Source organism: Triturus cristatus, chromosome 11 (assembly GCF_964204655.1).
Source record: "Triturus cristatus chromosome 11, aTriCri1.1, whole genome shotgun sequence".
Classification (NCBI taxonomy): Eukaryota; Metazoa; Chordata; class Amphibia; order Caudata; family Salamandridae; genus Triturus; species Triturus cristatus.
Genome location: NC_140594.1, coordinates 1170755396 through 1170899574, shown reverse-complemented (window position 1 = coordinate 1170899574; position 144179 = coordinate 1170755396). Strand labels below are relative to the sequence as shown.

The following is a 144179-nucleotide window of genomic DNA, read 5'->3' as shown; positions in this document are numbered from 1 at the left end:
TACTGGTATCTTCACTTGATATCTCCCTACTGGCGTTGACTCCATCTCTTCCTATGGACGGGTGCTGATCCCCAGCTGTGTCTACTGGTATCTTCACTTGATATCTCCCTACTGGCGTTGACTCCATCCCTTCCTATGGACGGGTGCTGATCCCCAGCTGTGTCTACTGGTATCTTCACTTGATATCTCCCTACTGGCGTTGACTCCATCTCTTCCCATCGACGGGGTGCTGCTCCCCAGCTGTGTCTAAGGTCTCTACACTTTATATCTCCCCACTGGCGTTGACTCTAGCCAATGATCAGCCAAATATGTATCCAGAGATGCAGCTGGTCTTTCACACACATCATCCACATCTCTGCAACAATGTCTGGATTGGCCACGACCTTAGACTGTTCGCCCACTATCATTGACAGGGCCAAGTCAGGAGACTTCATCCTTGACAATAGACGCATCCTCCACAAGCAAATCAATTTAATGGACAGAAATGCTAATTACCAGGACACACTTATCAAGACGATCAAACTCTTCCTACAAGAACAAGATCTCATAGAAGTAACAGAAGCTCTGGTCTTATCCAGGTTAGACCAGGAGAATGTGGGCCTGTCCGGCAGAACTAAAACTCATCTTGCATTGCTCCAAACTACGCGGAGGCCACCTGTCTCCAGAGCAGAGTGGTCTGATCACATTCTCCAGCCCTGCTCTCCCTGAGCTGCGTACCCCTCGAAGGGAGGTCTACCAATAAGACTGTGTGTATAGTTCATAAACTTTGCCATTCCAACCTATTAATCTGTCCAAACATTTGAAAATCTCAGTAGGGAACCGACATCTCTGCAGCTCCATGAGTCCGCTACTCGAACCACTGGCCCACAATAGAAAGTGCACCTCCAACCAATCTTTCTCTGGGCGGGCAAGCAAGGTCTGCAACCCTCACCCTCATGCCATTCAAACCTGGTTCTCCTTGTCTCCATGTTGCGGTATGTTATGTTATGATATGTTATGATACGTTACGCTACGCTATGTTATGTTATGTTATGGTATGGTCCGTCTTACTTACAAACCTTAAGTTACTGGGCCTTTACATGTTATATAAAAACTTCAAGTACTTACGTGAATAATGCTGAGTCAGCTGCGTGGCGTGTCCTCCACTCTATCTTGTGCAGTGTTTTTTATCATGAAAAAAACACAGAGTCGGACATTACTGCTCCTGCCTTACGTATTGTGAGTGGGCTATCTCCTCAACCCTATATGGCATACATGCAGTATGACCCTCTTCACAGAGGCCCCGAAATAAGTAAATCTGAATATGTGCTGGGGTTGTGCAATGTATTGCAGGCGTGTTTTACAGAACATGTCATTTACAAGCAGGTGTGAAAGGGTGGACATGCTCTTGAGAGTGTCCAATAGCATACCAGTGGGTAGGTGGAAAGAGCCCTAGTCTCCACCATGGGTACTCACAAACACTGTCCCAGGGACAAAAATATTTCATCAGTTGTGTGACCAAGGGCTGTACTTATGCAGGCAGGGTGGTGGTCAAAGAATTGGGAGGGGGTTGTTAAGGTGGGTGTAGGGGAAGAGACACATGTACATCTAGTGGCTGAATGGAATTACACAATGTGGAACCAGAAAACCTCAAATCAATCCTAGCTTCCCCACTTGACCAAATAGTGTGATCCTAGGCAATTGTTTTATTTCACTTTCCCTTCTTTTTCTTCATTATCTCATATAAGAGGACCTTGAAATACATGACTTACAATGTGCGCTGTACAAAAACTTTTCCTGTGTATAATGTTGTTCATGCATAAGAGGGATCCCGGTCACCCACAGGGTCCATATAACAACTTACTTGCCTCTTAGTTCAGTATTGGCGTGGCTGCCAGGGTGAGGAGGGAAGCATACGTTTCTAACGTCATGTTTCAAATCTATCACATTTAAAATAATACTTCTCAGTGCAATAATCTGATTTACTATAATGAAACAGTTCTGCATGTTAATAAAATGCACTTTTAAATTTTGAAGAAACTTTATCATATTTTGATACATTTGCTCCTAGATGTGCTTATAAATCGAGGTGTTTCTAAAGTTAAGCGGTGCAGGGCATCCTAGCTACTTCCTTTCTTTAACTGTAATTGACATTTAAATAAATGCTTACCAGTTTCTATAACATATTTTAAAGTTATTGCTGAGTGGAGTAAACAGCAGCCCAGTGCTGTTGTTGACCAGGGGGCCGCATGCAAAGGTCTAGAGAGCCGCAATGTGGCCACCGGGCCGTACTTTGAGTATCACTGGTCTACACCCACGGCTGAGAAGTGCACTCCATCTCCCAGTAGGAAAGTCCTTCAGAGTTAATATGATGCCAGCCAAAACTTTAAGCTGAGAAGTCTGAGAATCCTAATGTAGATTATATTCCGTTAGATGTTGCTAAAGGAAGGACTGAGTCTTCTGCCATTGGAGGAGTGCTCTATTGCAGGTGATGCATGAAGCACGTCATTTTTAGGTCTCCCTGACAGACAGCTTTAGCTATCTCTTGGAAAGACTGAGGGACATATTATCTAGTCACGGCGTTAAAATTATCGCCGCTTTAGCGGCAGAAAACTGCCGCTAAAGCGGGGATAATGGGCTTGATGATATGCCCGTGAGAAATCCAATTGAAGCCCCTGTTCACACCAGAACATGGGCTTCTATGGGAATTTACAAGGGCATATTATCAAGCCCATTATCACTGCTTTAGCGGCAGTTTTATGCCGCTAAAGCGGCGATAATTTTAATGCCGTTTCTTGATAATATGCCCCTTATTGTCTCCAATACATTACATATAGTGAACCCGTCATCACAAGTTTGGAGCTAAATTCCATTCCCTGTGCAATCAGGGATTGGAAATACATGTCCTTTAATAGGAAACTTATTCCAAGATTACAGGCGATCCATGCGCATGCATCTTGATGCAAGTGTTTGTATGCCGTGGCAACAAGCATTGGCAAAACGTATAGTTCTGCTATTTAAAGTGTGACCTATTGGATCTGCCAATGCTTGTTTTAAATCACACTCTGATGTGTGCAAATTTTCCGCTCGGACGGGCCCGGCATACGACCCTGTGGCAAAATGTTCTTTGTTTCTGCGAATCACTTCATTCAATGAGAAGACTAAGACAGCTATAATGCATGCACAGGACTCAAGGGAATGTACACGAAGCAGCGTATGTGCACCTTATGCAGTAGCATACACCTGCCCTGTTTTTGGAGTATGGGCCGGATGTACAAAATTCTTATTTTGCGTCTCCAAAACAGTGATATGTATAAAAGTTGCGATTTCCGAATGCCGATTCTTACAAAGAAGGAATCACCTTTAGGAAATCTCAAATACGAAATGCTATTACATTCCCACCTATGGGCCAAATTCAAACATTTCAAGAGGAAATCGCAATTTAAGAAATCCACACCCAAAGGGTCCCTCTGACCTCAAAGCCCCGATGGAGGCACCCCGAAATTAGTAGTGCACATGTAAATGCACATATGCCCTAGAGCCATATGTGCTCTTTATGCCACATTAAAAATGCAATTTTAAATGCCTTTTTAGGTCGAGGGACCATCCGGTCTGCCGAAGGCAGAACCGGAAGTCCGGAGATCTTATGTTTCTGAAAGTGGCTCTTTAGCCCGCCTCTCTTTTTGGCTCTCCTCCATTAGCTGGCTTCCTAAACGGAGGCCAGCCATTGGAGGAGAGAGCCGTCCCTCCAAATAGGCTCCGTCTTTTTCAGATTCGGGGCGTGTTCCGTGCTGTTCTTTCCACTTTTTAGCCACGCCCTTTTTCGAACAGCAGGAACACGCCCCCGAATCCGAAAAAATTTCGAAGCTTCCATCCGCCATTTTTTTGCTGTCGTCTGGCCGTGAGGATCCATCCGTCCGGCGCCGTGTTGTTGTGCTGGTGGCGGCGCTGCCGGGGCAGGCTCCAGTTCGACGAGCAGGGATCCGCACCGTGCTTTGGACGCCTTTCCCCCTTGTGCCTCTGGAGCTGGCATTTCCCCGGACTCGCAGTGATCCCGCCGGAGATGGTGTTGGTTACAGACTCCCACGCTGGCTCCTGCGTGGTATAAGCTATATCTAATGTTAACTTGTTTTTCATATAGCGCTCCATACTGCTTTATTACCGTTTGAGCGCTGTAAATAATGGAGTGCTATTACCCAATGCATTTGTTCTGCCATTTACCAAACTAAGACGGATGGGTGGTCCTTGATGTGGCTGGAACTTGTGACCCAAAGAAACTCGTGTTTTAGCAGCGAACTTAACCCAGTGTGCCATCCACGTTATGTTGGCAGCGTGTCAGTTTCGAGCGAGTAAATCAATGTAGTTTTAAAAATAACTTTCACCGATATCTTCTTTTCCAAGATTGCCCTTCAGTTTAATTAGAGTGCGGACATTTAAACTTTCAGAATCGTTGTGTCATTTATCAGGCTTGTATTTTCGATTCATATTGCTCTAAAACCTAAATCAATGGTATTCAAGAGCTCAGCTATCATACTGACGTATGCCATTCCAGCTCCTCTCTGCTGACCACATTTCTTTTACTTTTTATTATTTTCGTTTATGATACTTCAGTTTTTAGCGAAAATCCAATCGTAGGCCATTGCTCGACTTTTCTCCTCTCTTGCAAATGGATACCACCACTTGCAGGTCTGTACATTTTAGAATTTTTAGGTGTCCTTCTAAATTTGAACAATCCTCTCCACCTGGCTCGAAATGTGCTTACTGTATGTCATCTATTTACTTCTGTGCCAGGCTTTTCGGAGTGTGCAGGGCTGTCCCGCTGCTTGAACTCACTGTGTTACTTCTTTCTAAAAACTCCTTACTTGTTGCTTTTAATACCGCGTGCATTGCTTTATGAAATCGGTTTGGGTTGCCAACGTGCCTTGCTCGCAGCTCACAGTATCAAACTTTCCATATAGTAATTGTAAAGCTGGCAGCTGACTCGTGCTGTTCGCTCGCTTATTATATGTTCAAATTCCACATCCTTAGCCCTGCGAGTCTAACTGATCTGCACTCTCCCCCACGCCCGTGGCAGAGCATTCACGTCTCTCCCGATGCACTTATCTAGATGTGGTCAGAGCCCTGAAATGAGTTATTATGTAGTGGTAATTACTACATGTCAGGGTAAATAGAGCATTAATTTACTGACTTATTTATGATAATGTGTTTTAAAAAAGTGCTGTTTATCACTTGTAATAAATACTGCATGTTTGCGGTCCACTTTAGCTATTAAATGCTTGTGTTATTTACTGCTAAGTACAAGTGTGAGAGGTCATTGACTCAATGCTACTGGTGCCCTATCAAGTCAAATTGCATTGTACAGAACCCTTCAGTCGTTTCGATCAGCAAGCTTCCATGTGATTGCATACACGGATCTCAGTAGACTTCAACCCTTCACAGATCTTTACTCCGTGCTGTAAAAAGGGGCGTGCAGACAAAAATATGTGTGGTCATGGTGGGGAATATGGAAGCAGATTACAGATCCGTTTAGTTCTGGGTCATACTGTGTCTGCAAAATATAGGTAACATTTTTTCACTTCCTAACCTGCATGAGCGCTTGGTGCAGTTTTGCAGCCGTGCATTTTGCCCCATTCCGAGTTTGACACCCTCGAAAGGATAATAAAATGCTAATAGCACAAGTTATCCCCCATTCTGACATGTGCAAACAGAACTTATGTCCTATTAGTTTCAAATGTGTGTACTATTTACTTCTACGATTTACAGCAAATAGTGGCCACAAACATCCAGGGTTTGCACCCAGATTGTAATCCTGTTTTGGGCACAAATTTGGGTTTGAACACAGAACGAGATTGCCAGTCCCATAGTGTTCGGGGCTTGGTTCTCCCATTTACCAAACTAAGACGGATGGGTGGTCCTTGATGTGGCTGGAACTTGTGACCCAAAGAAACTTGTTGTAGGAGAGTAGGGTCTGCAATCCTATGATCACCCAGATTTTTTGCTTTTGCTTCATTGGTTTACGACTTTCCCCGGCTGTGGGCCTGCCAATCAGACCCACAGCCTAGCTGTTCTCTCTCGAAATTATCACATGTACATTAGGTGCATCCACTAATTGGAACTGGGCCGCCTTGTCAGTCCCTGTCTCAGCATACCACAGGTATCCAGGGCATCGGTGTACCCAGGGCCTACCAGGGGCTGAAGCATGTATTATGCCACCCCTGGAATGGCCGCCCAAATCTGACACAACTGGCTGCACGACAGCTGGGGCCACGTGGTGTAATCACCCGTTGCTGTAGGTGTAGTATTCCTACACCTAAACCCTAAAAATGGACACATGGATTCCTATCAGTCACTCCTATAGCAGGCCTTATCAATCCTGAAGGCAGAGTGCAGGGAATCATGTGGCACGGTGCTCTGGCGCGAGCTGAGCCCGTCGACGGCTTGCGGAACCAAGTCCTAATAGCCGTTCCATGGTGACGCGGGCCAACTACTTTTAATGCAATTGCTAACTTTGGCCTCACCTCACCTATACATGTCGAGTAAGGTGTCATACGAATGGGAATACGAACCCCTCGCCAGCCCCAGCGACGGGGTTAGCATTCCCCCCTTTTAGAGGGACACGACATGGAAGTAACCTTGAACCCCGGTTAAAGTTGACTCAAGCCTCAGCATCACAAAATGGATGCTGCCACCAGACACAAGTCTGACCTCCTGCTGCTGGGGGACCTTCCAGCAAAGGGAGCTTGGACAAAGGGTTTCCTGTCGAGGGCGGTGTTAGCACCATCCCAGACAGGGTTTGTGTATCCCAGGTAGGCAGGGCTGAAAGGAAGGTGATTGCCAGTGGCACCCCGGTGCTCACTGTGCATAGCCCGGCTCAAACCAGTTTCGGGGGCACACCAGCCCCTGAGCTGGCGCGAAGCCGGACAAAGGACAGGGGTGTAACCACCCCCTCCTGGCTCCACCCATAGGTAGAACCTAGTCACGGGCCAGCCCCTTTTCTTAGAATAAAGGTAGGAGCGAGTCCCCTTCCCAAATTGGATAATCAGATAATCGGATAACTCCGAATCACGAACTACTTTCCACGAAAGGAACTCTTGACTATTTCTGAAGACTCTCCCTTGTGGCTAAGGAGTAGCCACCCTGCACCAGCAGGCACCATCTAAGCGCTTGCGGTTTGCTGTAAGTCTCTCCTACGGATCAAGACTGCCCAGCTCGACGAGACCCGAGTCCCTGCCATCTCTGACCTTTTACCTACCTCATCAGCCCAGCTGAGAGTCGTAGGTGTGACGAGACCTGCGGGACCGGCTATCTTCAGAACCTGCACGACGCTTATCTAGCACGCCCACTGAGGGACCCTCGAGTGAGTGCACCTAGGGTTTGAGAAGCCCTAACCCTGAGCAGCTCCAGCATCGAAGTCTGCCTCCCCAGCATCCCCGAGATCTGCGTGGGGGCCCTTCCGCTCCTTGTTGTTCACCGCGTTGTTCGACCACTTGCCGACCGGCTTGTGGCCCTCTTCACGACGCACCACGATTGTTTCAACAGAGGAGTACCACGGACCCTCCTGGTCCACTCCCGACGCCATCTTGACTCCCCCGCTTGGGTTGCCACTGCCAAGATCCGCTGCCCCCTGCCTGGGCCCTGCATCATCGACAGCAGACACCTTCGTGGGACAGCTCGCCCTCCATCCTGGTCGCCGCCGCGCCTCCTGGTCCGAGGAACAGCCGAGTCCGACGTCACCCCCTCACCTGGTCGAGGTGACTTCAGCCGGTACCCTCCTGGTACCCACACGATCGCTGGCTAGCGGTTGAGAACTGAGTCCCCTCTGCTTTCAGATTTCCTTCATCACCGATCCAGGCTTGGATCGCTCCGAACATCGTCACTGGTCGCCTGCCAGCAACTTCTTCTTTCAGGCTCCTGAGACTACACGAGGACTCCCGACATCTTGCCGAACTTCACGCAGCCGCAGCCTCCGGGCTAGGTAACTCGAGCATCTCGGTGCTCCAGCGCAGGTTCGCTCTACAAGTGTCCAGTTCCTTTTTCGTTTAGTCCCACTGATCGGATCACTCCGGAATCAGTACCTCCAGACTCTAACCATTCGCATTTCACTGTTAGTGTAGATGGTTTCTCGTGCCCCTCGGGCATTTGTGTAAATTGTGCAACTGAAGTATTTTCCTAAGAGTTTTGTAGTGTGCTTAGCTCCCTGACTCATAAAGAGCCAGGGTAGTCTTGTTATAAATAAATATCCTTTTATTTTCATAACAACTTGTGTGGTGTCCTTTCACTTGGTGTTCAAGGGGTATATGTGATGGTAAACAGCTGGCTTAACACGCCCTCTAGAGTTTAGCCTAAAGACTGCTCGTATCCACGCTACTAGGATAGCTGGTCTAAAAGGTTGACTTACAACCAATCATCAATAAGGGTCGTTTGGAATGATACACAGTGATCACTAGAATAGTGAGCACTACATATCAGGCCAACTTCTCACATTGGTGAGCAGCGGTTGGGATTTGAGCTTGCTGTTGTTTTACCACACACGTATCCTAAGAATATCGCAGTGAAAGATCACATAAGTACCCAGGTACATATAACTTAACTTAGAATACTCCGAGTTCTACTGAACCGGCTGTTGTAGTGTAACAGGGCTTAGCACACCCTGACTACAACTCTTAGCAAGGGATCAGTAGGTAAACCCATAGTGTAGGTAGGTGCAACACTTACACCTCACTAGAAAAGCATGTCGATCCACGGAGAGTCTTCGCAGACTCCCTTAGTGGTCAGTGACCCTCCACAGGTCGTGTCACGATATGCAACTCTTAGCTTCAAGGAGATGAGACAACTGTGTGCCTCCAGGAAGCTAAACCAGGGTTCTATCCCTACCATCGCAATACTGATAGGTCTCTTAGAGGCGTACGATGCTAGGAGGTCCTCTAACCCAGGTCCCCCCAGTGCAGATGGGAACATGCCTCCCTTAGAGGGAACCCTCGGTGACCCAGACCTCGACCTCCACACAGAGGAGGAGGACGAGGACGAGTTATCGGGAGACGAGGCAGACAAAGGTCCAGTGGTAGTCGGCAGGCTTACAAGGACCAACTTAAGCAGGCATGAGAACGGAACTGGGGGAGCCCCGGGCCCACGCTCAAGCAGGCTTAACCTTGGGAACGGACGAGCTAGGTCTCTCTCCAGAGGCTCTGGCAGATCGGTTCATACACATGTCTCTCAGGCACCCTCTCAGAGAGGAATGACTTCCCCTCAGAGGAGGGAGCATGAAGCGAAGATGCGGGAGGTCAATCTAAGGATCGAGCGGGAAGAACTTGCCCTCGCCAAAGAAAGACTTGCCTTAGCCCGAGAGCAGAAATTAAGTGGGTTAGATCCCACTGGTGGCAGCATTCTCAATAGAGAGAAAGACAGGGGTATAGACACTAGACACCTGAGTAAAATAGTGCCCCCCTTTAAACAAGGGGACGACATCCACAAGTGGATAACTGCCTTGGAGAGGGCCTGCCCTGTCCAGTGCGTCCCCCCAAGTCAGTGGGCAGCTATACTGTGGCTTTCCTTTGAAGGTAAAGGAAGGGACAAGCTCCTCACTACAAGAGCTGAGGATGCTAACAACTACCAAGTCCTGAAGAACACACTGATTGATGGGTTCGGCTTAACCACGGAACAGTACCGGGTGCTGTTCCGGGACACCCAGAAAATTCAGTCTCAGGATTGGGCTGACTTTGTCGATTGGGCCACTAAGGCTTTGGAAGGCTGGTTGCTGGGTAGCAAGGTTACTGATTACACAGGATTGTACAATCTTATCATGCGAGAACAGATTTTAAACAACTGTCAGAACCAATTGTTGCATCAGCACCTTGTCGACTCGGATCTGACCTCTCCCCAAGAATTGGGAAAGAAGGCGGACAGATGGGTCAGAACAAGGGTCAAGCAGAACCAGAATCAGAACCAGGGTGGTCAGAAGAAAGCAGACCAAAAGGGTAACAAGAACGAACAAAATGACCAGAAGTCTTCGACAGGCCCCCAACAAACCAAAGAGGGTGGGGGTCAGGCTTCACAGAAGAAGAAGACTCAAGAAGGCCAGTCAAAAAGGTGGTGCCAATACTGTAAAAGTAAGACTCACTGGTTTAGTGAGTGCACCAAGAAAGGAGGGCAAACTCCTACCACTGCAGCCCCTAAGGCACCTGCGCCCCCTAGTACAGTCAGCAGTGGTAGTGCGCCTCCCAAGGCATTAGTTGGGTTAACCTTGGGAACCGAGGGGAGTGACGACTTAGTCGGCACGCTCACTCAGGCCGTCCTTGTCTGTACCGGGGATATGGATATGTCCCCTGATGCCAGTCCCAATACTTTGGGCAAATACAGACAGACACCTTTGATAAATGGAAGAGTGGCTCAGGCCTACAGGGACACGTGTGCCAGTGTCACCATGGTGACGCCTAACTTCGTGGACCCTGGACAGATCATGCTAGGTACCAGTTACCTAGTGACCAATGCCAGCAACGTCACTACCAATCACAGTAGGGCAGTTGTTGATTTCTCCTGGGGAGGGGTAAGTGGCCCGAAAAAGGTTGTGGTTAGTTCAGACCTCCCCGTAGAATGTCTGTTGGGCAATGATTTGGAAACGTCACAATGGTCAGAAGTGGAGCAGAGGACTCACATGGAAATGTTAGGTTTGCCAGCACATGTCCTTGCTGTGACCAGGTCACAGGCCAAAAGATGCCCCACTGAACAGGTGCTGGATCCTGGAAGAACGGACCAGACACCTTCCAAGAAAAGGAGCAGTAAGGGTAAGGCTTCGCCTTCCCCCTTGCCCCAGGTCGTGGATCAAGTCTCCGAGGAGGCTGACCTTAAAGAACTGAGGGAAACTGAGCCGCAAGAGCTTGAACCTGGTCAGGTTGAGTTTCTGGGCTCAGGGGGACCCTCCAGGGAAGACCTGGGGAAGGCACAGTTAGACTGCCCCTCACTTGAACCCCTCAGACAGCAGGCCGCTGCTGAGGCTGCAGGGAACGCCACAGGTACCCACAAAGTGTACTGGGACGATGGACTCCTGTACTCTGAGGCAAGAGACCCCAAACCTGGTGCGACCAGGAGGCTGGTCATCCCCTTGTCTCTGAGAGGTTTCCTTCTCACCTTGGCCCACGAGATTCCCCTTGCAGGTCACTTAGGCCAGAATAAGACTTGGGACAGAATTGTTCCACACTTTCACTGGCCCCACATGTCCGAAGATACGAAGGAGTTTTGCCGCTCCTGTGTCACTTGCCAAGCCAGTGGTAAGTCAGGTGGCACGACAAAGGCCCCCCTCATACCACTACCAGTGGTGGGGGTACCCTTTGAACGAGTGGGGATCGACATTGTCGGACCAATGGAACCCCAGACAGCATCAGGGCACAAGTTTATACTGGTGGTGGTGGACCACGCCACCAGGTATCCTGAAGCTATTCCCCTTAGGACCACTACAGCACCTGTGGTGGCACGGGCCCTACTTGGAGTGTTCTCCAGAGTGGGCTTCCCTAAGGAGGTCGTCTCAGACAGAGGTGCAAACTTCATGTCGGGATATCTGACTGCTATGTGGAAGGAATGTGGTGTCAACTACAAGTTCACCACACCCTATCACCCACAATGCAATGGGCTTGTTGAGAGATTCAACAGGACCCTAAAAGGGATGATTCACGGGCTACCTGAAAAGCTTCGGCGGAGATGGGATGTCCTGATACCCTGCCTCTTGTTCGCCTACAGAGAGGTCCCGCAGAAGGGGGTTGGCTACAGCCCTTTTGAGCTTCTGTTCGGACATCCTGTAAGGGGACCCCTTTGTTTGGTAAAGGAAGGATGGGAGAGACCTCTCAGAAAGCCGGCATCAAACATTGTGGACTATGTGCTCGGTCTCCGCTCGCGGATGGCGGAGTACATGGAAAAGGCGTCTAAAAACCTGGAGGCGAGCCAAGAATTACAGAAAGCTTGGCACGACCAAAAGGCTGTCCTGACTGTGTACCAGCCTGGACAGAAGGTGTGGGTGCTGGAGCCAGTGGCCCCAGCAGCACTCAAAGACAAATGGTCTGGGCCCCACACGATCATTGAGCAAAAGGGAGAGGTCACCTACTTGGTAGACCTGGGAACTCCCCGGAGCCCCCACAGGGTGCTCCATGTAAACAGGCTCAAGGCATATGTCGACAGGGAGGGCATGGGCTTGCTCATGGCCACAGATGAGGGACAGGAGGAGGAGAGTGACCCTCTCCCAGACCTGCTCTCTCAGAACCCTGACGATGGATCAGTAGATGGTGTTGTCTTTTGTGGCAGCCTCTCTGGACATCAACAAGAGGATTGTAAACAGGTTCTTCAATCCTTTCGACATATGTTCTCTCTGACACCCAGTCAGACCAAGTGGTGTACCCATGAGGTCGACACTGGGGACAGTCTGCCCGTAAAGAGTAAAATCTATCGGCAACCTGATCATGTCAGAGACTGCATCAAGACAGAGGTGCAGAAAATGTTGGAGCTGGGAGTCATTGAACCCTCGGACAGCCCCTGGGCTAGTCCCGTAGTGCTCGTGCCGAAACCTCACACCCAGGGCGGTAAGAAAGAGATGAGGTTTTGCGTGGACTACAGGGGTCTCAATGCAGTCACTAAGACTGACGCCCACCCGATACCAAGAGCAGATGAACTTATCGACCAGTTGGCCTCGGCCAACTACTTAAGTACGTTTGACCTGACAGCTGGGTATTGGCAAATCAGGTTAGCTGAGGAGGCCAAGCCCAAAACAGCATTTTCTACCCCGGGTGGGCATTATCAGTTCGTGGTAATGCCCTTTGGTTTGAAAAATGCACCTGCCACCTTCCAAAGGCTGGTGAATCGAGTTCTCACTGGGTTGGACGACTTCTGTGCGGCGTATCTGGACGATATCGCTGTCTTTAGCTCCACCTGGGAGGATCACCTGGTCCACCTGAGGAAAGTGTTAGAGGCCCTGCAGAAGGCAGGCCTCACTATCAAGGCCACCAAGTGCCAGATAGGGCAGACACAGGTTGTATACCTGGGCCACCTTGTAGGTGGAGGCCAGGTTCAACCATTGGAGAGCAAAATACAGGCCATCCAGGACTGGGCTCCTCCAACCACCCAGACTCAGGTTCGAGCTTTCTTGGGCCTGACTGGTTATTACCGGAAATTTGTCAGAAATTATGGATCCATTGTGACCCCGCTAAACGACCTGACAAGTAAAAAGATGCCAAAAAAAGTTCAGTGGACAGCAAGCTGTCAGAAGGCATTCGATGACCTAAAGCAGGCCATGTGCACAGCACCTATCCTAAAGAGTCCAGACTACTCCAAACCATTCATTGTCCAAACAGACGCTTCGGAGCTGGGTGTGGGAGCTGTTCTATCGCAACTGAATTTTGATGGTCATGACCAGCCCATAGCTTTTATTAGCAGGAGGCTGACCCCCAGAGAGAAGAATTGGTCAGCTATCGAGAGGGAGGCCTTTGCTGTGGTTTGGGCCCTGAAGAAGTTGAGGCCATACTTGTTTGGCACTCACTTCAAGATTCAGACCGACCATAAGCCCCTCTTGTGGCTAAATCAAATGAAGGGTGAAAACCCCAAACTACTTAGGTGGTCCATTTCCCTACAGGGGATGGACTTCACAGTGGAGCATAGACCTGGCACTGATCATGGCAATGCAGATGGGCTCTCCAGGTATTTCCACTTAGAGCAAGAAGACTCACCTGGTCAAGGTTAGCTTATTGTCCCAAAGTTTGGGGGGGGGTCATGTAGGAGAGTAGGGTCTGCAATCCTATGATCACCCAGATTTTTTGCTTTTGCTTCATTGGTTTACGACTTTCCCCGGCTGTGGGCCTGCCAATCAGACCCACAGCCTAGCTGTTCTCTCTCGAAATTATCACATGTACATTAGGTGCATCCACTAATTGGAACTGGGCCGCCTTGTCAGTCCCTGTCTCAGCATACCACAGGTATCCAGGGCATCGGTGTACCCAGGGCCTACCAGGGGCTGAAGCATGTATTATGCCACCCCTGGAATGGCCGCCCAAATCTGACACAACTGGCTGCACGACAGCTGGGGCCACGTGGTGTAATCACCCGTTGCTGTAGGTGTAGTATTCCTACACCTAAACCCTAAAAATGGACACATGGATTCCTATCAGTCACTCCTATAGCAGGCCTTATCAATCCTGAAGGCAGAGTGCAGGGAATCATGTGGCACGGTGCTCTGGCGCGAGCTGAGCCCGTCGACGGCTTGCGGAACCAAGTCCTAATAGCCGTTCCATGGTGACGCGGGCCAACTACTTTTAATGCAATTGCTAACTTTGGCCTCACCTCACCTATACATGTCGAGTAAGGTGTCATACGAATGGGAATACGAACCCCTCGCCAGCCCCGGCGACGGGGTTAGCATTCCCCCCTTTTAGAGGGACACGACATGGAAGTAACCTTGAACCCCGGTTAAAGTTGACTCAAGCCTCAGCATCACAAAATGGATGCTGCCACCAGACACAAGTCTGACCTCCTGCTGCTGGGGGACCTTCCAGCAAAGGGAGCTTGGACAAAGGGTTTCCTGTCGAGGGCGGTGTTAGCACCATCCCAGACAGGGTTTGTGTATCCCAGGTAGGCAGGGCTGAAAGGAAGGTGATTGCCAGTGGCACCCCGGTGCTCACTGTGCATAGCCCGGCTCAAACCAGTTTCGGGGGCACACCAGCCCCTGAGCTGGCGCGAAGCCGGACAAAGGACAGGGGTGTAACCACCCCCCTCCTGGCTCCACCCATAGGTAGAACCTAGTCACGGGCCAGCCCCTTTTCTTAGAATAAAGGTAGGAGCGAGTCCCCTTCCCAAATTGGATAATCAGATAATCGGATAACTCCGAATCACGAACTACTTTCCACGAAAGGAACTCTTGACTATTTCTGAAGACTCTCCCTTGTGGCTAAGGAGTAGCCACCCTGCACCAGCAGGCACCATCTAAGCGCTTGCGGTTTGCTGTAAGTCTCTCCTACGGATCAAGACTGCCCAGCTCGACGAGACCCGAGTCCCTGCCATCTCTGACCTTTTACCTACCTCATCAGCCCAGCTGAGAGTCGTAGGTGTGACGAGACCTGCGGGACCGGCTATCTTCAGAACCTGCACGACGCTTATCTAGCACGCCCACTGAGGGACCCTCGAGTGAGTGCACCTAGGGTTTGAGAAGCCCTAACCCTGAGCAGCTCCAGCATCGAAGTCTGCCTCCCCAGCATCCCCGAGATCTGCGTGGGGGCCCTTCCGCTCCTTGTTGTTCACCGCGTTGTTCGACCACTTGCCGACCGGCTTGTGGCCCTCTTCACGACGCACCACGATTGTTTCAACAGAGGAGTACCACGGACCCTCCTGGTCCACTCCCGACGCCATCTTGACTCCCCCGCTTGGGTTGCCACTGCCAAGATCCGCTGCCCCCTGCCTGGGCCCCGCATCATCGACAGCAGACACCTTCGTGGGACAGCTCGCCCTCCATCCTGGTCGCCGCCGCGCCTCCTGGTCCGAGGAACAGCCGAGTCCGACGTCACCCCCTCACCTGGTCGAGGTGACTTCAGCCGGTACCCTCCTGGTACCCACACGATCGCTGGCTAGCGGTTGAGAACTGAGTCCCCTCTGCTTTCAGGTTTCCTTCATCACCGATCCAGGCTTGGATCGCTCCGAACATCGTCACTGGTCGCCTGCCAGCAACTTCTTCTTTCAGGCTCCTGAGACTACACGAGGACTCCCGACATCTTGCCGAACTTCACGCAGCCGCAGCCTCCGGGCTAGGTAACTCGAGCATCTCGGTGCTCCAGCGCAGGTTCGCTCTACAAGTGTCCAGTTCCTTTTTCGTTTAGTCCCACTGATCGGATCACTCCGGAATCAGTACCTCCAGACTCTAACCATTCGCATTTCACTGTTAGTGTAGATGGTTTCTCGTGCCCCTCGGGCATTTGTGTAAATTGTGCAACTGAAGTATTTTCCTAAGAGTTTTGTAGTGTGCTTAGCTCCCTGACTCATAAAGAGCCAGGGTAGTCTTGTTATAAATAAATATCCTTTTATTTTCATAACAACTTGTGTGGTGTCCTTTCACTTGGTGTTCAAGGGGTATATGTGATGGTAAACAGCTGGCTTAACACGCCCTCTAGAGTTTAGCCTAAAGACTGCTCGTATCCACGCTACTAGGATAGCTGGTCTAAAAGGTTGACTTACAACCAATCATCAATAAGGGTCGTTTGGAATGATATACAGTGATCACTAGAATAGTGAGCACTACATATCAGGCCAACTTCTCACACTTGTGTTTTAGCAGCGAACTTAACCCAGTGTACCATCCACGTTATGTTGGCAGCGTGTCAGTTTCGAGCGAGTAAATCAATGTAGTTTTAAAAATAACTTACACCGATATCTTCTTTTCCAAGATTGCCCTTCAGTTTAATTGGAGTGCGGACATTTAAACTTTCAGAATCGTTGTGTCATTTATCAGGCTTGTATTTTCGATTCATATTGCTCTAAAACCTAAATCAATGGTATTCAAGAGCTCAGCTATCATACTGACGTATGCCATTCCAGCTCCTCTCTGCTGACCACATTTCTTTTACTTTTTATTATTTTCGTTTACGATACTTCAGTTTTGAGCGAAAATCCAATCGTAGGCCATTGCTCGACTTTTCTCCTCTCTTGCAAATGGATACCAGCTCTTGCAGGTCTGTACATTTTAGAATTTTTAGGTGTCCTTCTAAATTTGAACAATCCTCTCCACCTGGCTCGAAATGTGAAGCTTAAAGTGTCAGAAACACAAAGTATCCAAGGTTCATGCCTGCTGCCTTAAACTGCTCCAGCGTGAATGTGCAAACTTACCTTGCACAAACACTGCACACGAAAATAAGCAAAAGTTATACTCCCACCGGAGCCAAGTTCAGCAGCGTGTGTGCTCCTCATCACGGGATCAGAACTCTGCAACATCTCACTAACTCACTTTCACTGTCTCTTTCACTACCTCTCTCTATCTCACTACATCACAACACCACTCTGCTTACATCTCACTACCTCACAACATCCCTCTCCCTCACTACATCACTGTTTCACTACCTCACTCTTTCTCACTACATAACTCTCTCTACCTCACTACTCCACTCTATCTCACTACCTCACAACTTCTCTCTCTCAAAACATCACTACCTCACTCTCTAGCTCACAACCTCACAACTTCACTCTCTCTCACTCACTATCTCAATCACTCTCTATCTCACTACCTCACTCTTTCTATCTCACTAACTCACTTTCACTCTCTCTTTCACTACCTCTCTCTATCTCACTACATCACAACATCACTCTATGCTTATATATCACTACCTCACAACATCCCTCTCCCTCACTGCCTCACTCTCTCACTCTCTCACTACCTCACTCTCTATCTACCTCACTCTCTATCTCACTACCTCACTCTCTATCTACCTCACTCTCTCTCACTACCTCACTCTCTATTTAAATACCTCACTCTCTCTCTCTCTCTCTCACTATCTCACTCTCTCTCTGCTAATGCAATAGGTATCACATATGCAGAAAAAAAGCTAATGCCAATAGAAATGACAATGCCATTTAGTTAGGGATACAAAAAAAAAAAATAAGTCAGGCACACTTTGCACCATCATAAATGCAAACCTTTCCCCTCTTCTATCCCTCCCCTACCCTTCTCAATCCAAAAAACTGACTAACATACCACAGCTCAAATTTTGTTCATATTTCACTATACTAATTCACCACTCATCCTTTATTGCTTCCGAGGTAGCATGCTACTCGCCGAAATAGCGCTTCAACACCTCATATGGGGTAACAAGCGCTATATAAATGCAATTCAATTCAACACAATTCCAGGGTGACGTATTTGGGTAAATGCCCAAAGGGGTGCTGCGGTGGGCCTGAGACCACTGAGAGAGGAACCCACTGGACCGGAAGCATGAGGTGCAAAGAGAGGCAGCACTTCGAGTTGTCCAGTGAGGGATCTTTCAATCACCTGTGCAGGTGAAAGGAGTGACAGGAATTCCACCACTAAGTTGATCTAAGTTGGCCAACACCCTTCAAGCATTTAGGATTTTTAAAAACCGACTTTGCAAACCCACTTTTCTTCGTCACTGCACTTGTTATGAAAGTTGACACTTCATGCAGTTCACGAACTGCACAGATAGAAAAAAAATAACCAACTTCAGAGCCACTGAGCCCTGCACAATCGAGCGCTTTGAAGCAGCTGCGAGTCATATCTGTGACCCGCTAGCGCTAGACACAAAACGCTACAATAGGTCCATTCAGGGCTTTAAGTGGGCCGGGTCTCACCGGTGCTGAGCACCGGCAGTTTTTTAAAAGAGGCCTCGAAACGGGTCTCTATCGGGCTCTGTTTTGTGCCCTGGCACAGTCAGACTGCAGTGGCAGCGGCACATCGATGTGCGCTGCTCTCACTGCTCCCTTCTCACTAGTGGAGAAGTCACGGCATGACGTCGTTCCAGGTGAGGGTTGTAGCGGAAGGTAAATCCTTTAAAGAGAGTCATTTTCTCTCTGGATTTCCCTTCTCTTTTTGAAACTCAGGAGCAGCAACATTGTCGTGGTGTCAGCAGGGCTTTAAGTGGAAGCTTTTTCAATATTAGATACACGCCATAGTTGCTGCTTATTTATCTTATGCAACTAACAACCATTGACAAAGCCAATAGTCCTGTCTTCTTGTAGGTATGATGTTACTTGTATCATATATCCGGATGCAATGACACAAACAGCAAAATACAAGACGGGCGCACACTATGCTAAGCACAGACTTTTAGCTTAGGTGGTTTTAAACCACGCCCTTAATTACACTGGCCACGCCCCTTTGGAGAGACCCCCTCCCCCAGTATTTTCATCCCACTTAAAGCCCTAGGTACAGTAACCGACTGAACTAGCTCTCTGCCATGCGTTATTGCCGGTGTTAGCTGTGGACCCCCTTGTCATAGGCGAGAGGGGCTACTGTTCTGTCCCACAGTGGGGAGGGCACGGACCCTGCCTCAGAGGCTCAGGCAGGTTTCACCTTAATCCTTTCACTCAGACGCCCTGACTGACTGTCCCTGGCCTGTGGCGAGCTCCTGCCCTCCTCCTCCTCAGTTATGCGACCTCCCGTGGCACAGGGTCCGCCCACTGCCCACTGCTTTTGTCTGGCTCCGGCTCCCTTTCCAACCAGACCTGCTCGGCTGCTACCAGCACAACAAGCGCGCTCCTCGGATACCAGCGGCTGCCAGCGCTCCCTCGGCGCGGGAGCGCGCTTCAGAGGAGTGATGCGTCCCCACCCGCAGACTCTTGAATTCACCTGAGTAATAGTGTGCGTGTGGTGTGTGTATCACCAGAGCGCGGTGGGGCTGCAATGTCCAGGTGACATCCCGCTAGACAAACGGCCAACAAACACTTCCGCAAAGCCATCGAAAGGTGCCTCGGCCAAGGTTCCTGCATCGAGGGCAGAAAACACATTCTCGAGGACTCCTGTACCCATGCGCGGGCATGGTGGTGCGCAACTATCTGCAAATGCGGAGTCTCCAGTGGGGGGTGACATTTACACCTTTAAATACGTTCATTTGCCATTCTAATAGTATTCTCTGCTAAACAACTTTCTATTCACCTTTCAAGTTTATGAGCGGTTTTAGGAAGACATTTGGTATTAATTGTATTCATATAGCGCTCACTATCCCTGACGAGGTGTCCAAGCGCTCTTGTATTAGTCAAAGGAGGATGTACGAGGGAAGACTTTAGAAAGGGCTGCTTGGGAGATCATAGTAGTACAATGAGGTTTGGGGTAAGTCAAGGAGGGTAGAGGGTGGAAGAGTCTAGACAGGTTTATTTTGTAGATCATAGCGGTGGAATGAGGTTTGAGATGAGTCGGAGAGTGGAGGGTGAGGGTATATAGAGAGAGGTACTGGGTGACACAGAGTAGTGCATTGGAGAGTCAAATATGTATGTACCTACACAGTATGTACATTTTTAGGTACATAGATGTGGAGTTAGGAATAGTAAATGTGAATTATTTTCCATCTAATTGTACTTTAACAATCTTGAAACCGATTGGTCACACCCATCACCACTTCACTTCTACACCAGTGACTTAATAAGGCAGTCCAAGGACATCGCCCCACCCTGCCGCCCCCAGCAGGGGCATGAACAGTGCTGTGCTCTGGTTCAGTCAGCTCCCCACAGCCTTGATTCATGCCACCTCTCTCTAATGCTTTTCGGAACGGTGTCCAACATAGGCACAGGACGGCTGCAGATATCACAAATGCTGAAGACAACCAAAGACTATGTAAAGGACTTTCAACTACATTTGCTGTAAGTCTCTTTTTTGTGGCTATCTAGACATTCTGGCCTGTGTCTGGACCTATGCGGACACTCCTGCTTCACAACACACACGCTACAAGCTGTAGTGTGATACCCATGTAGACACGCTCTAGAGCGCCACACAAAGAGGTGGTAAGCGCTATAGAAATATTGCAAGACAATACAACACATCTTCTAGCCGTTTGCGCCCAATTAAACCCCAGGCACCATTACCTCCTGTCAACCAGCTCAGGAGTCTATGCGAGGCGGCCTGCCGCTATCTGGCAGAGAAGTGGAAAGGAAACGCATTACCTGTAGAGTAACGCAAGCCTCATTCACCTGAGGTTCAGATACAGAGGTCATTTCATCCTAACAGCATCACTTTCTCCTTCAGATACCCTTTACACCTTCATTTAAGATTTTTGTATTATTATGTAATTCAAGAAAATATCAGAAACAAAATATGTATCATTATAAACCATATGAGAGCGCGTATTGTTGAGCATGAGAGCAAATTCTCAGACGGGTCCCAATTATTGGACTGACTGCAGTTTGAGCTGTCTACTTTTTCTTAGTTTACACCTCCATGTATTTATTTTCTTCTGAGAGCATGGTCTGTTTTCCCCATGAGTTTAATCTTTTTGGTTACTGGCAATATTTTTGTCTCAAAACATCTTAAAAGAGCCGCTAAGTCACGATTTTATTGTGAAAACGCATTTTCGCAGCTATGCACCTTACTAAGACTGAGTAAACTCCAGTCTTCTCTTTGCGACATGTAGGACTAAACCTACATTATTTCCCAGTCAGAAGTCAATGTGTACCTTCATTTTAACCTAAAAAAATGTAATCTTGTCTGATAAAAGTCCCAAAAATAACATGTATGTGTTAAAAGAATGAAACATGTTTGCTGCAAACGTCCACACATTCTCTTCTCACTGGATATTTATCCAAAGTCTTCGCTTTGACTTATAGGAAGGTCCCCGCTGCAGCAAGAAGGGGGGCACTGGCAAACGCTGCTCCTTCGTGGAATTGCGGTGTCTTAAATGATGCAAAGTTTCTGATACAACAGATATCAATAATGCATGCACAGTCCGCCATGTGACTTCACCAGCGCTAAGCGGGCAAGGAGCGACTTCTTTCCATGCCTACCCGTGCATCTGAGAGGCTTGTAGGGCTGGCTGAGGAGGCCATTTGTTTCAGGCATGCGGGAGGGGTAGGTGAGTCTACGCCCTCCTACAGAAGTGATTTCTGGCACCAGAAGCACGAAAGAGCTTTCATCAACCCAGAGAGCAGACACTCTAACAACCCTAGCGACTGCTCATCTGAGCCAACACCCGTCTAAACAACTGCAACCATTTTTGGAAAGCTATGTGAATGTCCACCCAGAAATGCAACACACAAGTGCAAGACAAGGCCTTCGCCCCCCTGGGACTCTTAAAACCTTGCTGAGAACAAATGATCAATCTGGAGGGAGGACATAACAAGGAAGAATATCAGAACTCTTGAGGACAGCTTGATAAAGATGTCCCTTCGCACAACTCAAAGACAGCTCATCACATCAGCCAAAGTACCCTACCATCACCATCATTGAAGCCACCAACAGAAGCAGAATGCTGTTTTTAGTTCTTGCCTATTGGATAGCGCAAGCGCAAACTGTTGAGTTGCATAGTGTGGGCTTACCAAGAGCATGCAGTGACATAGAGCTTGCCCATTGTCTATAATTGGTTGACTTCCCAGTCACTCAAATTTGCTCACTTCTTATTCATGCCTCAGCTTCTCACTCTTGTCTTTGTGCCTCCCATGGGGCATTGCCTCTTTTAATAGGCTGGCTTCTGTACTTCCACTACTTGCTTTTTAAATTCAACTTTTTTTTCAACTAAGCAATTATTTTTCTTTGCTACAGGGCTGCTTAAGGTGGGGCGGGCTGGTGTCGGAGCCTGGGAGGAGTGGTTCATGCACACTCTAAGTGCACATGACAGTTTGGCAGGCTGTCCTGGCCCGGCCAAACAGTCATGCGCACTTTGTATGTTCCCCACCAGGCTGTCATAAACAGCCTGTTGGGGAACATGCACAGGCTCTCACTGCCTGTCTGAGCAGTGAACCATGACGCTCAGACCAATCACAACGGTGCGTGGCAGCGTTGTGATTGGCTTAGGGGAGCCTGTGTGTTTTCAGAACACGTCAGGAAGCAACGGCAGAGGAGAGATGGAGGCAGCAGTGAGGACAAAGTGTTTTTTTCTTTTTGATGGTTTGTCAAGAGATTTGCGTTCATCAAATATAAATATACCTTATGTCCATGTCCTGAAGCATTGCCATGGATCGCATGCTCCTTAGCTCCTTTCCAGTGCGTACCACATTTCTCATAAACAAGCATTAGCAAAGCTAATAGGTCTTACCTTTCGGACCTATTGGTTTGTTTTTTGATGAACGCAAATCTTGACAAATTGGCTTGCATCCAGCTCTCTTCTAAGCCATGTTTGTGCACTACCTAGATATATGGTGAACAGAATGCGTCCCTGATAACCTAACAGGGCCTCCGATGGGTTGCTTCTCTACCTCTAATGGGTAAAGTTGTATCTTACTCCATGATGATCTAACAGGGCCTCCAATGGGTTGCTTCTTTACCTCTAATTCGTAAAGTTGTATCTTACTCCATGATGATCTAACAGGGCCTCCGATAGGTTGCTTCTCTACCTCTAATTCGTAAAGTTGTATCTTACTCCATGATGACCTCACAGGGCCTCTGATGGGTTGCTGCTCTACCTCTAATGGGTAAAGTTGTATCTTACTCCATGATGACCTAACAGGTCCTCCGATGGGTTACTGCTCTACCTCTCGTGGGTATATTAATATATTACTCCACGATTATCTAACAGGGCCTCCAATGGGTTGTTGCTCTACCTCTAATGGGTAAAGTTGTCTCTTACTCCATGATGATCTAACAGGGCGTCCAATGGGTTACTGCTCCACCTGTCACGGGTTGACTTGTGTATTTGTCCATGATGATCTAACAGGGCCTCCGATGGGTTACTGCTCCACCTGTCACGGGTTGACTTGTGTATTTGTCCATGATGATCTAACAGGGCCTCCGATGGGTTACTGCTCCACCTGTCACGGGTTGACTTGTGTATTTGTCCATGATGATCTAACAGGGCCTCCGATGGGTTACTGCTCCACCTGTCACGGGTTGACTTGTGTATTTGTCCATGATGATCTAACAGGGCCTCCGATGGGTTGCTGCTCTACCTCTCGTGGGTAGATTAATATATTACTCCACGATGATCTAACAGGGCCTCCGATGTGTTGTTGCTCTACCTCTTGTGGGTAGACTCATATCTTAATGTGGGACCTCACAACGTCCCCAGTGGTAATGTCTTCAGTGAGCTGCCCCTCTGTTGCCCTTGCCACACCCGAGTAGGCAGCATCTAATATTCTATAGAGAATCTATTCCAATGTGGCACGCGCTACACAGCCTTGTTTCTCCAGTGTGCACCGGATTAATTCTGAATACTGTTGTTGTCAGGGCATGATAGACCTGACGGGACCGCCTGCCACCACAGAGAGCCTGTTGAGTAGTCACGGTGTACCACACAGATGTGTGCACTCAACACCAACCTTACCAAAGTTAGAACAACCACGGGAGCACAACTACTATACGTCATGGCGTTTGCGCAATATTGTATGCACATAGACATTTAACGGCAGAGACCATGCGAGGGAGTGTACGCCGGAATCTTATTCTGTGGAAGAAAACCTGTGCCTTGGACGGCCAGAGCCCAGCTCAGAGCTCACAAAGTCTAGACCGCGATATGTTTCTCCACCAGGAGCTAATGATATGGTTTCAACATTCCTGTTATGTGTTTTCCCCAGGCTGGTACTACCTGTTCCGGAAATTACTAATTATTTAGCCGGAGGACCAGAGAGATCCCATTGGCAGAGCGGAGTTTTAATGTAGTTAGGAGTGAGATTGACTGTGATTGCTTCTTCCTGGTCAACTACGGGAAGATCTTTTTTAAGGACCTTTTGAAAAGAGAAACTTGATTCAACAGTTGTAGCCGCAGGTGAAACACTGGGTCCGATTTTACCGTCTGGAACATCCACCAAGTATGTCGCAGCTGGCATTACCGCATTGAAATATGTGACAATTCAAGTTAAAGTTGTATCTTAATCCATGATGATCTAACAGGGCCTCCGATGGGTTACTGCTCTACCTCTCGTGGGTATATTAATATATTACTCCACGATTATCTAACAGGGCCTCCAATGGGTTGTTGCTCTACCTCTAATGGGTAAAGTTGTCTCTTACTCCATGATGATCTAACAGGGCCTCCGATGGGTTACTGCTCCACCTGTCACGGGTTGACTTGTGTATTTGTCCATGATGATCTAACAGGGCCTCCGATGGGTTACTGCTCCACCTGTCACGGGTTGACTTGTGTATTTGTCCATGATGATCTAACAGGGCCTCCGATGGGTTGCTGCTCTACCTCTCGTGGGTAGATTAATATATTACTCCACGATGATCTAACAGGGCCTCCGATGTGTTGTTGCTCTACCTCTTGTGGGTAGACTCATATCTTAATGTGGGACCTCACAGCGTCCCCAGTGGTAATGTCTTCAGTGAGCTGCCCCTCTGTTGCCCTTGCCACACCTGAGTAGGCAGCATCTAATATTCTATGGAGAATCTATTCCAATGTGGCACGCGCTACACAGCCTTGTTTCTCCAGTGTGCACCGGATTAATTCTGAATACTGTTGTTGTCAGGGCATGATAGACCTGACGGGACCGCCTGCCACCACAGAGAGCCAGTTACGTAGTCACGGTGTACCACACAGATGTGTGCACTCAACACCAACCTTACCAAAGTTAGAACAACCACGGGAGCACAACTACTATATGTCATGGCGTTTGCGCAATATTGTATGCACATAGACATTTAACGGCAGAGACCATGCGAGGGAGTGTACGCCGGAATCTTATTCTGTGGAAGAAAACCTGTGCCTTGGACGGCCAGAGCCCAGTTCAGAGCTCACAAAGTCTAGACCGCGATATGTTTCTCCACCAGGAGCTAATGATATGGTTTCAACATTCCTGTTATGTGTTATCCCCAGGCTGGTACTACCTGTTCCGGAAATTACTAATTATTTAGCCGGAGGACCAGAGAGATCCCATTGGCAGAGCGGAGTTTTAATGTAGTTAGGAGTGAGATTGACTGTGATTGCTTCTTCCTGGTCAACTACGGGAAGATCTTTTTTAAGGACCTTTTGAAAAGAGAAACTTGATTCAACAGTTGTAGCCGCAGGTGAAACACTGGGTCCGATTTTACCGTCTGGAACATCCACCAAGTATGTCGCAGCTGGCATTACCGCATTGAAATATGTGACAATTCAAGTTCCACAGGGCTCGTAAGGAGGGTCTAATGGAAAAACATCTGTCCCAAGGTCCGACAGAAATATAAGGCTGAAGAACAAGAGACAGAGAAGTAGGCTGTGGTTGAATGTCACTCCTCGATCGCCCCGCCCCTCCTATCCACCGTCCCTCGATCTTCCTTTTTTACCCTCTCATCTCACTGCTCTGTCCCTTCTTTTCAAGCATCTCACACCCCTTTTTTTACCTCTTCTCCCTTCCTTCCTACTCTCACCCTCTCACTCACCCTCTCCAGTTTTTCTCTCTCTGGCCTCCCTTCCCCTCTCCTACCCCTGTGTCTCAAAACTAAGGCTTCCAGTTTTCCGTTTTTACTGATTTTTACAGATAAATACAGACGGTAAACAATGTGTTTCCTGTATGTATGTTTTTTTTACAGAAATGGGAAAACGTGGAAATCTGTGCTTCATGTGGGTGAGTCTGGATGCTGTCTTCGTGATTTCCAGGACCACAGCTCAGCAGATAGACCGCACGGGAAGTTAAAAAACACAAGTTGAGATTTCACTAAATTCAGGCAAACACTAACATATATTTGTATTTAATGCTAACATTTACCTGCGGGTGTAGTGTCTTGTTATAGTGGCTGCTTAATTTGCTAACATGCGACAGGCATCAAAGTGTGAGTGCAGGTTTACAGTTAAATAAATGTGTAAATATAGAATTTTACGACTCCATTTATTATCTATCCATGTTTTTCTTTTGGCCATTTTCTTGGTACTTATCCATATTTATTTTATATTTTGAGAATAAATGGAGTTGCAAAATGGTATATATTCAAATTTATTTCATTGATACCCCTGCATTCACACTTAGATGACTGTTGCATTTTAGCAAATTAAGGGGCATATTATCGAGAAACAGAGTTAAAATTATCGCCGCTTTAGCGGCAGGAAAACTGCCTCTAAAGCGGCGATAATGGGCTTGATAATGTGCCCTTGAGAATTCCCATAGAAGCCCATGTTTTAGTGACAACATGGGCTTCTATTGGAATTCTCAAGGGCATATTATCAAGCCCATTATCGCCACTTTAGCTGCAGTTTTCTGCCGCTAAAGCGGCGATAATTTTAACTCCATGCTTGATAATATGCTCCTAAGTAGGCAACTATAACAACCCACTACACCCACAGGTAAATGTGAGCATTATATACAAATATATATTTACATATGCCTGTACTTAGGGGAATCTCGCCCTGTTTTTAAAGCCCCATGGTGTCTATCGGATAAACCCACTATCAACAGAAGTACTGCTGTGATCAAGTCATCAATGCTTTTTTACCGTTTAAAAATTATCTTATTGACGATTAACTTGAATTTAAATGTTCTTAGACGATGTCAAATACATGTGCTGCACATTAGTAAATGTGTTTAGTTATAAAAACAACACAACAGCGCAATCTGCCACAGTAGGGTTATTTCTCATTTATTAGAAACAACTTGTGTGAATACAAAATACAATTTACTTGTACAAATAATTCGATTATCCTCTTCACTTAGAAAAGAAAATGCACATCCAACATATTAAGTCATAAATTAATGACGATATATTGTTATAGAAGTCTAAGGCACGGCATTTGAAATTAATATAACGTCACATTTAAGGTGATTTGAACATAAAAATAAAAGTCTATTAACAACAGATAGCTACAAAATGTACATCAGTTGCAGGTTTTTTTCAGCGCGCTAACATGTAGACGGGTCAGCACTGTTAGTGCCTATGGCAAGCCCTTCATTAAACATTTTAATAAATAAAGTACATTACTGTGTGTCAAAATAGTTTATCTTGGACAGTTTGACATAAGAAATTCCAGGCAAGTAACTAATTTAAAATCAGACAGTGTGTGCCTGAAAGTGCTATCCTACCTTTCACACCGAAAAATGTTTGTAATAAGAGGTCAAAAGAGGGTTATAAAATCCTCTCAGCTTCACAGTGGCATAAAGTGTATCCCAGGTTATCCCATCTCTACTGGCCCCAGCTTCAGAGCTCGAGCGAGACCCTTGACATTCACTTGTAACATCAGACAATCAAATATTGAAGCAATAGCAGAGAACTTTAAAGACATTTTAATTTAATTTATCCTGTGCCACTGAAGGCTCGTGCAGTGTAGAGGTGTGTTTTGGGCGTTAGGAACAACCATTGGAAACTGAAAGCACATATATGTAGGAGTAAGCTATGTGCAGGAGTAAATGGTGTATTCTAATTGCCAGCGGGCAGCTAAAGAAATGTCGTCAGGATGCAATGCTGTGCTGAGCCTATGCAGAACTGAGAGGAGTTTCTCAGAGAGAAGGGTGTGGTATGCGTCAGGGATTATAGGGTGTACAACAGGTGCCCGGAGCGTGTCCATCAGGCGAGGTCTGGTCAGGTTCCTAAGAAACAATAAAAGTCCTGGGAGAGACCTAGATGAGAAGTAAGACCAAAGAGGAACAGGAAACTGCAGAGAATATTCGGTTAAGTGGTCCGTCCCTGGCATCAGTCCCTGGGTGCTGACCCTCCAACCCCTGCAAAGATCACCTCAATAGATAGATCAAGTGCTGAAGAGAAAAACACCTCCCCAAGCAGACAACCAGACAAGACACACAGAGAGATTGCAGAAACAAGAAAGAACTTGCTTATTATTAATCCCCAAACTGCTTGACTAAAACAAACAGTGCGAAGGCAATGCCGAGACCACTTTTCAAGTACAAGGGCGCTCAGGACACTTTGTTATCTTTGCGCTTCTACCCATATAAACACCTTGGGTTCTAGTTCCCCCGCAGCCCTCTTTTTGCTTTCGCACTATGATTTTTCGCTACATCGGGTACCATGACTGTTAAAAACTGGACAAAAGCCTGACCTTGTGAAAATAAAACAAATTTTAATAAAAAATTAAAATTAAAAAAATTAAAAGTGGACAAAATCAACAGCCAACTGCCACATTCTTCAAGAAACACTCCCTGCAAGCAGGGTTGCAGCAAACTTCACAAAGTGCCCGGTGCGGGGGCAGGCAGCGCTAGGTAGGACAATGGTTCAGTTGGATGGGAGAAGGCGCCCCAAGGCGGAGAGATGCGAAACATACCAGAAGAAAGTTACAAAGCAGGTGTACAGCTCATCTGTAATTTACAGCACGCCATCAGCGTGCATTAGGGGCACAAGAACAATGAGGGAGTCATAAAGTACTGTAAACTGCTTAGCTGAGAATGTCACCCCCAGTGACCAAAACTTGCACATCCCAAGGGCAGTAACTGATGGAACTGGTCATAGCCGACTTCTGAAACTGTTAAAGGTAAAGGTTAATGTGTGGTTCAGGTCAGGAAGTTACTTACAACCGCCTCCCACCCAGATCTCTCCACTGAGCCCTATTGCGGGCGCCCCATTTTGGTTGCAACAGAGCACTTTGCCAATCAGCTTTTTAAAGGGACCTACAAAGCAAAACTTCAGATGCGGACCCTTCTGGGCTTTTCAAAAGGAAAAACCTTGAATATGTAAAGAGCCACTGCAATTTTAGCACAAGCACTTACATTTTACTTTGGAAAGCAGAGCACCACCTCTTGAAAACAGCCTCCAGTCCTTTCAATGCTTAAACCAAAGCACTTCTACCACTAGCACTTACATTTACTTTGGAAAGCAGAGCACCGCCTCTTGAAAACAACCACCAGTCCTTTCAGCTGCTTCAAGCTGAAACACTTCTACCAGTAGCACTTACATTGACTTTGAAAAAGCAGAGCACCGCCTCTTGAAAACAACCACCAGTCCTTTCAGCTGCTTCAAGCTGAAACACTTCTACCAGTAGCACTTACATTGACTTTGAAAAAGCAGAGCACCGCCTCTTGAAAACAACCACCAGTCCTTTCAGCTGCTTCAAGCTGAAACACTTCTACCAGTAGCACTTACATTGACTTTGAAAAAGCAGAGCACCGCCTCTTGAAAACAACCACCAGTCCGTTCAGATGCTTAAAGCCAAAGCACTTCTACCACTAGCACTTACATTGACTTGAAAAGCCGAGCACCGCCTCTTGAAAATAACCTCCAGTCCTTTCAGTTGCTTCAGTGCCTTGCCCAGTGGGCTGCAACCCCGGTATTACCCATTGTCAATGCTGGGGTAAGGACGAATTTCCAATATTTCAAAAGAAACAGTAGTGACGCGGGCAGGGAGCCTAAGGGCTTTCAGTGGAAAAGTAACAGCACCTAAACGTAACTCTTAACACTTGCAACAAGCCCAGAACTCCCTCCATTGGACTAACTAGCACTTAAACTTAAGCACTGGTATTATTTAAAGTGGAGCTGATGGCACGTGTAAGCCAGCAACCAATATTTTTAATGAGGCAGTTCTGCATTTTTGTGGGATGCTCGAGACAATGTACTTTCTAATTTCTACATCGTGCAGTAAGACTACAATGACAGGCCCCAGGAACGTGTCTTGCAACTACTGGCAGGTGAAGTAGCATCAACAGGCCAGATGAATAGAGAAAGCATTGAAGCTAGAATCAGACATCCTGCACCAAGCCTCACTTCAGGCCATTCCCATAACCCTGACTCGGCACGCACTCAGGCTTTTGATGTGCAGGTGTGCTTATATAAGTAAACTTATGAGACGACTTTCTTTTAGTGCAGCTAGTGCAGCTGACCACCCAACAGCACAAAAACATAAATGAGTGAGTTAACCCAATAATGTCAAGAACGGCTTCATTCTACTGTGAACTTAGCACTAACAATGTATTAATGTAGTATTCCTTAAAAGCACGCCTAACACACTTGCAGATGACACAATGGCAGTGGTGCAGCTCAGAAAATGAGTAATTGAGACAACTATACTTTGCAGTGGTCAGGTGGAAATCCACTTCTAATTTGACTCAACAAACAATTTATGTGCACAGCATGCGTCTACTCTTAAACAGTTCTTTTTTTAATGGCAGTCAAATAACGTGCTTTATCACAAACTACGCCCATGTGCTGGGCATCCAGTCACAAAGCTGGATTTTGTAGCTTTATTTGAAAAACATGACATTACCCACTACTTTAATAATATTTGTCATTATGGGGAGGTCTGAAGAAAAGTTTTTTTTCCATCAATATACTTGTGGAAAGGCTCTGCACGTAAATGAACCATGGATGGAATAAATTGTGTTCATTGTAACCATAGCACCAGAACCGGCAGGACAATGTTTCTTTGGGCCGCAGTGGGCATCTCGTCCAAGCGCTGTGACAAAAGCATCAGGTAACTGATCTCAGTTACTTTTTAAACCCCACGCTCCCTTCTGCTTCTAGGAGCTACTCAATGACAAGTCTGGTCTACAGAGGAACGCATTCAGAGCAACATGAGCTTATGAAAGGCCAAATAGATTTCTAAAAACACTGGTTTAAAAATGTCTGACATTATATTAGCCTAATCCTACCTCACAGTAGCTTCAGGTAATTGGTTTTGACCACATCCATAATGTGTCGCTGTACCCCACTGGAAGAATCCTATAGATGTTTGTTGATACAAAATAACTAAAATGCTGCACTGTTAACGCTAAAATCTTCTAAAAATGGCTCTTATAGTAGAGTGAATTTACCATCATTTTCATATTATTTGTCTTGGAGAAGGAGGTATTCGGCAAACAGCTAATTCAGAGATCAGTTATTCAGCCTGGCTAGACGCAGCCTGTTCACATGCACCAGCTCAATCGATTGCCTTACTATTAATGATGTTGTTAGAGTAATAAGGAAATGCATATATCTAGTTTAGGTTTCTAGCGGCGGATACACCAAAGCTAGTTTCACAAAGAGGTTGGTTAGTGTAGTGTAATCTGCTCAGTTTTTTATAGTTCTCTTGGCTCTTTACTTGTTGCCGCGGTATTCAAGTTGATGGAACTGTAAAGTTATTTAATTGGTTGAGGCTTGTGCACTACATGGTCCGATTATTAACTTGGGGAAAAGACTAGCATTGCACTGTTCATAAAATCTGTCCCTCTTAAGTCAAGAAACAGTTTTCATATCCACAACGAAGAACTGTGACAATGGGGAGGGCAGAAATACCAGTGTGACACACAACACCCACTGCAGAGTGGAGTAGCTGCACGATCGACATAATGACCACCACCACAACATTACCAATTATCTCCTGCAGCCTGATCATGTGTCTTCACTCCAGAATCCAAGGTGCACCCAAAGGGTCCGTGACTGCACTTTGTCATCAAGGATTATATTGCTATGCTGCACGTCCCCCCTCCCCCCCCCAAAAAAACAACCAAGGTTTGTCCTCCGGAAATTAAACATGCTAAACACACGTGCCTTATGGCATCAACATTGATAGCGCTAGCCTCCCCCAACACAGCAAAGTCAAACAAGATGGGAAGTTTCACACAGCTTTGGATTTTAGCAGAAGATGTTTATTTCTTTCACACTGTACACTCTCCAGTCACAGCAGGATGGGCACTTATACACAGCATACAACAAGACACCTGGGAACACCCAGAGCACAGCAGACACGAGGGCACTGGAGGCAGGCCTACAAAGGCAGTGGACACGATGGAGTCACTGAGCTACCACACCCGAGAAGGAATCAGAACAGTGGACAGGCAGTGTGCAGTACAGAGGTGTTCTACCATCTGCTGGCTGGCGGATAGTGACAGGGAGTGTGCAGTACAGAGTCAATCTACCAGCCACTGGCTGGCGGACAGTGACAGGCAGTGTGCAGTACAGAGGTGTTCTACCATCCGCTGGCTGGCAGACAGTGACAGGCAGTGTGCAGTACAGAGGTGTTCTACGAGCCGCTGGCTGGCGGACAGTGACAGGCAGTGTGCAGTACAGAGGTGTTCTACGAGCCGCTGGCTGGCAGACAGTGACAGGGAGTGTGCAGTACAGAGTCGTTCTACCAGCCGCTGGCTGGCGGACTGTGACAGGCAGTGTGAAGTACAGAGGTGTTCTACCATCCGCTGGCTGATGGACAGTGACAGGGAGTGTGCAGTACAGAGTCGTTCTATCAGCCGCTGGCTGGCGGACAGTGACAGGCAATGTGAAGTACAGAGTTGTTCCACCATCCGCTGGCTGGCGGACAGTGACAGGCAGTGTGCAGTACAGAGGTGTTCTACCATCCGCTGGCTGATGGACAGTGACAGGGAGTGTGCAGTACAGAGTCGTTCTACCATCCGCTGGCTGATGGACAGTGACAGGCAGTGTGCAGTACAGAGTTGTTCCACCATCCGCTGGCTGGCGGACAGTGACAGGCAGTGTGCAGTACAGAGTTGTTCCACCATCCGCTGGCTGGCGGACAGTGACAGGCAGTGTGCAGTACAGAGTTGTTCCACCATCCGCTGGCTGGCGGACAGTGACAGGCAGTGTGCAGTACAGAGTTGTTCCACCATCCGCTGGCTGGCGGACAGTGACAGGCAGTGTGCAGTACAGATAATGAGGTACCTTACTTCCATAAAGTACAAGGCGGCCCTCGCCTTGGCCAGGAGGCACCCTTATGTTTGCAGAAGGCATTTCAGAAAGTCACACTTGCATATTGATACCGGGCCTGGTACCATTCAACAATATGGCCATGAGGGTATACAATGTCTTCAAAGGCAGTACACAATCAGGAAAGATAAAGGCAGTATTACGTTGTTCTTTGCACTGTACAGAAAGGTAGAATTACTTTCACCATGGGAAGCCTAAAAGGGGCCCCTCAGGGGCAGCAGAGGCAGTGAATTGTCTAGAAACTGAGATCCTTGCATCTGAGTCAGCAGGCAGTCTGTGGACAAGAGGCAGATGGGGATGTCCGAAGGCACAGTGTGTGCAGAGGAACAGAGCAGCGCTGTACTACATCTGTGCACAAACATGGTCGTGTCCCATGGCTAGGCCAGAGACAAGCTGCATCTTCACCTGGAATCTGGAAAAGGCCCTAGGAGGTGGTGGAGTGGGGGCAGCATTCATTGGGTGTATGAAACCTTCCCAAGACCACAGGTGAGACCCCATGGTCCAATCACAGAGATCTGCAAGGCCCCATCTTTCCTTCTCCACAGGGTCCTTTTCAAGTGCAAGGTTTTGTAAACACGAAGTTCAAGGCAGTGAGTCCAGCCTCTGTTCATTCAATCAGATTGCTTGGGGACCCAGGTGAACTTCCACCCTCCCTCGTCGTCCCTGCGCACGAACGCCTGGCCCTGGGCAAAGGTGTGGGTCTTGACATTGCGATGGGGGTTCAGGGACGTGGAGAAGGCAATGTCTGTTTTATTGGGAGACACGTCAGAGGCATAGTAGGGCGAGGAGCCGTAGGCATTGAAATGTGGGCTGCTTGTAGAGTTGCTGTCTACTGATGAGCTGGGGTGCAAGTAGGGGGACTCCCCTCCAGGAGATGAGCTTTCGCACTTGCGCACCGGGGTCCTGTGTGCGGCATCAAAGCCCAAGTGGGAGTCGTGACTGGCATTGTAGTCCATAGGCTCCAGCGGGCTTCCCTGGTAGGCCTCAATACTGTCCACAAGGTCAGAGGTCAAGGCACTGTAGTCAACTGAGGAAGACTCGTCAATGGTGTCCACATCTTTGAGGCCCAAGGTCTGGAGCACCCAGGTGTTGACAGGTGTTGTCTGCTCCTGTTTGGCAGTAAGGTCTGTGAAGAGGTTTCTTCTGGCCTTCTTCAGGGCTGTGTCGCAGTCGGTCTCCTTCACTTTCCTCTTCCCAGCCCTGCATACATCACTTATCTTCATACCATGCTGAGACAGCAGCTTCTGCAGGAGGGGAAAGGGAAAGAGGTCACATTCATGTCTGCGGCAAGACCAAGAGCTGCTTCAGCATGCGGTCAAAACACAAGCAACAGCCCCCTATAATATCACTGCCTCCAGCTGTGAGCACCCCATCACCATCCCTGCATACGACAAACTTCCCATCACATGCATAACCCACCTTCTGCCAGGACTACAGCTGCCCGGTCCTCCGACCCATATAACAGACGACCCAGAGGAACTGGTAGGGGTCAGTCTAAGCCACCTTCCCACAGAAGCACAGCTGGCTGAGCCACAGACCCCTGCAATGGAAGACCCAGAGGGGTCTGTTTAAGCCTCCTTCCCACAGACACACAGCTGGCTGACCCACAGACCCCTGCAATGGAAGACCCAGAGGCCCGGGAACAGTCTGTCTAAGACACCTTTTCACAGACACACCGTGGGCAGACCCACAGACCATGCAATGGAAGACGCAGAGATGCTGGGGAGGGGACTCAGTCCAAGCCACTTTCCCCCACAGAACCACAGCTGCCTGTTCCCAGACTCGTTGACAGACGGCCCAGAGGAAACGAAAGGAATCTATCTGAAGCGTCTCCAACCTTTTCTGCAGAGACGGCTACTTGTGATCAGTGAAAATCATTGTGAGCTACTGAAGGCTAAACAACTCGTGCATTGTTACCAGACACCTCCACGCCCAGCTACATTAGACACCTCCACGCCCAGCTACATTAGACACCTCCGCGCCCAGCTACATTAGACACCTCCGCGCCCAGCTACATTGGACACCTCCACGCCCAGCCACATTAGACACCTCCACGCCCAGCTACATTAGACACCTCCACGCCCAGCTACATTAGACACCTCCACGCCCAGCTACATTAGACACCTCCACGCCCAGCTACATTAGACACCTCCACGCCCAGCTACATTAGACACCTCCGCGCCCAGCTACATTAGACACCTCCGCGCCCAGCTACATTAGACACCTCCACGCCCAGCTACATTAGACACCTCCACGCCCAGCGACATTAGACACCTCCACGCCCAGCGACATTAGACACCTCCACGCCCAGCGACATTAGACACCTCCACGCCCAGTTACATTGGACACCTCCACGCCCAGCTACATTGGACACCTCCACGCCCAGCTACATTAGACACCTCCACGCCCAGCTACGTTAGACACCTCCACGCCCAGCTACATTAGACACCTCCACGCCCAGCTACATTAGACACCTCCACGCCAGCTACATTAGACACCTCCACGCCCAGCTACATTAGACACCTCCACGCCCAGCTACATTAGACACCTCCACGCCCAGCTACATTGACTTTAAACCTAATGTCCACAGAGCCAGATATTATGGTTTAAAAAAAACAACCTTTACTTGGGGCACTATGGTTGGGCTGCCATGTGTGTCAGTGAGAGCGTGGTCTTTGGGGATGTATGAACAAGAGTGGGCATTAATAGGATATATTGTATGGGTGACTGAGAGCCTGAGTCCAATGTATGTGTGGCACAGGACATACATTTCGCGATATGTGGCATAATTACATAACACAAACATGCAAAGATTTTTGGAACATTTTTCTGCACTTTAAATTTCTCCCACTTAGAAAAATGCCGGTATTTTTGCAGTTATACTCATGGCACAGTGTCTACTGGCCACTGGGAGAAAGGGGCCTGCTGTTTGTAAATACAACACTTTGACATGGGAGAAAATCAAAATGAAGAGTTAACTTAACCATTAAGGTAACTTTTCATTTTAATTTTCTCCCATGTCAAAAGCATTGAGAAACATCATTTTGTTCTCAGGCTCCAATACTGAGTTGACAAGGACTTTTGTTTAAGAGTTAAACACCTCCGTGCCTCAGACCTGTGCCTCAGACCTTCACCCCTGTGCCCCAGCCTGGGTCATACGTCTGACTCCAGCTCTGCACATTCTCTGGCCCTGCTATCCACGGCCTGATGATAACAATGTAAAATGAACAAAGCCTTGAAAGGAGAATGTGACCCTGCCCTTACTCAAAGATGAGCTCTAGGCTGTGAGCTGCTCTGAGGGTGTCTGGGGCCCCTGGGAGCTCGCGATGGACTGGTGGACCTCCTGTGCCAGCCTGGATCAGACAGGCTTCTGTGGTCAGTGCTGTTAGTAAGAGGAGTAACTTTGCCAACATTTTATCTACCTGGGGATCACTGACACGGTCTGTGGCTGTCACGGGATATCTGCACATCTCCAGCCTTCACAGACCAAGGGTGGACACCCCAAGATTACAGACCCATCGGGACTGTAGTGGCGGCCTGAATGGCGCTTAATACTTGGGCAATAAAGCAACGGTTTAATTATGGGTAGGTGTGGTGTACTCCCGGCTTACTCTGGAAATACGGGAGTACGCCAGGTTTACCACGAGAGTAAGTCACAGCGAACCCGCTTTGAATGGGGCGTTCTCTTCCAAGTGCCAGAAACGGCAGAGGCGCGTAGAAGGCGCTATAAGCAGAGTGTGGCACGTGCGGTGGGAGAGCCACACCCGCCGACGGTGGTGTATTCCTGATTGCAGAGGTAGACAGAGAGACTTTCTCCTGCTCTTATCAGGGGATACGAGCAGCTTCCTGGATAACGCCGGCTCATCCCAGCAGGTGAAAGCCTCGTGTGCCCTTGGGTGTAATGGCTTCCTGAGAGGTGCGTGGCCAGGGGGCGGCTTGCAGTCCTGCGTGCTCTGGGTGGCTCAGTAATTGTTGCTCGTCTCGCCTGGAGTGGGGATTCAGGTCTGGCTGGGCCGGCGAGTGGCCTGTGGGGCCCGATCTGAGGTGTGAACAGCCTTCCCCCTCCAGGGGGCCTTCTGCTAAGTTAATGGCCCCGCTGTAAGATGCGGCACTATGCAGGCCCGAGGACTTCAAAGACGTGCGAGGCTTTGTTGTGCCAGGCATTCCTGCGAGCCAGGGCCCCCTCCCCCCACCCGAGGCCTGTCATCAGGGAGGGGGCAGGTGTATCACCGGAGAGAGAAAGGGCTTCTGCAGCAGGTGCATTCACCAGGCCGGATGTAACTGTCCCCATGCAAACCCCCAACACTAGCATTTAACGCCCTATATCTACGTTCAGGGGCATGGGGTGGCCCTACAATTCCAGGGTGCACTGGGGTGTCACGCACACCCCTCACAGCGCGAGGTGAAGCACTTCAGTATAGGTAACAACACGTCTACATGCTGGCGGACGCCTAGGACCCACGCCGTTAACCAGGCCCCTTCAGCCTGCCTCTGCTCATGTTCGACCCTAGAAGCATGAGACGCCGCTCGGCCCTGCGCGCATACCTTGGCTCGCTCCTCCAGGCCCTTGACGTAGGTGGAGGTCAGGTATTCCTTCAGCTTGTTGTTCTCCTCGTGCAGTCGGGCCAGCTCCTCCTCCTTCTGCACCAGGGTATCTTGTAGCTAAAATGCAAACATTGTGGTGAAATAGGGGTCTAGGCGCTATGCTGCGACTCGATAATTAGTACCTCTGACCAGCCAGGAGGCGGGGGAGATGAGTGAAGCGCGGAAACCAGAACCAGTCCGTAACAGAGCTTAGTGACGACAGCCAATCAGGTGCTGTTGTCATGCACGTCATCAGTGCAAGTGCATGGGCTAAAGGCCTTCTATTAACGAATCAGGTGGGGGCAGGTAACGAACAGCACATCATAGCCCCCTCCCCATGGGCTGCTATTAAAGAGACCCCCGGGAGAGCAGCGACAGATCAGGTGCAAAATGGGGCAATTATAAGGCAGGACACACCCACGTCACGCATCGCGCCAGCCGCACAGGCCTCGCTGGCAGCCCTTACCTGCTTGTTGGCGAAGAGCTGCGAAGACATGTGCTCCCCCCAGCCATAGTCCCCCTGAACGCTGAACCCCAAGTCGTAGAAGGGATCTGCAAAGAAAAAATGGGGTGGTGAGTGGAAAGGCGAACTCTGACCAGAAACGGTGCTGCCACCGAGGCCTTTCCATGACTGTAGCTGCAGTAGGCTGGTGAGCGGATAGGCAGGCCGTCCGACAGAGACACAGAGAGATGTCACAGCCCCCTTTCTAAACTTCACCCTGCTGTCACTTCAACCACCCATTTATACCCCACACTACTCTCTCCTACCCATTGCACCGTACACGGCGCTCACTGCTCGCCACAGTAAACCACAACAGCAAATCTCACGCTACACTCCCTCGCCCTTTCCTACAATATTTCACAAGCCCCCTTCCCCCATTTAGTACACCCACCTACTGCCACTACCCTATTACCTTCGCACACGCGACCCTCACCTGTCCCATTTCATCCTGCCCCTGCTTGGGGGTCACTGGGGAGTCCCGAACACCACCCTTGGCCAGTGTCTCTTCGTTCTGGCACCTGCCCTGTGTCTGTGGCTCTCCCCAACCCTGTTTCCGAGCCCTGGGTGGAGACACAGGAAGACCACGGCAATCACTCTGTGTGCGTCTCTCCCACCCCGTGTCTGAGTCCTGGATGTGGCGCATTGGGCGCACCTTAGCAACCACCCTGTGTGGGTGCCCTCCACCCGTTTCTGAGCCCAGGGTGGAGCCACATGAAGACCCCAACACTCACCCTATGTGTGCGTCTCTCTCACCACCCCGGCACTCACCCTATGTGTGCGTCACTCTTACCACCACCGCACTCACCCTATGTGTGCGTCTCTCTCACCACCACGCTACTCACCCTATGTGTGCGTCTCTCTTACCACCCCGGGACTCACCCTATGTGTCCGTCTCTCTTACCACCCCGGCACCCACACTGTGTGCGAGTCTCTCCCATCCTGTTTCTGAGCCCAGGGTGGAGCCACAGAAAGACCCCAGCACTCACTTTGAGTGCGCGTCTACCACCCCGTGTCTGAGTCCTGGATGTGGCGCATGGGGCGCACCTGAGTAACCACCCTGTGTGGGGGCCCTCCACCCGTTTCTGAGCCCAGGGTGGAGCCACATGAAGACCCCAACACTCCCCTATGTGTGCGTCTCTCTCACCACCCCGGCACTCACCCTATGTGTCCGTCTCTCTTACCACCCCGACACTCACCCTATGTCTGCGTCTCTCCCACCCCGTGCCTGGAATGGAGGCGAAGCAACAGCACTCACCCTCTGTGTGCGTCTCTCTCACCCTGTGCACTCACTCTGTGTGCGTCTCTCCCACCCTGTGCACTCACCCTGTGTGTGCGTCTCTCACCCTGTGCACTCACTCTGTGTGTGCGTCTCTCCCCTGTGCACTCACTCTGTGTGCGTCTCTTCCACCCTGTGTGTGCGTCTCTCACCCTGTGCACTCACTCTGTGTGTGCGTCTCTCCCACCCTGTGTGTGCGTCTCTCCCACCCTGTGCACTCACCCTGTTTGTGCGTCTCTCACCCTGTGCACTCACTCTGTGTGTGTGTCTCTCTCACTCCGTGTGTGCGTCTCTCCCACCCCGTGTCTGAGTCCTGGATGTGGCGCATGGGGCGCACCTTAGCAACCACCCTGTGTGGGTGCCCTCCACCCGTTTCTGAGCCCAGGGTCGAGGCACATGAAGACCCCAACACTCACCCTATGTGTGAGTCTCTCTCACCACCCCGGCACTCACCCTATGTGTCCGTCTCTCTTACCACCACGGCACTCACCCTATGTGTGAGTCTCTCTCACCACCTCGGCACTCACCCTATGTGTGCGTCTCTCTCACCACCACGGCCCTCACCCTATGTGTGAGTCTCTCTCACCACCCCGGCACTCACCCTATGTGTACTTCTCTCTCACCACCACGGCACTCACCCTATGTGTGAGTCTCTCTCACCACCTCGGCACTCACCCTATGTGTGCGTCTCTCTTACCACCCCGGCACTCACCCTATGTGTGCGTCTCTCTTACCACCCCGGCACTCACACTGTGTGCGAGTCTCCCATCCTGTTTCTGAGCCCAGGGTGGAGCCACAGAAAGACCCCAGCACTCACTTTGCGTGCGCGTCTACCACCCCGTGTCTGAGTCCTGGATGTGGCGCATGGGGCGCACCTGAGTAACCACCCTGTGTGGGGGCCCTCCACCCGTTTCTGAGCCCAGGGTGGAGCCACATGAAGACCCCAACACCCCCCTATGTGTGCGTCTCTCTCACCACCACGGCACTCACCCTATGTGTGCGTCTCTCTCACCACCCCGGCACTCACCCTATGTCTGCGTCTCTCCCACCCCGTGCCTGAAATGGAGGCGAAGCAACAGGAAGACCCCGGCACTCACCCTCTGTGTGTCTCTCTCACCCTGTGCACTCACCCTGTGCACTCACCCTGTGTGAGCGTCTCTCACCCTGTGCACTCACTCTGTGTGTGCGTCTCTCCCACCCTGTGTGTGCGTCTCTCCCACCCTGTGCACTCACCCTGTGTGTGCGTCTCTCACCCTGTGCACTCACTCTGTGTGTGCGTCTCTCTCACTCCGTGTGTGCGTCTCTCCCACCGCGCGTCTGAGTCCTGGATGTGGCGCAAAGGCGCACCGAGCACTCACCCTGTGTCTGCGGCTCGCAGTTGCGGTCTCTGTTGTCCAGGATACCGGTGGGCCAGAGAGACAGCATCGTTTCCGTGGAGACGTCCACAGCGGCCTCTGACGTGGGGTAGAAGGGGCAGTCGTAGCCCCCCGCAAAGTACTGGTCCTGGCAAGACAGAATGGTACTCTGTGGAGAGAGAGAGAGGGGGGCACTCAGGAGGAGAAAGCAGACAAAGGCTGGCATTTAATGCCACAAGCGCCTAAACTACAGCTCCCCGAAGCTTTAAGCACCCACTCAGCGCTGTAACTAGCCAAGCCCCCCCCACACACACTCAACGATGCAGCCAGTCAGTGCAGCAAGAACTGAATAAGAACTCTCCAAATGTACAACTGTCCCAGACACATACAGCAGTACTGACGAGCTAGGAACCCTCTACAACACGTGCTGCGCGCACCCCTCAAACACCAGAAGTGCCGCGGGCACACAGGCAGTGCCCCCTGGATGGGCGCTTTCAATAGAAAGTTATATTCTCTGTCACACTACCCGTAGGGACCGCTGGCATCGGGCTGAGGGGTGTCTCTAAGACCCAGCGCGGAGACCCCCGAACTCCCAGGTGTGGCATGGCCAAAGGCTAGACATATACTGCCCTTGCCAGTCCCTGTCAAGGCGAAGGTGGGCGGCTGCCCGTGGGCACTGCCCGAAAACACTGGTGAGCCTGGTACCAGCACTGTCCTTCCACCCCCACGCGTTCCCGCTGGTAAAAGAAAAGAGCTCTCCCGGAGGCTTGACGGAAAACACACAACCCAAGCACCCCACTCCCCCCCCCCCCATCCCCGGCACTCTTGCAGCGTTGGCCATGAACAAGCGGGGTGGGGAGCTCATTCACCAATGCACCCCCCCCCCCCCCCCCCAGAACTCTTGGATTAGCCATGAACAAGCTGGGGGGGGGGGGTTATTATACCCACCCAAGCACCCCCCGGGGCACACCTGCAGCGTTAGCAAACAAGAGGGGGGGGGGGTATTATACCCACCCATGCACCCCCGGGCACTCCAGCAGCGTTAGCCATGAACGAGCGGGGTGGGGGCACATCCACCCATGCACTCCCCGGGAACGACTGCAGCGTTAGCCGTGAACAAGCGTGGGGCGGGGGCGGGGACTGCGGCGGACACTTGTCCACACTTCACTTAAACTCATAGCTACAGAGAGCGGGACTTAAGTGCGCTCTACGGGAACCAGCAATTAGGGGAGGGAGTCAGTCATTAACTGAAGTAGTTGGGATGGAGCGCTCTAAAGAAGGAAGTCCTGTGCCCAGAGAACGGGCCTCTGCAGAGATAGCACAGGCCGCAGGGACACGGGGCACTGCAGAGATGGCACAGGCTGCACTGCAGGGACACAGTGCACTGCAGACATGACACAGGCTGCACTACAGGGACACAGGGAACTGCAGAGATGACAGGCTGGACTGCAGGGACACAGGGCACTGCAGAAATGGCACAGGCTGCACAGGGCACTGCAGCGATGGCACTGGCCGCAGGGATATAGGGCACTGCAGACATGGCACAGGCTGCACTGCAAGGACACAGGGCACTGCAGAGATGGCACAGGCTGCACTGCATTGCCACAGGACACTGCAGAGATGGCACAGGCTGCACTGCAGGGACACAGGGCACTGCAGAGATGACACAGGCTGCACTGCAGGGACACAGGACATTGCAGGAAAGGCACAGGCTGCACTGCAGCGACACAGGGCACCGCAGAGATGGCACAAGCTGCACTGCAGGGACACAGGGAACTGCAGAGATGACAGGCTGGACTGCAGGGACACAGGGCACTGCAGAAATAGCACAGGCTGCACAGGGCACTGCAGCGATGGCACTGGCCGCAGGGATATAGGGCACTGCAGACATGGCACAGGCTGCACTGCAAGGACACAGGGCACTGCAGAGATGGCACAGGCTGCACTGCAGGGACATAGGGCACTGCAGCGATGGCATTGCCTGCATGGGCATATCTCCACTGGCCGACTGAAGAGGAACAGGGCACTACACTAAGGGCATGTATGCAGGGACGCAGGGCACTGCACTGAGGGCACAGATGCAGGGTACTGCACTGAGGGCACAGATGCAGGGACGCAGGGCACTGCACTGAGGGCATAGATGCAGGAACGCAGGGCACTGGACTGAGGGCAGAGATGCAGGGAACAGAACACTGCACTGAGGGCATAGATGCATGGACGCAGAGAAATGTACTGAGGGCACAGATGCAGGGACGCAGGGCACTGCACTGAGGGCATAGATGCATGGACGCAGGGCACTGCAGTGAGAGCAGAGATGCATGGAACAGGGAACTGCACTGAGGGCAGAAATGCCGGTACTCAAGGCACTGCACTGAGGGTAGACATGCATGGAAAAGGGAACGGCATTGAGGGCAGAGATGCAGGGACGCAGGAAACTGCACTGAGGGCATAGATGCAGGGAACAGAACACTGCACTGAGGGCATAGATGCAGGGAACACAGCACTGCACTGAGGGCATAGATGCAGGAACGCAGGGCACTGGACTGAGGGCAGAGATGCAGGGACGCAGGGCACTGCACTGAGGGCATAGATGCAGGGAACACAGCACTGCACTGAGGGCATAGATGCAGGGACGCAGAGAAATGTACTGAGGGCACAGATGCAGGGACGCAGGGCACTGCACTGAGGGCATAGATGCATGGACGCAGGGCACTGCAGTGAGAGCAGAGATGCATGGAACAGGGAACTGCACTGAGGGCAGAAATGCCGGTACTCAAGGCACTGCACTGAGGGTAGACATGCATGGAAAAGGGAACGGCACTGAGGGCAGGGATGCAGGGAACACAGCACTGCACTGAGGGCATAGATGCAGGGACGCAGAGAAATGTACTGAGGGCACAGATGCAGGGAACACAGCACTGCACTGAGGGTATAGATGCAGGGACGCAGGGCACTGCAATGAGGGTAGAGATGCAGGGATGCAGGGTACTTCTCCGAGGACAGAGATGCAGGGAAGCAGGGCACTGCACTGAGGACAGAGATGCAGGGACGCAGGGCACTGCATTGAGGGCAGAGATGCAGGGACGCAGGGCACCGCATTGAGGGCAGAGATGCAGGGACGCAGGGCACCGCATTGAGGGCAGAGATGCAGGGACGCAGGGCACTGCATTGAGGGCAGAGATGCAGGGACGCAGGGCACCGCATTGAGGGCACAGATGCAGGGAACAGAGCACTGCACTGAGGACAGAGATGCAGGGACGCAGGGCACTGCATTGAGGGCAGAGATGCGGGGTCGCAGGGCACTGCGCCAAAGAGGCATGGTGCAAGACCAGTACAGCCATGGCACTGGCTGTGGGACACAGGGGACTGCAGCGGTGGCACAGGCTCGGTGACGCAGGTAACTGCAGCGATGGCAGTGGCTGCAGAGGAGCTGGACGCTGCAGTGAAGTCACCGATGCAGTGTCGCAGGGCACTGCATCAAAGCCGTCTAGTGGAAGACTAACACAGGCGTCGGCTGCAGGGTCCAAACCCGCTGCATCCATGGCACAGATTGCAGGGCCACGTGAACTGCACCGATGACACGAAGTGCAGGGCACTGCCCGTGCCGCTGCACGAAGGACACTGCACCGAGTAGAGGCTGCAGGGACAGGACGCTGTCCTGATAGCACTCGCTGCAGAGGTCCGTGGCACTGCAAAGTACAGGGCATCTCATCCATTGTGCAGGTGGCAGTGGAACACGACACAGAACAGGGCACTGCACGCCTGGCGGATCTGCAGGGGCACCGCGGGATTCAGAGCACCCTCTGATGGAACAACGATGCGGCCATGGTACAGGGGAGCAGGGACATTCATCGGCACGGTACCGCAGGCGTGCAGGACACCCCAGGGGCGGCACCATTGGGGGGGGGGGGGGGGGGGGTGGGGCGGGGGAGGGGAGGGAGAGAAGGGAGGGCAGAGGGCAAGACGAGGTCCAAAAGCCTGCACAGCGCTGACACCATTCCTGGCATGCACTCTGTTGATGCCAGGCAAACTCACGACACCTGCAGTTTGAACAGTTTTATATAGCGCTACCTCGACCCGAAGGCACCGAGGCGCTTTAAATGAGCACCAGTCACATTGCGCAAGGACACATTCGTGTTTTGCAGATACCGAAAGATTAAGTGATTTCCCAGAATCACAGGATGTTGAGCCGACGCCGGGACTCGAGCTTGGTTCTCCAGCGCCAAGTCGTCTGCTCTGGCCGTTACGCCCCATTCTTCACCTTACAGAGCGTGCCAAGCTAGGTGAAGGTGACCCCGCACCCCAACTTCATGAACTGACCCCTTAACCAATGCCCACCACCCTCTGACAAGTGTACAGCGAAACAGCATCAAACTCACACAAACGTGCAGCACACCACGGCTCCCTCGGAATGTGCACCAGCCGCGCACACCGCACTGGGCTACACTCAAGTAACAGTGAACAAATGGACGGACAAACAAGGGGGCGCCACACCCCAAAAACACGGGTGAGTGTAGCTGGCACCAGGCCGAAACCACACCAACTGGTTCCCGAGCAGTGCACCTGGGATTGGTGGTGGGCACCTCCCTGTGCACGAGCTCGGCACAGCCAGTGAAACTGGCCACACAGTGATCCAAGCCGAGCCCAGTCTGTGGCTGGAGTGATCTGCCCAACGCCAACATTCCAACAAAAAACAGGCACGAAAAAATCTCAAAACCCAATCCTCCAAAAAGAAGCAGCAAAGCCACTGGAAACACCTGCAGAGTCCACTGAGAGGGTCGGTTCCATCGCCCGGCTGGCGGGGGGCGAGGGGGACTTACCATGGTGGAGCGGAGGGGGAGATCCAGGCAGCAGCAGGCTGGTTTTCATCCAAGCCACAGAGCTTAAAGAGACTGAGGAGGCAGGCGGGCGAGCCCTGCTCTAAAGCGGCTCCTGAGACGCCCCAGGGCGCACCAGCAATTCCAGCCCTCTGATTTGGTGCAGAGCTGTCAGACTGGTGACGTCAGCAAACAGCAAACTTCTAGCCATCAGAACTACCCAGGGCCCAACAACTCCAGGGGGAGGGGTGGATTCCAGGGCCAGCTCCCACTGCCTGCCTCCGTGAGAACTGTGTTTGACAATAAGCGCAAGAGAACACGTGTGTGGCAGTGGGAACAGGGAGCCGTGAATGCAACGCAGAAATAAAAACATTTCTGTACAACTAAATGATGCGGCCCGCAGCAGAGATGAGTGGATTTGGTGGGGTCGTTCTCTAAACTTTGAGGCGAATTGGGGTTGCATAGAAGGGCAAGCATACCACATTTGTAAAGCTGCCCCCCTTTTAAAATAGAACATGCTAAAAAAGGGTCATAGCATCATATAATACCTGTCTGGCCATGAGTCTAAACGATCTATTTTGAAGAGAGAAGGGGTATTAATAGCCAAGACATTGTTAAAGAAAGCCGCAGCCTCCTGTCACAGTAAAATATATCAGAAAGGGCTGTAACCCGAGCCGCTGCAGCAGGGGTCTGTGGGTTGCGAGGTGCGATGTCTGAGCAGAGGAAAGCAAGCAGGCTGGCATCTGCAATGCGATTCGATTTCACCCCTGAGAACACTTTGCTCTCTCCGTCATTAGCTGTCCTCGCTGGCGCTGGGACAGGACAGGACCAGCGCTTTTCTAACCTGAACAGCCTCATTACAGGCATATTTGCCTACATTTTGTGGAAAAGGTAAATTGCTGCCCCTTGAGAAATGCAGCTCTCAAACGACCCTCTTGTTAACAACATGCCCTGCGCAGGGTAGGTTTCTGCACGTATCAGGTGCCTGGTGTCTGAGGGTAATTACAGAGGGGGCGGGACGCGCATTGTTCGTCAAATTACACGGTTAGGCCTTGAATTACTCTGCAATAAATGCTGCATTACACATGTCCGTAACCTAAATGAAGGTTAGTCAAAGGCCCCCTCTTTGTGCGCAGCCACGAGACAATGGCCCCCGAGTGCGCACACCGCCTGCCCAGTGACTGGCAGCACCCGATACAAGTTAACTACCCACTGGTAATACCCGGGCAGAAAAGAAAGAGGGTTCGGATCTGTCCTACTTTGATCACAATTACTAGGTTAATCCTCCCACGAAGTAAGCGTGCTTGGTGCGGTGTTTGCGGGTGGGTGGGGGGGGGGGGGGGCAGGGGTTGAAACAGTCACCCTCACTTATGATAAAGACCGCTGAGGCGGGGAGGGAGAGTGGGAGAGAAAGAGAGAGAGAGTGTGCACTCATGCATGTGTGTGTGTTCTGCGCAAGGTCACAGTTTTGGGTGCACAGGTACCCAGTGTCGGGTGCAGAGGGGCTCGAAGTGTGTTCAGGGGACACGTTCGTGAATACGAGGTGTGAGGGGCAGCAGAGTGTGCACAGAACTGCAGTGCGCATGTTTAGTGATATGTAGTACTGGCCACGGTGGCACACAAAGCCCCTTGTGATCTGTGTGTGCGCAGAACTGTTCGAGCGCAAACACAAGTGAACGATAAACTCGAGCGTTTTAAAATCACAGGAGAAATCAAATATAATTGTTTTTCTTTTCACGTTCCACGAACCATCGTGTTCTTTGCTGTTATCATTGTGTGTGTGTGTATGTGTGTGTGGGGGGGGGGAGGGGTTAATAATTTAAATGCCGCACAAAAACTCTCGCATACGCAGAGTGGGACAAGGCCATGCTGCAGAAAATGGTCACACGAACCCCTACTGGCATGAACGGGTAGGTTGGCGCTTGGGTACCTCTTATGGCCCCTCTGGGCAGTGGCCCCCTGGCCACGATCATGCGCCAACGGCCCCTGCTGCTTAAAACACCTTTCTCGGCATCCATCATGAACCTGCCACGATTGGAGCTCAGCTGCAAAGGTCTCCAGTCCGATCTTTCAAGGAATGGTCAAGTATTATTGGCTCAAGCGAAGGTGACCCAGCGGGGAGGGCATTCCAAAAACAGGCCACCCCTGCCCAGTAACCCCAACACGCTGTGAGTGGGATCTTCTTGCGCGCGCCCTGGCCATTCTGAATTAAACAAACAGAGTTCTGTCGGGGCTTTTTTCAAACGTCTCCAAACTTTTTTTTCCTGAAAGCGGAGGCATACATCCGTGCGTAAAAGTGTGCCAGGCGCGGGCATTGCGCACGATCTGAGGAAGGGTTGGTGCCCGCTGCAGGAACAACTGACGGGGCAGCAGCAGGTGTCACGGCGGGCACTTGGATTAACGACGGTAGCCGGCAGTAAAGTGCCCCCTTCAGGGAACCAGGCAGGCGATGCCTGCTGCACCATCGAATACCGTCCGAGGATGGAGCCCAGCACCTGGTCTGTATCCAGAATGAGTCCCCTGGTCTCTGTGCTGGCAGGAGCCACTGCCAACCCACCGTCTAGTCTCGTTCGCCACTTTTCACCGCCCTCCACCCTTGTGCCCACTCTCAATGCACGCCTACGTTGTTTGTACTCCCATACTCACAAGTTTCCGTGCGCAACTTCAGCCCGAGGAACGCACAACACATGTGGTACCCATATTTGCTCCTACGCTAACGGAGGTGCCTAGTGCCCCGAGCTGTCTCAGTTCCTCTAGGCGCCTCTGCCCACGCGTACTAGGCCTCTTTTGTGACACCTATCACCCACAGGCACCCTGTGCTCCGGATCACACGCGTTGGGGTTTTGCACAGGACGGGACAGCTGAGCCATCAGTCATGGTACCCTACTTTCGTCGCACACAGGGGCGCACCCGGGCTCTTCGCCCTTTAAGAAGCTTGCCCCCCCCTCTTTCAATGCAAATGAATGTATGCGCCGCGCAGCACCCCCAGGACTCGCACCCGAGCCTTCCACGCGCCACTGGTGGCTTGCACTCCTCAGCCAAGGGCACCTCCTGGATTGCGCCAGTCCCGGTGCAGGAAGCGTGCTGCTCCGCATTGGGCTCCTCGGTCCGATGAACGCACAGCCTGTCGGTGCCTGCGTCATGGACAGTTTCGGGGCTCCTTCAGACCTATCATCAACTTCCCCGGCCCCACCGCAGGACGGAGATCGCACTATATTTGTTGGTGTCGGGAGGAGCCATCACAGGACGCACTGATGCGCCAGCCCTACTGGTACCCTGGGTCCCTGCATCATCCCATCCCGGCGCCGACAGGGAGAAAGAGTCGAGTCCGAGGCTCTGAAAGCCCCCCCCAGAACATGTGCCTCACAGCCAGGAGCAGCAGCCCTCCCCACCTCTCCACCCAGTACCCTCTGGCGCACCAAAGACGCATTTAGGCTCACGATTTCATCCAAAACCCCATAAATTGGAGCAGAATCTGCTCGAGAAAGGCGCCATGTTGGAAAAGTTGAAAGGTTAGAGCCATGTCCCCGTGACGTCACCAGCCTGCGACACTTAAAGGGGAAACCCCAGAAAAAGATTAAGTGGAGGGGAGAAGGGGTCAGCTGGAGGTGTCCGTCTTGGAGCCACATAAAGGGGCCACCCCAAGCCCACTGTTCACCCTCCCACACACAGACAGAAGTTGCTGAAGGGACCCCAGAAAAGACTGGCGGCTCACACACACTCTCAAACACACCATGTGTGCCTTAATATTCAATTCTCCCCTTCCTGCTTCAAAATAACATTTTTGGGTGTTCCAAGAAGTTGATCTAAATGTGATAAAAGGGACTGCGTAAAAGTGTAAACATCATTGCATAGACGTTTACACATAAAATAAACTTCTTATAAATATATGTGTTGTGTAGTTTATAGACTACATTGTTAGTTCACATTTAGAGAAATGTATGTCACCTTTGTGCATTGGTTTTTTTTCTTCCTTAACTGGTAATCGTTTCACGGTTCACATTTAGAAAAATCCAATTGTGTGTCCTAAATTATCTTTTTCTTAGAGTGGCATAAAAGTTGCGCACTTGTACATGTGCGGTACCCATACATGCACAGTATATATACATTGAGAAGTAAAAGTTTGCTTTCTGAGCCATTACCCGGCTGCTCCTGAGGGAGGGAGGGGGGGGGGGGTCGTACAGTAACCCCCGTCTTGTGCACAACAGTAATATACAGGAGGGAGGCCTTTGGAGACACAACATGCAACATTCCTTTAAAGCAGCTAAAAGTAAACCCAACGACACATTCTCGAGTATGCCAATTTGCCAATTATACGTAGAGTCAGCGCGTAGACCCCCGTTATGCGCACAATTAAGCGCTTTACAAACTCAAGGCCTTTAAAATACATCTGTACGATATTCGGAACACACTGACTTTTATCGGCGCATTATGCATTTAAGCAACATTTTCATAGCTATCTTACTTAGCTTGGAGCCATAGTGAGTCAAGTGAGCACCTGGCTTTAATGCGCTATGTTTCTAAATCACACATGCCTCCATTTATCAGCTTGCACATATAGCCGTGTATTAAACCGGGCATACCGCCTCGCCGTACCGTTCACTTGCAGACTGCACATACTTGATCTAAGGGAGGAGGCCTCCTGCCCCCACCTTTTGATGATTGAATTCATTCCTGGAAGGCAGTTCTCGAAACGGAATGGGTAAATCGGTTCCCAATGCACTATATCTTGGCAGTATTCTATAGCATTGTGTTTATAGCTTCTATATAGCGCTTCGTATCCCGGGAAGCGCATATTAACAAAAACCTCGTGTGTTTAAAAAAAACAAAAAAAAGTTAACAAAACATGAAAAGATGGTACTTTGCGAGAAATTGCAGACTGTGGGCAGAAAAGGAAAAGTGCGACATTGGTGCAGAAAAACGTAGAAAATATGAGGAAAAAAACGACAGGGGCAGACGGACACCCCCTACACTCCCCCTACACTCCCCCCACACTCTCTCTTGCCCCCTCACCAAATGCAACAATGACATTGGATATAGAATTCCCCGGAATTAGCTACGCAATCTCAACACAACACATTCTGCCAGGAAAATAGAAAGTGTGGAAAACAACCAGTTGACAGCGCTTCAACGCCTTGTCAGGGGTAGTAAGCGCTATATAAATGCAATTACAATACAATACAGCATGCGACCATCACAGCCTGTGAGGAGGGCGGTGGGGACTTAACAGGGACAAATACAAGTTCAAGGGAAGTAGATGCAGACGACCGTAGAAGTCCTCACAGTCGGAGATAAAAGCAGCAACATGGAAATTTAACACCAAAACACGCAATCATAAAAACATATTCCACATAATCCGTGACAAGCGCAGATCTGGAAAGCAGGTGCATTTGGGAGGCGGGGCTTGTGCCCTGAAGCATCTGTCCCCGGAGCACAGCTTCAGCGTTTATCCTCTAGAGGGGCCGGAGCGCCCTCTTTCGGTGAAGCAGAGGATCACGGCAGGCTTTGAACTTGAGCCGGACGCACGCACAGTGTGAACTGTGACGATAAACAAACAGCCGAGGGTCACACGGCGCGGGGGGCGCCTCCGCGGACTCAATGATACAGAATCAGCTGCGAACTCACGTGTTAGAGGGTGAATTAAAGCTGCGGAGGGTGTCGGGTCCGAAAAGCGTTTCCGACGCTGTCTAGGGTTGTCTCTTCCTCGGCGCCTGCTTGGGGATCCCTGTCCTGTGACAGGTGTCTCGGGCTGGGGGTCTCCACATGGACCATCGCCTGCGTTTCGAGATCTAACTCGGCCTCACCCCCTTCATGACTCCCTCTCGCCTGGATCTCTTCTCGCTTGAACCAAGATCGGTTTCTGGTCAATGTTTCTGATCCCCGAGAGGCCGTCACCGGAGGACCGTGCTAAATTTTTAAAAAAAGTAAGTGCCAGGGCTCTCGCCAGGAGGCCACTGCAGCTTGGACCACACATTACCCTGTCGGAGTTGCCAAGGACAGTACCAGCACAACTACTAACCATCACATGCTTACATGTGACACATGTGACAATTCATCCTATCCCAGGCCCCCAAAGCTATAAGAATGGCTTGGGTGGCAGTCAATAGTTATTTTTAATGTACATTGAATTAAATTCAACTGTTCTGCTAATCTTTAAATTAGACAGACAGTGCCACCATGTTGCAGACTGTTACAAGCCCTGATGTTGACAATTAAGTGCCAGTGCTGAGCACCGGAAACCACCGGCTCAAATTAGCCACTGCTGTGGATCTGTCTACTACCGTCACTGTCCTCGCTCTAGGATTGTAAGGCATGTGAAACTTCCATCCGGGACGTCAGTCACATATGGGTACTCGATCTCTGGGACCCAGGTTGTGGCTGTGTGCACGTCGCCGGCAGCTGGCCTTGTTGTTCTGTTCGCTCCACCTTTGGATGTTCTCTGGGTCGTGGTCAGGCTGTTTTCACTCTGGGTGGATGGGAATCAAGTCCTGTCAGTGGCCCTTGAACAATATTGTCCACAGTAAAATTTTTGCTGAGCAATGTGGGCCCCCGGTACTCCCTCGGGAACTTGCTGGATCTGACATCTCTTGAATTACAATTCGCAACGCCTTGTTTAGGGTACGCATGAAGCACTCAACATCACCATTGGTTTGTGGTCACTGTGGAGTTATTTGTCGGTCATGTATGCCCAAGTTTCACAGAAACTCTTGGAAATCCGACCCTTGGAATGGTAGAACATTGTCAGACCTAATTTCTTCAGGGAGCCCGATGAGTACAAAGACTCTTTCCAGGGCTGGGCCGACCTTAGAGAAGGCCGTAGACTCTGTTAGTTCCACTATAGGGTGTTTGGAATGGTTGTCCATCAATACCAAGCTGGAGAGTCCATCTGCAAAGCTGCCAAAGTCAAGGCCGACTTTGGTCCACGGCACGTCGCAGCCTTCTTCACTCATTACCGGCATGGTGACTTCTGGGCCATCCGTCATTGGTGACCAACAGGCCTTGGTTGCTGCCACTTTTGGGTGCTGAGGTGAATCGCATCGACATGGTATGTGCCGGTCTTCACCTCATGGCGGTCTTTACCGGTGGTGTGCTGAGGACTGGTACCACTAGTCCAAAGGGAGGTCCTGGGTAATTGGCGAAGGCTGGCAGTGCTCCGGGGTTTCTGGACGCTGCCCAGGTTTCTGGTAGGTATGGCAGACCACAGTTGTTAAGTCCTTTCACAGTTGGCAGTGTTTGGCACCGGTTTCTTCTGCAACAGGGCTCAGTTCCTGGATAAGTAGCTCATCTTCTGCCTTTGTCTCCTTTATGTCCGTGGAATCTGAAGTCAAGGTCTCGAGGGAGTCACCTCAATACCGAATTAAGGGGCATTACCCGGGGAGACAGGCAGAAGCAAATAGGCTACTTAACTTTTAGAGTGTCTGCACCCTCTAGTGACTACTTACCCACGGAATAAGCACTACCCTAGCCCTGATTGGAGGCTTTCTCACCACCTTAATACGGTGGACTTTCAGTAGAAGGGTTCACCTCGCCTTTCCCACCCTAGGGGTGATGCAGGCTGAGGGGAGACCCTCCTCCTTATCTCACTAATTTTCTCGCCTTTCCTCCCACCAAAAGTGGAGCATGAAAGTTGACTTTGCTCCCCATTATCTGGGGGTTACTGGGTAGGTTTTCAAGGGCTCATTACCGTTGAAGCTTCCACCTGGGAGGGTTGTCCTGTGCTGGAGGAGGTGTGAAGCACCCCCGCCCAGGGCAGGTATTGTGTCTGTCCTCCGAGAGCGCTGGCTCTCACCCCATGAGGTCAGAAACATGTCTGGTGGTGGCAGGCTGAGGAAAACCAGCCAGAGAACCTAATAGTGTTTGGTTAGGTTTCAGGGGACTCCCTAAAAGGGTCAACTGTGTGAATATATCCAACAATGGCATCAGTGAGGATTTATTAAGACAAGATGTTTGGTACCAAACAGCGTAGAAATCAGTGATGCCATCATGGAGCTAGGAAACTTGTGTTGATAAGTATCCAGCCCATGTACTCTTTATGACTTCCCTGGTCACTTACAACATCACAGAATAGACTGGACATTAGAGGGTCATATCTGCTCGTGCTGATATGCCCACACATAGGATATAGTGCACCCTGATTTAGGGCTAAAGGCCTGCTGTAGGGGTGACTTACCTATACCTTATGTAGCGTATGGGAAGCATGGCACACAGGGCTGTGTACCATGTCAACTCTTCAGATTTCTCTGCACGAAGACACGCAGCCCGCAATGGCAGAGTGCAGAGCCTTGGTGAGGGGTCCCAGGGGTGGCACAACCAGTGCTGCAGCCCCAGAGAACCCTCTTCAGTACCCATGCCCTAGGTTCCAAGGAGTGCCACTTACTAGGGACCTACAGGGGTATCTGAAGTTCTGCCAATCGTGGAACAGGTTTTGGGAAAGAGATTGAGTACAGGGAACCTGGTTAGCAGGGGCCCGGAGCACTTACAGTTTGAAATCACATCAGACATCAGGCAAAAAGTGGGGGCTAACCATGTCAAAAGAGGCACTTTCCTGCAATTGCACTTTGCTAGGGTGTGAAAGTGCTGCTGGCAGTTTGTGACTGCTAGTCTGTGTGGGTGGGGGTGCTGTTGGCATTATATGAGAGTGCTAGTATGTGACTGCTGTCAGTAGGGGTAGACTGCTATTCTGTTAAAGATATGGCGGTGCTTTTGGTAGTTTAGCAGCTAGTCTGATGGGCGAGAGGGTGCTGTTGAGAGTGTGAACATGTGATGGGTGTAAGAAGGTTTAAAGTGGTGTGACTGGAATTCTGTGAGGGATGTGAGAGTGCGTACGGTAGTCTATGACTGCTTGTCTGTGTGGGCTGTGAGAGCGGTCTCTGGATTTAGTGTGTTGTGCTGTATATCCTCTTAGGGCCTCATTTATGGTAAATTGGCATAGGGCAGCGGAGCAAGGCCCCTTTCGGCTCTGCCCTATGTCAAAGTGAGAGGGCAGGAATGCATTGTATTTATCCAATACGATGCCTTTGTGTCCTTTCTCCTTGCGCTGGTGCCTTTTTCGCAGCCTAGCGCCAACATAGGCCCCCTTGTACCATGGTGCTAAGGTGCCCCCATTGCATGCAGGATCGTGTTTGAGCAGGAAGGGCAATCTTCCCACACAAAATCAATCCTGGGAGGCTTTTTCCTTTCCCCCAGAAAATGCAGCCCATTTGGAAAGAGTTAAAAACAAGGAGAAATAAAGTTATTTCTCCCCGTTCTACCTCCTTTGGAACAGTGGAAGGTTTTGGTGCTGCCCAGGTTTACATGATTAAGTAAAGTTGGGGAAGCGTCAAAATCCATGGGTGTTGCATGGGAGCACGCACTGCAACACTCATGGATCGCCCTCCGGGCGCAGAATAAGGCATCTCAGTGATTTGCACCGCCTTGCCGTAGCCATATCTATGAGGCCATTCAAAGCCACTCAAAGTGGCCATCCGTGACCTCCTAAATAGGAGTTTTTAATGTGTGCCACCAGAGTGTCACAAAAAGTGATGCTACAGTAGTGCAATGGGCTCATAAATATGTCCCTTAGCCTTCAAAAGGTACCCGGCTGTCTTTCCTATTCCAGTTCCTCTTTTTCCACGTATGACCCTTGATGGTTCTCCATACCTGCCAACTAAATCAAAGATTTCACCATGTGAGGAGAAGACGGGCCTTGGAGGGGTGGTGCCTAATTCAGACAAGTACCTAAGAGGCACTTTTGCCCCCATCCCGACCTCAAGCCCCCTCCTCCAAAAAGAAGAGGCATGTGCCGATGTCCTGGGGTGTTTTACACCCCTTAATGGATGCTGGCACTTCAAAGCCTCCAAGAAGGAGCTGAAAATCCACTGTTTATAGTGGTTTTCCACTCGTTTCCCCTTCCATCGTGTGATATCAGCTCCTCACCGGGAGACCATATGAAGGGGGCACCATGTGAGTTGCAGGGTCTGGATTCTTACTCCAATGTGGTTGTCCACAGATAATCAGTGGGGGTGTCACTAATGACCCAGGCTGTGTATTCACTTACTTTTGAAGATCCTGCCATTTGACCACTGTCTGGCCACCAAAACCGCTTCCCCTTGCATGGACCACGGACCTCCACATCATGAGCACGTGTCAGTGTTTACTGACATTGCCAAGGACCTCTGACAGCAGTGAATAGTCTCAGCTTCCTTCCTCACCACAGCCTCTTTGATGCCAGCAGACACCTATCCCGCTCTAGAACAAAGCCTGTGCCCTCACTTGCTCAGATCTAAAGCATGTGCCAGCAGCTTCTCTCGCTGGCTGATGCCAATCCCAGTGCACCACACCGAAGACACCCCAGCTCTTCTGCATGCGTGCTCACAAGGTGCACACGTGGAGCAAGGAGACCTTCATATGCAGGGTGCATTTGTGGCACAGTGAGTTTGGCAGGAACCGCTGTGTCACTATGCCCCACATGTACCGAAGACCCATACTCACATATGCACGGAAGAGCTCTGTATCTGTGCACTAGATGAAGCAACATAGGGCAGCATAGATCGCACTCAGCACTGTCACCCCCTCTCCACTAAGATGGTGGGTAATGGGGCAGCATCCCAAGAAAGGCAAAGAAGTCATCAAAACATTGAATAATGTGATCACTGCTGGGGTAGAAGCAGGGAGCACACCACAGCAGGTCAGCTGTTTGTTTACAGCAACACACACCAAGCACCAGTGCCCTCCACATGCCACCTTGGCATTATGTTGTGACACAATAGACACCTTTGGAATCAGGAATATTCATCATGGCGAGCCCTTTAATATAATCCCTTCTGCTGCCATGGAACACTGAATTGCATGTTATTGCTGCTTTTCCATCGGTGACCTGCACCGCACCTCTTGAAGCTTGGGGTGCCACAGCAGCGGACTCTGGGGGTTGATCACCCTGTCTGTACACCCCCTAACGTTGCTTCTACAACCTTACCTGAGCTAATGAGCCAGAGTTTCCCCTATTGTTCTGTCTGTGCCCTCAGTGCAAATCAAGCTGCCATGAATGTTAATTAGGTACCCCCCAAAATAGCATCCCCTATCTCAGGAATTCACTTTGGTACCCTTACTACTTTTCTTGCTATTGTGACTATCAGGGGCATGAAGACAGGGACAGGAACAGGAAGTAAACAAGGCTTGGGGGGACATTTTTAGGTTGAATCCTACCAGATAGAGCAGCTGTCTGGTTTGCTAACGACTTCTTGGGGACATTTGAAAAGCTTCCTTCGAATGCATTCTGCCCAATGCTTCCCATTGGCTTTGTGGTTTGTAACTCACATTTTCTTGCTTCCTATTTGCTGGCTTTGATTGTTTTACACTGTCCAGCTTACGTTCGTCCAATCCCTTGTCCAAACCTTATTTACAGGATCCCTACGAGTGCTCCCTTTCTGAAAACAGGTCTTTACATCTTGTTCTCATCTTGTCACATTTGTTGTGCATTCAAAGACAGAGGTCAAATATCAGGCTCCATCTTCTGAGGGAGCTTGGTGTTTACTTTTCTTTCTCTGACTTCAAAGTGAGAGGATTTAAGTGACAATCATGACGGTGAGTAAATCTGAAGTGTGGTAGAAACAACTATTTTAATACCATCAAAACAAATCAATGCACTAGGTGATGAAATTTCCACACATTACTGTTTGCGCTCTGGATACTGTTATCAGTAAAACTGTATGTCTGTGGAAATGTAAAGGTAATTTCCATTATAGGTGTGTTGTCTGTAATGGCAGTGTGATACCACACTATTCATACTCCACTCTACGCCACTCCACTCTGCACCACTCACACACTCTATGCCACTCCACTCTACCTCATGGCACTCTACTCGGCACCATTCCTTTATGCACCCCTTTTCTCTATGCCTCTCTACTCTGCATCATTCTATGCAGCTGCACTCTACCCCACTGTACCCTACTATGCACCACTGCACTCTATACCAATGCACTCTACACCAGTGCACTCTACTCTGCATAACTCCACTCTTCGCCAGTGCCCTTTAATTCCTTCCACTCTACGCCAATCTACTCTACTCTGCACCACTGCGCTCTATGCCACTGCATTCTATGCCACTACACTCTACCCTGCACCACTCCACTTTACTGTGCAGCATTCCACTCTATGCCACTTCACTCTACTCTGAAATAGTTTACTCTATGCCACTGCAATATAAGCCACTGTATTCCACTCTGCACTATTCCACTCTTCATCCCTCTTCGCTATGCCACTGCACTCTAAACCACTACAATCTATGTCAATGCACTCTACACCACTTTACTCAAAACCAATATGTTGTATGCCACTGCACTATACACCACTATACACTACTCTGCAATGCTCTATGGCACTGCACTCTGCGCCAGTGCACTCTATGCCACTGCACTCTATGCCAGTGCACTCTATGCCACTGCACTCTACGCCACTGTAATCCATGCCACTGCACTCCATTCCACTGCACCCTAAACCACTACAATCTATGTCAATGCACTCCACACCACTTTACTCAAAACCAATATGTTATATGTCACTGCACTATATGCCACTATACACTACTCTGCAATGCTCTATGGCACTGCACTCTACACCAGTGCGCTCTATGCCACTGCACTCTATGCCAGTGCACTCTATGCCACTGCACTCTACGCCACTGTAATCCATGCCACTGCACTCCATTCCACTGCACTCTAAACCACTACAATCTATGTCAATGCACTCTACACCACTTTACTCAAAACCAATATGTTATATGCCACTGCACTATACGCCACTACACACTACTCTGCAATGCTCTATTGCACTGCACTCTATGCCAGTGCACTCTATGCCACTGCACTCTTTGCCAGTGCACTCTATGCCACTGCACTCTACGTCACTGTAATCCATGCCACTGCACTCCATTCCACTGCACTCTAAGCCACTGCTCTCTGAGCCACTTTACTTAGCACCATTTTACTCTATGCCACTGCACTCTAAGCCACTCTACTCTACACCACTGAACTCTATACTGCACCTCTCTACTCTAAGCCACTCTATTCTGCACCACTCTACTGTGGATCACTGCACTCTATGCCACTGCACTTCTCTACACCACTGCACTCTACACTACTCTAACCTACTGTGCAGCAATGCATTCTGCCCCACTGCATTCTGCACCACTTCACTCTACGCCTCTGTACTCTAGTCTGCACCACTCTACTCTATGCCAATGCACGCTCCTTTACTATGCACCACTGCACTCTACACCAAACCAGTGAAAACCCTTCCACTCTACTCTATCCCACGCCACTCAACGCCAATGCACTCTACACCACTACGCTATGCCGCTCCACTCTACGCTGCATCACTCCACTCTACCCTGCAGCAACCCCTCTATGCCACTTCACTCTACTCTGAAACAATATACTTTACACGACTGAACTCTATGCTGCTCTACACCATTATTCAAAACCAATGCCCCAACTACTCTACATAACTGACCTCAATGCCACAGCACGCTACGCCAATCCACACCATTGCTCTCTACGTCACTGCACTGTACGCCACTCTATTCTACTCCGCAGCACTGTACTGTATGCCACTTCTCTCTACAGTATTCTACTCTGCAACACCCTACTGTACACTAATGCTGTCTATGCCAATGCACTCTACCCCAATACACTCTACACCACTGCACTCTACTCTGCAGCACTCTGACCCTCTATGCCACTCCCCTCTATGATACTCTACTCCACATAAAGCCACTTTATGCCATTCCATTCAACTTTACTAAAATACTCCACTGTATGTCACTCCACTGTACGACAATATACTCCGCTCTAAACTGCTTTACTACACTCTCCTCCACTCTACGCAACACCCTCCAAGCAAGTCCACTCTGCTCTACACCACTTCACAACATAATGCTACTCCACTCTATGACACTCTACAAAATGACACCCTCCATGACACTCCACTACACTATGCCACTCTACTCTATGCCACTCTATGACACTCCACTTCACTCAGACCTACTCAACTCTATACTACACTACTCCACACCACTCCACTACTCTCTAAGCCACTCCATAACACCCCACTCTACTCCACTCCACTCCACTCTACTTTGCGAAACTCCACTCCAAGGCACTCTCTTTTTACGCCACTAACATTTAGCCATGCCGAACAGCTGCCAAGCTGGTGTACATCATGGCTAAAACATTTTGGCAAAGCCAATAGCTGGTGCATAGGCAAGACCTATTGGCTTTGCCAATGCTTGTTAGTTTCTGATGCTCGCTCTTTCTCCAAGCCCCCAGCAGGATGTTTGTTGAGGGCTGCAGGGGAGATCAATGCTCATTTATTGAATCCAACTGGGTGGTCACAGATAGGGGTGAGAAAATTATTTTTTCCAAGGGTCGCAAAGGTTTCTGTTCATAGACATAGGGGCATATGTACAAACCCCTATCCCCACCACAATGTCACTTTTACGGACGTTGTGGTGGCGACAGGGGCTGCGCCATATGTACAAGGCAGCGATAAGCCACTTAACGTGGCCTAGCGCTGCTTTGTACATAAGGCACCCTTTCACGCTATGGTTAGCGTGAAAGGGGCATGCAGTGGGTGTTGTGGTGGGTGTTCCACCGCAACACCCATTGTATTTGACACTGTCCCCTATGTACAAGGGTGGCATACATAGGAGGTAGCGGGGAAAGCACACATGGAAAGAGCAAAATGCCTTGTTTATGAACAGGAAGGTGTCCCTTCCTGTACATAAACAAACCTTCAGAAAAAATGCCATGTTGTAACTTTCATGTGTGCGGCATGAAGCAGCACACATGAACGTTACAAAATGGCATTTCAGGATTGCTTATGTGCGGAGAAGGTCTCCTTCCTACACATAACCAATCCTCCCCTGCACACAGACACCCTTGCGCTCTGGTGCAAGGGTGCCTGCGTTGGCGCTAAATTGTTAAACTTAGTGCCAACACAGGGGGAAAGCAAGGCTGCACAACATTCTTGTAAATATGGTGCAGCCCTGCCTTTCAGAAGTGGCGGAGCGTGTCGTTAAGCCAAGGAGGCTAACGACACTCTCCACCACTTCTATTGTACATATCCCCCATAGTTTTGAAGATTGTACATTTTTGCTGTGAAAAATTTGCTTAGAAATCGGAGAAAGTGTAACCATTTATTTTGCACAAATCCTTAATTAACACTTAATAAAGCTCTTCTGCACAACATACAGTTCTCAGAAAACAGTGATCTTTCATGTGCAAAGAAGCACGCATAGAAAATATCTGCAAATGGTAAACTTGGAAACAAATCCCGACAAGAAAAAGAAATCTGAAAAGTTTCTCCATTTTTGATGTGATTCATTAGAGGTTAAAGATTCTCACGATGGAGTGAAAGTTATTTTGCAATGTGAGAAAAAGAATGCCCGGGCAGAGGTAAACCGGGAGACTTTGCACACTTTATGGAGTGTAAAAATCGAGAACTTTTCGAAAACCTTTCCAGTGGGAAAACGAGTTTTATGCACCTCTAGCCAGAGGATGCCCGGTGTCATTGTCTGCAGCTGAATAAACTGGGAAACTGTAGATTCCGTCAGCAGCAGAAAGCAAGCCAGGCCTCGGCTCATTGGCATATTTAAGATTAATGTCACATTTAGAGGAATCTGTCATCTTGGCATGATAACTTACAACCGTCCAGAGGTATTAACAGAAATGGCAAACTGACGTGACATCTGCAAAATCAGAGATTAATTCATAATCCCATTACAGTGTTTTGATTTAAATAGCCTTTGTGGTCTCAAGAGATTACAATGACCTCTTTATTTTGGGAAACTGGTTCCAAAACTATTTACATGAGGCCTGCCTCAAGTGGAGCAAAGCTACACACTGGAAAGCGAGTTTTAATATTATTTTTTTTAACTTTTTGGCTGAAGTAACTGCTTGGCTACAATGAACCAGGAGGACAAGCAGATGTGCTGTTCTCATTTATTCCTTTTTGTTTCTGTATGTTTTGGATAAGATCAACGTGTTGATGTCATCGATTGGAATCTCCTGCGTGTGGCACACGCGAGGACCTGGGACGCCCCTCTCTTGTGCTACCCAGTGGCAACAAAACTTGAGGTCCCCCTTGCAAGTTATATGGAAGACCCCCCCCCCCCCCTTAATCAGGAGCTCTCAGGTCAGGGTACTGTGCTGATGGGGCCCCAGGAGCTTGGGGCCCCCACACCCCTGGGGCCTATGTTACACCACTGGTGCAAACACCGCTGCAGGATTCTGATTTCACTAATTTCCCTCAGGTAGGGCTTTAAGTGTGCCGGGTCCTTCTGGGTCTCAGACCCGATAGTTATTAAAAGCGGAGTTTGAAACAGGTCCCTGTATTCATGTCCTTATTGCAAAGTTAAAAGTAGTCAGAAACACTGATCGATTTCTGAACAAGAGTGTAAAAAACGTTGTCAATCCATGTCCTGCCTACTTATGTTTAAGGCTCCCTGTTTTCCGTTTTTGCTGATTTTTACACATAAATACAGACAGAAAACATTTATTTTCTTGTCTGTATTTATTTTTAAATGTGGATAAAAACGGAAATTGGGTTGCTTTTGGAGTAATTCTAAATACTGTCTGCCATGATTGCCAGGCCAATAGCTGCATGGATTGATAGGTAAGGGGTTAAAAAAGAAAGGAATTTTAGTAAAGCGGATTTAACAGCAGCAGATATGCACAAGGTTGACATTGAAATTGATCATATTTTCATATAAGTGCATTGATTTATCTTCTGCGGATGTTCATAGCATTAAAACCTGACAGGCATTCAAGCATGAGTGCATATTTATTGGTTAAATAAATGTGGAAATATACTAATTTCAGCTTAATTTCTCCACAAAACACAACATAAATATGGATAAATACAGATAAAATTAGCAAAAAATAAATATGGATAAATACAGATGGAAATGTCAAAAAAATAAATACCATAAAACCGGGAGCCCTACTTATGTTCCACACGCTCAGCGCTTAATTTGTAAAACAATAAGCCCCTGGTCCCAAAGTTAGAATCAGAAGCCAACGGCCGGCCTGTGAATACTTTTTTTGGATCAAAAAGGTGTTCAGACCCCTTGGCCTCGCTGTAGAGCGCTTAGAGCAACAGTCATGCTCCGGTTGCTGTTGTGTGGGTAGTGTGGCACGCTATGTGAAGTTTCGTTTACATGTGTAAGCCACGCCCTTAATTATATAGGCCACGCCCCTTTAGGGACCCTCCACTTTTTTTTTATCCCACTGAAAGCCCTGCCCCCTGCACCATAAGTATTTTATTTTATTGATTGCTTTTGTACAAAGACGAGGTTTAGCAGAGTCGCTCCAAGGTGCCTTGGAGGTTGGTATTGCAGAAAGACTGTAGAATGGGAAACAGTTTCATTAAAATAACATAATGATGCAAAGACTGCGTGTTAGTGCAGTGACAGGTCTCAAGCCTGTTGGGCGGGTAGGGGTCGGCAGAACTTGTGTAATCCCTTGTAGCATAATCACGAGAAATTACGAAGGTATCCTGCGAGGTTCCGCAGAATTCTGGGAGAAGAGTAATTCTTTCTTTAGCCCTATTTATTAACGCAAAAATGCATTTTGCTGTCCAAAATGGATGCCGGGGTGCATTTTAGTCTAAGAAAGAACCCTAAAGGTAACAGAACAAAACCAGCGAACCCGAGCTGCTGCTCGCGCTTGCTAAATGTGCGCTTTGTGTAGGGTTTTCGCCCAATTTACTCCGGACATTTAGTGCTATTTTCTTAACGTAAAATGTAGCCTTGTGTCCAAAACAGATACAAGGATTCATTTTGTGCTGAGAAAATGAGCTAAATGCAGCAAACCACCAATAGCAGCGCGAGCAGCCGCTCACACTAACCGTGTTCTCGCCTTAGAATTTGTTTTAATTACAATTAATTACGCGAGCAGGAGTAATTGTTTTATTGTTAATTTTGCATCAAAAAGTAATTCAGGATCACCAAAACTACTCTGATTCCTCTGGCATCATTGAAATTCCGTGCAGGCCCAGTCCCTGCATGCTTTTGTACAGTGTGAACCAGGGCTTTAGCGGGGAGCAAGAGGTGAGAGTACTCTAAGTGCCACCCTACATTGCTGCCCCCCCTCACCAAGTGACCTCACAAAAAAGGGAATGCTGGCATTTCAAAACGGGTGCTTTAAAGCTGCAACCCCCCCTCTGTTGAGCTGCAGAGCAGGGGCAGGTCTGCACCGACAAACACACATCTCATGCAGCAAAGAACAAGAACGCTGTCCCTGATTGGCCGGCTGCCAGAAGGCCCTTAACTCGAGGTGGGAATCTGAACATGGAAAGAGAGTCATATGTGGTACATATGTGAAGTATTCCATGATGAAAGTCTCACGTGCTCCTGGTTAAGGAACCGACTGTTCAGGTTTCATTTAAGAAGGGTGCACAACGGCGTAAGTACAGGTCCAAGGAATTCATATATTTGCAGAACTTACTCCCTCAGGCACACTGTCCACACATGACAAGTGCGTTTCAGAGACAATCAACAGACAGGATAGAGACATCGAGGCTCAGACATTTGCACAGTTTAGAGAGTTTACGAAATCCCCAGGGAGACCACGCAGAAGTCTACACCAACGTAGATTATGTTGCATTTTCCCTCCCTTGTGTTCCTCTGCTCCCGGATTGGCTGCCGCTTTTGCAAGTTTAAGGATTACTGTTAAAAAAAACAAAAACAGCAAATGCCAATTATTTTTCCGAAAAAGTTCTACAAACCATCGGGGTGCTGAGTAAAGTGGCACATGACATTTGCGCGCCTCAACCTTTTTAGAAGTTTATTTATGGGGAGGGAGGGAGTGCAAATAGGGGAAGGAAACATTAGGAATGAGCTACAACTTTGTGAATACTGAGCCCTTTCCCAAAGGACTCTCCTGTGCCCGTTACTCTGAATGCAGCAGGTTCACCACAGTTGCAGATCTTTAATTGTCCTAAAATACATCTCTAGTCACAAACGCCTGCGGTGTGCGCCATGTGTGCCCGCAGATGCTACCATGCCTTGTGAGCAGCCTTGGTGCCAACCTGCTTTGCCAGTAGGGCCTGTAAGGCCTGACATTTGAAGCTCGCTTTGTACTTGGGTGAGTTTGCAGAAGTGAATCTCTGGAGTGTTCAGTGAACATGGAATGAACAGTGTACATGCGTTTCATGCAGGCACTACCCAAATATTCAAGTTGACGCCCTGCTGAAATGGTGGAAAGTTTACCATTTACACCTGTTTTTCACAGGGATTGCAGAAAAGAAACACAGTTTAGTAACAAGTATCATAAATGGACAATAGAAATAGTTCCAGGTGTAATCTGTGTTTTGCAAATCCACTAACTCTAAATGTGTATTTTACACAGTGTATGAAATATGCTCACATGGGTTAAGAAAAACCAGCTTAAATCATTTTTTTTCATACAAAGCAGTGGCTTTCCCTGTTCCTGACTACATGTGGAAGTTGCGCCTTGAGAAGGTGAGTAGTTTTGTTAGTACGATTCTGTTAAGAATGGGCATAACACACGCCCATTTGAGGGCGTAGTTACAACCTACTTTGTACGTGTGGCGCACATGGTTAATGTGTTTCATGTCGCAATAAATAACAACTTGACTGGTGGTGTAACTGACCCAACCTATAATCTAATCTAACCTATCCCCCATTCCTTCAACGGGCGCACCTCCTCTCCCCTCACTATGGGCCTATTTCACAAAGAGAAAGCAATGTTGTAAACTAAGGGTACTGATTGGGTAATTAGATGAAACTCAGAAAACATTACATGAATTTATAAGAAATAAAGCGTACACGTCCCTCCGCCTCTTGTGCAAAAAAGATACGAAGATGCATTTCATGTTAAAAAAACTAGTAGGAACAGAACAACACTCGATGCATGTACGTGGCCTTTTCATCAAGAAATGGATTCTCACTGTAGCCTGTTCCCGCCTAGGTGTCCTCTCTAGGCCATCCAGACCTATCCAGACCATTCCTTCCCATCCCACTTATTTTTCAACTTTCTTTTCATTTTTGTCTCCTTTTTGCACCCTTGTCTTTTTAGGTCTCGCCTGACCCAGCGCATGCGCTGGTCTGGCGAGACTTATTGAGAGGGCTCCAAAAAGTGCTACCAGGCCAGCCTACAGCTACAGTGCATGTGCGCGGGCGCGCGCACCGTGCTTTACCGTGATTACTTTCACTTTCTTTACCGCGATTACTTTCACTTTAGCGGCCGCACGGCAGCTTTGATGTTTGATCGCGATCACTTTTACTTTCACGGCCGCACGGCCGCTTTCCATAGCCAATAGGTCTCGCTTTTGGGACCTTATAAGTATTTAGTTATGCAACTGTTGCATGGCTGAACACTTATAAGGTCCCAAAGGCGAGACCTATTGGTTATGCCAATGCTTGTTTATTATTTCCCTCTTCTGCCTGTTTTTCTTCTTTTCTTTTTCACACAGCATTGTATATACTCCTTCTTCACAGGCGGAACACAAAGAGTCAGACTCCCACCGTACATATCGGAGCCCAGGGACTTGATCTGCCGAGTCCACCAAAGTTCATCTCTCAGCCCAACCCAGTTCAACATCTACATGACACCAGTGCTGAATATGTTAAATATGAAGTGCTAGGGCCCTCCTCAGATGGCCACTGCAGCCGGCACCACCTATTCCCGTCCCAGCAGCAGTACTAACATAACACCGAACCATCGCACTCCTACAAGAGTGAGAATTCAGACTATTTCAGGCCACATCAAGATATAATAATGGCATGAGAGGCTGGTATTATTCATTTTCAATGTATGTTGCTTAATTAACACAGTTATTGTACTCATCTCAAAATTAAACAAGCATTGGCATAGCCAATAGGTCTCGCTTTTGGAACCTTATAAGTGTTTAGCCATGCAACAGTTGCATAACTAAATACTTATAAGGTCCCAAAAGCGAGACCTATTGGCTATGCCAATGCTTGTTTCTGTTTATTGCTGCTCTGTAGTAATGGCGGCACCCGTGCTTTAGCTTAAACATCTTAAGATCAAGTCGGGTGCTCAGATTGCTTCAAAAGTAAAGAATTATCCATTTCTTTACTTTTGAAGCAATCTCAGCACCCGACTTTAGCCTAAGATGTTTAAGCTAAAGCACGGGTGCCACCATTACTACATAGGGGCCGATTCCGATAGCCGGTTGGACAGCTGTCCGTAGCCTTACCGTGCGACCGACACGTACCCGGAGCCGGTCCGTCCTGTAGAGTAAGTACGATGCGCATAAGTGCCAAAAACACGACCGACACGTAGGCTGTGATTCAAGCTCCATTCTCCATCCGTGCCGGAACTCCTAACGCTGCACCGAGTCACCCGGAAGCAGTATCCATAGCAGTTTCCGGCATGACAAGTACGATGCGTACTTCCTACGCGCCAGATGGGTCACCACATACGGCACGTCACAGCATCCGGAAAACAAGCATATCAGCTTCGATTCGCGCCACAACTCAATACACGGCTACGAGACGGACCAGCTTTCTGCAGGTATGAGATGGAGCAACAAGCAGCATGTACGACATGAACACATCATGATTCCCATCGCGCAGGTCATACCAGTACTCTACATCTATGACCGGCTCAGGAACCGACGCGGACGGCGCAAATGGTAAGTCAGACACCTACCACATAAACAAATGACACGTACCTGCAAAATGGCACATACACACAGGGGATCCACATCCTGGCCACTAACAACAGCCCACCATAGGGGTTGCATGGCGAGCACCACTGCCACCCCAGCCATAGGGCTTATGTTGCCCATCACTACAGCCACCCCCACCCATAGGGGACCTGTTGCCCATCACCCCTGCCACCCCACCCATATGGCTGATGTTGCCCATCACCCCTGCTCCCCCACTCACAGGGGACCTGTTGCCCATCACCCCTGCCACCCCCACCCACATGGCTTATGTTGCCCATCACCCCTGCCTCCCCCACCCATAGGTCTCATTTTGCCCATCACTACTGCCACCCCCAGCCATAGGGCTTATGTTGCCCATCAGTACAGCCACCCCCACCCATAGGTCTCATGTTGTCCATCACTACTGCCACCCCCAGCCATAGGGCTCATGTTGCCCTTCACTACAGCCACCCCCACCAATAGGGGACCTGTGGTCCATCACCCCTGCCACCCCCACCCATATGGCTGATGTTGCCCATCACCCCTGCCACCCCCAGCCATAGGGCTTATGTTGCCCATCACCCCTGCCACCCCCACCCATAGGATGGGTGGTGCGCAACACATCCAGCATACTCAAACATAAGGTATGTCCGCAAAATACATCCCCCCTAACATCATGTCAACAGTGTGTAGTCTGTGACAAATGCCCACAACAGTGATTATGGCTACGAGCATACAATGTAAGTAACAGCACATGTGTGACCAACACATGAGTGTGACATACACAAGGCAAGCATCACCATAGCACTGTGGCAATGTAAAAAGAACACCCCCTCACTGTGTAGAACAGAAGTCAAGTGGGGGCTCACAAAATGCAGCAGATGTGGAGCATTGTGGTGATGGGGACCAAACCCCCCTCATCACAGTGACCAAAAGGTAAGTGTCATTATGGTCAAAGCTGCAAATAACTAACAGCATGTATGATCCCTGCTCCCAACACATCAAACACTTCTGGGGGAAAATAGTGGTTGTGTCCCATACACACAGAGATGTGGTGAGGCCAACAGTGCTGTGAAAACATAACACTCTCGGCCATGTGCAAACAAGCACCACACATGGGGGCTGACAATGCACACAGCGTACAATGACACAACAGCAGAAGTGACCATCACCAAGCATGCACACATCTCGAAAATAGACACACCAATCAAAACAACATGTGCAGACTGTAGGTGTCAGATCCCAAACTCACATTCCATACCAGCAATGGCACCTAACAACCAGGATGAATGTGCACAATGATGTGATATGACTCACAGGGACAGCAGGGAAAATCACAGAAACAGCATCCAGACAAAGGCCCACAACAGCAATACCAATGCACTGGTGCAGATGCACAAACACAAACAGGCAAACTCACACTGCACATCTGACACAGCATGTGTGTGTGTTTGTGTCTCAGTATCCTCAGGCAAGTACACAACACATGAGGGGGACTGAACCACAGTGACACAGATGTGGACACAGTGGCACACAAAAATAAACCATCATTGGAACACCCTCAGTGGGCAATCAGGCGTTGGGAGATGAGAGGGAGCACAACAGACACATGTGACACAAGCTGGAATCAACACCAACGAACACAGCAAGAGACTGACACACAACACCACTACCCCCAGGGACCAGACATTGGGGTGACACACGCATGCATGACACCTCCACTGTGATGACAAAGGCAGATGTCGTACAAACTGGGAAACCCAGACATGTGTCCTGTGCCACAAACATGCATCACACATACACAAACACTAATCACTCAGCATGGCCCATCATCCATGGACAAATGGGAGCTAGGGGACCACCCATGCAAACATTCACACCAGTCCACCGTCAACACCACACACCCTGAACTGCAACAATGTGTATCTGTGAAGCCCACATGGACAGGTGACATTGCACATGCACCCATGACAAACACAGGAATGTTGGGAGGAACTTAGGAGCACAGACACATCACACAAGGACAGTTCACAACCCTGGGGAATGACAGACATACTGCACAGTATGCGGTACATGGCCATGACCTCAAAGCTCACGTAACCTTCAGAATCCCTGCCACAGTCCCAGGACTATGCAGATGCCAAGGAGGAACACAAGGCACCCATGCTGACACCTGCCAGCATCGCTGCCGTGAACCCGGCAAGTGGGAGCAGTCACACACACATACAAATGTCTCAATCACTGAAAACTACCACCTAGGGACAGCTACATGATATTGCGAACAAAAAAGTGCCTTGAGGAACCCTCACTGTGTCCCATCTGTGTCTGACAACATCATCAACACTCAGAACTGACAAATCACAATGATGATACACCAATTAACAGGAGTGAGTCATGCACCCACACATCTGGTAGCCCATTGGAAAAGTAGTGGGATTAACCCAGTACCACTCAGCAAGCATCAACAACACGAACATATCAAGGGAACACTGTGTATGAACAGGGATGTGGACACACACACATGCACATACAATACACACCATGGGCCCAGGCCATGTCACTGGACAACACACTAACTTGAGGGGACACAACTCCTGTGGGAGCCTAGCTGTGCCAAACATATTCACCGCAAGTCCCACTCATGTCTGCAGAACACTTGGTCAGTCAGCCATCAGTTACCGCACAATGAAGGCTCTGGTCACAACAGCCTGGGTACGGGAGTCTCCCATAAGTCATCTGCACAAACTCAATACATATGTACAGCAAGTTGCACAGAGGACCCAGTTGCTCCTATTACAATGATGCCCACACCTGTAGGTCCAGTGTTGATGCGCACGAAGTATGTGGAAGGGACAAATTGGACAATGGGAAGCACATCATATGTGCAGGGGTGCAAGCCACAGATGTGACCATGGCAATTAAATGCTCACAGAGAGATGTACACAAATGGTTGATCCAGACACACCCAGGTAGCTGCAAAGGATGACATGGATACCCACCAGGATAGGATACATATCTCATGGACCACAGGGAGTACCTCACATCAACACATCAGTATTCAACATTGTAAACCAAGCATTACAGGTGTAAGGGCATCTAAAACAACCTCAACATGATATACAGCTAAATCAACTTCCCAGCATTTTAAAAGTTAAACGGCCGTTCAAACAAAAGGCCAATGGCCAGTCCATGTCCAAATGCCAAGGAGTGAACTAGAGTGACAACTGTCACACCTTGCTTGCCTGCATTGCTAAGGATCGGGGTCATCCCCTCGGAGGGGCATACATGGGGGCAGGCCAGGCACCGCAGGGACAGGATCAGGGCGCAGCAGAAGGAGGCAGTGAAGAGGTGGTGGATGCAGGCGAGACACTTTGCAACTGCAGTGGAGATGACTGAAGTGGTGGGTGAAATCACAACTGTGGGGCACAAGTCAGATGGTGGGGGTGCCGGCACAACTCCAGTGGGCAGGTCAGATGGAGTGGATTGGCTCACCACTGCAGTGCCCAAGTCAGACGGGGTGGTCGTGGACTCCAAAGCAGTGCCTATATCCATGGGAGCGGAATGGGGGACAGGTTAGGTCGGCAGGGCAGGGGGGGGACACGGTCCCCACATCAGGGGCACTAACTGTCTGACCAGGTGTGGAGGAGCAAGTGCTAGGAGGGGGATGGCCTTAGCATTTTGGGGATGGTGTATCTGTGGGTGAGGGAACCCAGGGCAGGGAGTGGTGGGGGAACCTCTGGAGTGGTGGCCTGGGGGATGGAAAACGGAGACTTTGCCTTAGAGCTGCGTGGTGGCGGGGGGGGGGGGGTCTTGCTCTTCTGGCGCCGGGGTGACTTGCGGGTGGGGGTCTCGGTCTGACTGCACCTGGGGGAGGGTGTCCGGGTGTGAGGGGCACTCCCTTCTGTGTGTGGGGACTTCCTCTTCCCCTTGTAATCAGGATCTGCAGGGTCAGTGGGGAAGAGGCCAAGGTCACAGAGGAAGAGCTTCTGGGGGGATGGGGTTGCAGGTGAGGCAAGGGAAGGGGGCTGGGAGGGAGAGGTCTCGGAGGACTGTGGAGTGGTTGTGGATGACTGTGTGTGTGTCAGCAAACCAGCCCCTGTGAGTGTGGAATCAGTCCCCTGCGCTTGCTTGTGTGCACGTCTAGACCTTGGTTTGGGAGTTCCTGTGCTTGGGACAGGTAGGGTGCTAGGAATCGTGGGTGGTGCAGGGGTAGGAGGGGTGAGGAACTGTTGGAGGAGGGACACTGCTGCCGTCAGGGAGGAGGCCACGGACTGATTGGTCATCGGTAGGGCAGACATGCCCGAGGAAATGGCCTCCATGAATGACACCAGTTGTGTCAATAGACCTGTGTGTGCATAGAGGACCTTCAGCATCGACGTCTGCCCTACATGGATCTGTCGAAGTAAGTCCACAGACTCCTCACTCAGGGCAGCAGGGGACACAGGGGCAGGGGGTGCGGTGCCCTGCACAAAGGAGACATGCTCACGAACACGGAAGCCCACAGGGACCTCTGCGATGGGAGCTGATGGGAGGGAGGTGGCAGGGGCGGGGACAGCCTCACTACCTCGGGTTTGGTGGCTGCTGACACCCGCCTCCACAAGGGAGTCATCCTCAGAGCTGCTGTGGCCCTCAGCTGGGGGGAATGGTGCTGACGACTCCTCTGTGTGGCTCCACTCGCCCTCCGTGCCAGTGGGTCCACCCGACTCCTCTCCTTCTGTCCCTGTAAGGCTCTGTGGCTCCTCCTGGTCCGTGGAGCTGTCCCCTCCTGTGGCCGTGGATTTATCTGGATAGGAATAGGAAGTAAGAGAACAACATCAGTCACCTGCACCGACTGCACACACCACAGTGAGTACATCACATAACAGGGCAAGCCCTGGCATCATCAGCTGAACACAGCTCAAAGTGACAACACTGTTTACGATAAGACAATTGTCATTCTCAACTTCAACCATGGCACACATATCCCTCCTTGACTTGCACACATATGTCCGTTGCATGTTGGATGCTGACACCCCAATGTGCCAACATGCACCACCCACACATTAGTTGTACATGCACATGAACATTTAGGAGTATGTCACTATACACACAGCACATCTCTTGCTACTGACTCAGTACAGGTGTCCGGATGAAGGGATGGGCAAAGACTCATTTCACATGCTTGTAATGCATGCCAGCAACACACACCATGATGTACTCATGTCCTGATGGGCAATGCCACAATGGGGTGCATGGTGCACACTTGAACACAATGCAGGCTCACTCATAGCAAGTTAAATGCCATGGCACTGGATGCCCTGAAAGTCAGTCAACACTGTCTCCTGTCACAGGGGCAGGGCATCCAGACAACAACAATATGCACTGACTCACAATCCTAGCTCAGGGGTAAAGCTAACTCTGCAGATGACCGGCGCACTTGCCCATCCCATGCAAACAACATATCCAGGACCCAGAAGACCCCACATCATGCAAATCATTCATATGAGTCTCAGCAAACACAACTCCCTGTACATTAACACATCACAGTCTGCCATGCATGTAACCCTGCTGCATGAAGGACACAGTTGCATACACCATTGTGCGCTGTCAGATGATCACACACCTATATGTCACACAGGTCTTGTCTCTCACAGTCACATCGCAGATGTCATGCTGACCCTCTGAATCATGGACACTCCAGTTGTACGTAGCAACAAGCCACACCCTAATGACACAGAGGCAGACACCTGAGGGCACATGTCACTAAGCACAACCTGCAATTTTATACACAGGAGTGGGATTACAGAGTGTTTCTAAATGCCCTTGAGGGGGCATGACTGGCCAGGACTAAGTGAAACAGTGTTTGGGCCTGGACAGTAGTCAGGTGGCTAACCAAGTGTGACATACTTGATATATATACTCCTGAGGCCCAAAAATTGGAGTCCCCTGCTGCATGGGTTTGTTTGGAATACCCCAACCACATGTTCAGAGTCAGACCAGCAATTGGTACACATCTCAAGGGCACACACAGATCACATGTCAGATCTCAGGCATTGTGTAAACAATTGACCCACCCATGAAACACACAACAGATTCACGGGAACTGATACTGACAGGTACCTGAAGCATAGCTGACTGCAGGGACACAGTGCCCTAGGGACACAAGCAACAGACTGGAGGAGCCACACCTGTGGAACAGATGAGGAGGGTGCATCACACAAATGAGGGACCTGAGTTTGGGACTACAAGACCTACGTAATGTGGAAGTGTGACCAGGACAAAAGACTGCTATTTGCATGTCAGACATAGTACACAGATCAGACATGGACTCACCCCCTTCCTGCTGCTGTCTGGCCTTCAGCTGCCTATCCAGGTCCGGGAAGACCACTGTCAGGATACGGAGCATGTGGGGAGTCAGGGTCCGGTGTCCACCCCTCCTGCGTGGAGGTGACAGCTTCAGTTGGACTCTAGCTATCCTCCGGGTCTAGCCCCGAAGGTCCTGCCACCTCTTCTGGCAGTTGCGGATCCGGCGCTTGTAGACCCCCACAGAACGAACAGCCCGGGCGATGGTCAGCCAGATCTCCTGCTTCTGGTGGGCATCAACCTGTGAGGAGGACAAAGTGAAAAGTACATTAACACACATGTCCCAGATTGCTGCAGCACACATTTGGATAGACATGTCATCATCACAAAGGGAAATAAATTACACAGGTAGTGCAACCATGGGGATTGCAAAAGCACATGCATGTCTGACATGTTAACAATGCCTGGATAGTTTAAGCTTGCAATAATGCACTTTAGCAGCAGGAAAACTATTCATTGCATGTACCTACACACTCTGGGGGATGAAAGCAGTCATTGAGAATGCTTGCCACTGGTGAACACACTGCTAGTACTGCCAGTCAGGCAACATGCATAATGAGGAAGGCAGTGGACTGCACACTCACTTGCTCCCCTGGTTTCCCATAGAGCTTTCTGTACTTTGGAAGGAGTGGGTACGCATTGTCACCCGCGTCGGACCTCATTGCATTCAATGACAAAGCGTACGCACGGCTCGGACATGACCCGTGCAATGTGTACACATTGTCACCCGCGTCGGACCTCATTGCATTCAATGACAAAGCGTACGCACGGCTCGTACATGACCCGTGCAATGCGTACGCATTGTCACCCACGTCGGACCTCATTAGTGTGACTATTATACGGATACAACACACAGATACTGGCCAAGGACACCTGTGCACACCTACCACACAACAGCATTGGCCACACAGTGTCCCATGGCATGTAAGGCTGCATTCCCTGGGTGTTTGGGGGGCCACATCTGTTTTTTTGGCTGGCACTTTGTGCAGCCACTCCCAGCCACTCCCAGGCTGTGCACGTGTACATGGGGGCAGAATCCTTTGTATGTTGTGCACATTACCACTGTGATGTGCAATTGGACAGTAATGAGCATGAGTCATGGACACAGTGTCAGGTTGGATATGTTTAGGACAGGTCACATACACCCTGAGGGGTGATGGCATGTACGTGACAGTCTGTGTGCATGTTGTGTTTCAGATGTGTCTGATCAAATGTTACCAATGGGTGACAGTCTCCACATCCATGTGGTATATGCATCAACCTTGATGGGGTGTGTGTCTAAGAGACGTACATATAGGGCCGGCAGGAACAACAGTGGCCACTACCTGTGGGACTTACGCTTGCCTTGTGGTGTGTACGTGCTACGCCATGTCCATTGCTGTGTTGATGTGGCAATACAGGGAGCCTGGGTTTCTGCATGGCAAAGATCTGTGATGCCTGGGAGACATGAGGCCTCAATTGTCACTGTGGTATGTTTTTGGAACGTTGCAGTGGAACATAGGTTGGGTGACACCGCCAGATGATTGGCCATTGCACTACATGGGACTCATGTGCATATGTGGAATTGAGATGGTGGTCTTGTAGGTGACATATGTGTCCATGACCATCAGCACACACCTCAGTACATTGTGTAATGTCATGAACTAGCATGTGATAGTGATCGTGGTCATGGCCACATGGGGGGATGTACTGACAATCTTTCTTTGTGCATCTCTGTACTGCAGGGCACCAGCTGTCCATCGTCCATTCCCAGACCTTGCAACCATGCAGGAACGCGACTGCATCAGACGGTATCGCTTCACCAGGCCACTGATTGCGGAGTTGGCGGAGCAGTTGGTGCCACATCTGCTGCCTGGCTGGACATACCCTACAGCACTGGCCCCAGAGGTGAAGGTGATGGCAGCCCTGCACTTCTTTGCTACTGGTACCTTCCAGTACACTGTGGCTACTGCTGGTGGTATGTTGCAAACGATGTTTAGTCGGGTGCTACGCGATGTCTTGGAGGGGATGTTGCACTTCCTCGACCTGTATATCAAGTTCCCGAGCCCAGCTGAACTCCCTGATATAAAGGATGCCTTTTATACACTGGGGAGGATGCCGAACGTCATCGGATCTATTGATGGGACACATGTGGCCCTGATACCACCACAGGCACATGAGCAGGCATACCGGAACAGGAAGCACTACTATTCGATCAATGCTCTAGTGGTCTGTCTTGCTAACATGTCGATCACACATGTGTGTGCACGGTTCCCTGGTTCTGCACACGATGCCTACATTATGAGGAGTCGTCCCATTGCAACGCTGATGTCACAGATGCCAGCTCAGCATGCCTGGCTTGTCGGTGTGTACTGACTGTTTCTCATTGTGTGTGTTTGTCAATGTTGTATCCCGCACTCCGACAAAACTCAGCTACTTGTTCATTTTTGTGTGTGTAGGTGACTCCGGATACCCCAACATGCCGTGGTTGCTGACACCCCTCAGGAACCCTCTGACACCAGCCGAGCTGCGCTACAATGAGGCACATGGTCGGAGCAGGAGGGTGATTGAGCGGACATTCGGCCTCCTGAAAAGCCGCTTTCGCTGCCTGGACAAGACCGGAGGGGCCCTCCCATATGAGCCTGCAAAGGTGTGCAAAATAATCCTTGTCTGCTGCATGCTACACAACATGACGGTGTGGAAGGAGGTGCCTCTCATCCAGGATGACGATGACGACGACCAACGTCCAGCACCTGTGGAGGATCCTGGCCTGGGCCAAGATGGCAGTGATGATGAAGATGATGGTGACGTCCGCCCCCAGCTCATCAACAACTTCTTCACCTGAATGTGAGTTTCCAGAGTTGTTATGTGAATCTATGGAGGTAGCCTGGAATGTGTTGTGCCAGCTCTGTTGCTGTCTGAGTGTGTCTGTGTGCCACTTGACTGGATGCGTGCTGTGATGTGTCCATTCAGGTGGTGTGTACTCCACAATAGGGTAGCACTGCTAACTAGTGTTAATGTAGGTGTCTTGCAACATGTTTTGTGCATGTGTATTGCATTTCTCTCCTGTTCTTCTGTGCTTTTGACTGTATCTTGTCTGTCCTTCCCAGGGTACTTTGCCTGTTGTGTGGTCAACTCTGACCCCCAACACCCAGAAGCCAACACCAGTGTGGAAGTTGACAATTCCCATCAACTGATGTACCACACATCCCTGGACTTCCATTCTCCAACACATTGGGAGCGTGTGTCCACTGTTACGTAGAATCACCATGCAACTAGTGTGGAATAAACGTGTTGCTGATGTGTAATGAACCTGTGCTACGCTTTGTTATGTGCGCTGTCTGTCTTCCCACATCTGCGTGACATCTGCTTACCTCACCTGTGGACTTGTTACCACTGACTGGGCTTGGTGTTGTGTCTGTGCATGCCAATGTGTTTCAGGTCAACATCATTGTGTGTGATGAGTAACATGGCCATGGTGAGTATGTTTTGTGTTGCCATAGTGGTGTGTCTCCCTCACATGTGTCACATCCCCATGACTCACCTTACGTTGGTCACATTAATGCAGTATTTGGCATGCACTGTGTTGTGTAACTGGGGTGGTGTAGTGGGCAAAAGAACGATGGATTTAACCCAGAACTCTTGACTGGGGGAGAAGGTCTGCATTGTCAGCATTCCATCCATCATTTGTTTGTTGTAACGCTTTTCGCCCTAAGTGGGATGGGTATTCCCAGACGTGGGACCCGTGCTCACTACGCCACTGGAGTCAAGCTATCCTGGCTGATGACGGCTGATAGCCAGAAACCGCTCCTAGGATGCTTGATTCCGGTCCAGGGAAGACATTGCTTGGCAGTTCGGGCTGGACTGTTCCCATGAGGCACAGGGTCAAGACTGATTTGCATATGGCCATGTCTAAACTGGGGTGGTGTAGTGGGCAAAAGAACGATGGATTTAACCCAGATCTCTTGACTGGGGGAGAATGTCTGCATTGTCAGCATTCTGTCCATCATTTGTTTGTTGAACGCTTTTCGCCCTAAGTGGGATGGGTATTCCAGACGTGGGACCCGTGCTCACTACGCCACTGGAGTCAAGCTATCCTGGCTGATGACGGCTGATAGCCAGAAACCGGTCCTAGGATGCTTGATTCCGGTCCAGGGAAGACATGGCTTAGCAGTTCGGGCTGGACTGTTCCCATGAGGCACAGGGTCAAGACTGATTTGCATATGGCCATGTCTAAACTGGGGTGGTGTAGTGGGCAAAAGAACGATGGATTTAACCCAGATCTCTTGACTGGGGTAGAATGTCTGCATTGTCAGCATTCCGTCCATCATTTGTTTGTTGTAACGCTTTTCGCCCTAAGTGGGATGGGTATTCCCAGACATGGGACCCGTGCTCACTACGCCACTGGAGTCAAGCTATCCTGGCTGATGACAGGTGATAGCCAGAAACCGGTCCTAGGATGCTTGATTCCGGTCCAGGGAAGACATGGCTTGGCAGTTCGGGCTGGACTGTTCCCATGAGGCACAGGGTCAAGACTGATTTGCATATGGCCATGTCTAAACTGGGGTGGTGTAGTGGGCAAAAAAACGATGGATTTAACCCAGATCTCTTGACTGGGGGAGAATGTCTGCATTGTCAGCATTCCGTCCATCATTTGTTTGTTGTAACGCTTTTCGCCCTAAGTGGGATGGGTATTCCCAGACGTGGGACCCGTGCTCACTATGCCACTGGAGTCAAGCTATCCTGGCTGATGACGGCTGATAGCCAGAAACCGGTCCTAGGATGCTTGATTCCGGTCCAGGGAAGACATGGCTTGGCAGTTTGGGCTGGACTGTTCCCATGAGGCACAGGGTCAAGACTGATTTGCATATGGCCATGTCTAAACTGGGGTTATGTAGTGGGCAAAAGAACGATTGAATTAACCCAGATCTCTTGACTGGGGGAGAATGTCTGCATTGTCAGCATTCCGTCCATCATTTGTTTGTTGTTGCACTGTGTTGTGTAGCAGATCGACATCGCCCTGAACATGACAAGTTGGAATCACAACAGTGGCAAGTATGGTGTACTGGTGAGTTTATTTACAAACACGTGTGAGGGAAGTGCACAGGATGGTGGGTGCTGTACAGTGTTTTGGGAATCCAAAGTTCACATTGGAGTTGGACGTGCTGGTAGATGAAATGTCCAGAGTAAAGTCCACAGTCATCTGATACATTGGCCCAACATGAACCCTCCATGTCATGTGGTCGAGTTGTGTGCGATTGGACAAGGTGAACGGGTTGTGCACAAAGAACATTATCCAGAACAGGTTTAGAGGCCCTGGGGGATGTGCTGGGACATCTGCCTCTCACATGTCCTTCTTCAGGCGACCCCTCTTCTTCGGGGGGGAAGATCCTCATGTGCAGGCCTCAGCGGTGCAGGGGACTCTCCGCCAGAGTCCTCCTCCCGCCCTGTGGCGCTGGCAGATGGTGTTGCGACAGGTGTTGTGGGCACACAGGGGTGTGTGGACAGGTTGGTGTTGATCTGGCGGAGGCATTGTAGTATGTCCCGATGCACCGCAGTGATGTCACCCCACTTGGCCTCCATGCGGGCATGGTGGGCGGCCTGCTCGTGTTGCATGTCCTTGAGGATTCCTACTACCTGGCCAAATCCTCCGGTGCTATCCTGGTACGCATCTACAATGCGTGCCAGGTGGGGGTCATCATGCAGTCCAGACCCCTCTGCAAGACTCGTCCTGTGCCTCCCACCCCTCCCAGCACCCCTCTCCACACGGGCAGGACCAGCGGCAGGATGCACAGGTGACACTGGGACCCCTTTGGTGGTGTTGCTGGTGGTGTTGTCTGTAGCTTCCAGGGGGTCCTGTGTTCCTGTGCTGTGGGTGTTGATTGTCCTTGGTCTGTCCGTGTTGGCGGGGGTGCCCTGTCGGTGTCCAGCTGCTGGAGGCGTGGGCACAGGGGCGGCAGATGTTGATGCTGCTGGTGCTGCATGATGGCTCACACCGGAGGGGCCACGTTGGTCGTCGTCATCCGAAGAGGACAGTGAGAGAGTCAGACCAGAGAGCTCAGTGTCCACCAGAGTCTGGGACTGGGTATCCTCATCATTTGGTGCTGGGTGCCCAGCACGACCTGTGTTTGGAAGAGACACACAATGTGAGTTATGTTTCTACATGCATCGTTGGTTCACAAACATGACATTTTCTACTTTTCGAACAGATGCCTGCCTGTGCACTGCTTTTTTCCAGCTTGTCACGGACAGAGTTTGATATATTTGTTGGCCATTTCCCAGCAGGGCCTTGTGCTCCCCACAACAGAGCCCAGTGTCAGACATCTTGTCAGTCCCTTCCCACTCCCTGTGAGGTGAGCATGGTTCAGTGTATGCTTGCTGGGCCATGTGAGTGGGTGTGGAATGTCTGTGACTGCAACTCCCGTCATGCTACTGGCTATACCCCCCTTCCCAGCATGCCCATGCTTCCTCCCTCTTGACTCTGCTTCCCTGTGAGGGGGTGTGACAGCAATGGCAAGATGGCTGACTGTGAAGTCCTGATGTTTGTTGTTGGCCATTTCCCAGCATGGCCTTGTGCTCCTCACAACAGAGCCCAGCGTCAGACATCTTGTCAGCCCCTTCCCACTCCCTGTGAGGCGAGTATGGTTCAGTTTGATCTTGCTGGGCCATGTGGGTGGGTGTAGGTTGTCTGTGACTGCGAGTCCCATCATACTCTTGGCTACACCCCCCTTCCCAGCATGCCCATACTTCCTCCCTCTTGACTCTACTCTGCTTCCCTGTGAGGGGGTGTGACAGCAATGGCAAGATGGCTGACTGTGAAGTCCTGATGTTTGTTGTTGGCCATTTCCCAGCATGGCCTTGTGCTCCTCACAACAGAGCCCAGCGTCAGACATCTTGTCAGTCCCTTCCTACTCCCTGTAAGGCGAGTATGGTTTAGTTTGATCTTTCTGGGCCATGTGGGTGGGTGTAGGTTGTCTGTGACTGCGAGTCCCATCATACTCTTGGCTACACCCCCCTTCCCAGCATGCCCATACTTCCTTCCTCTTGACTCTGCTTCCCTGTGAGGGGGTGTGACAGCAATGGCAAGATGGCTGACAATAAAATCCTGGTGTTTGTTTGGCTACAAGTCCCAAGTGAGCCCCTGGGCTTCACACAGCAGCACCCAGTACGGGGTATCTTTTGCTGATATTTCAATGAGGTGTGTGTCAATGCATTCTACCCGGTGAGTTGTGTGGAGTTTGTGTTGAGGGGGGATGTCTCCCCATGCAGGTAAGTATGGTCAGGGCTGTCAGTCCTCCTTCCCACCATGACACTTGCTTCCATTGTAGGGCGTGCAAGTTGTCTTTCAGGATGTCAGTCAGTGGTGTCCTGCTTCTGATTTGCGCACATGCCCTAGCAGGGCCTTGTGCTCCCCACAGCAGGACCCGGTGTCAGCCATCTTGTCAGTCATGTTCCACTCCCTGTGATGTGGGCATGTCTCAGAGAGGTCTTGATGGGCCATTCAGGAGGGGGAGCATTATCTGTGACTACAGGCCCCATCATGCTTTTGTCTACACTCACTTCACCTGCATCCCCACTATTCCTTCCGGACAGTCAGCTGCACTGTGAGGTGTTGTGTTTGTGGTGTCAAACTGTCTGGCAGGGTGTATTTGGCTTAGTGCCACTGACTTGTTCTATTTGTTTGTAGGTTGGTGCATGTCATGACACAGTTCCCAGTCACTATGAGATGGCAGGTATTGTGTTTGTGTGACTGGCATACACATCTTGGGCTGATTATCTATTGGTTAGTGTAGCTTTGCTTGCGGTGCATGGTTTCACTGTCCCCTTGCCACACAATCCTGGGTATGTTGTTTGTGCACTCACCAGGCTCTGGTATGTAGGGGTGGGCGGAATTTGCGAAAGCGACTTTCGCAAATTATCGCGAAAATGTTAAAAATCTCCGCAAACAAGCGGAAATATCGCGAAGATGCGGAAGTTTTTTTCCCGCCCGTTCGCGATATTTTTTGCATGGTGGCGGGTCGCTAACTTACCCCTGCGGTTGCTCGCGGGCGCGGCCATCTTGTTTTCAGTTGTCTCGCGGTGCATGATCGCGAGAAAAAAGACGTGATCGCGAGACGCATGACGTCACTGCGGACGCGAACTGTCGCGAGACAGCGCAAATGGCTAAAACAATACAACATCTCATGGAGAACGCGACTGGATCGGGAAAACGTGTCGGCGAACGCAGGGATTCAGGTAAGGCGATCGCGCACGCGCGAGAATGTATTATTTTACAGCGCGAGCAAGAACCAAATTATCGCAAAGCTGCGGAATGCGGAAATTTTGACATTTCCGCACTCTCCGCGGAACGCGGAAATGCCAAATTATCGCAAATTCCGCGAACGGAACGGAAATTTTGCCCAGGCCTACTGGTATGTCTGTTAGGCCATGGACGCTCTCTGGTGGTAGGATGTCCCGCACCTTCTCCTCCCAGGTCCTGAAGTAGACTGGTTTGGCAGGAGGGCCTCCGCCGGTGCACTGACTCAGGGCGTGATCTTTTTCGATGAGTTTCTTGACCCTCCTGCGCACGTCATACCACCTGTTCTGGATGTCGTCCTTTGTGCGCCTTGCTGGTGCTTGGGCGTTCACCTTGTCCACAATCCTCGCCCACATCTTGATTTTCTGTGAGATGGGGGTCCTTTGGACCAATGTACCAAACAAATGATCTCGTCTACCAGCACTTCTAACTCACTATCTGTGAACTTTGGATTCTTCTTTGGAGGCATGGTGATGGGTGGTGGTGGTGAGGGATATGTGTGTGAGGGTGCAAGTGATGGTGGGTTGGTGTTGGTTTTGCTGGGTATATGTGTGTGTGCTTTTGTATGAGGAGCTGATGGTGTGTGAGTTGTGTGATGGGTTAGTTGTGAGTGTGTCTGTGGTTGCTGGGTACTGGTGTTTGCTGCTGGCTGTGTCTCCTGTTTGCAAGGGATGATGGTAGTGATTGTAGTCCTTTATATAGTTGGAGTGGTGGGTGTGTCTTTGTCCCATGTTATTTTTGGTATTTATTGGCTTTGTCATTGCTTGTTTGGTCCTTTTTTTGTCTTTTTTCCTTTGTGTTTTGTAGGCATGAAGGAGACGTTCATGTGACGGAAACGGACGCTGCTGTTGCCTCGTGCAGGCTTCTCCACCTTGTTCACGCTGCTCCACCTCGTTCACGCTGCCTGTCTTCTGTGTTTGGTACGGCAGTCTCTATTGCTTGTGTGCCGGGTTGTCTGTGCGTGTCGGTCGTGTGGCTTGTTCTCCGTGCAAGTCGGTCTGGTTTTGCACGCATTGCATCGTACTGCGCAAATCGTACATCGCGGGTATGGGTCGGTTGGCTTCATTCCAGGTTCATGTCGGTCGGTGATATTTGCGTCGGTTTTCCGGCCGGATCACTATTTTCCCTACGGCTCGGTCGTACGGCTTGTATTCCGTACGTGTCGGTTGTAATTCACACGCGTTGCATCGTACTGCACAGGTCGTACGCCGCTGGTCCGTGTCGGTCGGTGTTCGGTCCGGATCCGTGTCGGTCGGTTCGTTTTGCGGCTGGAATCGGCCCCATAGAAGTAATAAACAGAAAAAAACAAGCATTGGCTCACGGAGAACATCAAAGTGGCCGTGCAGACGCGAAAGTGAAAGTGATCGCGATCAAACATCAAAGCGGCCGTGCGGCCGCAAAAGTGATCACGATCAAGCGCGGCGCGCGCGCCCACGCATATGCACTGTAGCTCTAGGCTGGCCATGGTAGCACTTTTTTGAGCCCTCACAAAAAGTCTCACCAGACCAGCGCATGCACTGGGTCAGACGAGACCTAAAAAAGCCCGCACCACCTTATTGATGGACTACCACTAGAGCCGGTGCTGCCAATTAAGTAACGGTGCAGAGCACCGAAAACCATCCGGCACAAATTTAGCACTGCATGACACCCCTTGCCGACATCAAAGCACAGAGCCTATCCATCATCTCCTACACAGACGACACCCAAATCATCCTACCAATGTCCAACAAGTCCACCACTACCAGGGCCAACTTCACTGACTGCATGATTGCTTCAAACAGCTCCGAACTCAACTCTGACAAGACGGAAGTGCTGATCTTCAGGAACGGGAACTCCTGCTGGGAATCCACCAATTGGCTGTCAGAGCTTGATCCTACACCAACTCCCACTCACCATGCAAGAAACCTGGGAATCAGCTCAGATGACAAACTCAACATGTCAGCACAGGTAAACACAGTCAGCGCCTCCTACTTTCATATGCTATGCATCCTTAGAAAAGTCTTCAAATGGATTGGATACCCAGGAACACCAGAAGCGCAGGCGCTCTAGCCTCGTTCAGACCAGACAAAAAGTAAGGCTCTCTATGCTGGAGTCTCTGACCACCTCCTCTACTGACTTCAGACCACCCTGAATGCCACATCAAGACTCATCCTAGATCTCCCACGCTGTTCCCACATCATGCCACACCTCAGCGAACTCCACTGGCTTCTGATGCACAACCGCTGTCAATTCAAACTCCACACACACGCGTATAGGACACTGCACAACATAGGATCAGCATACCTCAACAGCTGCCTTCACTTCCAGCAACACACTAGATACCGGCGCTCAGCATCACTCTCTCTCACACCGCCCATCCCCCCGGATCCACAAAAGCAAAACGGGAGGACTCGCTTTCTTCCATATCGTTCCCAAAACATGGAACTCCCTTCTCCACACATCAGGGCCTCCTCGCTTCTTGACTTCCACAAGAGTTTGAAGACCTGGCTCTGCACTTAACTGCATGAACCACGAAACACGCACCTATATACCTGGTCCAGCGCCTGGATACCCTTTTGGGAGATAAGCAGCGCTTTACAAATGCAGCTAACATAACATACCATAACTTTTCCTGATTTCTTGCTGGTAAAAGCTAGGGAAGTGATAGATTAGTTTAGTATAGTTCAGTTGTGTGGATTTTTGAGGCAATTAGGAAGAGGGGTGATTTTGATGTTGGAGGAGTGAGTGGGCTTATTGTTTGTAAAAACAAAAAGTTTATTTTTTCCTACTTATGAGTTCTTTCAAATGTCTTATTATTATTATTAATATGATTATTATTATTATTATAATTATTATGATTATTAATAACTGGGTCTTTAATCTGACTTTTCCCTGTAACATCCCAAAACAAGTCTGCTCCACCGGCATACCATCAGAAGGGATGCTGAGCCCCAAACCTGGCCCATCACAAGAAATTTTCCATGTGTCAACCTGCATCATCCAGTCACTATTCTATTCTCTACTCGACTTGAGCATCCTTACCACCCGGCTCCACCCAATTCAGGCCTCTGGTCCATCCTCCTGCAATCAGTGTTGGAGAACAGCTGTGCAATGCCTTTACCTCAACCCTTCATGGCTTCACGTGATGCTACCTGAGAGCACCCACCCTCCCGCCGGTCACTCCCCTATCCTCTGCACCTGCTCAGCACCAGGGAGGAATGCTGCTTATAAATACCAGTGGAATAAAGAAGATGTGTTTATATGACGCACATTGTGACGTCACGTCCAGCCCCGAAGCCCACCTCTGGATCCTTCCAGCTCTTGCCTGAGAAGCAACCTTCCCAAGACTTGATTTTGATGCAGGGGGTTCCCAAAGGGAGTAACTGCTCGAGCCTTAGCAAACCTAAACAGAGGAGGATCTACAGGCGAAACAAGGTTGTTCCTATTCAGAACTGAGCGGGCAAACTGGGAAAGAAGGCTTCCTACTGTGCAACATGAAACAAAATATGTGTGAGTGCAAAATCCAAAACAAAGACCAGCATAAATCACTGCAGAGTTAGGAAGAGACATTTACGAAAGTAAAAATAACATCATGAAAATGCAAGTCCTAGAAGGAGGTTAGCTTTGGTAGAAGTATCAGATGGATTGATTCACAGCAGGGAGTAGATTGTGTGGAAAAGTGCACACTGCCTGTTATGGGCCCACCGTTGTTAAGAATGTATTCTCTGCATGATTCTCCGATATCCCTTTCTGGCAAATTTGCACTTTGTTTTGTAACCTCCCCTGTAAGAGTTTAATTTTGCTTGCAGAAAACACCCCCGCGCCAAGTGTGAGATCTGTTAATTCTGGAAGTGGAAGACACCACCATGGATCTCACAACGTGGTGAAGAGTGTTAGGATGTCAATGATTGGACGGGTCGAGAGAATTATGCGAAACTTTAGAGAGCTAAGCACAGCATTCAGCAAACCCATTAGCATGACACACCAGCCATGAAAAGAATATAAAGTTAATCTACTCGCCCTTTAGCAGCCAACGACCCCCAAGCGAGTGATAGCTATCTGGACTGCAATTAAAAATCTCAACGAGACACAGTTAGAAAATAATTATTATAAAAGTTAAGAAAAATTGAACCAAATAGAAATGGTGCAAACGCATTCTGCAGGCATTGTCCATCTTGGATCCATGAGGACCCACCGAGGAGGACCATGGAGGTGCCACATCTATTCAGAAAAGAGATTCTGTAGGGGGAGAAAAGAAAATTACAATATTTAAGGGTCAACATAAACATGGTGTGCAGAGCATTACCTAGCATAGAACTAGCTAAGGGCCAATCTAGTACTATGGACTCCAAGACCCGTAGCAGCAAGTGCCCGAAGGGCTGATCCTCCTAACAATGGAAAAGTTGAGCTGTGCCAGCCATTATTATTTTCACCACAGGTTGACCACCACTTAGGATTTGCCACTCGCTCCACTAGCCGGCATTACTATCAATAATCCACCCTTCTTGAAAAGGTTTATGTATTTTAATCATTGCTAGTGTCTCCATGTCATGAGGAGAGAGACTGGTCTTTCTCACTGTAACAACTGCCACAGTTGCACCGAAGGCTCAGATGATACACTGGCTACAGGACAATATTTTATTGGCCACCTGATAAGCCCCAGACTCTGTTTCTTCTTCCAATGCCATAGGTGAATGGGTCGTGATCCAAGTTGACCTCTGTTGGGTCATCCAAACAGTCCTGACCATCTTCTTAAGTGTCATTGTTGGTGACACTTGTCTCTGTGTTGCCTGCACCGGATTTAAATCCTACTATAGCCGTAGAGCAACCCAATGCAGGAGCTAAAAGTGAAGCTGTTGATCTGTAGGTTTAGTAGCAGACAACGGTGTGACCACTAGTAGGTGCTGCTACTTCACTTGCAACTTTCTTCTTAACCTCTTCAATGCCCATGACGAGCTGGTCTCGTCATGGGCCACGGTTGCGCTGTGCCCATGACGAGACCAGCTCGTCATAAACCCCGCCCGCTAATACAACGGCCGGCATAGGGCGGGGAAAGGGGCGGGCACTGAAGGGGTTAATTCAGTACTTTCCGGAGGTTGAGGGCAGCACTTCAGTCCTGCTATGGCCTCCAATTTGCAATTGTTCATCTTCTAGGTCGCCCGCTTATGTGATGACCCAATTCTTGTAAAATGAAATACCCACTGTGGAAAAAGGATTGAATGTGGCCAAAACCGTTTTGCACCCTGGGCCCAGTACAGAGCGACAGATGTACTCTTTGGAGGAGACAATCTCTTTTTGCAGCCTTTGATTTAGTTTCATGCGAAAGATTCACTGTTGCCCAGAGCAGCTGCTCCTTCGCTGACATGGAAAATGCTTGTTCCACCTTTTGCAAATGTTCCTAAACCATGTGCACCAGCAGGGCCGCTTTCATCATGGTACTGTCCTCCTTGCTGACTTCATGTATCCAAATCTCAGGAGGCGCTAGTATTTAGATCAGGCATTCTGTAGGTCCACATACACCTCTCTCCATCCTCATGGCTTTGGCGGTTGCAACCCTTCTCCTTTGCAGCATGGCATCGTTGATGGACCTATATTTAGCCCTGTGTCAGGGCTTTTAGAGGCGCTCTATTAACACGCTGAATGATCTTTATCTGCTTCCGGGTTTTGAAAAAATGACTGAAATGAGTTCAATTCCAGTGATGGGTGACCGGTATGTGGTTGACTGCTGCTTCCTATTTAAAAGAAGACCTGGCCTATGGGGTTAACTCTAAAGTGTCCTACGTCAGTCGTGGCTTTGACAACATTTCTGCCATTGTCAGTGGCAACAAATCCAATGCTGAGCCCATCGGCGTAAGGAAACCTTAGGGGTCCCCCTGCAAGTATCAGTAGGTGGGCCCCTCACAATGCACACCCGCTAAGGCTGAGAGGCTGAGGGAGCCCCCTTTATATATAGATGAGTGGGCCCTCCCCTGCACGGTGGGGGCTCCAGTGCTGTGTGTTATGTAGGGGTGGGCGGAATTTGCGTAATCGCGTTACGCAAATCTCCGCGAAACGGTAAAAAATCTCCGCGAACATGCAGAAATTCCGCGAACACGCGGAATTGCTTGTTCGCGATACTTGTTGCCTGTTCGCGATCGCTGTTTGCGTGCTCGGGGTGAAATATCTCGCGAACACGCATATTGAGAACGCGAACAAGCAAAAAATTTCGCGAGGTCGCGAAACGCAGATTTTTGGGCAATTTTGCGATCTCCGCGGACCGCGAAATTACCCAAATTCCGCAAATTCCGCGAACGGAACGAAATTTACCGCCCAGGCCTAGTGTTATGCCCCTGGCTGAGACATCTGGATTGAAACCATTCGTAGACGATGACATTAATTTCCTCCAAGTTACTGGCAGCCAAATGTGATTTCCTGGCTCTGACCACCTGGGCACACAGGTGACAAGGACATTTTGAATAAATCCTCTACGGTCAGCTAAGATAGCTGTGAAGCTGGGGACCCAGTTTTCTTCAAAGGGATCTGTGCTTTACTTATTGTTATGCTCTTCTATGCTTCACTCTTTCCTTCCTGAGGTGAGAATTTCAAGATGGAAAAGGGGACTCCGCAGCTTTCTCAGTGGCTTTTGAGAGTCCAGAGAGAGCAGGCAGCTCGGGTCAATCCCGAAACCTTTGTGCTTGAAATGTCAAGTGGGATGAAAGTGAACCGGTATTCAGTCTTTGTCATCACCTTTTCCCTGCACTTCTGTGCCTTTGTCATACCTTCTTTTGGGCACGGCACGTAAGGAAGAATAACAAAAATAGAATTACAGTAAGGGCCAGATATATCTAGGTTTTTTGTTGGCCTTCTGCCACGCAAAACCTAAGTGAGATTTATCAAGCCACGCAAGGCCACCTTGTGTGGCCCTTCATGGCTTGATAAATTTATAGTAATAAAAAGCAGCGCAAATTGCTGCCTTGCGTAACTCTGACGCAGAGAGGCGTTCCACAGGAGGATGTGCGGGTGTTACCAAGCATCCACCCATGGATTTTGGTGCATTCCAAGATTTACCATTAGTGCTAGACTTTGGAATACGTCAAAATGCTACGCCTCCACAGGTGAGATGTAACAAAGGGAAATCTTTATTTCTCCTCATTTATTTTCATTCTGCAGCACATATAGAAAGAGGAAAATGCCTCTCAGGATTGTTTTTTTGCAGGAAGGTGTACCTTCCTGCACAAAATGAAGATGTACCTTCCTGCACAAAAACAATCCTGCCTGCAATGCAGGAACCCTTGCAACGTGACGCAATGGTGGCGCTTGCAGCCAAAAGTGCGCCAGCACTAGGGAAGAACAGGAATGCGCCGTATGATGGTAAATATATCGCATTCCTGCCCTCTCCCTTTCACGCGTTGCATTAGGGGGGCTGAATGAAAGAATTATACATCTGCTCTTAAGAGTGCCCCCCCTTTTCTGCCTACACTCTACCCTACTTCCAAAAAATGGGATCCTGTAAGAACCACCAGCTCCACAAGAGGTGGAGTGTACGGAGCCTTTGTTACATTTTTTAAGGTGAATTTCCTTTTCAAAATCATGTAAGCCTGGGGAAAACACCAAATCTGTACCCCTCCCGAGGTGAGGCTTAACGATGTCCCATTCCTGCACAAAATAAATCCTGCATGCAACAGAGGTACCCTTCCACCATGGTGCAAGGGTGCCTATATTGGCGCTAGGATGCCAAAATGGCACCAGCGCAGGAGGAAAGGACAAGAATGCACCATATTGCATAAAAACTGTGCATTCCTGACCCTTCACTTTGGCGTAGGGCAGCCCAGCAAGGTGCCGTGCTGCACTGCCCTATGTCGAAATCCCATAAATGAGGGCCCCTTGTTTGCTCCCAACACCCCACTCACTCACTGCCTTTCTCTCTGTGTACCAACAACACAACCAACTCCAAAAAACTTGCCAACATGTGAAATGAAAGCCCAAGTGGTGACACAACAAGGCCATTGAAAGTCCGTTACACCACCTCACACCACTCCACCACTGCTGTGCCATCCTGATGCTGGTGAAAACCCTCACAATCATAGCTCCCCATTTGCCTGGAAAAGCCCCTCAGTTTGCTGTCAGCTGTCCTCAGAGTCCCTCATGACATCACTAGTAGCCATCAGAGACCCACAGCCCACATGCAGATGCTCTCAGTGGCTCTTAGACCTCTCAGCTGGACCTGCAAACTCCCCATCCACCCCTTTAAACCACTCTTCCAACCCACAGACATTTTATGCTATCCTCAGATGCCTGTTAGAGTCATACAATAGACAAAGTCGCTTTGCCTGCAGGCACCGAAGAGTGCCTTATATTAGCCCTCAGATCCGTCCCTTTTACTGATCATCTTGCCCATTTTCCCGCTTGCCTCCACGTGTGGTTGTACCTGGCTTCAGCGTATCACTGGTAGCTTAAGGAGTGTGTGAGAAGTTGGCCTGGTATATGATGTTCACTAGTTAAAGTGACCACCTTGTACCATGCCAAGCAACCCTTATGGTGTGGTTGTAAGTCAACCTTTTCGGACTAGCTGCCCTAGTGGTAGCGTAGGCTAAGCAGTCTTTGAGGCTAAACTCGTGAAACGTGTTAAGCAAGCTGTTTTACCAAATGCAACCCCCTTTTATACCAATGAAAGGACACCACACAGATATATATTCAAAATATATATGTATTTATTTCTCAAAGTAACCCCTAGTCTCTTTATGAGCACAGGAGCACAAATCGTCAAACAAGATTACAGTAGAATACACAGAAGTTGCACTTTATATGGATAGGCCCTGGTGGCCGCTCAAACCATATACTAAAATAGTGGTATAAGTACCACGAACAGAAAAGGGAAAAGGCCTAGGGCCTCTAGAATCGCTGGGCCTACAAGGAGCTAACTTCAGTTAGTGACCAGGAGGTCCACGGGTTGCGTGTGCAGAGCAAATAGTCACACGCGAGCTCCCATAGGTTTTCAATGGGTGCGTAAAAAGTACAAAGTTACTGCAAAAAGGATCTTCCGGAGGGACTATGAACTCAAGATTCGAAACACAGACACTGGAGATGATACTCTACACTTGGGCACCGGAGTGCCAGCTTTACCTCACCCACAGGAAGCGGGTGCGTAGGTGTCGAAGTGCGTCGGGTTTCTTCTATCTGTTCAATGGAGCCTGAAGACAAATATGCTGCAGGCGATCGTCCCGGAAGAGATGCGGTGGATCCAAGAGTGGATCGGAGTTGTAGAAGACCTGTAAGCAGAGGGGACAGTGTTCACAGTCACTAGCCAGTGACCAGCGTGGCACCAGGTGGGTACCAGGCGATGTCGGGTGCAAACAGGAAGGAAGGTGTAGCTTGTCTCTGCAGCCACGTGGTCCCTGAAGGTCGACGACGTCCAGGAGTCGGTTCACGAGCTGTCCCACGCAGGCTCTCGCTGTCGGCGGTGTCGGCGACTTGATCGAAGCAAACAAGCCTTGGCAAAAGCAAGTGTTGTGGAAAACAAAATAAGCTGATGGTTCTGACCAGCAAGGTCAGAGGGATTGCTCCTTTGGAGGGAAGCAAGGGCCAGTCTGGAGCAACCAGACCAGCGGTGTAGTTTTTGAAGTTCGTTGCCAAGATGGCCACTAGCCAGCGGGCCAGCAACCGGTTAGGCGCGTCGAGTGGCAAAATGCAGAAGGGCCCTACGCAGATCGTGGAGATGCTGGAGGGCTCACCTTTGGTGCAGATGCTGCTCGGATGTTGGGCTTCTCAGATCCCAAAGCACAACTTGGAGGGAGCCTCGGTTGTTGCGCTTGCAGCTTGTCGTGGTCTTTTCAAGATGGCTGGCTCCACGTGTCTCGGTGCCTCCACGGGTCTCCTCTTTTCAGGGACTGTGGATCGGGCGGTGAGAGGTCTGGAGGTCTAGGTCTTGTCAGTCTCTGGGCTCGGGCTCCGGCGGGAGGCGGTGGCAAAGCAGACGTTGGTTCGCTGGATGGTGCTTGCGTTAGCAAGGTGGTCACTCCCTGACCACAGGGGAGATTGGCTTCAGTCCTCTGTGCGGCAGAGCGTCGAAGTTCCCGTCTTCTTCTTAGTTTCAAGTTGATTCCAGGATGTCTGAAGTCTTAGGACACAGCTCCTACCTTTAAGCGGATTCTAGGGGCCGGACTACCTGCTAGGTCCCTCCCTAAGGGTGGGACCAGGAAGGGGGGTGGTTACACCCCCAATCCTTTGTCCAGCTCGCCCCAGGCCCGGGACTGGTGTGCCCCAGGACCGGATTGAACTGGCATATGCACCGAGGCTCCTTGTGAGCCTCAGGCATGTCTGGTTTCTTTCAAGCCCTACCTGACCAATACACAAAATCCTGTCTGGGGTGGTGCACGCACCTCCCCTGGCAGGAAACCCTTTGTCCACACCTCCCAAGCTGGAAGGACTCCCAGCAGCAGGAGGGCAGACTTGTGTCTGTGGTGGCAGCATCCATTTTGTGGAGCTGAGGCTATGTCTGATTTTACCCGGGTTTCAGGTACTGTACATGTCGTGTCCCTCTAGAAGGGTGGAATGCTAACCCCGTCGCCAGAATTGGCGAGGGGTTAGTATTGCAATTCGTATGACACCTTACTCGACATGTTTTGATAAAGCCAAACCAAAGTTAGCATTTAACCGCGAGGTTCATAATGCACTTAAGAGTATATGGTATGACGATATCTGGAAACAGTAGAAGGAAGTTGTTCCGACCACTGAAGACAGGCTCAGCTCATGCCAGAGCACCATCTCACATGGAACCAAGCACTCTGCCTTCAGGATTGTTAAGGCCTGCCATAGGAGTGACTTATAGGTTAACATGTGTCCCATTTAAGGTTAGGTATAGGTATACTACACCTAAGTAAGAGGTGGTTACACCAACTTACCCCAGCTGAGTGATCAGCCAGTTGTGTCAAATTTGTTAGGCCAAGCCTGGGGTGGCATAATACATGCTTCAGCCCCTGGCAGGCCTTAGATACACCAATGCCCTGGGTACCTAGTGTACACTGGTACAGGGGCTCACAGGGTGATCCACTTCCAATTGGTTATGCACCTAGGGTGCATAGTGTAAATTTAGTAGAGAGAACAGCAGGCTGGGGGTCTGATTGGCAGGCCCACAGCCTCAATATGTCAAAAACCAGTGAAGCAAAAAGCAAAAATTTGGGGTGACCATAGGATAGCAGACCCTACTCTCCTACACAACCCCCCCCCCCCAAACGCAGGGACATTAAACTAGCCTTGACCAGTCTCGTCTTCATGTCCTAAGTGGAAGTACCTGGAGAGACCATCTGCATTCCCATGGTCAGTACCTGGCCGGTGCTCCACTGTAAAGTCCATCCCCTGTAGGGAAATGGACCACCTAAGCAGTTTGGGGTTTTCACCCTTCATCTGATTTAGCCACAAGAGGGGCTTATGGTCGGTCTGAATCTTGAAGTGAGTGCCAAACAAGTATGGCCTCAGCTTCTTCAGGGCCCACACCACAGCAAAGGCCTCCCTCTCAATAGCTGACCAATTCTTCTCTCTGGGGGTCAACCTTCTGCTAATAAAAGCAATGGGTTGGTCTTGACCATCTACATTAAGTTGTGACAGCACAGCTCCCACACCCAACTCAGAAGCATCTGTTTGGACAATAAACTCTTTGGAGTAGTCAGGACTTTTCAGGATAGGTGCAGAGCACATGGCCTCCTTCAGGTCATCAAATGTCTTTTGACAGCTTACTGTCCACTGAACCTTTTTGGGCATCTTCTTGGATGTCAGATCATTAAGAGGAGTCACAATGGACCCATAGCTCTTAACAAACTTCCTGTAGTACCCAGTCAAGCCCAAGAAAGCTCGAACTTGAGTCTGGGTGGTTGGAGGGGACCAGTCCTTGATGGATTGTATCTTACTCTCCAGTGGTTGAACTTGGCCTCCACCTACAAGGTGGCCCAAATACACAACCTTACTCTGCCCTATCTGGCACTTAGTAGCCTTGATAGTGAGGCCTGCCCTTTGCAGAGCCTCAAGAGCCTTCTTCAGGTGGATCAGGTGATCCTCCCAGGTGGAGCTAAAGACAGCAATGTCATCAAGATATGCTGCACAAAAGTCATCCAACCCAGTAAGGACTTGGTTCACCAGCCTTTGGAAGGTGGCAGGTGCATTCTTCAGACCAAAGGGCATCACCACAAATTGATAATGCCCACCGGGGGTTGAGAATGCTGTTTTGGCCTTAGACTCCTCAGCTAATCTGATTTGCCAATAGCCAGCTGTCAAGTCAAATGCGCTCAAAAACTTAGCAGAAGCTAGTTTGTCTATGAGCTCATCTGCCCTTGGAATAGGGTGTGCATCTGTCCTGGTGACAGCATTGAGACCCCGGTAGTCCACACAGAACCTCATCTCTCTCTTGCCATCTTTGGTGTGAGGTTTGGGGATCAGAACCACTGGGCTAGCCCAGGGGCTCTCTGAGGGTTCAATGACACCTAATTCCAGCATTTTATGTACCTCAGCCTTTATACAGTCCCTGACGTGGTCAGGTTGTCTGTAAAGCTTGTTCTTTACAGGCAGACTGTCACCAGTGTCCACCACATGGGTACACCAGTCAGTTTGGCTAGGTATTAGGGAAAACAGATGTTGAAATGATTGTAGAACTTGTCTACATTCAGTCTGCTGATGGGCAGTGAGGTTGCCTCCAAGGGCCACTCCTTCAACTGAGCCATCTTCAGGGTTCTGAGACAACAGGTCTCGGAGAGGGTCACTCTCTTCCTCGTGTCCCTCATCTGTAGCCATGAGCAAGCCCATGTCTGCCCTGTCAACATATGCTTTTAACCTGTTAACATGGAGTCCCCTGTGGGGACTCCTGGGAGTTCCTAGGTCCACCAAGTAGGTGACCTCTCCCTTCTTTTCCAGGATTGTATGGGGTCCAGACCATTTGTCTTGGAGTGCTGCTGGGGCCACTGGCTCCAACACCCATACCTTCTGTCCTGGCTGAAACTCAACCAAGACAGACTTTTGGTCATGCCAAGCTTTCTGTAAGGCCTGGCTTGCCTCAAGGTTTTTGGATGCCTTCTCCATATACTCAGCCATCCTGGAGCGGAGACCAAGTACATAGTCCACTATGTCTTGTTTAGGCTTTTTGAGAGGTAACTCCCATCCTTCCTTCACTAAACACAGTGGGCCTCTCACAGGGTGCCCAAACAACAATTCAAAGGGGCTGTAGCCAACTCCTTTTTGTGGGACCTCTCTGTAAGCAAACAGAAGGCAGGGTAGAAGGATGTCCCATCTTCGCCTGAGCTTTTCAGGTAATCCTTTGATCATACCCTTTAGGGTCTTGTTGAATCTCTCAACAAGCCCATTGCATTGTGGGTGATAAGGGGTGGTGAACTTGTAGTTGACACCACATTCCTTCCACATAGCTGTCAAGTATCCTGACATGAAGTTGGTACCTCTGTCAGAAACTACCTCCTTAGGAAACCCCACTCTGGAGAATACTCCTAGCAGGGCCCTGGCCACAACAGGTGCTGTAGTGGTCCTAAGGGGAATTGCCTCTGGATACCTGGTGGCATGATCCACTACCACCAGTATAAATCTGTGCCCAGATGCAGTGGGAGGATCCATGGGACCCACTATATCTATTCCCACTCTTTCAAAGGGGACCCCCACCACAGGTAGTGGTATTAGGGGGGCCTTTGTTGTGCCACCTGATTTGCCACTGGCTTGGCAGGTCACACAGGAGCGACAAAACTCCTTTGTATCTTCATTCATATGAGGCCAGTGAAAGTGAGGGACAAGCCTGTCCCAAGTCTTGTTCTGGCCTAAGTGTCCTGCTAAAGGAATATCATGGGCCAAGGTAAGAAGGAAGCCCCTAAATTGCAGAGGTATAACCAACCTCCTGGTTGCACCAGGCTTGGGGTCTCTAGCCTCTGAATAAAGGAGCCCTTCATCCCAATACACTTTATGGGTACCTTGAGCATTCCCAGCAGCCTCAGCAGCAGCCAGCTGTCTAAGGGGTTCAAGAGAGGGACAGGATAACTGAGCCTGCCTCAAGTCAGCCCTTGAAGGTCCCCCTGTCCCCAGAAACTCAACCTGATCAGGTTCAAGCTCTTCAGGGACAGTTCCTTCAGGGTTCTCTAGATCAGCTTCCTGGGAAGGCTGATCATCACTTGGAGGCAGGGGGAAGGCACAGCCTTGACCCTCCTGGTCTTCTTCTTGGTAGGTGCTTGGTCCATTGTTCCAGGATCCAAGACCTGAGGTTCAGTAAGGCACTTTTTGGCCTGTGACCTGGTCACAGCAAGGACATGTGGTGATATACCTAACATCTCTGCATGTGTCCTGTACTCCACTTCAGACCATAGAGAACTCTCTAGGTCATTGCCCAACAAACATTCTACTGGGAGGTCTGCACTAACCACAACCCTTTTGAGGCCAGTTACCCCTCCCCATGAGAAGTTAACAACTGCCACACTATGTGAAGTAGTGGCATTGCTGGCATTGGTCACCAGGTAATTCTCACCTGGTATGTAGTGTCCAGGGTCCACAAAGCCTGGTGTCACCATAGTGACACTGGCACATGTGTCCCTGTAGGCTTGAGCCACTTTTTCATTAATTAAAGGAGTCTGTCTGTACTTGCCCAGGTTACTGGGGCTCACAGTCAGGGACAACTCTATGTCCCCATCACAGATCAGGACTGCCTGTGTCAGGGTTCTGTCTAAGTCAGAATCTCCTTCAGTTCCCATAGTGATTCCCACTACACCCTTTGTCTGGGGACCAACACTGCTAACAGTAGTACTGGGAGCAGGCGCCTTAGGGGCAACAGTGTTGGGGGCTCCACCCTTTTTACAATCACTAGTCCAGTGAGTTGTATTTTTGCAAGAGTTGCACCAGGGTTTCTTTTGACCTTCTTTCTTCTTCCCTTTAGGCTGGGACCCACCCTCTTTAGCATTAGTTTGGGGCCCTGTTGAAGACTTCTGGTCTTTAGATTTCTGATCTCCACCCTTCTGGTCTGTTTTCTTCTGATCACCCCCTTGGCCCTGGTTCTGGTTCTTTTGCTTAACCCTGGTTCTGACCCATTTGTCTGCCTTCTTTCCCAATTCTTGGGGAGAGGTCAGATCAGATTCAACCAAGTGTTGATGCAGTTGCTGGTTTTGACAGTTATTTAAAATCTGTTCTCTCATCATCAAATTGTACAATCCTGTATAATCAGATACATTACTTCCCAGCAACCAACCCTCCAAAGCCTTAGTGGCACATTCAATGTATTCAGACCAGTCCTGAGTCTGTGTCTTTTGGGTGTCTCTGAACATTAACCTGTACTGTTCAGTGGTTAAGCCTAACCCATCAACTAGGACACTCTTCAGGACTCTGTAATTTCTGACATCCTCTTCTCTAACAGTGAGGAGTCTATCTCTGCCTCTCCCCTCAAAGGAGAGCCATAAGATTGCTGCCCACTGGTCTTCAGGAACCTGCTGCACTTTTCAGGCTCTCTCAAGAGCAGTCATCCATTTGTGGATGTCATCCCCACTTTTGTAGGGGGGCACAACCTTGGACAGGTTCCTATTATCAAAGACCCTATCTTTGTCCTTAGGGACAATGCTGCCACCAGTGGGTATAGACCCACTCTCTTTATGCTGCCTAGCCTTGCTCAGTTTTTCTTCCATCAGGGCTACTTCTAGCTCCTGCTTCCTGATCCTCAGCTGGGCTTCTTGTATTCTGGCCTCATGCTCCCTCCTCTGAGGGGTGGTCATCCTTCTCCTGGAGTGACCTTGAGAGCCTCTAGAGGTATGAGAAGCATTAGATTCACCTGAGTGATTCCTTTGCCTCCCAGACCCCTGGTTAAGTCCATTGGGGAGATCCAATGGGGGGATCCCATTGTCAGTCCCCAATAGCCTTAAGTTAGCTGGGCCACGTATAACACTTGGCACTGGGCTAGTTCTCCCTTCATCCTCACTACCTCCTGTATCCCCATCACTTTCCTCCTCTGTAGTATGATTCTCATCTAAGGGATGACTATTGGAAAGGGGTACTTCAGTAGCATCTTCAGAAGGGGGGCCTCCTGTTCCTGTCCCTAAGGGGCCTAACTGGGAGGCTTTCCTGAGAGCTTTCTGATCTTCATCAGCCTGTAACAGCTCTCTGAGTTCAGCAGAAGTAGGATTCTTGGGCTATTTAAGGCCCCTGATATTTGCCAACTGCCTGAGCTTATTTTGATTTAGGGTAGCAAAGATGGATGGTGCCCTCTGGGGGTCACTCTCAACAGAGATGGGTACATTGGACCCCTCTGCCCCAGCCATTGCTCTTAAGTGTGGGTGGATGTGTTGCAATCTACCTACACTTGGGTTTACCTACTAGACCTATCTAGTAGTTGTAGTCAGGGTGTGCTACTCCCTTTGCTCTACAACACTAAGTTCAGTAGAACTTAAGTATATCTAATCTTGTTTTATATGTACCTACAGGTACCTATGTGATCTTTCAATTGGTAACCAAGAGATTACAATGGTAAAACACAGCAAGCTCAAATCCAACCGCTGCTCACCAATGTGAGAAGTTGGCCTGGTATATGATGTTCACTAGTTAAAGTGACCACCTTGTACCATGCCAAGCAACCCTTATGGTGTGGTTGTAAGTCAACCTTTTCGGACTAGCTGCCCTAGTGGTAGCGTAGGCTAAGCAGTCTTTGAGGCTAAACTCGTGAAACGTGTTAAGCAAGCTGTATTACCAAATGCAACCCCCTTTTATACCAATGAAAGGACACCACACAGATATATATTCAAAATATATATGTATTTATTTCTCAAAGTAACCCCTAGTCTCTTTATGAGCACAGGAGCACAAATCGTCAAACAAGATTACAGTAGAATACACAGAAGTTGCACTTTATATGGATAGGCCCTGGTGGCCGCTCAAACCATATACTAAAATAGTGGTATAAGTACCACGAACAGAAAAGGGAAAAGGCCTAGGGCCTCTAGAATCGCTGGGCCTACAAGGAGCTAACTTCAGTTAGTGACCAGGAGGACCACGGGTTGCGTGTGCAGAGCAAATAGTCACACGCGAGCTCCCATAGGTTTTCTATGGGTGCGTAAAAAGTACAAAGTTACTGCAAAAAGGATCTTCCGGAGGGACTATGAACTCAAGATTCGAAACACAGACACTAGAGATGATACTCTAAACTTGGGCACCGGAGTGCCAGCTTTACCTCACCCACAGGAAGCGGGTGCGTAGGTGTCGAAGTGCGTCGGGTTTCTTCTATCTGTTCAATGGAGCCTGAAGACAAAGATGCTGCAGGCGATCGTCCCGGAAGAGATGCGGTGGATCCAAGAGTGGATCGGAGTTGTAGAAGACCTGTAAGCAGAGGGGACAGTGTTCACAGTCACTAGCCAGTGACCAGCGTGGCACCAGGTGGGTACCAGGAGATGTCGGGTGCAAACAGGAAGGAAGGTGTAGCTTGTCTCTGCAGCCACGTGGTCCCTGAAGGTTGACGACGTCCAGGAGTCGGTTCACGAGCTGTCCCACGCAGGCTCTCGCAGTCGGCGGTGTCGGCGACTTGATCGAAGCAAACAAGCCTTGGCAAAAGCAAGTGTTGTGGAAAACGAAATAAACTGATGGTTCTGACCAGCAAGGTCAGAGGGATTGCTCCTTTGGAGGGGAGCAAGGGCCAGTCTGGAGCAACCAGACCAGTGGTGTAGTTTTTGAAGTTCGTTGCCAAGATGGCCACTAGCCAGCGGGCCAGCAACCGGTTAGGTGCGTCGAGTGGCAAAATGCAGAAGGGCCCTACGCAGATCGTGGAGATGCTGGAGGGCTCACCTTTGGTGCAGATGCTGCTCGGATGTTGGGCTTCTCAGATCCCAAAGCACAATTTGGAGGGAGCCTCGGTTGTTGCGCTTGCAGCTTGTCGTGGTCTTTTCAAGATGGCTGGCTCCACGTGTCTCGGTGCCTCCACGGGTCTCCTCTTTTCAGGGACTGTGGATCGGGCAGTGAGAGGTCTGGAGGTCCAGGTCTTGTAAGTCTCTGGGCTCGAGCTCCGGCGGGAGGCGGCGGCAAAGCAGATGTTGATTCGCTGGATGGTGCTTGCGTTAGCAAGGTGGTCACTCCCTGACCACAGGGGAGATTGGCTTTAGTCCTCTGTGCGGCAGAGCATCGAAGTTCCCGTCTTCTTCTTAGTTTCAAGTTGATTCCAGGATATCTGAAGTCTTAGAACACAGCTCCTACCTTTAAGCGGATTCTAGGGGCCGGACTACCTGCTAGGTCCCTCCCTAAGGGTGGGACCAGGAAGGGGGGTGGTTACACCCCCAATCCTTTGTCCAGCTCGCCCCAGGCCCGGTACTGGTGTGCCCCAGGACCGGATTGAACTGGCATATGCACCGAGGCTCCTTGTGAGCCTCAGGCATGTCTGGTTTCTTTCAAGCCCTACCTGACCAATACACAAAATCCTGTCTGGGGTGGTGCACGCACCTCCCCTGGCAGGAAACCCTTTGTCCACACCTCCCAAGCTGGAAGGACTCCCAGCAGCAGGAGGGCAGACTTGTGTCTGTGGTGGCAGCATCCATTTTGTGGAGCTGAGGCTATGTCTGATTTTACCCGGGTTTCAGGTACTGTACATGTCGTGTCCCTCTAGAAGGGTGGAATGCTAACCCCGTCGCCAGAATTGGCGAGGGGTTAGTATTCCAATTCGTATGACACCTTACTCGACATGTTTTGATAAAGCCAAACCAAAGTTAGCATTTAACCGCGAGGTTCATAATGCACTTAAGAGTATATGGTATGACGATATCTGGAAACAGTAGAAGGAAGTTGTTCCGACCACTGCAGACAGGCTCAGCTCATGCCAGAGCACCATCTCACATGGAACCAAGCACTCTGCCTTCAGGATTGTTAAGGCCTGCCATAGGAGTGACTTATAGGTTAACATGTGTCCCATTTAAGGTTAGGTATAGGTATACTACACCTAAGTAAGAGGTGGTTACACCAACTTACCCCAGCTGAGTGATCAGCCAGTTGTGTCAAATTTGTTAGGCCAAGCCTGGGGTGGCATAATACATGCTTCAGCCCCTGGCAGGCCTTAGATACACCAATGCCCTGGGTACCTAGTGTACACTGGTACAGGGGCTCACAGGGTGATCCACTTCCAATTGGTTATGCACCTAGGGTGCATAGTGTAAATTTAGTAGAGAGAACAGCAGGCTGGGGATCTGATTGGCAGGCCCACAGCCTCAATATGTCAAAAACCAGTGAAGCAAAAAGCAAAAATTTGGGGTGACCATAGGATAGCAGACCCTACTCTCCTACAGAGTGTCACTGTGGACACCAAGGGTCCAAAAAAGTGCTTCAAGCAGCCATTAGACCCCATCTACTGACCCTCAGCATTAATAGTGTGCCCCTAAGACACCCCATTCACCCCTCCGCTGCACCTAAAGCCCACTCGATGTACTCACAATAACTCTAGTAATGCTCAGATCCCTAAATAAAAACTAAACTCACTTAAAGCATGTTAGCATGCCTCCATTTGCAGCAGCACTCAAGAGCTTCACTGCAGACTTCCTTATTTGTAAACCCAAGTACCTACTCTAATGAGAATCCACCACATGGTGGCACTGTGTGTGTAATTTATAAACAAAGTTAATTAGTGCAGCATTTAATTGTTTAATTTACCTTTAAAAAACATGCACTTAACCTGAAGTTTAAAGTGGCATGTGGGTTGCACCAACTGCAGTTGCCCCATGAGAAATACCTTGGGTCCTAGCACTTACTTTTTTGAAAATTAAGCACTGGGCCCTTAAATCCTTCCGCCAGCCCTCAGATACCAACATAACGGCTCCGCAGAATGCCAGTGTGTGTCCCAAATCTGGCTCACAGACCCCCTCTGCCAAACCTCATTGCCCATCAGACCCCTTCTACTTGTACAATTGTGGATTCAGAGCCTCTCTTCTCCACTTCTGCTGCCTTTGACCCCCTCTTCCATTGCTCACCCCTCTCCACTGCCTCTGTCAGCCAGTTCCCCAAGATCTAGCAGGTCGAGGCCTGGTGTTACTCTTTTGCTTCTTAGAAACATTCAGCTGGTCCTAGGAATCCGTCTGATTTAAGCGTCCAACACTCTGCAGCTCTCAGACTTGTCTGTGTCCCCAGCTCTCGCTACCACACTTCCACCTGATGCTTCAGTAAGCTTCAAACTCCAAACTCACCCTATGCTGCCCTTTGAACCTCTGAAGGAAAGCTCTCAAGTTTCCTATTTTCATGTGCGACCAGTTCATTCACTCTGGGTATTTCCTTTTAATTTTGATTTATAATCTTGACTAAACCATTAAAAATTCAGTTCTATAAAAGCATAAAATACACAGAAAATAAGCATGGACAATACAAAAGCTGCCAGTTGGACTTTCATCTTTACAAATGCTTTTTAACTGATGCTACATTGGCAACCCGTACAGAAATGCCAACATGTTCCATGAAGGAATGGATGCTGCCACCGTGCATCCTGACCACCAGAGGGGGCGCTACAATGGCATGCCTGCTCTCAACGCCTAAAACGTCATCAATCCGCTGCCAGTTTGAAGCAAGATGTTGCACTCGAATAGCGGTGAAAAGATTTAGCTACAATGATGAACTTGACAAGCACACACGTCAATACAGGGGCCAACGCCTAAACAAGCAATGGCAAAGTCAATAGGTTTGGCAATTTGAGAGCTGTTGGTATTGTTAATGTCAATGACTATTGGCCATGTGTTATGGAGTGCAGTGGGTGTATGTGGTGTGGAACGGAATTATGTGGGTTGGAATGGGATTCTTATTTGTGGAATTGTGTAGTGTGTGGAATGGATATGTGGAATGGAATTATGTGGCATTGTGTGCAGTAGAATTATGTGGATAGGGATTATGTGGTGTAAAGTTTACTGGAATTTTGTGGAGAGGGATTGTGTGTTATGGAGTGTAATTTTGTAAAAGTGGTATTGTGTGTCGTGGAGTGGCATGTAGTGGACTGGAATTATGTGATGTGATGGTGAATTATGCACATGAGGTAGAATTCTGTGTAGCACTGTTGAATGTGTCCCGATATCTGTAAATTACACACAGATACGTTTAGAAAATTTCTTTGGCGCCCAAGATCCTGGCAGGGTAGACAGCATCCGCCCTGGGAAAAGAGTGGGTAGATGCTGTCTACAAGCTTATATCCTCAACGTGTGCCCTGCAACAACATGTATGCATGCACATACAGCATGACACTGCAACAATCATATTGCCTTTTTATATTTTACAATTTCAAATGGTAGATGCCGATTTTGGAGTTGTAAATTAAAAAAATGAAATAAAGGGTGTGAGAATGTGCATGATAAAGAAAGGAGCAATCCAGTTACAAATTGCAGGTGCCAGGCCCTGTCAAGGGTGCTCAGTGTGCCGAGGGCAAAACACAGTGTAGTGCTGGAGGTACCATGGTTATCCCCCCCCAAAATAGAACACAGAGGGGCTTGTTACGATGTCAGTGGGTCCAACATTGATGGCACGCAGGTGTCGTACCCACCAGCATCTGATATTGTGATCCTGTGGTGCATTGTGATGCGGCGGGTGAAGGTATCCGGCGGAGGGACCTTGAGCCCGTTGGTGCGTCACAACACACCATGTATGAATGACAGTGGAGCCAGGCTCGGTTCTGCCATCAGGATTATGATGGCAGTTTCCGACAGCCTTTTCATGTTGGGCTCTCTCACATGAAAAGGCTGTTGAAAGTGTCTTTGAGGTACCCCTAGCAGGTTCCCCTTCTTCCCTGCCCTCACAATGGGGCCTGGGTGGCACCTATGTTGCCCCCCTAAACAAGCACCGTGAGGTGCCTGCCTCAGGGTGCAGGGATGTTTGAAAACATTCCTTTGTCAATGGAATCTCGTGCTGCAGGCCTTTTCCGCCCGCCGGACAAGCTTCCGTTGAAAAATGGATGATTCCAACTGCCAAATACTGCGGTCGGAACCGCCGGCCTAAGATCGGGCATAGTGTCGGTTGGTAAGTAGTGTGGGAGGTCAGGCCGTGACAGGACTTTACCAGACCTCCCCCACGTTTTAGCAAGAACAAGATGCAGTCAAAAAAACATTTTGAGTGGAAGCAGGAAGGCAGTGCATGCATAGGCACCTTGCTGTCTCTCAGGAAATTGTGACTGTATTCCCATGAGACTTCAAGATCTCGCGAGAACGGCAGCCATCTTGGGCAAGCCTGGCTACAAAAGCCCCGCCCTCGCTATGACCCACTGCTTGTTCAACCTGTCTGGAGGAAGCAGCTCACTGCAACTCCACATGGCGCTTGAGGTCTGCTTGCGCCTCACTTTCCAGTTCATCCTTCGTGACATCCTGAGAGCAGCAATTCTGCTATGGGAACCTGCAAAACAAGAAGAGGAACAACACATCAACAACAGAAAACCATTCGACTAGAAGTCTGTAATGTTCATGAGTGCAGAAAAGTAAGGGTAAAGCTCTTACCATCCTGTGGTTTAACGAGCCTCAGAAGGCCCTCATTGTTGACTATGTCGAGCCTGAAAGAAGAATAGAGAATCTTGGCTAATATAACGGACCTCTGAAAAACGGAGTAACTTGTAACCCAGGGCGTAGGACTACGCTACGCTCGCCTAGTTTGCGCAACTACGCGCTACGCGAATTGCACGTAGCACAGTGCAAAAACGCATAGCAGGCATTTTTTGCTTGCTCGCGGCCCTCAATGTCAAGTTGGCGACCATGAGCAAAATAACATCCTGGTGAGACTTTTTCCTCGTTCGTGATCAGCAACATCAAGTTGCCGATCGCGAGCGTGGAAAATAAACCTCCCGGCGAGATTCTTAACGCGGGAAGGTCAGGTTTCTCATTGCAAGTGGTCGCGTATACTCTCGACTGCTCACGATGAGAAACTACCAGTCGGCGTTGAGAAAGCTGCCGCTCGAGTACAAATCTACTCGAGCGGCAGAAAACGATCGCTTGCACTGTGCAAGATGCCGTTTGCAATGATTGCACAGTGCGGACAAGCATGTGGCACTGTGCAATCACTGCGAACAGCATTTTGCACAGTGCACTATGCAGTTCGCGTAGCTACTCGTAGCTTGCGTAGTGCGAAGTGCACTTCATGTAGCTACGTGTAGCGCTACTACGCAAACTACGCCCAGGGTTAGTAACTTGTATCTAAGACTAGATACGAACTGCATATTCAATTGAGAAAAGAACTTATTCTTTTTTCTGAACAATTGAGGGCTATAGAGACATTGCTTATAATCAGTACCACAGGAATTTTGCACTTTTGTGGCTGCTGCATTTTTTGCATAATTAAAGATTTGCCGCTTGTGCCACATAATTCATCATGTTGCACAATCTGCAGATTTCGGCAAAAAAAACAATTCTAGCACAAACGGATTAAAAGTTACTAAAATATGGCGACCCGTATCAGAACGCACTGAAAGGCCTTCTTACAAAGGATGACTCATCACCTTTCAGTTGTTATTGCTGCATTTCGGTGTTGAATTGATACTAACAAAGTGAAATATTTTCCCAGACTATGTAATTGTGTGCAAAAATGACATAACAATAAAGTAATGCAATCACAAAATGTACCATATTTGTGCAACATAACTGGGCCTTTCACACCACATAATTTATACAACCCTTTCGCATAATCTGATCCTACTCTGCTGCATAATTCCAGGTGCCCTGCTTATAATATAGAATTTTTTAAAGGAATGATTGTAATATCTGACAAACGAAGTTTGTGAAAGGCACCAAGTGAAAGAACAGGTATCATTTATTTGTGGAACAGAGTTTATGTTTCTATCCCTGGGGGCATTATTTTAGTGGGGCAACGCTCCTCCGCTCCTCTTCCGTAACAGAGGAGCTGCCCCTGCTTGTAGCACAGATACAGACACAAAAAATGGGGGGGGCATGGTGAGCAAAATAACAAAGGATTTAACACAGATTTCTTGACTGGGGGTGAATGTTTTGATTTGTTCTGCATTGGGTCCATCAATTGTGTCTTTTGCTTTCTCGCCCTAAGTGCGCCGGGTATGCCCAGGCCTGGGTCCCGGACTCACTGTGCCACTGGATTCAAGCTAGCCTGGCTGAAGAGGGTGTTAGCCCTAAACCGGTCCCTGGATGCTTGTTTCCAGCCCAGGGAAGACATGGCTTGGCAGTTCGGGCTGGACTGTTCCCTTGAGGCACAGGGTCTAGACTGATTTGCATATGGCCAGGTCTAAACTGGGGTGGCATGGTGAGCAAAATAACAATGGATTTAACCCAGATCTCTTGACTGGGGGTGAATGTATGATTTATTCAGCATTCCGTTCATCATTTGTTCGCGTACCACAAATACAGCAAGGTTTGTTCACATATTTTAATCCTGGTTTCGGGTGGGTCAGGAGGGTTTGTTTGGACACTCAGTGGATGACATAAAGTGATCATGTCAGGGAAAACGACCATGTTTATGAGTGGAAGAGTGACTATCAAGGACCTCATTCCCAAAAAGTTCATTAGGAAGACGGCTGGTGGTAATAGGCTAGTAATACCCGTGCTTAATTTGAGCTGGTGGTTGCCGTTGGGTCCATCGGCTCTCATTTTTGGGCAACGTCACTTATTTTTCCTCATCAGAAATTGACCGAGAGCATGAGAGAGAAAAACAAACTACTGCTTTTCGAAAGAGGAAATATCACTCGCCATAAAAATCCACATTTCAGACTACTTACGATGGTAAAATTACTGCCAGTGTAACTGCATTACTGCTGCCAAATTCCAATTACATTTTTTTTACTGCTGCCCAGGACTGATGCACTTAACAGCATAAATCAGAGGTAGGTTTGTCATAAAACTTCAGTAAGGCGTAGACACTGAGCTCTCAGGCAGTGTCACAGGAGTACATTGTCATCCTGGGACTCTAGTGATGTAGCTGGAATGTATGCCTGGCCAGAAATATTGTTACTTCCCACCATCTTTAGCCTCTAAATGCATATTTATAAGTAAGGCTGGCTGTTTTCCGTTTTTACGGATTTGTACAGATAAATACAAGCAGAAAACAACATGTTTTCTGTCTGCATTTATTTTTAAAAGTACCTTCAGGTCGAGTTAGCGCTACGTAAAACTGAAAAAGATGTTCTGCTGTCATTTGCTCCTTACTTGATGGAAGGCCTCGTCTTAGGCGCCAGAGTCAAGCCTGTTACTGACTACCTTCCCTAGTAACACACGTCTTGTATCACAAATGCACACTATTTGCCTATGAAGACAAGCTGGACCGAACACCAAAATCTCTTCTGGCAAAAATGTTCCAATCAGGCGCCCACCGCTGAGGTCGTGGCCGGAATGGAGCCATGGGGCCTGGCTTTCATGGGTGGGTCAAGGCCGCCCATCGTCCTCTGAAACCAGATCCGCGGCCAGCAGCCCTCCAGGAAAATGCCAGATTGTGCTACTTACCTGTCCGGCCCCAGACTGGCCAGTCTGGGCCCTGGTACTCCTACGCCAGGCCCCCCTTCAAGATTCCCTTCCTATTTAGGGAGGTACCAGCACGGGTGGTCACAAGGGCGCCCCCTCCCTGGGGAAAGCCCGCAGTCCTTTCCTTTGCGCACAGTTTGTGGTTAAGGAGATTACCAGGCGTTGGAATAATGGTGTTTCACGCTTGAGGCATTATAAGTGTCACTCTGAGGCTGGCGTGCTTGCAGCGGCTACTTAACTTTACTTCTGTTGGTCGCGGGGATGAGGAATCGTGGGGCAGAAGCAGGGGCCAGGATATTTTATCACCAGATGCAACAGTGGTAGCCCTGGAGTTTAAAGCAAGACACCAAAACCAGGGTCTCGCAGTGCGCACGCGCAGAGCAAGTGCGCACGCTCAGAGCAAGTGAGCCCTGCGCATGTTGGGCCTCATTTATAAGATTTTGCTGTGGGGCAGCGCCTCAGGCCTTCCTGCTGCGCTGCCCTACAGCAAAAGAAAACATCAGGAATGTGCCAAATGTATCAGATACTGCGCATTACTGTCCTTTTCCCTTGCGCTGGCCCACAACGGGCTGCCATGCGCCAATGCAGGCACCCTTGAACCATGGTGCAAGGGTGCCTGCTTTGTAGGAGTGATTGTTTTTGGGCAGGAAGGGACACCTTCCTGCACGAATTCAATCACAAGAGGCGTTTTCCTCTTTCTATGTCTGCTGCAGAATGTAGCACACATAAAAAAAAGAAAAAACAAGAAGAAATAAAGGCATTTCTCCTCGTTGCGCCTCCCTTATGCCTTCCCTGGGGAGGAGCAGGCTTTTGTGGTATTCCCAGGTTTACGAAATCTCATAAATCTGTGACTGTATCAAATGCCACGGGTGTTATGTGGGAACACCCACAGCACACAATCCCTATCGCAGATGTGAGTCAACACTGACAGCTGCTGCTCCTCTGCTAAGTCGGAGGAGCGTCGCCCCACTGCTTCAACTGAAAGCTGAATACAAAAAACAAAACGATAATAACGTCCCGTTATTTGTATTTTATATTCAGCTTGCAGTTGAAGCTGCGGGCGGGGCTGGGCTCCCCCCATCACAGGGCGAGGAGTGGTGGCAGCACCTTAAGTGCGCATGATGGTATGGTCGGCCGTCTTGGGCCGGTCAAACCATCATGCGCACTTTGCATGTTCTCCGCCCAAGCTGCATTACAGCCTGGGTGGAGAATGTGCAAACTCTGTCAGCCCCAGTCTAAGCGTTGAACCATGGTGCTCAGACCAATCACAACACAGCGTTGTCATCAATCTGGAGATTCTGAGAGGCTGTGTGCTTCCCTTCCTGGTTCCTGCTGCAGAGAGGACGGAGGAGAGGTGGCGTCCGGCAGAAATAAGGCAAGTGTTTTGTTTTTTTATCCCCCGCCCACTACCCCCGTTGGGTAGCAGCTGTTACTGAATGCAGATACTTGCGCTTTGTTGCCTCAGTCCATATCTACAAGGCCATGTAAAGCCACATAGGGTGTCTTTATGTGACCTTGAGCTATTGCTTTGCAGTGTGTGCCGCTAGACCGTCAGTAAAAGAGACGTTCCGGCAGCACAGGTGCCTTGTAAATGAGGCCCGCTGTGTTTAATTTTGTCTGTTTTTACAGTTTTACATAGCGTGAACTCAGCCCAGGGTTTGGAGCGCTTTACATGAGTCCCAGTTACATTACACAAGAACACATTCATTTTTAATGTTTTGTAGGCACGGGGAGATTAAGTGATTTACCCAGAGTCACGGGATATTGAGTTGACTCCGAGACTCGAACCTGGCTCCCCCGTTCCAAAGTTGGCAGCTCTGGCCATAACTCCACAGCCTCTCCTTAGGGCAGATTTCAAGTTAATAGGTCAGGGATGCCGGGACATCATGTTCCTTATTGACACGACCCACACCTACAACAAGCAAACTCCCAATTTTCATAAAGATTTTCTAGGGTGGCAGCCAAGTGTCTGTTTGTTTGTCATTTGGAAAGAAATACATCACTGCTGCAGCAACTGCTGTCCGTGAATGATGCTTGCACTTCTGCTGCCCACTCAGTGTGTGGATGAAGCTTGCTCTGTTGCTAATTGTGCTATGCTTGAAGGAACTAACCTAGCCTTCTACTGCCCGGGCAGTGTGTGGAGGGAGCGTGGGCTCTGACACTACTGCACCTGACAGGTAACTGTCTCCCTGGATCTCAGCAGTCCCTGTGACTGGCTTCCAACCCATGGTTCCCTGACTAAGTGAAGACTAATAGTTGTTCTAGCCCATTGGCTCAGGAAATGCTACGCCATTTACAACTACTGCATTCTTTTTATAATGATATGTGATTTACTTACCTTAAAAAATAATATCTCTAATTTGCTCAATAGATTTTTGTCATTTTGGTGTCCAAGGCCAGACTCGGAACCCAAATCAGGCCTGGCAATTTTGTTGGACCAGCCCTTCCCAGGGGGAGAGAGGGTGCAAGTGTGAAGCACTGGTGCTTTTATTACTGGGGGCCGATATTGCAGCACCGCTGTAAAACCGACCCCAACCCTTCCAGCCTCTCGGGGAAACGCTGATGCCCGCTACGGCCAGTCCTGCCCTGTTGGTGTCTACTTCAAGATAAAGGCACAAGCAATTTTTAAAAATTGGTATCAGATTGCTATTGTTTTGTGTTTCTCACTTGTGGACTGTCTTGGTCATTCAAAATGCTTTACACGTGTTCCTTGGATTACGCCTGACTGCCCTCTGCCACAGCTACCCAGGACTGAGGTTGGGGTTTTATTAAAGAAACCTAACTGGACAAAATAAAGATTGTGACCATGCCCCTTTCCGTATAGGGTCTCCCCACTGTTCTGAGTTATACACAGGAAGTGGATTAACCTACAAGCGGACAATGCACTCTGTTGCTCCAGATATGCTCCTTCACATACTAACCGAGAAGAAGATTGGCATAAAAGGGATCAAACCTTGACCCCATAGGCATGCCACACGTGTATTGGTGTGCCACATCTTGGTACAAGAAAAATATTTTACTGCGTACCACCTCTGTAACTCTAACAAAAATAACCCATTGATCTCATGTGCAAAAAGTGTTTTACGCAAATGAGACGTTTTTCATGCTACATTATGGTGTACTGGGAGGAGAACATAGGTGACTAGAATAATTGGATTTTCAGTAAGGGTGGGCGGTAAACTCCACTCCGCCGGCGGAGCTTGCAATGTATTTTTACTCTGTGGAGTTCGGGAGAAAACTCCGCCTCCCACGTAGTGTTGCGGAGTTTATCAGCGCCGGCCCACCTGTAATGGTTAAATCATTTACTATGCTGTATGTACTCTCTATAAAGCGCTCTACCGCTACTGTAACCACCTGTCCACTACTTACACTGACCCTCTGCAAATCCAGCCTCATGCCTGTCATCCGATGCTGATCTTTTAATGGATTTCATTAGTCCGTAATTTTAGCACTCCGGGTCACATGACAGTCACTCCTACGGCTGACCCAACTGTGAGACTCGTCTTGGAGTGGGCGGTACTGGTGCTCTGTAAAATGACCAAGTATTGGAACATTAGCAGGTCCACCGCCAATCCTAGTGTGCCATACAGATTCCATAGCCCTGATTGGTTGTGGGATTCAAACATGGCTCGGTCTGGCCCGTCCTCTTACAGTCGGCGGGTGCCTCCTAGATTCAGGTGTAGGGGAGTTACTTTGTGTGGGGGTGTGTTAGGTATGGACTGTCAGTGAAAGAGTGCCCGTGGCTTGCCGTGGAGGGTGAAGCCGCCTTCTGTTCTGGATCAGAAAGAGAGAGGGAGCTGAGGGAGAGGGACCAAGTGGAGTAAGGCACCAGACGACGTAGGACACCCAATGAGCCAGACCTGAAACAGAAAACCTTGAAGTCAAGCTGCCGAATACCTACCAGCGTTTGACTGTATAATACCACACAGCACTGGCAGCGTTTGATGGTACAGCACACTCGAAGAATCAGAGCTCATACCTAGCAACATATGCGAGTGCAAGTGCAAGAACCTCAGAAGCCCAGACATAGTGTCCTGGCAGCACGTAATCGTTCCGAAAGCAAATCGGAGAGCCTGGCACTTCCGGACCACAGAACCTTCTTGACACAAAGTATGAGGTATGCTTTTCTTCATTACGCAAAGTGTGCCTCATGAAGAAGGAAAGTTTTGGTAATGCTCTCATGTTTAGACATGCCCATAAAGGTAAAACATTATTCCTTGACTTCTCTCGCTTTGGAAAGCCCTCCCATTGACATTTAGCTCCACTGCGTCTCAACCGCTTCTCAAAAAGCAGCACAAAGTTTACCATCCGTCGGAAGGCTTTCCGTGACATTGACCCATCAGTGTTTTCACTGGGGCGGGCCCGATCTCCGCGGAATTCCACCGAGATTTTATGCAACTCCTCTGAATTCCACGTAGTGCAACTCCGCAAGCTCTGCCCACCCCTGATTTTCAGTATGGATATCACTATATTGACCGGCCGCAGTCAATACCATATCTCTCTGCCCAATTACAATGTTTACAAAGGTTCTTATGTGCCAAGTGTACTTTATCCTTCTTCACAGTCCTGTAGTAAGAGATCAGCTTCAGGTATCTCATTGCCAACTGATGGCATTTACCAAAGTCCATCGCCACGACAATCCCTCTTTGTCCACAGATGTTGCATCAAGCTTCAAACAGTGCACTGGTTTATTTTCTTTATCACTTAAATTCTTCTTCTTCTAAAAATATTTAATGCATCAATTTCTTGTAGAACAAGTTAAAAAAGACGTTTACTACATTATAAATCAAAAACTTAGGTGTTTAAGTAGATCTGTTTTTCAACCGTTCTTTTTGGAAAATCCAGCTTGAATGTTCTTCTAATCTGCTAGTTCTTGAGAACGTGAAAATTATTCAGAACTCAAAGTTTTCACGTGAAAAATTAATAATAAAGATCTCAGACACGTTCGAAGAAGCACATTCGCCAATGTTTACCAAGACATTGTAGTCAGCTGGGCACAAGAAGTGCTCTTCATACCAAGTGTGACACTTCCACAGAGGGAGAGTAGCCTTGTCTTGAAAATGCAGCCCAAAATGAGAGGACCTTCACCTCCAAGCAGAACTGAAAGCGGAAGGTGTCAGCCTGAGATCTTGTTGATAAAAGAAATAAGAACATGTGTATGCACCCCTGCAGCCTTGGAACCCCCACTTTACATCTACCCAGCCAACTACACTTCAGCCACTACTACTAAAACACCACATACACTGTCCACCTATTCCATGTTCTCTGCTCTACACAGACCCCACCTACATTCAACACCACCCACACAGCTATCAATAGATTACATTTTCAATTCCATGACCACCTACACCAGCATCTATTATTATCCCACCAACACTGTATTCCTCCACTGTACGCATAGCAGCACGCTACCTATACCCTACGTCTAAATCTTCTCCACAACCTACACCATGGTAATACACTTAAACCATAGCCCTTGTACTGCTATCTATACCCTGCATCATTACATACATGCTGCTCCCCTAGCTACACCCAGCGCCCCACACTATTACCACATTTACAATACAAATACCACACTTGTCAGGACTTACGCTCATGGTAAGCATCGGGGATCAGAAGGAACAGCCTAAAACATGCCCTTCATCATCACCACTTGCGACCAACACACTACATATATAAAATCTACATCATGTACCCTACACATGACCTACTTACAATGCACATTCCAACATTAACCATACATTATCACCTACAGTGCATACTAGCACTTACACCAATACTTACTCACTGTACCTGGACTGCACATTAAAACCCTACGTAAAACTATATCACCTACACCTCCTAACACCACTTAAACACACCACCCACATACATCACACATATACACCCACACTACCATCTTCCATCGACACTTGAATCCACATCGACACCAACAGCTGACCCCAGCTTTAGCCGCCATGCACCTCACAATTTATCTGTACATTACAGCTTCCACACCCCTTTACCCAACACTATTCATATACATTCCTCCCACTTCTTAACACTGCACTGCGGTCTACACCTACGACTAAACATGATACTTTCTACTGTTGATTCTTTCAGACCACTCCCCCCAATGGCCAAAAGAATGGATTGGACCACTGCTACATCCCACTGCTGCACCCTATCCATGCACTGCCTCTTTCCTAAACCCCACACCCACACACTATATGCAACCTACATCATGCCTACCCTCCTGCGTGCATTACTACCCACACCATTCGATCCTACACCAGAATCTGCATAATACGCCACCACCTACACATGGTATGCAACCCAACATCACACCTACACTCCCACGTACATTACCACCTACACCAACACCACTAGAACCTACACCAGAATCTACATAATACACCACCACCTACACACTGTATGCAACCCAACATCACACCTACACTCCCACGTACATTACCACCTACACCAACACCACTAGAACCTACACCAGAATCTACATAATACACCACCACCTACACACTGTATGCAACCTACATCACACCTACACTCCCATGTACATTACCACCTACACTAACACCACTAGAACCTACACCAGAATCTACATAATACACCACCACCTACACACTGTATGCAACCTACATCACACCTACATGTACATTAGCACCCACACCAACACCAGCACATCCTACATAGGTAGCTGCCACCACCTACACACTATATGCAACCTACATCACACCCACACTCATGTGTACATTACCACCCACACCAAAACCACTAGATCCTACAGAGGAAACAACATAATCCACCACCACATACAAACTGTATGCAACTTATACCACACCTAAACTCCTCTATACATTACCACCCACACCAACACCACTACATCCTACACCAGAATCTACATAATACACCCCCCACCTATACACTACATGTAACCTACATTGCACCTACCCTCCTGTGTACATTACCACCGACTCCTACACCACTAGATCCTACACAGGAATCTACATAATACACCACCAGCTACACACTACATGCAACCGCCATCACGTCTACACTCCTGTGCACATTACCACCCACACCAACACCACCACATCCAAACATGGTAATCTACATAATACACCAGTACTACCTACACACTACATGCAATCTACATCACACCTACACTCCTATGTACCTTACCACCCACACAAACACCACCACATCCTACAATGGATTCTACATAATACACCACCATTTACACACTATCTGCAACCTACATCACACCTACACTCCCGTGTACATTACCACCCACACCACCACTACCACATCCTACATGGGAATCTACATAATACACTACCACCTACACATTGTGTGCAACCTACATCATGCCTACCCTTCTGTGCACATTACCACCCCCACCAATACCACTAGATCCCACACCAGAATCGACATTATACTCAACCACATGCACACTATACAGTACCTACATCATGCCTACCCTTCTGTGTACATTACCACCAATACCACTAGATCCTACACCAGAAGGTACATAATACACCACCACCTACACACTGTGTGCAACCTACATCACACCTACACTCCTGTGTACTTTATAAGCCCCACCAACACCACTAGATTCTACACCAGAATCTACATAATACACCACCACCTACACACTACATGTAACCTACACTCCTGTGTACATTGCCACCCACACCAACATCACTAGATCATACAAGCTCCTGGTGCAAAGAATGAGCGCGAGAAGAGCAAGGTGCCAGATTCAGCCTGCTGGCAGATCTCTGCTGAATCTCGCAGAATTTTTATGTAACTCAGCGGAATTCCACAGAGTGACACCCCGCGAGCTCCATCCACCGCTAGTCCAAACACTCAACTTTTGATAACAAAGAACCAATAAGAATTGAAATCAGAGAAACATCCTCCGGCTTATCTGGTCCACCTTTGTCTGCCTCATGCATCACATCTAGTCCTACCCAATCTTCAGCTTTCCCCTTACTTTCTCAGCCCTGCTGCACTCCTACTTCCGGTTGTGCTGTTTTACAATCAGTTGAGGGATTGTGTCACCTGGTCTTCTGCTGGGAGTCTCAGAATCCTTTAAAATCTTCTACTTATAGTCACTCTTGAACATGCTGCTAATACCTCCCTATGTAGTGATCTCTAGTCTTGGGAACATGCTTCGATTAAGAATACAGCCTCTACTGAGAACATCCACCACTTCCACTAGGGCAATGGACTGCTCGTTCCAACAGTATCTCAAGCCCAAGCATCGCTCTCAACGCAGCGTTGTATTCTGTGGACGATGAACCCGTCCCACGTCAGGGTACCTCCTCCTCCTCAACGCGCTCTAGATCACATGGACCAAAATGGCAGCAGGAGTGCCACCATACAGCCTTTGACCCCGGTGACATCAAAGAGTTAACCTCTTGTCTTCTTAATCCCTCAACAGAGTCTTACTTGACACTGGAGAGTTTGACATTAAGCACAAAGTTGAGGAAGTACCAAAGGCTCTTACTTACTGCTCCTAAAGCAGTTTTCATGCCCCCGAGACCAGGGTACCTAAGGCAGCGTCAGGGAGTAGCAAGGAGCAAGCCAGAGGTAACTGGTCATAGTGCCGGCTGCTTCTAAGTGGCATCCGTGCTGAAGCAGTGCAATGAGACAGCACGGCTCCCACCCAAGAGCAACAAACATAACAAGAAACACATAAAGAAAGTTCGATCGTGGAAAGGTGAACCCCTCCCAAAAAAAAACTTGACATAATATGGCAGATGAGGCTGTTTTAGAAGATTGACATGTCCAGCTGTGAACCCGCCCCATCCTTCGTCTTCATCACCCAGCACTTGCTGCACAGTTGATTGTGCGCTTTATTTGAACCAACAGTCTTGAATCCAGAACCTTTGCAGTGATATTGGGTGTGCAATGGAAGTTGGGACCCATGCATGACACGCTCCTGAGTTTGTCCCCTCTATTGCTTGATCTTGACCAATGGATGAAGCGTGTGAGCGGAGCGGGGCTCAGAGACTCAGGGACACAAGGTGCAAGAGTAAGGCTGCTTCTCTCTCAATCTTCTAACATTTCACTCGTGTTAAGTCGTGCGAAAGATTTGCAAATGATTTTCTCGCCTCTGTTTACGTCAGAGTCCCTCAACGCTTCTCTTTGAGGGATCTCTTAGGACCTGGGCGCCAAGGCCTTGACCAGCCTTACGTCAGAATACACTTGTGCTTTCTCATTTCTCTTACAAACGTCAGCACACCTGACTCTGGTGTCAATTAATGAAATGGAAGCACAGGGGTGTGTGAGCATCAGAGCTGCTATCTCCTCCCCCTGCCATGCTAACATATCCACTACACCCATTGATGTGCACCATCCTATCATATCCATTACACCTATTGATGTGCACCATCCCATCATATCCATTACACCTATTGATGTGCACTATCCTATCATATCCACTACACCTATTGATGTGCACCATCCTATCATATCCATTACACCTATTGATGTGCACTATCCTATCATATCCATTACACCCATTGATGTGCACCATCCTATCATATCCACTACACCCATTGATGTGCACCATCCTATCATATCCATTACACCTATTGATGTGCACCATCCTATCATATCCATTACACCTATTGATGTGCACTATCCTATCATATCCACTACACCTATTGATGTGCACCATCCTATCATATCCATTACACCTATTGATGTGCACTATCCTATCATATCCATTACACCCATTGATGTGCACCATCCTATCATATCCACTACACCCATTGATGTGCACTATCTTATCATATCCATTACACCTATTGATGTGCACCATCTTATCATATCCACTACACCTATTGATGTGCACCATCTTATCATATCCACTACACCTATTGATGTGCACCATCCTATCATATCCATTACACCTATTGATGTGCACCATCCTATCATATCCACTACACCCATTGATGTGCACTATCTTATCATATCCATTACACCTATTGATGTGCACCATCTTATCATATCCACTACACCTATTGATGTGCACCATCCCATCATATCCATTACACCTATTGATGTGCACCATCTTATCATATCCACTACACCTATTGATGTGCACCATCTTATCATATCCACTACACCTATTGATGTGCACCATCCCATCATATCCATTACACCTATTGATGTGCACCATCCCATCATATCCACTACACCTATTGATGTGCACCATCCTATCATATCCATTACACCTATTGATGTGCACCATCCTATCATATCCATTACACCTATTGATGTGCACCATCCTATCATATCCACTACTCCTATTGATGTGCACCATCCTATCATATCCACTACACCTATTGATGTGCACCATCCTATCATATCCACTACTCCTATTGATGTGCACCATCCTATCATATCCACCACACCTATTGATGTGCACCATCCTATCATATCCACTACACCTATTGATGTGCACCATCCTATCATATCCACTACTCCTATTGATGTGCACCATCCTATCATATCCACTACTCCTATTGATGTGCACCATCCTATCATATCCACTACTCCTATTGATGTGCACCATCCTATCATATCCATTACACCTATTGATGTGCACCATCCCATCATATCCATTACACCTATTGATGTGCACCATCCTATCATATCCACTACTCCTATTGATGTGCACCATCCTATCATATCCACTACACCTATTGATGTGCACCATCTTATCATATCCACTACACCTATTGATGTGCACCATCCTATCATATCCACTACACCTATTGATGTGCACCATCCCATCATATCGATTACACCTAATGATGTGCTCAAGAAATGTCCATCGTAGGACACCGTACAGGTCCAGGCACTCCATCGCGCGGGTCCCTTCCACACGAGGACTTCTCAAGATGCCTTCCATAGTCAGCAAGGCCCCCTGCCCTAGGCTTCTGTCTGGCCTTGCCCGCCATGTTTCCCACCATGACCAGGGCTACCCATCATCTCATTAACACTAGGGTTAGCGTGTTCTCGTGGGGTCCCTCCTGCCCTCCCTCGCTTGTCCCCCCCAAGCCCCTCGCGGGGTGGCTGCGCTGGCGAAGACATCTGTGCTTTGACGCTCAGCGGACAATTGCAGGTAGCCCATGTGTTGAACCTGCAGCCAAGCTTTGGCGCAGACCAACGGGGGCCAATTAATGAGCGGGACAATGGGCGGCACGTGCCGTCCATAACCACCAGGACTTAAGGCGGCAATCTGTGTTATTACCAAGCTGTTGTCAGCGAGCAGCATGAGGCCCCCCAACAATATGGCGGATTAGGCTCACGGAGCCCTCCCCAAGGCCCGGCAGTAGGCCTCGTCGCCACACCTTCTACCTAAGGCCGTCCCCTTTCACCTCCCTCCGCGCACCTAGCCAGCCCCAGCCCGCGCGGGATCCGAGGGCCCACTCCGGAAGGGCCATATGTTCACAATTAGTTAACTTCTAGCCTGTCACCAGGGGCCCCCCGAACCTGTAATCCCGCTCAAGGGTGTCAGGCAGCCCACGGACGCCGCCAGCCTCCGCGTCCAGCCACAGCCCTGTTTCATTCCAGCTGTGGCATTGTGGAGTGAATTAACTTTAGGCTTCATTTAAAAAGCCAGCAGGAAATCAAAGGGGCTTGGCGAATAAAAAAAACATAAGCCATAGGAAACGACCACAGGTCAACGAAAAAAACAAAACAGAAAAAAAAACCTGCTGCAGAGGGCCGGCCTCGTCTTTGCAGGCAGCATAAGCGAGTCTGGCTGGAGGCGGCGGGTTTATGGCCCCCCTAATTACACCTCATGTTTCACATTGTCGTGATGAAAGACCTTACTGAGGTACAGAAGGGCTGGTGTGTAGTGTACCCTAAACCCGCTCAACACGCGCATGCAGCATTCACCAGACTTGGGGCGCTCACCTCCAAGGGAGCAGGTGTGCTCGTCGCCCGCATGAAAGGCTGAGTCCGGCCGGACCGGCTTTGAAGCTGCGACCTTTAGGTCACTTACAGACCTCAGCAGCACGTGCTGAACCGGCGGAGCTGTCTTACCAGCTGTCGAGATAATGGCCCCTGCACACTCAGTGGCAACCTATCATTAGTTTCAAAACCCGGAGACGGAGCCGATTGCTTTCAGGGGAGGCTGCAAGTGGCCCTGGGTTTACTTTCCAGGACTCGGTGTTTTTAGAAATCTGTGACTCTGTGGCTAGGAAATGAAGTCACTTTGATGCTTGTTTAGAAACGTCTATTTACTCGTTCTTTTTTTTAAAATTCTCTGTGGGTCCAGGCGGTGGCTGTTTGATGTCGTTGAAAAGGGCCCGGTGCAAGAAGAAACATTTGAGAAGTTACCATTAGATGCAACTGGAATACAAGTGACTGTCAAGAAATCTCTGCCTGAGTGTACAGTTCCCACAAACCAGCGGGGTTCAAACTCCGGAGGGCGAATAAAAAAGGAACGTCCCGCCATTGACAGAGTTTATATTTTCTCACAATATATTTGTACAATGTTAACTGTTTTGCAGATGCTGGAACCTGGTGTGCGCGCGAGGTCATTTCCACTCCGAATTCAGACAAAACTGCCAGCATTCAGTCTGTTTTATTAAATTAATACACTGTAAGGAACCCAGATATATCAAGACAGGCGTCATGGGCTGATCTTCTTCTCATGCTAAATCCAATAAATGAAAAGCAGAGAGGCCAACCAAGTTCAAAAATGGAAGGGTTCTCCAAATATTTTGTCAAAAACTGTTGTTCATTGTTGCCTCTCATTATTTGTTTTTTTTCTCCAAAATAAATGCATTGCACTGATGACAAGTTTGTGATGTTTGCTACCAATGTTCTGTATCACGTGGACAAACTCGTGTTTTCATGGCTCCGTAAAATAAGGCTTGGAAGTATTTTCACAGGCAAGACAGCGGACCTTCGCAAGAATATCAAAATGTCTTTTAGTTGTAAGGTCAATGTTTCACCTGCTGTCTTAGCCTAATTAAACACTATGGGGCCGATTCCGATCCGGGTCAGAAGGGCACCGAACGCGATCCGGCCGGAAAAACTACGAGCCATACGCATGTTTTCCGCCCAACTCGTACAGCTGTACGAGCGAGAAAGTACGATGCGAGCTACGTGAAATTCACCGACCGAGTCGTTTCCGGGTCCGAACCTGGTGTGCGCGCGAGATCATTTCCACTCCGAATTCAGACAAAACTGCCAGCATTCAGTCTGTTTTATTAAATTAATACACTGTAAGGAACCCAGATATATCAAGACAGGCGTCATGGGCTGATCTTCTTCTCATGCTAAATCCAATAAATGAAAAGCAGAGAGGCCAACCAAGTTCAAAAATGGAAGGGTTCTCCAAATATTTTGTCAAAAACTGTTGTTCATTGTTGCCTCTCATTATTTGTTTTTTTTCTCCAAAATAAATGCATTGCACTGATGACAAGTTTGTGATGTTTGCTACCAATGTTCTGTATCACGTGGACAAACTCGTGTTTTCATGGCTCCGTAAAATAAGGCTTGGAAGTATTTTCACAGGCAAGACAGCGGACCTTCGCAAGAATATCAAAATGTCTTTTAGTTGTAAGGTCAATGTTTCACCTGCTGTCTTAGCCTAATTAAACACTATGGGGCCGATTCCGATCCGGGTCAGAAGGGCACCGAACGCGATCCGGCCGGAAAAACTACGAGCCATACGCATGTTTTCCGCCCAACTCGTACAGCTGTACGAGCGAGAAAGTACGATGCGAGCTACGTGAAATTCACCGACCGAGTCGTTTCCGGGTCCGAACCGCTCCGTACATCTTGGCCGTAAGGTAACCGTGGCGTGCGAGCTGGAGTGTCCGGATCGCAAAACGTCTGGGAAGTTGCCTTTGGGGGTCCGCGTCGGACCCCCTGTCACCTGCAGCCCTACGACTCGGACACAGGGGGAGACCCAAGGGTCCCGCCAACACAGGCATGTACGGTGCGGATGGCACCGATGCGTACCCACTGCAGGGGGCGCCCTTGTGCGAGACATACCCATTCAGTCAATGGGAGCCCATTTACGCATCGTACGACCGGCTCCCATTGGCTTCTATGGGAGTCCGACCGAACCGAGTCCGGCAGCATACGGCCGCATCGTACTCGCTCGGTCGGACTGCAGGACTCCGGCTCGGTTGGAGAGCTTTCCGACCCGGATACGAATCGCCCCAATGTAGCAATATTTGTTTTCTAGTACCGGTGGTGTACTAAGAAGCTCCATGTTGTAGAATTAAGAGAGACTTCCAAAATATATTTTCTTCCAGCTGATTCACTGGATTTAATGCTGATTGGTTCATTCTGTGGGAACTGTGTACAGCTGTATTATGTGTGAAATCCCTTTTTCAGAACCTTATAAAATGGCGCCAGACTTTCCTTTCTGAGCCTGGAAAACATGTCCATGCTGGTTTATTCCCCAGTTTTAACGCTGTATTTTGCTGACCTGAACACTACTGAGTTCTTGGATTGATTCTGTACTCTAACTGAGCGTTGGACTCTGATTTAATGATTAATAGATTTTGACTATATCACTAGATTTCCGTATTATTTACGATCTGAAAATAAACTTTAAAGATTTACCTTTCCCGTCTGCCTGTAATTCTTGTAGCATTCTATGTGTCTAAATTGAAATTGTCATTTAGAGGGCTTTACAGAGAAACAGGTCCAGAAAGGAGCCCCCAAATCTGATAAGGGATTACCAGCACACCCGGTCCGTAGGTCGCGCAAGTGAACGAGAGGGAGCACAACACAGGAATAGATCCTTCTTGTGATGACGCCTCACCCAGCATAGGAGACCGGCAGATCCTTACTTGCCAGTCCCGGTCACGACAGGGAGAGCTTGTGCTGAGCTTCTCCACGCTGTTGTACAGCTTTCGTTTAACAATTTGTGAGTTCCAAGCTTCCCTTTTTATTATCTGTTTCCAGAGACACATGATTTAGTGTCTCTGTCTTTAAAGTTTTATACTCTGGGGGTAGCTCACTGAAGTACCCACTCCTTTGTAGTGTTGTTACTCCAGAGAGCAGTCTATCACAGCAGGACCGCCTCCAATCTTGATACCCCAAACACAGGCCATGAGAGTGACTTGAGGTTTGCACCGAGATGCCAGCCTCAGTGATATGTGCATCAAAAGGTTTCCAAAGGGCCCCGGCCCTCCTCAGATGTGCCCAGGCCTCTTGGCCACTGACTTCCTTTCAGAATCGAAGGCCCCCTTCAATATGCACTGGAGAGCCTGTCCCTTCCTTCCTCCAATGTGTGTGTCTCACCAGCTCTGAGGAATGCAGCAAGACACAGATCTGTCTGGGGGTAACCTCTGCCTCTCCCTACGCCCCCAGCATGCCTGGGACATGGAACCCAGTGTGTTTCATGTGTTGTATTCATTACAAGTACACACACACACACATTTCTGTGCGCACACATATACCTGAGTGTACCCTCTCACAGGCATCCATATGTCTCAGTGCACTCACGCAGCACCACACCCTATCCCTTACATGCGGTACCAGCTGAATTCCAGTGTATATCTTTGTGCATACACGTAAGCATGCACGCTATTTCCTGATGCACTGTACCTTTTCAGAGACACACATTTATCCCAATGCACGCACAGACAAGCACACGCTATTTGTTGATGACTATAGCTTGTCACAGGCACACATACAGTGCTGCACACAATCCGGTGTAGTCCAGGGGGGAGTTAAGCACACAGCAGCAGAACTTTACCAGCGTGGGCCAGGGAACAATACTCCCACTGCACAGTAAAAAAGCCTGTTCACTTTACTGATCACTAAAACCGTAGCACTTTGGGAGCTCTTCCCGGCCTAAACAGACCACAGTCCATGAGACAGGCCTTGATCATAGCGCTCACGCATGATCAGTGTTCGCTCAAGACCAAAAATAGTTTTGCACTCAATGTAGGGCTACACGTCTATCACAATGCGAGGGACTTTTCTATCCCAACAGGCACTATGGTTGTCCATCCGCATTGGTGCCTCTGCTGATGTAGTTTTGTGTGCATGGGATTCAACATGTGTGTTGATGTGTGTCTGGACAGATTCATGCAGGTGCAATGTTCTCTTTTCATATATGCTTCTGGCACTGAACATGCCCCTCTATGTAGCACGGCTTTCTGTGCAGATGGAGTTTGACAGCCAAGCCTCCTGGCTTTGTCAGGGCTAGTTCTTATTCTCGGTTCCACGCCTGCTTGACAGGCAGCTCCAGTGCTCAATCCGAGCAGGTGTTTTCCAGTGCCCTGCACCAGCACTTAATGCTCAACACCAGCACTTATGACAGTACAGCACGCGGCGGCTCTGTGAGTCTAGTACGGAGATGAGCCATGCAACAGTGCTTTTAATCATTGAATGCAAAGCAAGACAGCAATGAATACCAGCCATCCAAGCCATTCTTATAGCTTTGGGGGGCTGGAATTGTCTGTATTGTCACACTTGTAGGGGTGTGGTGGTTAGTAGCTGTGTTGGTACTGCCACTGGCAGCGCTGGCAGGGCAATGAGTGGTGAAAGCTGCAGTGGCCTCCTGACGAGGACCCTGGCACTAACATTTTCACAAGTTAAGCACAGGGCAGTTCTAAGCATCATAGGTGCTTCCTGCTTGAATGGAAGACATGCTCGGCTAGCAGGGGCATGGCTTCAGTTGGGAGAGGGTTTGGGGTGTTACACCCCCTAATAAATGTACTTTCTGCTAAATAGTTAGGTGCAGGTGCTTTCAGTCGGATTACACCAGGAATCTTTACATACACACAGACAAAAGCGCACACACTCTCTCCCTCTCTGTTTTTGAAAGTCCTAACAATGTTAGTTAATTTACAAAATATTATGAGGCATATTTACAAGGAAGTGGCGGAGTGCGGCGTTAGCCTTCACGCAGCGTTCTGTCATTTCTGAAACACAGGGCTGCACCACATTTACAACAATATGGTGCAGCCTTGCGTTTCCCCCTGCGCTGGCGCTAAATTTAGCTGCATAGCGCCAACGTTGACACCTGCACCATAGTGCACACATGGAAACAGTGAAAATGAGGAGTAATTAAACTTTTCTCCTTGTTTTGCCCGAGTAAGACCAGGTTTTCCCTGGTCTTAATTTTGGTGCTGGCCCATTTTTACGCCACTCTTTTAAATATGGGGCAGCATCAAAATCTATAGGTGTTGCGGTGGAACGGCCACAGCAACACCCACTGCCCACCCCTTTCACGCTAAGTATAGCCTGAAAGGGTGCCTTTTTCACAATGCAGCATTAAGCCACGTTAAGTGGCTTAACACTGCCTTGTACATAAGGCGAAGCCCCTATCGCCACCACAATGTCCTAAAAAGTGACGTTGTGGCGGCGATAGGGGCTTGTAAATATGCCCCTTTGTTTTCTATCACCTAGTACTCCTACCTATCCAGACTCCTCTAACTTTCCACTGCCCAGAAGGACTCTCTCATGCACCCTGCTTGTTGTGTAATGTATTTTAACAATATAAGCCACCGTGATTGTTAGAATATACGAAGCACCCCCTCCCGTTCCCCCACCCAATCTTACTGACCAAGCTGCGCCCCTGTTGGCTAGCTCTGCACCATATATGCTCGTTTGGTACATGAGCGCTGACCCAGGGAGTAAGGGAGGACATTTAAACGCTCAGCCAATGGAGAGTGTTCCCGCCGCAGGGAGGAGCGCGGGAGCCTGTCCTCCTGCTGGACTCAATATGCTGGACTTAAGCACACAAAGGGTCGGCTGAAAGCATCTGCAGGAGCCGAGAACCACAGCGGGCAGAGGCCAGCCCCCCGAAAAGGCCCAGCAGCCTGTGTTTGTACACAGAGCCCTGGAGGGCTGCGGGGCTCTGAGGAGCCATCGGCTCAGTAATTGGACGTCTGCGCCCTGGTGGAAATGCATTCTCATGAAGGGGAGGGGCGAAGAAGCACTTCCTGCAGAAGGCAGAGAGGTCTGTGCGCCTGGAGGTCCAGCAGAGAAGACACCCGCCCACCTGTTGGCACAGATCGTTCAACGAGCTGTGAAAAGTATGGAAGTGACCAGGACCAGGGCACCTTTTCATCCCCAGACCCAGGCACAGGCCGCACAGGCACCAGATGGCAAGAGAGGACACGGCAGTTGTCAACGCTTCTCCAATGTATCTGGTCATAAAGCCCCAGGAGGACTTACCAGTGGTAGACTGTGTGCTACACAAGTGTCAATAAGGCAATACTAACCAGTCACGTGCCTGCTGCGGAGACCTGTACGTAACCGAGCGCCAGGGGACCCAGTCCTAGCGAGGCTGGTTCGCATTTCGTGGCACATTTATTATTATTTCAAGCACCATGGCGCACCAAGGGACCTCGCTGTGCGGCCCTGCGCTGCATGAAAGGGAGGGAGCAGAAATGTTCCATATTTACAAAGATCTGGAGCATTTATCTTCTCTCCTTGCGCTGGTGCGCTGTGTGTTGCCTAACGCCAACACAAGGACCTTTGCACCACAGTGCAAGGGGGCCTGCTTTATGGGTAGGATTGTGTTTGTGTTGTAAGGGGCACTTTCCTGCACAAAAACAATCCAAAGAGGCATTTTCCTCTTTCTATCTGTGATGCGGAATGCATCATGGATATAAAAAGGAACTAACGAGGAGAAAAACATATGTTTCTCCTTGTTACTCCATCATCTGGACGGCGTACCGATTTGATGCAATCCCAGGTTTACCAAATCTGAAATTGCGTCAGATCTGTGGGTGGATGCATGAAAATGCCAGTTCTCCACCCACGGAGCCCCTCCCAAGTGGAAATGTAATGCAAGGCAGCGCAAGCATCCATGTTGCGTTAAATTTCTATAGAAAGCCGCGCAAGGCGTGACGCAGCCGCAATGGGGCTCCTTAATAAATCCGGCCCTTCGTTCCCTCAGGGTCAGTAGAGCGGGTGCTGGTGCCGGATTCACGAAAGCGTTGCGTTGTCCTTGCGTGTGGGCCCCTCACACCTGCAAGGGGGCTCCTTAATAAATCCGGCCCTTCGTTCTCTCAGGGTCAGTAGAGCGGGTGCTGGTGCCGGATTCACGAAAGCGTTGCGTTGTCCTTGCGTGTGGGCCCCTCACACCTGCAAGGGGGCTCCTTAATAAATCCGGCCCTTCGTTCTCTCAGGGTCAGTAGAGCGGGTGCTGGGGCCGGATTCACGAAAGCGTTGCGTTGTGCTTGCGTGTGGGCCCCTCACACCTGCAAGGGGGCTCCTTAATAAATCCGGCCCTTCGTTCTCTCAGGGTCAGTAGAGCGGGTGCTGGGGCCGGATTCACGAAAGCGTTGCGTTGTGCTCACGTGCGGGCCCCTCACACCTGCACGGGGGCTTCTTTTCATCCAACAAGGAACAGCACTGACCATCGAGAACACAAGCTGGTCGTGGTTTACATTTCCTTTTATTCTGACGTCTGCCATTAAAGTTAGCAGTAGGCATTATTACTCCCCTCGCTGTGGGTCCGCGAATTGAGAAACTCCCCATCTTCACAGGGCTAAAATGCCCCCTTTATTTGTTGAAACGTTGTCTAGCTGAAAGCAACACACACAAGACAGTGGGCCTTGTTGCTTTTGTTGGTGTTTTGCTTCCTGGTCCATTCAAAGAATCCTGGACTAAGGGGATATCTTAAGTGCGATTCAAGAACTTTCCTGGCTCTGTTTTGAACTGCCGAGGATTTTCTTGTGGGCTACGGCACAAGGTGGGAATTAATTGACCCTCATAACCTCTACAGAGCGCCTAGAATGCATACAGCATTTACACTGGAATATAACAGCTGGCCGCAAGACAGGGATTTAGTCTCACTCATTTGTCCTACAGGTGTTTTAGCCATCAGATTGTCCTGGACCGGGTCAATCAGTGGAGGCGGGTTCCATCCATGGGTGGGTTCACTAGAACCTGTCAAGGTCACAGCCGGTGTCCAAACAACATTTGAGTCAATGCCCGACTGCCATCCTTTGTCTTTACTCTGCCATGTTCTCCTCTCGCCGGTTACGTTGAATCCTGTTTTTATCAGTTGTTAGTTACCCACAGGCTACAGTCCCCTACTCTGACCAAAGCACAGGGATCTGTCTGTCTCGGCTGCACCCTTTCAGTCTTACCAGAGTGAAAACGACCCTCAACAGAACATACATTTGAGAATTTTACACCATTCCTTATGGATGATCCTTTGAACACCAGTGTGTTTAGGGTCCAACCATCCCTCCTCTAAAGGGGTTAAAATCTGGAATTGAAGGTTAAAACCCATTTCCTTGCACTCCCTCATATCACCAGAGAGATCTGTCGCCATTCTGATGCCGAGGAGTTGCTCATCTTTTTAACTTCTCAAAGCAAGTCCTCTTGGCCATTCATGGTCATTATGTCCGCAAGGCTGGAGTACTCAAAACAAGATACCTACTGTGAGGGCACAACATGGCAGCATCCTTGTCTAGAGAAGCCGCTGTGATCACGCCGCTCCCATACTGCGCCTTCATTGCCCCTGTCAGTGAGGAAAGAATTCAGCCGAGATGGTGATCATAGCGAGGACGTTCGATTCATATAGGTCTTCTCTCAGGACCGCGCAGTGAGTGTCCTCAGTGGCAAAGCCATGCTCTCTGCACACCTCTGTGCCCTCATCCCACATGCCTGCTCTTCCTCATCCAGCCCTCACATCCTCTGACTTAACCCAAGGCCTCTTTTCCTGGCCAAGGATCTTCAGTGAGCATCTCATTGAACTGAGAAATGTAAGTAGACAGACCACCAATAATTTAACATCCAAGCCGTAACCAACCTCTGCAAATATTCCAGCTCCAAATCTACACAGCAGGGTTTACACACTCAAGAGTTCACACTTTCACCCTCATTTGTTTCAAGACCATCTCCCTTAAACAAAGCCCCCCACCCTTCCTGTGAAGTGGTACAACCCTTGCTTCCTTAATATCCCAGCAAAGAAATCTCATATATCCTTCTCACTTTGCATCCACACTTAAGAATGTATTTAAAACCTCACTGGAGATTAGGGGTAGACAAGGAATTCCGCTCCGTTGGTGGAGTTCGTGGAGTTTTGCCCACTCCGCATGGAGCGCGGAGCTCCGCAAAGTGACGCGGAGCATCGTTTATTCTCTTAAGTGGCTCACCAACATTAAGTTGATGGGCGCTCACAAGAAAAAAACCATGCACCAGACCTCTTTCTGGTGAGATTTCTCAACGCGGGTGGTCACAGCAGGTCACGACCACTCGCGTTGATAAATCTGCCGCTCATGTTGCGGAAGCTGCCGCTCGAGTAGAATGTCTGCTGCAGCGGCAGAAAGCAGCAGCGCCCTATGGTGCGACATGCATTGCCGTTCATGCTCATTTTACAGTGCGGGACAAATCGCTGGCACTAAAAATCAGTGTGAGGAGTGCGATTTAACAGACTTTGCCACAAGAAGAACTCGGCTGCTGGTGGAACTCCGTGGAACATGGTAGAATTTTTCTGCCACTTCGTGGAGTTCCTCGGAGTAAAACTCTCTGAACTCTGCCCAGGCCAATTGGAGACAATCTTGCCCTGCTGGTGCAGGATATGCCAAACTCTATGGGTAAAAGCATGACGTTCGGAGTTTGAGCCAGAAAGTATATATTTGATATCTTACCTCTCACTAAAGTAAGAAAAGCAAACTCTGGATTGATCGTGGATCACTAATGGCACTAAACTACCACTAATACACTAATCCAGCATGAAAATCAATAAATGGGAGGGACCTTCACTAATCATTCATTCTTCAGTTTCTGCAGGGTTACTCTCAAGCCTGTGCTCCACTGATGAAAGGCTCATCTTCAAGAGGTAGAAGCATTTCATTTTCTCCTTGATTGTTAAAAGGTCTCACTTACAGACGACTGAGAGGTTCTGCTCTCACATACATGTAAAACAATATCCACAGAGCTAACCCCCAAAGTGCTGAGCAAGCAAACCCAGCAACTAAGAGGGGTTTTGGGTAACCCTGGGCGTAGTTCGCGAAGTAGCACTACGCGAAGCTACGCAAAGTGCACTTCGCACTACGCGAGCTACGCGTAGCACTTCGCGAACTGCATAGTAACATGTTCGCACTGTGTAAGATGTCGTTTTCAATGATTGCACAGTGCGGACAAGCAACCGGCACTGTGCAATCATTGAAAACGGCATCTTGCACAGTGCGAGCTGTAGTTTTCTGCTGCTCAAGTAGATTTTTACTCGAGCAGCAACTTTCTCAACGTGGACTGGTAGTTTCTCATCGTGAGAGGTCGCGAGCATACGCGACCACTCGTAATGTGAAACATGACCTCCTCGCGTTGAGAATCTCACCGAGAGGTTTATTTTCCACGCTCGCGATCGCCAACTTGATGTTGCTGATCGCGAACGAGGAAAAAGTCTCGCCGGGATGTCATTTTGCTTGCTCGCGGTCGCCAACTTGACGTTGAGGACCGCGAGCAAGCAAAAAATGACCGCTACACTACGCAACACTACGCTACGCGTGTTTGCACTGTGCTACGTGCAATTCGCGTAGTGCGAAGTAGTGCAAACTACGCAAACTACGCGAGCGTAGCGTAGTGCTTTGCCCAGGCTTAGTTTTGGGGCATCTCCTGGAAGAAATGTATGAAAAATTTGGTGAAAACCTGTTTTTATCATATTTTGAACTGCCATAACCAGCTGTCACCCGAACCTGTCCTACAGAACTTGAAAATGTCCGTTCCAGGTGCCACTGATGCTGGCTGCTGTATATTTGGGGCAAGGCTGAAAGTTTGCGAGAAAACAGCACTGCCCACCATAGACGACTTGGGTCTTGTGAAGCAAGCTGGATGTGGTCACCTGCACCTGCTTGGCACCCCCAACTCACTGTTCAAATAAACCTTGCCTTGGGGATCTTGGCGGCCGAAGCGAGAGCGGACGGTGCTTAGTCTAAGCAGCTTGAGGCTAGCGTGAGAGAGGCAGTATGGCATGATCGGAAGCACCAGCGTTCTGCAGTTGCAGATGCTTATTGGTAGCAAAAGAGCCATAGCTTGATGCAGCACACAGAGCGGATTTTATTACAAGACCGGAGGCTTCCATTATGCATAAACCTTTTATTGCTGCCTCAACATGCCACTTTTTAAAGAACATCAAGCACACCCACTGCATATCTCTAGAAGGCCCTTAGTCTATTGCATGGTGGGAGCACAGAAAGCTGTAAAGCCTCCTCAATTCAGTTCCACAGCTCAGTGCCACATGGTGTCCCTTCGCCCTTCTCCAGCATGGTATTACACTGCATGCACCTGGTGATTACAGCCCGTCACTGAGGAAGGGGGCACCTGAGCTGCACTTCACTCTGCCACTTTCTGGACACCCCCTCTAATGTGACTCCTAACACTCCATAGAAGACACTGACCAGCCCGCCCCCCAGCAACTGCTGCCAGGGTGTATGCACGGTGCACCCCCACTACACCGAGGGCACTAAACTAGGAGTCACTACATTGAAGGTAGTTTTTACCACCCTTAAATTTGGAGTCACCTCCTGGAATCTGGAATGGGACTTTAAATTCCAGCTAAGTACAGGCATGCAATAATATATTAAAAGTATATAAGGTCTAAACCTTTGCCTCAATACGCACACACCCTCACGTGTGTGCACACACACACACACACACACGTTATCATCCTTGTGGGGACTATGGGCATCTTTTACAATATGTTGACACATGGCAGCGCAGCAGGTCTGCCTGCTGCGCTGCCATGCGCCAAAAGAAAAGGGGAGGAATGCGCTGTATCTACAAGATACAACGCATTCCTGTCCTTTTGCCCTGTGCTGTGCTGGTAGACTATTGGCCATTATGATAAATGGGGTATCCCAAACAAAAGTCCTTGGACCTGGGTGTCAAATGGTACTGAAAATAGTGGTCCTGGACCCATCTTTAGTGTAAATTCCTTCTAAAGACAGCTGATTTAATAAAAAACTCCGAGCATATAACGATTTTTGCTCACGGTTACATAGACTCAATTGGATTCAGGTTCTCAGATGTGCAACAACCATAGGTTTCCAAAAAAGCGTGTATTTATTTAATCATAAAATTGAGCCAACATACAGTGATTGTTTGGCCCCACTATGGTTATTTCAAAAAGGGATAAAGAGGGTTGCTCAAAGGGAACGTGCAAAAGAGAGTGCTCTAGTGTGAAGTGAGTGAGAACAAAGGGAAAGAATTCCTAAACAGAATCAGAAAGCAAAGATTCATCAAATTTTAAATATGATTGATACCAAATAGCCAATCTTCAAAAGGCCTGGCCAGTGACAGTACATTGCACGATTATTTTAACATGATTCACAAACAGTGAAGAAGTGATTAGGGAGGGGGGCATATGGTCCAGGCCTGCTTGAAATGGGCGTCGACGTTTCAACCCATCTTTGTGGCAAGGGAGGGTAATTTTAACCTCAGCCTGCGGGTCTTCTTCAGGACAGGGGGAGAAGGGAGAAAAGGGCAACCCTATTCAGGAAGTTGGTAGATAATTCTCACGGTTGGCCACCCGCCTCCAAGTCACAGTTCAATTCAGCAGCTTGAACGTGTAAGACAGCATCCTCTCTCGGATGACTCCGCGTTGGAGAGAGGACGCTGTCTTACACGTTCAAGCGGCTGAATTTATTTCCTGCACTGTATACTGATTCAATCGTTCCCGACAACGCTGAATTGAGGTGGACGAGGATCTCCATATCAATGATGGATTCTTGAAGAGCCTTTTGTCACCCAACTGCGACTTGGAGGCCGAGCTCTTTGGCAGGGTCAGTTTCAGTTCCCAGTCCGGTCCTGAATATGCTTGGGTCTCACAGAGATAGTGTATAATGAAAATGGTGTTATGTCCCCTCAGAGATTGTGCATAATGATGTCTAGTCCTCACAGAAATGGACAGATGGTTTCCAACAGACATCTCAGGCCCCCCACAAAGATGTGTAGAACACAGCAGTATTTAGTCCCCTGATGTGTCCTGCAACAGTCATGTAAAGATACCCACGGCGATGGTGCATAAAGCCAGTAGTGTTAAGTCCCCACCTAGGTAGGATGCATAATGACAAGGATGTTAAGTTCCCAGAGATACGGTATGCAATGGTGTGTTAAGGTCCTTACAGGGGTGATGCATAATGGCGTGGTATTAGGAATCCACTGAGATGGTGTTAAACAGGCGCCCCATTGGAAATGTGCAGAACTAAGAGGTATTTACTCCCCTAAGATGACGTTTAACAGCCATTTAAAGATTCCCATGGAGACTGTGCATATAGAAATGCCCCTAAAAACACACCCAATGAGCAGTTATGGTTACAAAACCAAATGTAATGTTCATGTTATGATTAGGAGGCAATCCATAACTTGCCCAACGGCCATGGAAACCATAACTCTCACTCCAAATGCAGTGCTTGTGACCTCACAATATTTATACCCATAAGTAATAGCACTTAATAATGAAATGTAATCAAACAGCAACAAATAATGAAAGCAACCAACTGGAATATGCCCAGTTAAGTGCTGAGATAAGAGCCCCAGGCCACCTTCAGCTGTCCCGGCTTATTGAGTGGTTGATGACAAGCTGGCTTCAACATCTGGCCTGACCCTACTTCCAGAAACCTCATATGCCCTTATTAGCTTCCCTTGTCAACAGACAGTCGTCCTATATCACCATGATGAAACGTTCATGAATTTTTGTATTAAAATGTAAATTAATATAACTGCTCTAATCTGGTATGCGAGACAATGACGCGTTGCTGCTGCCTACACTACATGTGCCTATGTTATTAACAGCTGGATGTGCTTTGGGCTAAAAACCAGCTTAAGGAAAGTGATTCTGACTAAATGGTTTAGTCGAACTGATGTTGGCATTTTTTTTATAAAGAATTCCTTTCTTGATGAAAATGTTTTCTTGTGGCTGCTTTGCTAGCTCTTTTAAGGGTGGTTGGGAACCCCTAAAGCTCTCACTCTTTTTTTTTTTAAATAACCTCTTCTCTTCTTTCCACGTCCCTTGTGATACTCTTCCTCCCACTTTACTCCCATTTCATTTTATAACAAACCTCTTATTGTCTCTCATGCTTTACTCCCTTTTATTACAATCTCCTGACTTCCCCTCCAAATTTATTCCAGTTGTTTTTTACAAATCTTTACTCTCACTCCTGCTGTACAGCTTTTTCTTCAAACCCCTTACTGCCCCTTTTTACTTAAATTGTTTTACAAACCCCTTATTCTCCCTACCACTTTATACCCTTTTCTATCAACTCCTCACTTTCCCTCACATTTTACTCCTGTTTTCATTTTAGGATGCCCTAATTTACCCTCTCACTTTTTTCCCTTTTTGTCCAAAACCCTTACACTCGCCCCTTCCCCATTCACATTACCCCACATCCATTATACCCACCGACATTCCCTGTATGCCTCTTTGTCAAGCTGTCCTTTAAGATGAACATTTACCTTTTCCAGTAGCGGCCGGCACAGGTAAGAGCAGTGGGACGGGAGTGGGGTGGGAGTCGGGTAAGTCGACATACAACGGGAGAAGTAAAATTAAATTTTAAAAAAACAAAACCACTTATCTTGCGCTCGCCGCATCACCAACTTGGCGATGCGGCGAGCGCAAGTTAAGTGGTTTTATTTATTTTTAAATTTCATTTTACTACTCCCTTCATATGTTGACTTACCCGGTCCCCACCCCACCCACCACTTTTATCCGCACCAGCTGCTACTGACCTTTTCCATAAAAACATTATTTTTTCATTGAGTTGATATTTTAACACTTTAACTTTTCACTAAAATGAATTTTCCTCAGCCTATATATTCGTCATGCTGACTTTCTTATTTTTTTTAATTCATAAAAATGATGGATTACAGTAGTTAATTTCATGTTGAGTGTCTAAAGTGGAGGAGAGGTGTGGCTCACTGGTTAGAGGCGGCAGATCCGCAAGCAGAGAATCGGCCAGGGACCAGGGTTCAATTCCCGACGCGGCAGGGTCGTGGACCAGGGTCAAAACGGACTCGATAATTCTCGCCTCGGTACCTACTCTAACCAGGAACATACTCGGCAACTCTGGGCATTAGCTTGCCTCATCTCCACAACGGCCCCCCACATTCGCTGGGGATGCCTGGTTTCACCTTGGAGATACCCAGGAGGGACCATCTCACAGGGATAGCCAGGACGGGTTCCCCAGCGGTCTACAGCGCCACGACGCCTCAGGGCAGCAGTGCGCTTTACAAGACACATACATTTAAAGAAGCTTGCAGTCCTACTGGTGGCACTGTTTTCATACAACATGTATGATATAAACATGGACTGCCACTGTATGTCTTGTACCGACTGTGTATGCTTTCTATTTCTTGTGTCAAACACACCAAAGGTGAATAGGTGTAATGCCTGCAATAAGTCTAAGACTGGCAATCACTAGGGGTGGCATTACAACCCATTGTTCCTTTGCCCACCATGCCACTTTAATTTGGACCCAGCCATATGCAAATCAGTCTTTGCCCTGCTCCAATTGCAGCGGTCCAGCCTGAACTGCCAGGCCAGGTCCTACCGGAACACAAGCAACGCACGATCACTTCTGTCCTGTTTTGGGGCTCTTCAGTCAAGTGTCGCTTGGTTCCCGTGGCACGGTGAGCATTAGATCTATGTCTGTGCATGACCTTTGTCACTTAGCACATTGCATCAAAGGCACCAAAAGTGATAAGAGGAAGACTTATAATTAGTCGAACCACTGGCAGTCGCTCGAGGTTAGCATTCCAATCCATTGTTCTTTTGCCTACCATGCCACCTCGGTTTGAAACTGTGCCACTGTAACCATGGTGTTCCCAACTAAAAAGCTCTAATATGGGCAAAACTGGTTCTGGGTTGCTTGTGTTCTGGTTCAGGGAGGCCCTAGCCTGGAAATTTGGACTGGACTGTACCTTTTGGAGGAATGTCAAGACTGATTGGCATACGGCTGGGTCCAAACTGAGGTGACATGGTGAGCAAAATAACGATGGACTGGGAAGCGGCCCAAGTAATTACCACTGGCTGAGATTAATTCAAGCATTCCCTCTATTGCTTTTTATTTACTTAAGTGTGACACCCTACGTGGGACGAGAATGCCCTGATATTGATCCTATCCATTCTGTGCCACTGGAACCAAGGAATAGCCAACTGAAGAGCCCTAATAAGGGCAAAACTGGTCTTGGGTTGCTTGTATTCCAGCTCAGGAAGGATCTTGTCTGGCAGTTCAGGTTGGACGTTTCCTATTGAAGGAGGGTCAAGATTGATTTGCATATGGCTGGGTCCAAACTGAGGTGGCATGGTGAGCAAAAGAATGATGGACTGGATGCGGACCCGAGTAATTACCAGTGGCTGAGAATAATTCAAGCATCCATCCATCGCTTTTTGCACACTTCAGAGTTATACTTGTTGTGTGCATTAGGGAAGCTTGCACACCTTTTACATGTGACGCTTGCACATCTTTCACATGTGCTGTACCTCTTCTGTGTGTGCATAGAAAGAAAGGAAGGTTGCAGTATTCCTCTTTGTATTGTGCCTCTTCTGTACGAGAGGAACATGTGTTGTTGTTGCCTGTTTTATGCCTTTTCTATGTGTATGAGGGGAACTTGCACTTATGTTCCCTCGATGCATCTGGTCTATGCTTTTTTTGAGGGAAGACTCCACTTTACCTCTCCAATCTGTTAAAGAGCACTTGCTGTACAGGTCTAGTGTATGTAAGAAGGCTGAAAATGCAGCTCCGTGTAGTGTGCCTTTTAAATATGTGAGAGGAGATTGTTTTTCCAATGGAAAAACATTTTCATTATGATTATATAAATATTCATTATGCAGGTAGAACATGGTTAAAACTAGGCTTGGGCGGAGCTGCCAAAAACGGTCAAATTTTGCGGAGTTCCGTGAGTGGGCAGAGCATTGCTTAGCCACCCCTAATGAAGTCCCCTTGGATGCTGACAGTAGTTTGGGGGCCAAGAACCCCTATTGTTGCCACAAGTAAGTCCCCCACAGCTGGATTGCTGTTATGTTGCCAGACCCCCCCTTTCTCAACCACTCTGCATAGGGGCCTCCTGTCACACTACTGGTTGAGGGATGAAGTCCCCTTGGCTGCTGAGGGTCGTTGGGGGCCTAGAACCCCACTTGTTGCCTCAAGTAAGTCCCCCACAGTGGGATTGCTGAGACATCATCGGAGGCCCTCTCCGCTTTCTCAAACACTCTGCAAAAGGGCTTCCTGGCGCACTTCTGGTTGAGGGATAAAGTCCTCTTGGCTGCTGAGGGTCGTTGGGGACCAAGTACACCTGTTGTTGCCACAAGTAAATGTGTGGGACTGCTGCAATGTTGTTGGAGACTCCGCCCCCTTTCTCAACCACTCTGCAAAGAGGCCTCCTCGTGCCCTTCTGGTTGGGGGATGAAGTCCCCTTGGCTGCTGAGGGTCGTTCAGGGCCAAGAACCTGTATTGTTCCCACAAGTAAGTCCCCCACAGAGGGCTTGCTGACTACGGGTGTGCGGGCCGGTATACTCTGCTCCGCTGGCGGGTTGGTGGAGTTTTTGGCGAACTCCGCACCCCGAGCAGCACAGAGCGTCCAAACTCTGCAAACTCTGCCGGCGGAGCAGAGTTTACCGGTCCGCTCACCCCTAGTTAAAACGGAACCAGTCCAGCAATAGGTGAAGCCTTTTCCAAACCTAATGACAATGTGCCTGCCAGGAATGAATCCATCAGTGAACCCCAAGTCTGGTCAGACATTCAACATACTGAGCTCTCCTACTGGCCTCCCCACTGTGTAGAGTGAAATAAATCTTTATTTGTTACACATCTGGGCCACACATGTTATGTATTGACATGTATTGACATGTCATGTTATGTCTTGTCATGTCATGCTATGTTATGTTATATTATGTTGTGTTGTTTTATGTCATGTCATGTTAAGTTTTGTTATGTTATGTCATGCCATGTCATGTCATGTCATGTTATTTTATGTTATGTCTTGTTATGTTATGTTATGTTATTTTATGTTGTGTTATGTCATGTTATGTCTTGTTATGTTATGGTATGTCATGTCATGTCATGTTATGTTATGTCATGTTCTGTTCTGTTCTTTAATGTTGTGTTATGTCATGTCATATCTTGTTATGTTATGGTATGTCATGTCATGTCATGTTATTTTATGTCATGTTCTGTTATGTTATTTTATGTTGTGTTATGTCATGTCATATCTTGTTATGTTATGGATTGTCATGTCACATCATGTTATGTTATGTATGTTATGTTATTTTATTTTATGGTGTGTTATGTTGTGTCATATCTTGTTATGTTATGGTATGTCATGTCATGTTATGTTATGTCATGTTATGTTTAACCATGTTATGTTATGGTATTTTATGTTGTGGTATGTCATGACATATCTTGTTATGTTATGGATTGTCATGTCATGTTATGTTATGTTATGTTAGTTTATGTTGTGTTATGTCATCTAACATCTTGGTATGTTATGTTATGATATGTCATGTTATGTTATGTCATGTCATGTTAAGTTATGTTATGTTATGTCATGGTATTTTATGTCATGTTCTGTTCTGTTATTTAATGTCATGTTCTGTTCTGTTATTTTATGTTGTGTTATGTTATGTTGTGTCATGTCATTATGGTATGTCATGTCATGTTATGTTCTGTCATGTTTGGTTATGTAATGGTATTTTATGTTGTGTTATGTTATGCTATGTCATGTTATGTTATGTTACATAATGTTATGTTATGTTATGTTATGCTATGTCATGCTATTTTATTTTCTTCACGTTATTTCGTGTTATGCTATGCTAATGTTTTATTATGTTATGTTATGTCATGTTATGGTGGCTCCGGTGCTGACGTGGCCAGGGTACGGAGGCAGAGCGCGGCTCAGGGGAGCGCAGGGAAAGTGTTCGCTGCGTGTGAAGGAAGCGAGTGGAGGAGAAAGGAAGGCAGCCGTACAGAGCTCTGAAGAGACAGAGTGTGCCCACGCGGAGGACCAGGGAAAGTGCTGGTGGTGTAGAGAAAGGAAGACACCTGCCCCCCCCCCCCCCCCCAAACCGAGAACAAAGAGAGCGTCAGAGTCGCAGGGTGGTGTGCCACTTAGAAGGGTCAACCACAGGTCCCTTCAAAGCAAGAATGACTGGTGAAGGGGAAAATGGATGTAAAATAGTCCCTCACGCATCATTGCAATACAAGCACTCGACAGGAGGCGGAATGATACACCAGTCAGCCAGCAGCATGTGGTAAGAGGGTACCAAAGGCCACTCAATGTATATCTATAAGTACTGATAACAGCAAGTGTTGCATACAGGTACGCTGTCACGCCAGTCGCCAGACATAAAACATTTAAGAAAGGTCGATGTATTTTCTATACTATCCAGGTTTACAGACGCTTTTGTCAGGATTCGTTCCCCCAGTGCTGCCAGGCAAACAAGCGTTGGCTAAACCAATAGGTGTGAAGTTTCTACGGCATGCGCACGCCTCCTCCACATCCCACACAGCCACACTAATGTACAAACGATTAGCTTTGCAAATGCTTGGGTACTCATGTTTCTTAGTGAAGCAAGACATTTTTTGCTTCCTAAAAAAAGGAAATGATGTCCGTATTTTTCACATTACATTTCATAACTTCCTCGCCTAAGAAGATAGCAGGGGCCCTGCGGGTCTGTTGCAGCGTCCAATGCTTTTCTACTGTTTGTTTTTACTACACTTTGTTTTACTTTTTTCGTCACGCGTGTTTCTGTGTTCGCCGCAGCACCTCGCTGCTCATTCTAGAACAAGTTTTAATTAATCAGTACAGTGCCGTGCTTCTGTTCAGGGCCCGTGCCTTGCACATTCCTGTGTGTATTTGTCTGGGAGGGGTGGCCCTCCCCGCTGTTTGTGGGTTCGCCTCTGCGCCCCCACGACCCCGCAGACTGGCCGGCTCACACTGCCTGCTGCTCGCCTCACGTTCACTCCTGCCGGCCGTGTCTGCGCTCACTTTACAAACGTTTCAGTTTTTTAGGTCTCGCCTGACCCAGCGCATGCGCTGGTCTGGCGAGACTTATTGAGAGGGCTCCAAAAAGTGCTACCAGGCCAGCCTAAAGCTACAGTGCATGTGCGCGGGCGCGCGCGCCGCGTTTTACCGCGATTACTTTGACTTTCGCTGCCGCACGGCCGCTTTGCATAGCCAATAGGTTCTGCTTTTGGGACCTTATAAGTATTTAGTTACGCAACTGTTGCATGGCTAAACACTTATAAGGTCCCAAAGGCGAGACCTATTGGCTATGCCAATGCTTGTTTCATTTTGTGTTCGCTTTCTGCACCTCGTAAAAGATAATTGGCATGTTTGCAGATAAGAGAACTGGCGAGGGTCGAAACCGGCCGCATAAGGCTGTGACGTCACTGTCAAAGCTGCCGACTTCGGAACTGGTGAACCAGAGAGAGTCTTGGCGCCAGCTCAACATCCTGTGATACTTGGCAAATCAATTCATCTCCCGGTGCCCAAAACATGACTGGCACCTTGCATAATGTAACAGGTGCTCTGTAGACCACTCCAATACTTCCGGATCAAATCTCGGTATATAAAACTGCAAAGGCAATGAGCGTTGTCAAAGCCAATAGGACTCGCCTATGCAAGAGCCTTTGGCTTTGCCAATGTGTTTTAGCCATGTTGTACACCAGTGTGGCTATTGTTCAGCATGGTTACAAGTTAGTGGCGTACAGTAGAGGGATAGAGGGAGTAGAGTGGCATAGAGTGGAGTAGAGTGTTGTGGAGTGGAGTGGAATAAATTGGAGGCGAGTGTTGTGGAGTGGCATAGAGTGGAGTAGAGTAACGTGTTGTAGATTTGCGTTGCATAGAGTGGATTAGATTGTCGTAGAGTGGAGTGGAATAGAGTGGGGTGAAGTATCTTAGAGGGGATTGGAGTGGCAAACAGTGGAGTGGAGTGGAGCACTGTAGAATGGAATGGAGTGTTGCACAGCAGCCACGGCCCGTATAGGGCGTGCTACCGGGGCGGTGACGTAGGGTGGGGGAGGGGCAGGGTAGGGGGGGTTGTAAAATGTGGCATACAGCCGATCTCAGGTAAGTAACGAAAAAAATAAATAAAACAAATTTTGTTGCGCGCGCTGCATCGTATTTGGCGATGCAGCGCGCGCAATGCAATTCGTTTTTTTTTCTTTTTCGTTACTTACCTGAAATCGGCCGTATGTTGCACAGTGAAGTGGGGTGGACTGTCGTAGAGTGACATCGTAGAATGGCATGGCATAGAGTGCCATAGAGTGGAGTGGGGTGGACTGCCATAGAGAATAGTGGAGTAGAGTGGAGTGGCACGGAATAGAGTATCAGTGAGCAGCGTAGCATGGAGTGGCACGGAGTGGAGTGGCGTGGCGTGGCATAGAGTGGAGTAGAGTGTCAGAGACTGGAATGATGTAGAGTGGCGTAACGTGGAGTGGCATAGAACAGAGTAGAGGTTTGACATTGGAGTGTCGTAGAGTGGAGTAGAGTGGTGTGCAATGTTGTGGAGTGGAGTGTTGTGGAGTAGAGTGGAGTAGAGTAGAGAGGATTAGAGTTGAGTGTCGTAGACTGGAGTGGCGTAAAGTGAAGTGGCTTAGGGTGGAGTGGCATAGACTGGAGTAGAGTGGAGAGATGTAGAGGTGCAGACTGGAGTAGAGTGTCATAGACAGGAATGGCTTAGAGTGCAGTAGAGTGTTGTAGAGTGGAAGGGCAGCAAAGTGTCATAGAGTGGAGTGGTATAGAGTGACATAGAGAGGAATGGCATAAAGTGGAATAGATATTGCAGAGTGGAGTGGCATACAGTGGCATAGAGTGGAGCAGCACAAAGTGGAGTGGCATAGAGTGGCGTGGCTTAAAGTGGAATGGCACAGAGTGGAATGGTGTGTTTTTAAGTATTGTAGAGTGGAGTGAGGCAGAGTGGAAGACTATGGCATAGAGTGGAGTGGTGTAGAGTGTCGTAGAGTGTCGTAGAGTGGAGTACGTGGACTACAGTCTCACAGAGTGAAGTTGAGTGCTGTGGAGCAGAGTGGTGTAGAGTTGAGCGGAGTGGGAAAGAGCGGAGTGGTGTAGAGTGGAGTAAAGTGTCGTAGAGTGGAGAGTTGTAGAGTGGAGTGGCACAGAGTACAGGAGAGTGTTGTAGCGTGGGTTTTATAAAGTGAAGTGGTGTGTCATATAATGGAGTAGTGTTGTAGAGTGGAGTACATGGAGTACAGTGTCACAGAGTGAAGTAGAGTGTCATGGAGCAGAGTGGCGTAGAGTTGAGAGGAGAGGGAAAGAGTGGAGTGGTGTAGAGTGGATTAAAGTGGCGCAAAATGGAGTTGAGTGTCGTAAATGTGAGTGGCTTACCGTGAATTAGAATAGAGTGCGGTAGAGCGTCATAGAATGGACGGGTGTAGAGTGGCAAGGTTAGAGTGGCGTATAGTTAAGTGGCGTAGATTGGAGTAATGGAGTACAGTGGAGTAGAGTGTTGTAGAACAGAGGGGCGTTTTGTGGAGTAAAGTGGCGTGGAGTGTCATAGAGTGAAGTGGCTTAGTGGGCAGCAAAGTGTTGTAGAGTGGAGTGGTATAGAGTGACATAGAGTGGAATAGATATTGTAGAGTGGAGTGGCATAGAGTGGATTAGAGTGAAGTTAGGTATTGTGGAGTGGCGTTGCGGGGAGTGGAGTGGGACAGAGTGTCATAGAGTGTCGTAGAGTGGAGTAGTGTATTGAAGACTGGAATGGGGTAGAGCAGCGTAGCGTGGAGGAGAGTGTCATAGAGTGTCATAGAGTAGTGTAGACTGTTGTTAATTGGAGAGGCATAGAATGGTGTAGAGTGGAGCTTCATAGAGTGAAGCTGCATAGAGTGGAGTGGCGTAGAGTGGAGTGTCAAAGAGTGAAATTGAGTGGAGCAGAGTGTTGTAGAGCAGAGTGGCGTAGGATGGAGTCGGGTGTTGTAGAGAAGAGTGGCATAGTGTCGAGTATGCGTGGTGTGCTAATGCATTGCCATTACAGACATCCCATTTCAATTGAAATGACCATTGCATGTGCAGACATACAATTTTACTGATAAAACTATAAATCACCCTAATAATAAAAAACGGGAATCAGTGTATCTGTTGTTTTGATTGCATTAAAATATTTTCTTCCACCACCCTTCAGAGTTACAAAAATATGTGCTTCCTTTGTGCTTTCCAAATTCTTATTAATTCTGAAATACTTGTTCAGTTCATTTACTGGCACTTGAATTTTGTTGTGTGCTAGAAAAAAATAGCATCCCTAAAGCCTTTCCTTTCACATCCCCAGTACCCAGCAGGATTGTCACATGAATCCTCCCACTTTTCAGTCAGAGAAAGAAAAGTAAACACCAAGCTCCTTGGAAGACAGCACCTAGCATTTGACGTCCGTCTTTGCACAGCAAAAGTGACAAGATTAAAACAAAAGTTAAAGGCCTGTTTATTACTTATCCACTTCTGAACCCCAGCATGGTTATTTTGGGGGTGCTTCAGCATCCCTTCTCCCCTACTTTCAGAGTCTATGGCATGGGTGGGAAATTGAGGAAGAGGATTGTTTAAGCTAGGCTATTAGTAAAGCACACTGGCCAAAAAAAACAATATCGTAGACAGAATATTGTTCTAGGCAGAGATGAGTAGAATCAGTAAAGCAGACAGGAAACCTTTTCAAAGAAATAGGGCACGTTTACTGCCGAGGAGGCAACTGAAAGCACATGTACTCTCCTGGAGTGCCTCAAGGAAAAGAAAAACGAGTTCCCAGAAAGTGAGCGCTTGTGGAAGAATAAAAGGAGCCAGTGAGGTGGTAAACAGGTGTGATCGATGGGAGAGACAAAGACATGCTGGAAAGCCTAAAACAAATAAAGCCAGCAAATAGAAGGCAAGCAAATGTGAGTTTCAAAACACAAAGCCAGTGGTAAGCAATGGGCGGAATGCATTCCAAGGGACGCTTTCAGCATGTGCCCAATATGTCTTTGCAACCAGACGGCTGCACTGTCTGGTAGACTTCGACCCAAACAAAAGGATGCTCTGGCTCAAACTGCCGCAGTGCGACAAAATGTACATTATGGAATACAGAGCTTCCTGGTCTGAATCACAGATATGTCTAATATTAGATGCAGCAGAACTGTATCGCCTGAAATAGATCAACTCTGCATTCCTAGGGCCAGACAGCAGACACTTTTTCTTATATTCACAATGGTTTTCTTTACAGTTATCGCTTAATTCAGATTCATATAATTATCAAACGTTGACTTTAAAACAGTCCAGCACAGCATGAGACGATGCTGTACAGTTTGTGTCTATCTCGTATGCCAAGATTTTCCCTGCCCCATTGAAAGTAATTGTTTTTCGGGGTCCCCCGCTTTCCCATTCTTGGAGGATGAACACTGTCACATGTTTGGAAGCTCTTGTCTCACCTGCATAGACCCGCAGCTTCTTACCCAGTCTGTTCCAATTTTCCAATTGTAAGTAATGAATTAATCGCAGTGTCAGTGGCGGCTGGCACAGGTAAGGGCGGTGATGCTGGCGGGCGGGGTGGGGGGAAGTCGACAGACGACGGAATAGGTACAATTAAATAAATAAATACAACCTATTCCGTCGTCTGTCGACTTCCCCCCGGCCCCGCCCCCGCTTAACTGCTCCACTGCGCTTACCTGCACCGGCCGCAACTGCGCAGTGTGAATAAAAAGTATCCATAATCGGCTATTTATTCAATGACGCGTACATAACTGTGCAGGAAAACACACAATCAAACTTCACTTATATCACCAAAATTCAAATTTGGCTGCCTTGATTTTGGAGACGCACATATCCCTGATTACAACCAGATGGGCTTACTCACATGGTTTAGCATGTGCTTAATTGTTTTTCGCAAATGCAGCTATGTCAAAGAATA

General features: G+C 48.9%; 1 protein-coding gene across 1 annotated transcript; it reads right to left on the bottom strand.

The window, feature by feature from the left end:
* Window positions 1-33732: 33732 nt before the first annotated feature.
* Window positions 33733-115866, bottom strand: GMNC (geminin coiled-coil domain containing). Its single transcript, XM_085635171.1, has 8 exons — window positions 115784-115866; window positions 104354-104406; window positions 104200-104252; window positions 49105-49215; window positions 40851-41016; window positions 38181-38266; window positions 37676-37792; window positions 33733-34374 (listed from the first exon to the last, which is right to left on the bottom strand). The coding sequence occupies exons 1-8, from the start codon at window positions 115864-115866 to the stop codon at window positions 33742-33744; spliced, it is 1302 nt and encodes a 433-aa protein (XP_085491297.1). The 3' UTR covers window positions 33733-33741.
* Window positions 115867-144179: the final 28313 nt, after the last annotated feature.

What these genes read in the sequence shown, in the direction of transcription:
- GMNC (XM_085635171.1), bottom strand. Translation starts at nt 115,866, where the DNA reads ATGAAAACTGCTTTAGGAGCAGTAAGTAAGAGCCTTTGGTACTTCCTC. An exon ending in GTCAAACTCTCCAGTGTCAA is followed by an intron (nt 104,407 to 115,783) that starts GTAAGACTCTGT and finishes TTCTTCTTTCAG; the next exon opens with GCTCGACATAGTCAACAATG. An exon ending in GCCTGGAGGAGCGAGCCAAG is followed by an intron (nt 34,375 to 37,675) that starts GTATGCGCGCAG and finishes CCCCTCCTGCAG; the next exon opens with AAGCTGCTGTCTCAGCATGG.